A 121,896-nucleotide genomic window follows, 5' to 3' on the forward strand; every position below is an offset into this window, starting at 1 on the left:
CCCTGATCCCTAGGTCTGAGACATCTCCATGCTGGTTATTGCCTCCCACCACAAGCCAGTCCACACCCAGCTGAAACACCAAACTAAACTTCCTTGTGTTCCCAATTTCCTATCTCCAAAACCCATAGGGAGGGATTTAAGCCCATTATACACTGGTTGCTGGCCCAGGGACTCCCAATCCTTACTGACTCCCCGTGTAATACACCTATATTTCTGGTACGCAAACTCTCAGGAGCCTGTCACTTAGTCCAGGAACTCCGCCTAATTAATGAGGCAGTTATTCCCATCCACTCGGTTTCCAGCCCTCATGCTTTTCTTTCTCATATCCCCCTTTGACCATTCACTTTACTGTCCTGGATCTTAAAGCTGGCTTCTTTACAGTGCCTCTGCATCCTGACTCTTATTACCTCTTTGCCTTCACATGGGAAGACCTTACATTCTTTAGGTTTCAACAGCTGACATGGACAGGCCTACCCCAAGGCTTCAGGGACAGTCCCTACCACTTTGGTCAGGCCTTGACACAGGATTTAACTGTTTGTAATTTGGGGATAGCACTCTCTTACAGTTGGATAGAAGCCTTCCCTACCTCCAGGAAAACTGCTGACACCATCGGAAACTGCTGACACTGTCGCCTCCATCCTCATTGAGCAGATCATTCCTAGGTTCGAACTTCCTGCCTCCATCCAGTCAGACAACGGTCCAGCCTTCCCTTCTCGGATTGTTTAACTAGTTTCCAAAGGCCTTAACAGCACTTGGAGGCTCCACATCCCCCACTGACCCCAATCCTCGGGTAAGGTTGAGAGGCCTAATGGCATTCTCAAGGATCATCACACTAAACTTGCTATTGAACGCAGACTGTCCTGGCCCAATCTTTTGCCATTGGCCCTCACCCAAATTCGGGCAACCCCTAGAGCCCCCTCAGGCCTTAGCCCCTTTGAGCTGTTCTATGGATGCCTTTCTTAATCAACTAAAACTTTCCTGTCACTCCTCCTCTCCTTGTGTCCTACCTGCCCTATCTCATGCTTCTATACAAACTCCTAAGAGAACACGCAGACCGGTGTCTTCCTGCACTATCTGTTACTTCTGTTCCAGCACAATCAGGAATTAAATCGGACCCTCCTCAACCGGGTGATGCAGTTTTACTTCAAGAGCTACATTCTCAGTCGTTGAAACCTTGCCGGACAGGACCCCATACAGTCATATTTCCACCATGCTGGGGCCCACCAAACTCAAAGTTTCTCACCAACCCTCTCCTGTTACTAATCATTAATCTCTCTCAAGCTTCTATTCCAACCCACAGATGGCGCTTCTACATCCAAGCGACATGGCAACCGGATGGCACCATCCGCTCTCAGTCTATGGACCAAGGCAATTGGCCTTTCACTGACTGTAATCGGGCCCTTAATGTTACTGGATTCAACTGGGCCACCTCATCCCACTTATGTTCAGCAATGCTATGCTTCATAGCAGATCAAACTGAGGAATCCTGTTGAAGCATATCACCAGGAGGCCGCCCCACCTGCTGATGACAAGACTACCCCAGAGGAACTTCAAGAGTCACCTCCTAGACCTCCCCTTTACTCCTGCTCTCCACATCCTAACTATCCTCTAAAGCTTCGCCTGTCTCGTGTAACCGCCCATACTCCACCATGATACTTGGAGATTCAAAGTCAGAGAGACATATGTCCAAGGCATATGTTATGAGACATATGTCCTCATTACACTCGCCTGGTTTCTTCAGTCGATTGCTCCCCTATGGGATGTAATGCATCTATCTTCCTTGCCCTCTCTTCCCAGAATTCTGAACATTTAAAAATAGCCACTAGGCCTTACCTTTGCTTCTTATATGATCAGACAGAGGATTACTGCAAATGGTGGCCCGAAACCTATGGGGGATGCCCCTACTAACGTTCATAACCCACATGCATGCATCGGGGATTCCTGCATTGGAAATTTCAGATTGATCTTGGGGGGGGGCTATCAATTGGCTATCACTGACCCTAACCATCCACGCTGGACTTCTAGGGTAAATGCTTCCTTCTACTGTGACATATCCTCTCCCACCCCCTGTGGCTCCATCTCCATCTCCTGAGAGCTTCAGTCCTCCCAGCCCTCAGTAGCTATAATCTCTACTGACATAAAGCATTCCGAACAGCAGTTGTTACACTCCATACAGGATCCATATGAGCCTAATGTCAGGAGTCCACCACAGTATTCATGGCTACGACTACTTACTGAAACTGTAACCTTCTTAAATCTAACCCTCCCCGCCATCACACCAACTGATTGCTACTTATGCGCCTCTCTGACTCGACCTTTGCTTGCAGTGGTTCCCTTGAACTTCTAGGCTTCTGACCTCTCAAATTTCTCCACTCCATCTGCCCGCCGTTCTCTCCGAACCCTTTCACCCGACGCTCCATTATGGGAGCCTGAGGAGTCTAACCATACTGTGATTCCCCGGCGCTGCCTCCTGGGCTTGGGTGTCTCCCAGTCAAAGTTTTGCCACTCTAACATCACCTTTAACTTCACCCTCTATGCACCACCTGGCTCATTCTTCTGGTGTAATGGTTCTCTCATCACTATCTTATTCACCAACACCTCTACCCCATGTATACTGGCGACATTTGTCCCACTATTGACTCTCTATACCCCAGCTGAAGTGCAGGCCCTCTTGTCTCCCCCAGTGCAGAATAAGCTGGCTGCTTCCATTCCAATACTGGTGGGTCTCTCACTGGCTGTATCTACGGCAGGAGCAGGAATTTCTGGTGGAGCTCTAGGACACTCCTTATGGGCTGTACAGGACTTAAGTTCTAAACTTGAATAAGCGCTCACTTCTACGGCAGAATCTCTAGCATCTTTACAAAGGCAGGTCACATCCTTGGCTCAAGTTACTCTTCAAAATCGACGAGCTATAGACTTACTCACAGCTGAAAAAGGTGGAACCTGTCTTTTCTTGAGGGAAGAATGCTGTTACTACATCAACGAATCAGGCCTTGTGGAAACTAATGTAGTCAAGCTCACCGACTTGGCTACCTCTTTGAAAAAATCCACCAAACCAAAACCCATTTGCCACCTTCTTTTTAGCCCACTTCCAATTGTGGTTGTTGCCTCTTTTAGGGCCCATATGTCTTCTTTTCCTGATGTGTCTGTTCCTGCCCTGTCTGCTTCACTTCCTACAGGGCCAATTATGGAGGATCTCTAACCAAATTTTCAACCAGCCTCTGCTTAGGTACTACCAGCCTCTGATGACTGATGAGCCCCCAACATCTTCAAGAGAACAGCTCACTCATTGCTGAAGCTCACTACCAGGCACGATGGAATGCAACAGACATCGGACAGTGGGAGATAACGAGCCCGGAGAACCTCTTAATCTGCCATCCTGGATTCTTGAGCCTTTATTTCCTTTTAAGCCTCCTCATGGCCCTTGGCCTCTTCTCTGTCAGTCCCCCGGCATGGAACTTCTGCCAAAAACTGACATTTGCTTTAATCCTGTTTTTGTTTGCTCTGATCTTCTTCAGGTGCTGGTGATGCCATGTCAAGGCAACGCTTCCAATATTTCCTAGAGTCTCTGTTACAGGACCAGTGGCTGATACCAACTATTTCCTCCATCTAGGACTGGTTCGATGCCATCGATGACTTGTGGTTTCAGGGAACTTTCATAGACTTCACCCCTACGGAAGTAGCTGTCTATAGCCACTGGGTTTTATTTCTGGTTACCATGATATCCCCAGACCTGCCCCCCCCCCCAACATTCCTCCACTTTCCCTTCTAGGCCCTACGCTGTCCCTGCACAGCCGGAAGCAGCCAGATCTGACCAACGACGCCCCAATTCCTAAGAAAACAAAAAGGGAGGAATGTTGGGAAAACACATAACTGCAGCAGCACCCCAGAGAAAAACCCCAGCATGGCGTCTAACGACCCTCTTTCTCCTCTTTGTTTCTTTCACTGGCGTGAAACATTCCCGCCAGCGCCAGTGTTCAAACCCTGCTGGTGGGAAGCCTTAGCCCAGAATTAACTTCTTGGGCTCCGGAACTGACATATGGAAGAGCTTGCCAATAAACGGGTGACCTGTTATCTACCTCAGCCCTGCGACCTCTCCTTAGACCTATATAAACACACAGCCTTTTGTAATAAAGCGGAAACCTCTTTGGTGATCTGTGTCGTGTGGTGCGGCGTCTTCCAGTCTTACAGCAATCATATGTAGCAATGGAATGGAATGAACTTCACTTTACCTATCAACCCAGTTAACTCTGAAAAGTACAATGTTGAATTATAAAATATGAGTTGCAACATAGATATAGTATACTATGTAAAATATGTTGTGTATTCTAAACAGATACACATTTTAGCCATGTATTGTTTAAACATGCACAAGTATACAGTGAAAAATTAAAAGGGGATAATAAATACTAAAATAAAAAGGGGATAATAAATACAAAATTCAGAATAGCTATTACCTACTTGAAGGAAAGGGACATGGGTATGGTTGGAAGGCCCTGACAGAAAACTTTAAAGGTTCTATTCCAAGCTTGTAAAAATATATCAAAATGGTTTCGACCATCATGTATAACTAAAAAGAACAAATAAAGAGCTGGGGTTGTGGCTCAGCGGTAGAGCACTTGCCTAGCACATGCGAGGCCCTGGGTTTGATCCTCAGCACCACATGTAAATAAATAAAACAAAGGTATCGTGTCCAACTACAACTAAAAACTAAATATTAAAAAAAAGAACAAATAAAAAAAGACTTTAAAGGCATTGGTAGGTCTAGGCGGGGAATACAGAGGACTTTCAATTTCATTTTATGTAAAACTCATACATTGTTAAAGTTTTTAAAATCATGGGCACGTTTTAAAAGCAGCTTCTCTTTATGGTACTAAGAATTAAACCCAGGGGTAAGTCCCTACTGAGCTCCATCCCAGTTCTTTTTCATTTTGAGACAGGGTCTTGCTAAATTGCTCAAGTTGACCTTGAACTTGCATTTCTCCTGCTTCATCCTCCAGAATCCCTGGGATTACAGGTGTGTGCCACCATGTCTGGCTAATAAAAACAGCTTTATTGAGGTATAATTGGCATAAAATAAACTAAAAATTTCAATTTGATAAGTTTGGACATATGTGTATATCTATGAAACCATCACCATCGTCAACATGATGAACATATTATATCCATCATCCAAAATGTTCTCTTTGTCCCCTTGTAATTCCTCCCTCCTGTCTTTTCCCACCCACTCTGTCCCCCAGGAAAATATGAATCTGTTTTCTGTTGTACTTTTTTTTAGAGAATTTTAATATTTATTTTTTTTTAGTTTTCAGTGGACACAACATCTTTGTTTGTATGTGGTGCTGAGGATCGAACCTGGGCCGCAGGCATGGCAGGCGAGCACGCTACCGCTTGAGCCACATTCCCAGCCCTTCTGTTGTACATTGCTTTTGCAGTACGTATTATTTTATGCATGCTTTCTTCTTTCCTTATATATTTCAAGCTGTACAATTTCTTGATTCAGAGGGTCACTAAGCTTGTCAAATTCTTTTATTCTCTGACAAAAGACATTTTTTTTAAAGGTAAGCATGGTACTATGTGTTAAGGGTCATAAGTAATACATGACTAAATAATTTAGCAGAAGAGATTAAAAATTTTTTTTCCAGTATTTTCATTTTTCCTATGATCTTCAAAACACTTGCTGCCTTTGTATTTGGAGAGTGGTTGTGGTCTATAAATTTTCTAAATGTATGCTGTCTATTTGGAAGTCTGGTTATTGCTCCTCTACTGCAATTTAGTTATTTTCTTTTTTCCCAATACCAAAAATATTTACCATTTAAACTTTTATCTCTCACTGTGAAGTGTTTGTTTCACTTAACATGATACAACTATCCTGTGAACTGAAAACACATTAACTTCTTCTCCAGAATTTGGTTTTCTTTCTTTCTTTCTTTTTCTTTTTTTTGTTACCAGTGATTGAACCCAGGGCACTTAATTACTGAGCCACATCTCCAGCCCTTTGTTTTTTTTTTTTTTTTTTTTTTTGAGACAGGGATTTGCTATGTTGCTGAGGCTGGCCTTGAATTCACAGTCCTCCTGCCTCAGCCTCCCATGATGCTGGATAGATTCTAATGTACTTTTTTTGTGGATCAGGGAATGTAGTTTTGGGAATGTTGATTTTCAGAATTTCAGCATTTGGAATTTTAATCTTTGGGATTTTTATTTTCAGGATTTTAAACTTCAGGGATTTCAGCATTTAGGACTATGAAGTTTAGAATTGTGTGTTTCAGGATTATGATTGGCACTGTAGCTCCTTCAGTCTCAGGCCTTTGGACTTGGACTGAATTAAACCACTGGCTTTTTTAGGCTTTCCTGAATTACACCAAAGGATTTCTGTCCATCTTGCAGACAGTATATCACAGAACTTCTCTGCCTCCATAATCACATGAATTGCATCTACTCAAAATTCACATGTTGAAGCTCTGACCCTCAGTACCTTAAATTTTTGTATTTGGAAATTAGAGCCTTTAAAGGGGTAACTAAGTAAAATGAGGTTGTTAAGGTGAACCCTAAGCTAACACATCTGGGGTAATTATAAGAAAGGGAGATCAAAGACACTGGATGAGTAAGTAGGCAGACAGAAGGACAACCATATGAAGTCACAGTGAGAAGGCACCTGTCTGTAAACCAAAGAAAGAGGCCTCAGGAGAGATTAAACAACTTGATCTTGGTTTTATAGACTACAGGATTGTGAGAAAATAAATGTTCATTGTTTAAGCCACCAAGTATATAGTATTTTGTTATGGCAGCCCTAGCAGACTAATATAATATCCATTCAATATACTTGCAGTATTTGTGGATTCATGTCTTTCATCAGTTATAGACCTCCTCAGTCATTGCCTCTTTAATATTTGCTCTTCCTCATTCTCTTTCCTATAGGAAACTACCATTAGACTTACATTTAATCTTGTGATTCCTACATCTTTTCCTCTGCTTAATACATTTTCCATCTCCCTTTTTCTCTCTGTTGTTTTGTGTGTAACATCAGTTCTCTTTAATCTGTGTCTAATTTGCTTTAATCCTTCCACACATATTATAGCCATGTCTGGCACAAACCACCTTTATACAGGACCCTCAAGAAGCTGCTCCTCAAGAGAGTTCAAGAAAAACTGTGTGACTGATAAGAAAACATAAACTGAAAGACAGGTGGGCTGTCTTCTCTACTGCCAAATGCTGCTGGACCCATAGACCTGTTGAAAAGAATCTAAGAATTTTTTCCTCTCATATTCACGGTTGGTAGAGGGTAAAGTAAGGCTTTTCCACTAACGTTGTGTTTTTCACTAAAGCTCCATTTCAGGCCTGTTCTCAGCTGTAGAATGGCAAGCACTGAGGTCTGGGGTTCTTTCTCTCAGCATGTTTGGGCTTAGGTTCTGGGCTTAGGTTCTAGATTGTTCTGGTAAGATGCATGAGCTAATGACAGAACAAACTGGCACGTTTTAAATTCCCTCCTACCAGAGCTGGGAGTTAACTGACCCACAACAGGCATCAGATGACCTGGAAAAGGAAGACAAATACCTGTGCTTTCAATGCATATTCTAAAAGGAGTTACTGACTTATTTTCAAAAGGTCATGTGATGGGGAGGGCAGGAGGGAATGGTCACGAGGGAACTTGAAGTTCCTCAACCTCATGACTTTTGTTTTAGCAGGAGACTCTCTAGATGAAGTTGAATATCCACAATATTGAAAACAAATATTTAAATCCCTTCAAATAAATATGAATTTAAATGCTTGCAATATTCTAGCATACCTGAAAAGCCCTTCCCACAGTCGTTACTTTTTATATTTTAGTGTGTTCATTATATTTTAGTGTGTTCAACAGCAACATGCCTGTTAACATTTGTATGAAATCTACTCCAAAATCCACATACTTGACATACCAGGAAGTTCTTACATTTGTCAAAGGTAGTTTTACTTAAGAGGCTATATTGTCTGTGTTCTCCTTCGTTGTACTTATCACTCAATTCTATTAATTTACATGCATGATCATTTATCACATGGCTATACAAGTCTTCTGGATCATTCATTTCATGTTTACAGAACTGACACAAGTACTGTTCATCACAGCTGTGCTCCTGGAAATGCAGGTAGAGTTCACTGCTCGAGGAGAACTGCACGTCACACTGCTCACACCAATACAGATGATTGCTAAAGTGGGTGTCTGCAATGTGCTGCCTGAGGTTCTCAAAAATTACTGTCCTGTAAATCACAGTATTTATAAATGTAGGGATCCTCTTCATGTAGTTGGCATGTTTGAGCAGAAACATGTTGGTAGAGAAGCTTTTTTTGCATATTCAACACACATTTGAATCGGTACATTTATGCTTCAGAATCATCTGCTGTTTAAAATCAGAAAAATACTTACTATGAATTCAAAAAGTTCACATTTATAGGGGCCACTGCTATTAGCTTGCAGTAAAGGCCATTTCTGCTGGGCAGTCACATTCAAAGCTTGGCTCTTGTCAAGAATTTTACAAACTTATCTGGTGGTTCTTCATCAGTTTGGTTTTGGAGCTCTCAAAGGAACTGTTTTCTGTCTGTATGTCATAATCCTCAGAAATTGCATGCACTTCTACAGCAATGGGGACATCTTCAGCGGTGTGAACTTCTATAGGACTCTCCTCTTGATTTTTCTGGTTGATTGATTCATTTGAGTCACATTCTTCATCACAAATTTCTACATCAGCAGATTTTTCTGAAAAATGAAATAAGCCTATTATTATATTACTATTACTAAATAAGACCTATTAGATAGGTACAACTATACAAAAAGAAGTTTATGTTATGCACTGTTTTTCCACCAATCTATGCGCATAATATGCCAATGCAATTAATTTATTTCCCCAACCTGTAGAAAAATAAGTGTGGTCCAGAATTATATTGGGAACTAGTAGTTCTGATTTCTGTATCTGGCCTGATTCCATCTGCAAATTTTGGTAACTCATTTGATGTCTCAGTATCAGAATCATCATCTTTGTTGTTGAAATATTTTAAGTCTGGCTGTCTCATAGAATAGATACTATAGCAATGATCGGGGAAAATTCCATTGGCTGTATTTGTAAGTCTGCTTATTCCAGAGGAATATGAATAATGAGAAAGGTGTAAAGTCTTCTTTTTAGGATACCCACTCATATCTTTTCAATTTGTATAATTACTAATACCAAGTGGGGAAAAATAAATACTTGGAAGTTTTCATGATGATAAAAACTGCCAATCTCCTGGGGCCTCTCTGGCCCAACCAAGTGTAGCTTGAAAGTGGCAGTGGCTGAGGTGTTGGAACTTGAGCAGATGGAGACTCAGGTATATTTTAAGGGCTACTTTTTTTTGGTGGGGGACCAGGGATTGAACTCAAGAGAACTTGACCACTGAGCCACATCCCCAGCCCTATCTTGTATTTTATTTAGAAACAGGGTCTCACTAAGTTGCTTAGTGCCTCGCTTTTGCTGAAGCTGGCTTTGAACTCATGATCCTCCTGCCTCAGCCTCCCAAGTTGCTGGGATTACAGGCATCCACCACCATACCCAGCAAGGGCTACTTATTTTGTATAGATTTCTACATCTGTGCTACAAATGTGGAAAAATCAACATAAAGGTATCCATTCTGAATTCTTAAGAGTGATAATATAGACTCATTTTCTTAAATATCAGATGCAGATGGGAGGTTTTCACAAGAGTTAATCAAAATATTAAGGAGAAATAATAGTGAAAAGAGTTGGAATAAGAAGTACAGGAAGATTAATGGAGGCAGGAGAGAAAAAATAGTGGTGAAGAGCTGACAGATAAGCCTGGTTTTCAGAAAAAGAAGCAGAGGGATGAGAAAAGAGGGGGATAGTGTGAAGCATGTACTGTCTGCCTGCAGAGGTTTTATATTTCCAGAAGGTGGAAGGAATTTGGACAATGATGAAACAAAAACATAGAGTAAGAATGGATAGAAATATGGAATGCCAAAGAATAAGTAGGGAGAAAATTTTCATGGAGAAATTTTTCTCATACTAATTTAAATAATATGAAAAGAAACAATGAGATGTGAAAAGATTGTGAGGGCATCTCTGGACACTAGTGATGAAAGGAGGGAGTGGGAGTTAGTAGAAATGACAATCAAGAAGGTAGAAACATGCTTAAGCACGTGAGAAGGTTATGTCCAGGAGCAATTGTCTGGTTTTTACAGAGTTCATAAATCCTCAATGTATAGTCTTAACAGAGGTTAATAAGGGAGTAAAAGGAAATAAAGTTATCATCACAAGGGCTACCGTGTGTGTGTGTGTGTGTGTGTGTGTGTGTGTGTGTTTAAATAAGAGAGACATCAAAACCCAGAAGTCCCCCTCCCAAATTGTAAAACACTTCTAACATTCCTACTAACACATCTAGGCTAATGACAGCTTAAAATATTTTGCTTCATTGTCAGATCATGTTTTAGACCACAAGACTCACTTCAACCTAAGCTTACCCACAGAATGTTCTCTTGCAAAAGGCATTGTTGAAAGATAGTCTTGACACAGAAAACCGGAAGTCATATACATAACATGAAGAAAAATTGCAAGAGGAGCTGGATATGGTGGCATATTCCTGTAATCCCAGTGGCTCATGAGACTGAGGTAGGAGGATTGCAAATTCAAAGCCAGGCTTAGCAACTTAGTGAGGCTCTAAGCAGCTGAGTAAGACCCTATCTCAAAGGAAAAAATACAGACTGGGAATGTGGCTCAGTGGTTAAGTGTCTCTGTGCTTAAAGAAAAAGAAAAGAAAAGAAAGATGACACATAGAGATGTGGAGAGCCATTCTCACACTTGACTGGGCAACTCCCTGTTTGGGTCTGAGGCGCTCTGACTAATCTGTGTCGGAGCTTTCCCGGCCCTCTCCTGATGAGAGAACCCGTCTGGTGTGGGGGTGTGACTGACCACTGACCCTGGGGGCCAATCACTGACCCTGACCTTGGAGTGCGGCCCCCCTCAACCTTCATTGGATGGAATTCTCCCCTGAATTTCTTGTTCCCCAATAAAAGGCTACTCCCTGGCGTGCTCACTCTCTCTCTCTCCTGCTAGCCCTGAGTAATCCTTGCTGCCCTATGGGTGGTTCGAGGTTAGAGCCAGAGAGGGGAGCTGTCTCGGACCTGGTCATAGAAAAAGGTAACTGAGTCTGTGTGTTTTATTTCAATCTCGCTAGCTAACTTTTATGCCAAGAACCTCATTAATGAAACCAGTGCACTGGTCGCATGGTGGATAGAGATGTATAAACATGGAGATGGTAAGGAAAAGATATAAAGGTGACCTTGAGAAATTTAAAGCTGGGTTGTTGGCACATGCCTGTAGTCCTGGCTACTTGGGAGACTGAGGCAACAGGATCACTTGAGCATAGGAGTTAGAAGACTTGTTTCTTAAAAGTGGATCAAGGACCTAGAAATTAAACCAGATACCCTGTGTCTAATAGAAGAAAAATATCAGATTAGGCCCCTACTTCCTTAATAAGATTCCCATAGTGCAAGAATTAAAATCAATAACTAATACATGGGGTGGGTTCAAACTAAAAAGCTTCTTCTTAGCAAAAGAAACAATCAGTGAGGTGAATAGAGAGCCTACATCTTGGGAGCAAATTTTTACCACTTGCACATCAGATAGATCACTAGGGTATATAAAGAACTCATAAAGCTAAACACCAAAAAGCCAAATAGCCCAATCAATAAATGGGCCAAGGAACTGAACAGACACTTGTCAGAAGGTGATATACAATTAGTCAACAAATATATAAAAAAATATTCAACACCTCTATCAATTAGAGAAATGCAAATCAAAACTACTCTAAGATTTCATCTCACTACAGTCAGAATGGGAGCTATTAAGAATACAAACAACAATAAGTATTGGCAAGGATGTGGAGAAAAAGGCACACTTATACATTGCTGGTGAAACTGCAAAATGGTGCAGCCAATATGGAAAACAGTATGGAGATTCCTTGGAAAACTGGGAATGGAACCACCTTTTGACCCAGCTAACCCACTCTTTCTATACCCAAAGGACTTAAAAACAGCACACTATAGGGACACAGCCACATCAATGTTTGTAGCAGCACAATTCACAATAGCTAAATTGTGGAACCAACCTAGAAGCCATTCAGTAGATGAATGGATAAAGAAAATGTGGTGTATATACACAATGGAATATTACTCAGCAATAAAAGAGAATAAAATCATGGCATTTGCAGGTAAATTGATGGAGCTGGAGAATATAATGCTAAGTTAAGTTAGGCAATTCCAAAAAGCCAAATACTAAATGTTTTCTCTGATATTAGGAGGCTGACTCATAGTGGAGTTGGGAGGGGAAGCATGGGAAGATTAGATGAACTCCAGATAGAGCAAAGGGGAGGGAGGGGAAGGTAGTGGGTAAAAAAGATGGTGGAATGAGATGTATATCATTACCCTAAGTACATTTATATGAATGGTGTGAATACACTTTGTGTACAATCAGAGATATGAACTATTGTGCTCTATATGTGTAATATCAATTGTAATGCATTCTTCTGTCACATATAACAAATTAGAATAAAAACTTTAAAAACAAAGAAGAAGATTAAGAAGAAGGAGAAGAAGAAAAAATAAGAAATTCCTCAAAAACTTGGTAGCCACTCTTTATTTGAAGTTATTGGCAAAAACCAAAGATGAGTTTCTGAATTCTGAGTGAGAAATATGTTCCAAGGGGAAGGAAATATAAGGACTCTGATAATAGAAATGTCTTTGCCAAGATATAAGTAATATCTCTAAGAACTCAGTTAAGTAGACACACAAAGATGGGTTGCTAATTTTCTACATTAGGTATAAAAAATAGAGTAAAAACCAGGAAGGAATGAAGAGATCACAGCCAGAGATAGTAAAATGTGGATTTATAGTTAGCTGTCATTCATCACACATGCACTCATTCAACAGATCTGTATGATGCACCTGGGATGCGTCAGGCATGGTGCTATGTCCTAAACCATAAATATGGATGAGACATTGTTCCTGTCCTTCAGGAAAACACAGTCTCCAAGGGGAGGCAGAAATATAAATAAATCCTTGAACTGTTTTAACCTGCTTGAAATATAACTCAGAAATTTGTCTTTGGTATTCTGTCCCTTTCCCTTTCAATCTCTGTCTCTCCTCAGGGCTGGCTCGAAGTTGGCTGTTATAATCCTCCTTAGGATGTTATCTGCTGATAAAGGTAGGTGTAAAGTACCATTAATAGAAAGCACATCTTCAAAAATTGTCTTTTGGGGGACTGGAGTTGTAGCTCAGTGGTAGAGCACCTGCCTCACATGTGTGAAGCACTGGGTTTGATCCTCAGCACCACATAAATAAATAAAATAAAGGCATGTGTTCAACTACAACTAAAAATAATTTTAAAAATTGTCTTTTTAGTCTTCTGATAGTAAAAGTAAAACATGTTCATTGAAAACAATTCAGAGAACACAGACAAGGATATAAATGAAAATAGCAATTCCTGCTAACCCATTGTCCAGGACAAAGTTTGCTAATGTTTTGGTGTCTAATTATCTGTACATATTTATTTGCTTATATATCATCTATCTATGTATCTATGCATCTGTGTATCTATCTATAGATTTTTTGTTTTACAGAAATCATGTAAGCATATTATTGTGTTACTATGTTCTGGACCTGATTCCATGGCCTTGACATAAATCTACACTCTTACTTCCATCATGTGGCTGAATGGCTGAACCTGAACTCTTCGGTTGGGATCCTTCTTGGTTCTTTTTAAGCATACATATTCAGAAGGTCCACTGTGTTTTTTTATTTTTATTTTTTTGTAGTTCTAGATGGACAGCATGCCTTTATTTTATTTGTTTCATTTTTATGTGGTGCTAAGGATCCAACCCAGTGCCTCACACATGCTAGGCAAGTGCTCTGCCACTGCTCAGTCCTCAGCCCTGGTCCACTGTGTTTGATGTTGTAAAATCAGAGGAACTTGTCAGAATAAAAACATGACACTATATATTATTTATTTCAAAGAATGATTTCAGGAACGAGAGAGATAAAGTGAAAAACAAATGGTTGATGAAAGGACTATTTTTGCATTTGTAAATATTTTATTGCAAATTAAATAATATCTTGCAAATGATACTCGACATTTAAAAAAAATCCTGACAGTGCTTGAAACACTTAAAAACAAATCAGATCACACCTGTTTAGAGTGATGTATCAAAGGTTTTAAGGAGAACTCTCTCCATCCCAGTGTTCATGGAATTATAGCAACTATATTAAGGAGCCAGTGTTTCCTGGAAATTGCTTATTGGGGTGATCAATCAAGGAAAGACGCCGCTGATCTGGACTTTCATCAATGAAGAGTTAGAAGTTAGATGTAGCTCAGGAACACAAAAAGTGTGTGGAACAAAGTACCTTGCTTGTCATATGAGAAGACAGAAAATTGTCCAGGGCTGTTCTGAACTGGTTAGTAGTTCTGGATTGCAGTTTTTGGAATACAAAAAGGGACATTGAAGTCTCTGGGGATAAGTGGCTAGGGTTAGGACAGTAGCATATATCTGGCTGGTATTAAGACCAGGAGAAAGTTCAAACTGTGGATGTCTGCTCAGGTACTCTAGAGGACATTGACCATGATGATGGAGGAGGCCATGAAGGGCAGGTAGGGATAGAACAGCAGGATGTCCACCAGGTGGCTTAACTCTACCCACACTCCATCAGAACTGCTTCTGGGCCTTCAGTTCCTGCTGGGCTCTTGCTGATTCAGGGCACCCATTAGGCTCTGCCTTTCTGGTACCTGACACCTTCCCCACCAAGTCTACTGGTTTCTTCAGCCCTGTGGGGAGGGCAGAGACTCAGCCATGGAGTGAAAAGGTCACCTGGGTGGGAACAAAATCAGAGGAGGTGGCAGGAGCATAGAAGTGGAGGAATAAGAAGAGAAAGTGGGCAGTGCTGGCTTCCTCAGCAGGCAGGTGAATGGGCCTGAGATCTAGGCCCTTTTTCCCCTTCTGGGGCCCAGGGGGCAACACCTCCTTGGGCTGGTGCAGTGCCTCTGCAGGGAGTGGAGCTACCCAGTCATGGGTGGGGGCTGGGTGAAGGGCAGGTAAAGAAAGTAGGTGATGAAGATGGTCTCCAGCAGGCTGGCCACCAGACACAGGGCGAAGTAGACATCTGAGGGCAAAGAAAATCCTACTAAAACTGGGCAGATTCACTTCTAAACTTTCTTTAAGCCTCTTTCTCAAGTGCAGTGTTTCCTTAGAAGTCCCTCCCCAGCCTTAAGTGGAGCAGTGGCTGTCTGCTGGCCCCTCCCTGTCCCCTGTTGCCTTTGCTTCTCTGCAAAGTGGGAGGGGCCATACTGATTAGGGGCAAGCCACTGATGGGGGAGTAAGCCATTCGTCATCATGAGCAGGGAGACTATTGTGGCCCAGCAGAAGGATCATTTTGACTGGGGCATGATTCTGGTTTTCTCTTGGCAGGTAGAAACTGAGGGCATCAATGGCCACCAGAAAGCCGCTGGACACCAGGAGGTTTGTCACATAGAGCTTGGGTCTGCATCTGATGGCCACCTGGTGAGAGAATGGAGAATGTGGCATATAAATTAATGCCAAGGGGCTCAACTTGTATATTGGACTATCTATCTAATCTTTGCCAGTGTAGGCTGGGTATGTGACAATCTCTTTAGGTAATGCATGTGTGTTTAATTGTGCCCTTCCATATAAATACCTCCAATTTATTGTCTAATTTTCATTAGATAATACACAATGATTCTAGAATTTTAAGGGCAAATAGGGTCCCTGGGGCTATCACATAGTTGATTGCTTCTTGCTGAGTAGAAGTGTTTATAACAGGCCAGCTGTTCCTCCCCTCTGCTAGAGTGTATTGGAGTCCAGGAGACCCTGGGGATCCTGCTTCAGGACAGTTAGGTAGAGGGTAGGGTAGGGGACAGGTGCTTCACCCTCTGGAGCTTCTTTTTACATCTAAAAAGTGTATTCAGCCCTGTGGGGAGGACAGAGTAACTGGGATCAGAGGTCAAGCTGGGAACATGATCTTGTCATACAAGTTGCTGCCAACAGACATCTCTGAAGTGGCATTGCTGCTCAGGAGCTCCCATTCTCCCTGGGTCCAAACAGTGTTTGTCCATGCCCAGAAGTGTGCTATCCACTGTAAAGGAAGGTGGTCACCTCAGTCCAGAGGTGTTCCTAAGCTTCCTGCCAACAAAATTCAATTCTTCCCCCACCAGCTGTCTCAACAAATTTTCCATTTAGTCCTTTTAAAGCAGGGCACTCTGGTTTTCTCTAAAGTGGGCAATAAGAGTAGCAATTCACATATGTGCACTGAAGCATTGATTTTTTTTAATTGTTGTTGAAAATCAGAGTGAGTCAAGATCATTATGAGAATATTCCGTATGACTCAAACATGAGTCAAGAGTTTTTGGAGTCATTTCTATTTTCCTTCTCAATTCTCCAGGTGTATGATGTTGTTTTAGTGGAATCAAACTTGAATAGCTCAACATTTTTATAATTACATGCATAGCCCATTATGATGATTAGTTTATCTAAATCTGTCACATGACACCTGGTGGCATTCAGCTACAGTAACTTGCTGGTTTAAATCTGTTAGCTATTAAAGTTAAAAGATTTGATCTAAAAATTATAGATATTTAGCAGCTCAAGGGCAAAATGAGTCTCATTTGGCAAAAGGGCTAAGATGTAAAATAGACTTCTTAACCTTTCCACACATCAGCATCACCTGGGGAGACATAAAAACTAAGGAAGCCTAGACTCTATGTATTAGTCAGTTCTTGTTTTTGTTTTTGTTTTAGGAGAAAATTGCTTTTTATTCTATACTCTTCTTTTTAAAAATTTATTCTAATTAGTTATACATGACAGTAGAATGCATTTTGCCACATTGTACACAAATGGAGCATAAGTTCTCATTCCTCTGGCTGTACATTGTGCTGAGTCACACCAGTAGTGTGTTAGTCAGTTTTGCATTGCTGTGACAAAATGCCTGAGAAAATCACCTTAAAGGGGAAAGACTTATTTTGGCTCATTGTTTCAGAGTTTTCAGTCCATCTAGTTCAGAGGTTTCAATCCATAGACCTCATTGCTGTGGGCTTGTGATGAGGCAGAACATCATGGTGGGGAATACATGGTAGAGAAAAACTGCTTACCTCATCATGGCCAGTAAAGAGGGAGGGGGGGGGTTGTGGAGAGAGAGAGAGAGGGAGAGAGAGAGAGAGAGAGAGAGAGAGAATGTACAGGAGCCAAAGGCATGCCCCTAATGACTTACTTCCTCTAACTAGGCCCCACCTCCTAAATGTTGTACCATCTGCTACTATACATAGGCTGGCAACAAAGTCTTTAGCACCTGGCCTTTGGGATACATTTTAGATCCAAACCATAAGATTCCATCTGGAAGAGTTAAATTGGAATCTCTGAGGTGCAATTATGGATATTAAAGAGTTGCTGTAGGGCTGGGGTTGTGGCTCTGAGATAGAGCACTTGCCTAGTACATGTGAGGCACTGGGTTCAATTCTCAGCACCACTTAAATAAACAAACAAATAAATAAATAAATAAATAAATGTATTGTGTCCATCTACAACAATAAAAATATATTTTTTAAATACTGTAGTAGCCATAGTTCAGAAATACTGGTCTAAAACCTCCCCTAATAATACCTTCCTCAAATTATCTTCCCCTGAATCTCATATAGTTACAAAATGTACCACCCTTACCCATGTAGAAGAAAGAACTGAAGCGGAGGTAGAGTTCTGTTCTTCACAAGAACATGTCCAGGTTGCAGATGCTGGTTGTCCATTTTGGCTCACTATACTTTATTTGACTTTCATCATTGATATAGATGGTAAGACCTGAAGGTGTCTGATCCACATTCATGCTGTTTAGGAAAGAGAAGCAGAAGTGGTGGCTCCAAGTGCCTCACTTAGCTTTGGTATCCCTCCCTTTCCAGATCTTTTTTTTTCAGTACTCTTCTGGATATTTCTCTCATGTCACTCCTATCACCACTCCTCCTCATAGTGTTTTGTGAAGTCAATGGGTGAAGACAGTTCCCCTGCCTGAATATTTTTGTTGTACTCTGTCTTACACAAATCCTAGGCTCTGCTTTGTAGTTGGGGCTTCACACTGTTTTTTCCCAGCCCAGATATGCACAGTTCCTTGAGGAAATGTCTGGGAGCCACAGATTTTCAGTTGAGACAGTGAGTTTGTTGATACCAACAAAATTCTGATTGATGAAAGTCTGTCACATTGAGAAACTGATGTGACTCTATTTTTGAAAATAAATAAATAACAGCAGCTTCTACCTCAAGGCCTGTCCTAAGGAAGGGGGCATGACCCTTGTCCTTGGAAAAACCCACAGAGCACTCCTAGGCACATACCCACCCTGCTGAGTTGTTTGTCTGCAAATAACAGGAGAGATCTGTGGCGCCAGGTGTCCCTGACTCAGGCTAGGTGAAGACCCATAGCAAACCCCTAGCAACCACCAATCAGCATGAGACAGGGAAAATACTGGGGATGCCAGATGACCCCCCAGTAGTTTATGGTGGTTGATAACATGTTGGGAAACCATGTAGTTTAGCAAGTACACCTCCATGGCTTAAACCAATCAGTTCAAAGGAATCCCCCTCTTGTACTAACCAATCACCCTTACCCAACTTGTTCCCACCAGTGAATGTGCTAATCAATGTTAAAGAGTTGTTATTTGATTTTCCCGTGGTATGGAATGATTTGCTGTGCGATGTTGTGACGCATAGAGTATCCCCCCAAAACCTATAAAATCTAATTGAACAAAGGACCGGGACTCACTCCCTGGGACCGATGCGTCAGAAACGGTTGTGAGTCCAGGCTCAAGCTTGCAATAAAGACTTTTGTGTGATTGCATCAAATTCGGCCTCTGGAAGGTCCCACGAATCTGGCATTACACCATATCTGCAGCAGTGCAGCAAGCAATGGAGCTTGTCCAGGCAGCTTCCCCTGCCCTTTTTATTCTTCTTTAAATCTGAGCCCCACTCCCATTTATGCCCCACTTATGTCATAGCTTATCTCCTCTTTATTTGTCATCAGCAAAGAACCTCTGACATTTTTTACCAGGCAGGTCTTGCCACTTGGATCCAGCTATGCACCAATATGGACTGTAACTCCTTGGTCATTTTTTTGAGTTGTCATTTATACCTTCTGCTTTAACAAATCCACCCACAAGAATGATGTCAGCAGCTGGGGGTGTGCACCTTGATAAAGAAATTCCCATCCAGGATTGTCAGTGCAAAAAAGATTTGGCACGTGCCCAGCATTTACTAGTTTATTCGACAGCCATAGTTCTAGATACTGGACTGTCTTTCCTTACCCACTGTGTCTAGGGACAATTCAGATTTTAATTGACATACAGACCACTTTTCTGGAGCATTACAGAAAAAACAGGACTGGAGGACAATGTTTCCTGAAAAAAATATTTTCACATCATTGTTCTCCATGCCTTTTTTACCCCATAGGAAAACTGTCTAACTTGTACAAAATCCATTCTAGGCCAGTGTGGTGTTGGGTTTATAGGACAGAGGATATTTGTTCCCTGTTAGAAGCTATGGAAATGATGGCAGCACCAATTCCCATGACTTCCAGGATGGCAGACAGAGTGAAGAAATAATTTTTTTTAACCTTTATTTTATTTATTTTTATTTGGTGCAGAGGATTGAACCCAGGGTCTCGCACGTGCTAGGCGAGCGCTCTACCGCTGAGCCACAACCCCAGGCCCTGAAGAAATATTGACAGGAGTGGGGATGCTGTGGCTGATGGCTGGATGGACGGCCTTCTGATTAAATATAGCCTGGAAGGGAGACAAACCCACCCCATGCTGGGCCTGAGCAATTTATTGTGAGAGTCATCTCTTCCTGTAGTGATCAGAGACCCTGTTAGAGAGAGGGCTTTGGTTTCCAGGGCTGGAGCTTCTCTGCAGAGACAGAAATTAGTGGGGAGAAGTAGGGGAGTCCTCCTTTCAGTGTCAAGACTCTCCAAGGTCAAAGCCCTTCTTGGCAAGGTTGGTGAGGATGGCCTTCTCTGGTAGGCAAGTGGTGGAAGTTAATGTGGTGAGATGAGTTGGGAGTACTCAACTCTCATTTCCACTGTTTCCTTCTCATGCAAAGTCTGTCCAAATCTGTATGCAAACGTGGCCGTAGGGCAATGGCCACTTAGTGCACTTCAATGAATCCTTTAATGTAGGCATCACAAGCCTCTGGGTTCTGCCTAGCAGTAGCACCACTTAGCACTGCCATAAAACTTGTAGTCCAGCTCACTTAGAAATCTGCTTTAATGTATTCCTCTTCCTAACTCCCAGGGACTTTGTCTACTGAAGATAAGAACTGATTTGGATCCAGAGCATAAGAGCAATAAAAGACTGCACTTACTAGGTAGATATGGGAAACATGGTCAGTGTTTTGAATAGGTACTCACCTTATTTTAGTGTTAACCTTGGTGCTATGTGTTTACTTGCTCTTTTCAGATTTAGGGTCTCAGATATCTTGTGGGTTATTTCCAGCATCAGGAGCATTAAATGATAGCATTGAGCATATATCCTATGCCCTGTGGGGAGCCACGCATGAGCTGTATTAAGCATCCTCTCTCAGCCTTGAGCCAAGTGGGTGTTAGTCTGTCATTGCACACTGTCTGGGCTGTGTGAAACAGGTGGCCTCCACCTTCACTTGGCAAAGAAGACTGCTTTCTCAGAGCTCTGGACCTGGGCATTACCCACTGGGGCTAGGTCAGCCCACCTCTTGCCTTATTTGATAAAGAACATTCCATAGAAACTCCTTTGTTAATTTCCCTATAAATAAAGGGATTCCGAGTGCACACTCTTTCTTTCCAGTGTGGAAGCTGACCCTTAAAGTCTTAGAGCTGTCACGCTCTTGATTTGAAAAACTTCTGTCTATGTTGTGTGCTTTTTGGCCACCTTCTTAGCTTAATGTTGCAGCCAGCTCTTTTAAACCCAGTTCATCTTGTCTGCGCACGTCGTGGTCAAGAACACCTAATCACAAAGTCAGGCCTATGCAGATATTGGCTCTTGACCATGACCAAAGAGCCATCTGGACATTTCCTGAGCAGGATCTTTGCTCCATTACCATCTTTGTGTAGTCTTTTTCTCTGCCTTTTTCTTTAGATCTTCATCTCTTTCCATAATGTTTAAGGAACATGCCCAGATTTGGAACAAATATCCCCTCATGGAAGTAAAGTATATACTCCTTTTACCTTATCCCCACCCTCTCTCCATGTTTGTGTTTTAATTGATTCTTGAGGGCATGTTTAAAAATCAGTGGCAGCTCTTCTCATTGACACCACATCATGAGGAGAGGGGGAAGTGGTGGACAGAGCATCAGAAATCAATGAAAAGATAGAATTGGAGAGGTGGGGAAATGGGACAGTTTGGTAGATCCCTTTGGAGGAGGAATAGAGAAAGGTTGTGTTACCCATCAGTGACATGTCTTTCTATCTGTTGCCAAAAGGTAATCAGAAAACCAACATGATGGAAGGAATAGTTAACAGTTTTGAATGCCCTCCACGTACAGAGGAACAGTCTGGCTGTTCTTCTCTGCCCCTGCAAAAAGAAAGAGTGTCTTTCTCTGCCCCTGCCCAGGTATGCTTTCTGGGCTCCAGGTGGGCCGACAGCTGGGACAAGACTGGGGGGACAGTATTTGGCAGCTCTGCAATGGAATCCACAACAAAATAATTTGTCTTAATGAGAAGTGTGGGTGTGGGAAATAAAACTTATATTCTTCCAGGACCAGGGAATCTGTAGATTTGTAAAGGTGGCAATGTTCAGTGATCTGGTTATGAATAGCAAAGTTTCTTAGCGCCTTTGAAGGCATTAGGGATTATTCCAGTTGCCAAATTGTAAAGCGTGTTTCCTGCTCTCATCTTTGATTGTCTATATTTTTTCAACGTCCTCTAGTTAGAGTTCCTCTTTCCAGCCTTTCTTATTCATTCTTGCCAAACCAAGATTCTCCATGCAGTGTTCATGTTGTGCATTGATCACATGAGAACAGAAGTCATAAAAATAAGACAGCAAAGCTATTTTTAATATCTTTTTGTTGTCCATAATGTTATGTGTTATCATAACTACTAATATCATCTAATGTCAGTGTTATTGGCATGTGTCAATAGTATATCTTATGTCACATCTCTATTAAAAAATAATCAGACCAAATGACTGAATTGGAGCATTTTTATATTATATATCTTAGTTATACTTTCAGAAAGACTTGAAATTTTTTTTCCTGGCAAAAGGGAGAAGGGTCAGACCTAGAATACAAAAGAAACTTTGTTCAGAATGGAAGATCATGACAGCCCTAAATAGAAAGTGCTGAGAAAGGCAGGAATGACTTAGAGGCCCAAAGTAGGATAGTACAGGAGAGGACAGCAATGTGTTCCATTTGAGGTTTGCCATCTCTTCAGTCCCTCCACTGTACAGCCTCTGTAAGTAATTTCTCCCCTTCTTTGGGAACTTGGCCAGTCTCAGGCAGGGGTTGAAGGGAAAGGAAGAAGAGAAGGAAGAGAATAAACCTAGCTAGTGAGGTGAACAGAGCAAAAGGGAGGGAGAGAAGGACAAAGGGGAGTTGTTAGAAAACCTGTTCAAGTCATAGGGCTCCTTCGTGACTTGAAAGGGTTCACTCAGGAGGCAAGTTAGGATTTGGCAGCATAAGGAACTGGCAACAGGGGCAGCAGGGGCAGCCAGCCAGACTGTAGATGCTTTCCTAAGCTGGGAAGCCAGGCAGCCCTACACACAGTGTACCTTTAAGGCTACTCACACGTGGGCTTGGGACAGATCTGGAAGGCCAGGTATGTCAGTGGCCAACCCAGGAAGTAGGTGAAAGCAAATGAGTTCTTAAGACCAAGACAGCAGCAAACAAGACCCTAAGAACTTGGGTTTGGGGACTAGAATACAAGGCAGAGATTTGGAGGACCAAATCCCTTGGGAAAATTGGCTAGCATTCAGGGTGGTTCTTCACTTCAAGAGAAGGGGCTGATTATGACTGGACAATCAGGCAGAAATTGAGCACAGAGTTGAAGGACTTCCAAGGGAGAAATGCAGGAGGTGTCCACAGTTAGGCTGGGCTGCCAGACCTTGGGTGCATGAAAGGAGGGTAAACTTTAAGTCCTCTGAGAGGGGCCTGAAGATAGTTGATGTATATCTTGCTTTCTTTTTTTATACTGAGGATTTACCCAGAGACACTTTACCACTGAGCTACTTTCCCCAGTCCTTTTTATTTTATTTTTTATTTTGAGATAGGTTGCTGAGGGTCTTGCTAAATTGCTGAGGCTGGCCTCAAGCTTCCGATCCTTGTTGAGATTGGCTGGAAAGCTGGAGTGACCCAGATCTATACGTTGCACTCAACAATAGATTCAGCAGACAGGAAATGAAGATGATGGAGGCAGGAGAAATACAGCAGCAAGGCCAGGTCTTATACCCTACCTGATTTCAGCTCTGGAAACCTCAGGTGGTATCCCTGTTGCTGGTGACAGCTGACACACTGAACACTTATCTATATGCCAGGCATTGTGATAAGTGTCTTACCTACTTTATTGTATTTAATCTTCCAAATAATCATACACTACAAATATTGGGTAAGTGTGTGTAGAAAAAGGAAATAGAACCAATTAAATGGAGAAAATGCAATTTGGCTCTGTGTTTTCTGACCACATTTTAGAAGACAGTAAGCTTGAGGAAAATAAACATTTTGTCATTAACCAAAATAATTGGACACCTATAACTAACTATCATCATCAAAAAAAAAAAAAAAACCAAAACAAATGATGAATTAGAGATTACTTTCAAGTAAAACAAAAAATGACAGTACTTCAAATCACCTAAGTTGCAGATTTTACAATGCTATGGCTTATAACAAGCTATAAGAATCAAATAGTTTTTCAAAGGAAACCATTGACAGAAGGCAAGGCAACCTGCAGAATGGGAGAAAATATTTGCAAATTGTATATCTGATAAGGAATGAATATCCAGTATATATAAGGAACTTCTATAAATCAATAGCAAAAAGCCCTCAAATAGCCCAATTTTAGAATGGGCAAAGGAATTGAACAGGCTTTTCTCAGGGAAGTGCAAATTAATACTACAATGAGATATTACCTCACATCTGTTCAGGTGGCTATCATCAACACAAAACAAAGAAAGATCACAGAGAATGTGAAGAAATTAGAATTCTTGTACACTGTTAGTGGAAATATAAAATGGTGCAACCACTCAGCAAAATAGTATGGCAGTTGCTCAGAAAATTAAAAATCAAATTACTTGATCTAGCAATCACTTCATTCAAATTACTGTGATCTAGCAATCACAGTAATCACTTCATTTCTGGATATATATATATATATATATATATATATATATATAAATGAAATCAGGATCTCAAAGAGATATATGTACTCCCATGCTCATTGTAGTTCTAGAGTTCACTGTCCCTATTGTTGACAATACTGTATTGTCCAGAGGATAGATCTCATATTAAGTATTCTTATCACAATAAAATTTAAAAAATTAAAAATCACATAGGATTATTTTTTTGCATGAATATCAGGTAGCTTCTACTTTAGAATCCTTAGGGTGGGCAGGGTACCCACAGAACACGTTACTCTCCAACAAATAAGGAAGCACTTTGGAATGCTTGCTTAGGAGGCATGCTTGCTTAGACTAGCTCTTATTTGGAGTTCATCCCAGGACTTTGGAGTTCATCCCAGGACAGAGTTCTTTTATACCATGATCTGAACAGGCTCTACTGGGTGAATCTGCCTCCTCCTTCCTTTTACCAGTGGGTTCACAGAAGGGGGGGAAGTGGGTCAGCCCTATTTACACAGAGCTTTAGTAATTGGGGAATCATTTTCTAAGGCTATAAGGAGAAATTGACCCCTGCATTCTCTGGAATATCTTGGGGAGTTTCTAGGACTCCACATTTCACTCTTGGTCCATATCTCTCCTAAGGCAAACTATGGGTTTTTGTGGTAGCTCCAAAGCTCTTGGTGGGTTCAGAGTGTGGTTGCAGGGGGGGTCAGGGACTTCCTCCACATTCTCTTCTTTTTCTGGGCACCACGGGGGCTTCCACCTGGGGTTTATATATCTCTCAGATTCTTGGTTCCTCAGCTAGGACGTCTAGAAACAGAAGCTGTGAATCTGGGCTGTAACTGCCTCCCTGGGCAATTCTGGAACCAATTAGGATACCGTGAGCTTGGGGTTACCTAGAGTAGAGTTCTCAACACAGTACTGCTGACATGTTGAGCTGGACAATTCTTTATCCGAAGGGCTGTTCTATGCATTGTAAATGTTTAGCAGTGTCTCTGACCTACCAGATGCCAGTCACATCCCCCCACCCTAATCATATCCCTTAATAATATCTCTAGATATTGCCAAAGTTCCCCTAGGGGGTAAAATTGGCCACAGTTGAAAACAAATGATGAGTCCAGCAACTTGGGATCCTAGGAATTTAACACTTCTTAAAATCCCAAATGTTAATAGAGTGGTTACCACATCCTTTCTTCTCATTGCCTGTTCTGACTGGCAGGATAATTTCTGGCCTCTCTCCATGGAATGTTCAGTTTATACAGTGAGTAGCCACTTGAGACTCCTTTTCAGAATTCTTAGGATTGGCATCTGTGGTCCCGTTGGCTGGCTCTCTGGTGGATCATTAATGGGCAGGTTGAACAATAGAATTCTTAAGGCTTCAGGATACCAACATGAAGCATATTCGGCAGGGCCAAGAGCACAGACACTGGGTTTAGGAGCCCAGGTGAGGTATAGTGTTCAACTCAGAGGCAGGGCCCCAGCCTCCAGGTTTGACAGCAGGGTCTGTTTGAATAGGCTTCAGAACTTGCTATCCTCTGACATGAGGGCAAGTGTCATCTTCTATCAGTTTTGTAAAACCAGGCAGGGAGTGTGTTGGCCCAGCACACATAATTGGTTCTGGATGAGGGTTACCTTCAGTGTAAAGAGTCAGAATCGGGGTATTCCAGGAAAGGTAGAGTCTGGGCATGGGAGCACTTGGACCTGCAGGGAGGGGCTAAGGGAAGACAGAGATGGTTTGAGTCTATGTTAAGGGCATGACTGGACTGGGTTCCAAAACCTTAAGGAACAGGTCTGGATTTGTTGGAGGATACCATCAAGTGTGAGTTGTTTCTAGAAACCTTTGTTTTCCTTGGCAGTCCCTATACCTTGTAGCAGCTCTGCCATAGCTATCCCCAAGTCACCTCAAAAATATTTCTTTCAGTCTTAGGTTGCCCATCCTCTAGGTGCCCCTTATTTGGAGCATTGTTAATCCTCCTTGGAGGGTAGAAAACCAAGGTGAAAAATCTCACTGGCAACTATGGTGCACTGTCCAAATCTAGTCACCTCTTTTGTGGCCTCGCTTCTAGTTTGGCATTTTCTAGATTATCATTCACAGTGCATGCAGCCTGTGTGGTTTACTTGAAATACAAATCTGACAATATTTTTCTTATACTTGAAAATTTTCACTGGCTCCCATTGTCTATAGTAGATATATTATGATTACTGGACTCGAGAATTTGCATTTCCATCAAGCTTCCAGGTCATGCTCCTGCTGCCTGTCTTGGGACCACATTTGGAGAACCATAGACCTAATAGGATGAAATCTAGCTCCTTAGCCTGGTATAAAAGTCACTTTCTGATAATTCCCACCTATCTCTTATCATTTTTTTTTGCCTTGGATTGTACATTCTAATTAGAGTTGTCCTTATCTTTCATGTGTATCAGAATTCCCACAAGTGCCTTAGCCCCACTCTTCTGGCCCTAAATCAGAATCCTAGCCCCAAGTCAGAATTGCAGGCAGTAGTTCTTTGGAATTTACATTTTAAACTAGATCTGTAGATGATTCTAATATAGTTGGGCCTTGGACCACACATGAAGAAACATCACAAACTATTCAGCAACCCAATCATGTAGTATGTGATTTGGGCAGGGGAGGGGGGGTTACTGGCGTTGGAACCTACTACATACCCAGTCCTATCTTTTATTTTGAGACAGGGTCTCATTAAGTTGCCCAGGTTGATCTTGAACTTACAATTCTCCTGTCTCAACCTCCTGAGTTGCTGGCATGAGCCATAGGGCCAGTCATGATTTTACTTCTTTATATTTTCCTCAATCTTAAAATATACCACCATTGTTCTCCTGACTTATTAATAAATTTGTAAAGAAAGATTCAGCTTGACTTAAGCACCCATTCTATGAAGGCTTTCTTTCACAGTCACATGTGTGCACATGCTCACACAAAAACACACACAGATGCAAACATACTCCTGTACTCTATCATGACCCTTAAATTGAAAACATCTCTATATGTACATATCCCTCCAAAAGGTTCAGCTTTGTAACCTTTTGGAGGGCAGGAAACATCATCTTCAGACCTCTAACATATGGCATATAATAGTAGGCAGTAGAAATATTTTTTGAATACTTGTACCTTCAGTTCACATGGGGAGAGGGACACCAATGCTTTAGGCAGATACAAAAAAGTGATTGGGAAACTCATGGGAGTCCTGATACCATATCAGAGAATTTTTAAATTTAACTTTATTTTTTTGCAGTCCAACCCTGGGAATCCAGGGTCTCATACATGCTAGACAAGTGCTCTACCACTCAGCTGCATTCCCAGCCCCATAACAGAGAAATTAACTACTTGTCCCATGGTGTTTGTGTCATAGAGTTTGTGTCATCTGCCTATACTTGTTAGGCACTTAAAGTATTCATATCCTCATGACTGCTTTGAGAGATCATTTTATTGTTAAGAAAACAAAGGAGCAGAAAGGTTTAAAAACATTTTGTTCAGAATCCAGATTCAAAGCCAGATTAATCTGATTATGTTATTCTTTTCTCATTTTTTTCATTAATCCATAGCTAGAGGGTCTCATGGACTGGGAAATTAGGCCCCTAGGTTTCCATCAGAGAAATCCCTGGGCTTAGACAGTGCTTAGAGCCAAAGGTGAACAGTGGAGACAGTACTGTTTGCTGCAGTTGTGCAAGTCACATTCGCCAGCACCTGTCTCCTCAGTTTATTCCAAGATATCACACTGTGTGGTCCGCCTGCTGGCCCAATTCATCTGGGACTCTGGGAGATTAGGTTTGGGATAATGCTGTAATTTGGGAGTATAGAATTTGATGCAGAAGGAGTTGGTAAGTGAGGGTCTCCATTCTGCAGCCCAGATGGAGGGCAGTCATATACAGAGGCCACTGGCCAGGCAAGGGAACCAAGAGTACAGAGGGTAGCTGAAGAACCCCCAGTACAGGATGGGCCGCTTAGCTGGGAGCAGGCTTCTGTGCTGCTCAGGAACAGGAGAGCAATAATCCTGGGACTCCTGAGAAGCATCTGAGAAACAAGTTCCATGGACAAGTCTTCGCCCGTGGCTGACGCCTTCACAGACTAGACTCTGACCCCAGGCTCTGTTGAATTGTGACAACCTGTACTTGTCACTTCATTTCTCCCTACTTAATTTTTCTCATCTAAAAACTGAGGGGGCTGAGCTAGAAAATCTGCAGTTCTTTATGTCTCTTGCCTCCCACCTAAAAGTCTATTTTGTACTTTAGGTCTCAGCTTGCATGAAAAATGGGTGCTCTCTAGTATTGCATATTTAGCTTTTTGGTTTCTATAAACCCAAAAATGATTTTTTAGGGTCTATTTTTTCTCTCTCTCTCTCTCTCCCTCTCCCTCTTCTCTCTCTCTCTCTCTTTCTCTCCCCATACTAGGTATTGAACCAAGACCTTATACATGCTAGGCAAGTACTCTATCACTGAGCTATATCCTCCAGCCCATAAATAATTTTTCAAAAGCAATATTTTAAACCTAACTTAACCTGTGTTATTAGCTCTACTTTAGGCAGATACAAGTGGCTTAACCTTATAAGTTTAAATTTCTTCATTAGTTCCAAGGTTACCCTATCAAGTGATGGAGTCAGATTAAAACCCAGGGCTGCCAATTTCCAGTGTCTTTCTACTGTACCTTTTCCCCTTACTGTGGTAAGAGAATTCGTAGAGCCAACGAATGATCAAATAAGAGAGGATGTTCAAGGGAGAATCAGAAATTGGAGGTGAGAAAAAGAACATGCTTGAAACAGTCTGTGACTTCACATCCTATGGACCTGAAGGAAGGGAGAGTGGGAGGCAAAGGTGGTCATGAGGTAAAATATTCTAATGTCAGGCTAGTGTGGAACCAAAGAGAAATGTGGAAAACAGGAAGAAATGCTGCTTATAATGGTTTAGGGAACAAGAAAGTGAACAAAAATAAGTGCAAAACCCACAGGACAGCACTATGCATGGATGGCCAAGGTGTTGGGCAGCTACTCGGCAGACAGGTCATCACAGGCCATCACCTGCAAGATGGCAGAGGACACAAATTGCCACAAATTGTCATAAATTGCCTTGCAGAACCTTTCAGGGGTTTGCCTGATAACAAAAGGAGAGTTGTTAGCACAAAGTGTGCTGATCCTGATTCTCATAGGTGGAACAGAAAGGCAGCAACCATACCTATTAATTTTGTGGGAGAGCTCTAGTTTCAAAGGCTCTGTGAGATTTGGAGTTATGTGTTAAGAGCACATGTTCAGATTTTGCTTTCAGAAAAAAATCAAATCACTAAATTACATCATGTCTTCTCTTACCAAAAGGAAATATAGAATCTTAACCCATGTGTCAAAGAAGGTGAACTGAAGATTTTTATATTCAAATAAAACTTAAAGCAACATTTTGGAAGGAAGGGTAAGAAAAGAAGCAAAGAAATATGTAAATGAAAATAGATGCAAGGCAAATGGTGTAAACTGATCTTAAATAATTTCAGAACCCCTCAAAAGCTGGATAGATGAGCCACTCTGCAAAGAGCCAAGGCTTAGTTTCTAGGGGAGATGGCCATCTCAGGACAAGGCATAGGAGTAGAAGATTCAAACATGTCTGGCAGCAGAATATATGTCAACAGCAAAAAAAAAAAAGAGAAAACCTTGATAGAATACAGAGGAAAAATGCCCTGCCCAGATTAGATTCTGGAAAATACGCTCTCTAGAAAAGAATGGTGAAAGTGTATGTTAGTCCGTTTTCTGTTGCTATGACAGAACACATGAGACTGGATAATTTATAAAGAAAGAGGTTTATTAACTCCATTTCAGAAATCCAAGAACATGGGACCAGTATCCATTTGGCTTCTAATGAGGGTCTCATGCTACTTCAAAAGCAGGAGAAAAGCAAGTAAATGCAAAAGAAAGGAGGGAGTAAAGGAGGACCAATGCTTTATAACAATCTGTTCTCATGGGAACTACATTAATCATTCCATGAGAGCGATCCCTTGTGATCCATGCTGCATCTTACAGGCCCCATTATCTCTCAACATGGTTACACTGGGGGCCAAGCCTCAGTGTGAGTTTTGGTAGGGACAAACCACATCCAGATCACACAGTCCATGCACAATTATTACCTTTTTAAGATCTGAAACATTTCAAATTCCAGAACACATTTTTGACAATATGGGTATTTGAATCTATATTTCTTACTTCATAGTGTTACATAGGGATGAAATGTGCTAATTCACTGTGAGAGCAAGCTATGCCCTGCTCTGAGTTATTTTATGTTGTATGGAATAGCAGCTTTCAGGTAGTGCTCTGCGCTGAGTGACTCCATTTTATAAAGTGTCTGTTTGCCAAGAGCCACTCCAATCTGAGAACAAGTGCTATGGAAAAATGACCTGGTAACTCTACTGGGCAACTAGATAACCACCAGATGGGACATACAGAATTTATTGAAACTCCCAGTTGCTCAGCACCATCACAAGGTACAAACTGATAAATGAATCATGATAATAAAAAATGACTACAAACTTATCAAACTTATCAAATTCAATTAGCAGCCCATGGATTCATGGACATATCAAACCCGTATCAGAGGAACCAGTCCCTGAGCTTATGAGACACACCAGGCCATGGATGAGTTAACCCTCTCACCTGAAGCACATAAAAGGAGGGCCACCTGAGACCTGGCAGAGTATCACATACTGACCAGTCATCTTATCAGGCCACAAACCCTGACTCTGTCCTGGGCTTCAACTCAGCTCCTTATCCCTGCTCCTCCCAAATTCCTGCTGGCTGCATTTTTGCTTTGAATAACTTCTGTGACCTGAATAGCTCTGCACCCTGAGTAAGTTCTTAGGTTGATTCATAATCTTATCAGACCACCTGCAGTGACTCTTTTGCTTTTGCATTTGCATCTTCTCTCTGCCTTTGCTCTTAATAAGGTTTCTTGAAACCCTTTATAACTGTTAGCCCTTTCTTACCTTATTTAGTAAGATACATACATATATACATATACATATGTATGTATATATATATATGAAGTATAACATGCAACTTGAGTGTTATAGATATTAAGATTGAAATGAATAGAAGAAACTGTGATTTCCCTTCCTAAGGCTACCAAGTGAACCGTAAATATTTAATGAATTAATGCTGATGAAAGTGATGTAGCATGTGGAGTTATTGTTAATAAATCCTGACCCTGTGGAAATACACAAATGTGTCTGATCTGCATTGATGGCATAACGCTCACTCATGACTTGTGAAGTGCATTTAGAAGAGAACCTGTTACATATCAGAACTTAATAAACACTGGTTATTGTTATTACTGAGTCCTTTCTGACAACCCACCTTGTAGTATGTGGTAAGTTGAGGAACTGCTGGAGTAATAACAGATGCGGTCATTTATTTAGTTGCATCAGGGCTCTGAGCCTAGGTTGTATATGTAGCAGGTTTTGGATGTGTTTTGTTTGTGTTTGGAGGACTGGTGATGGGGAGTATTTGGAAGGATTCTGAAAACTGAGCAGCCAAAGTTTTTTGGGGGGGGGGGGCGGATCCTAAAAGGAAAATGAAGAACATTGATTTAGTTTGAAGGTCATGAGAAAGGAGCAATTCAGAGCATTATAGGGTATTTCTGACTCAATACTTCCAATTCCTGCAGACTTCTGAGTCCCAACAGAAGGAGACTTCAAGGAAAGAGCAAGTCACAGCTGGTCCTGTTGACTCAGCATCCAGCTGGGAGCATCTGCAACCACAGGATGCAGCTTCCAGTGGCTTTGGCTCTGAGAGCAGAGGTTTCGAAGGGAACATGTGGGTAGGACCTTTGATAGCCTCTGGCAGCCCCATCAGCAGCTCCTCAGGTAATCTTACTATTGCCACCTCCCTGGCAATCTTATTACTCTTCAAGCGTCTACAGTGACAGAAGGGGCAGAAGACTACAAGGAATAGCAGTGGAGAGGAGATATATATATTATATATATATATGTATATATATATATATATATATATATATATATATATATACATATATATATATATATAAAATATATATATAATCGTTTTTTTTCCCAGTGCTGGAGATTGAACTCAGGAGTGCTTTACCACTGAAATACATCCCCAGATTTTTAAATTTTTTTTATTTTTTATTTTTACTTTTTGGTACCAGGGATTGAACCCAGAGGTGCTTAACCACTGAGCCACATCCCCAGTTCTTTTTATTTTTTATATTGAGACAGGGTCTCACTAAGTTGCTTAGAGTCTCACTAGGTTACTGAGGCTGGCTTTGAACTTGTGATTCTCCTGCCTCAGTCCCCTGTGCTGCTGGGATTACAGGCATGTGTCACTATGCCTGGAGCTTTTTTTTTTTTTTTTTTTTTTTTTAATTTTTGAGATAGGGTCTTGCTACATTGCCCAGGATGGCCTGGAACTGCCTCAGCCTCCCGAGTCACTAGAATTACAGGCCTGTGGCACTGCACCTGCCTGAGAAATAATGTTTAATGAGTAATGTTGTGACTCTTTTTTACTCCTGGACTATTCTGACCTAGAAAATATAGACTTCAAAAAGAAAGTAGTAGAAGTTGTTGGGCATGGCAGCATACACCCATAGCCCCACCTACCCAGGAGACTGAAATGCAAGGATGGCTTGAGCCCACAGGTTCGAGACCAGACTGAGCAATGTAGTGAGGCCCTGTCTTGGGGGGGAAAAAGGCAGGGGGCTGGGATATAGCTCAGTGTCAAAGCACCCTTGGGTTCAACTCCAATACCAAAAAGCAAAACAAAACAAAGTAAAACAACAAATGAAAGAAAGGGAAAGAAATAATTGCTAAAAAGATTATATTTGAGTTATAATTAAGTCACTCTCAAATCTCTTTTTTTTTCTGAACTTTGGGAGTCCAACAAATCATAGCACAGCTCTCCTATAGAATGATACATTGAGCTTCTGTATACCTGAGGCAGCTGGTGGGAGAGATGGGCCAACAAAGATTTTCAAAATTGTAGGGTCAGTGCTAGGAAAGGGAATTTTCCAGTTATGTATGGGGGCATTTATGTTTCTCCCAAGTAAATGCCACTTTCAAATGTGCTTACCTAGGCTTAATGTTCTTTTCTTAGCATGAATAGAAAAGGTATATCAACTCAAATTGCAGCACAGACACTGAATGGTAATACAGGATTATGTTAACACTCAAAGTGCTTAATGATGAATGAGTCATATGCCAGGCTGTGACAAAAGGCCTCACTCTTTAAGCAAGAGAGGCCCTGTTCTGGCACATTATTAATTTCTGAAGCTGAAATCCAGAGTAAATGGATTTAAGAGGTTAATCTCTATTTTATTATAATTCCTTCTAATATATTTTAGCCCCTTCTTCTCCATGCCCCTACTTGGATACAATTTTTAAAAACACACAATAAAATTCTTGTTTTGATAATTGGAAGTTTATGCAAGAGGATTCTCAACTCTAAGTTTTTTGACTGTAATATAAAAAAAAGGAAGAACTGACACCTTCTGCAAGGGTTTTTTTGGGGGGGCTGGGGTGGGGGTGATTGCTTCAGGAAGTATTCTGGGAACCCGAATCCTGAGGATGTAAGATTGTAGGACTCATGGGAGGGCTGAGTGGAGCTGATAGCATGCAGGAGCTATTGAAGGGCATAGGAAAATATCCAGGTGGGTTCTTAAAATGCACAGAAGAATAGGGTTGAAAACCACATGGTTGCCAGGCCAGTGAGGCTGAAATTTGGATAGGCTTGAGAGCTTGGCTGGCTTTTGAAGACAAGAGAAGCTCCTGCCTGGGGTTCACGGTGGGCATCAGCCTAGGTGTTCCAGAGGACATTGACTGTAGTGATGAGGGAGGCCATGAAGAGCAGGTAGAAGTAGAAGATCAGAAAAAGGTGGAAGAGCAGGGTGTCCACCAGGTGGCTGAACTTCACCTACAGTTCCACCAGGTGCTGCTTCTGGCCTTTCAGTTCCCACTGGGCTCTTGCTGATTCAGGGCTCCCATTTGGCTCTGCCCCTCTGGTATTTGATACCTTCCCCACCAAGTCTCCTGGCTCCTTCAGCCCTGTGGGGAGGACAGAAAGTCAGCCATGGAGTGCAGGAAGGGAGTCAGAGGAGGAAAAAGGAGTAGAGAAGTGAAGGAATGGGAAGAGAAAGTGGGCAGTGCTGGCTTCCTCACCAGGCAGGTGTGGGCCTGAAGTCCTGACCCTTCTTCCCCTTCTGGGTCCCACAGGGACAGCACCTCCTTGGGCTGATGCAGGGCCTCAGCCGGGAGTGGAGCCACCCAGGCATGGGTAGGATCTGGTCAGGTACAGGTGATGAGGATGGGCTCCAGTAGGCTGGCCATCATCAGGGACAGACATGGTGTGAAGTAACATCTGAGGGCAATAAGTCATTCATCATGAAAAGAAATAAGCTGTAGCCCAAATCACACCCTTAGCCCCATTTTGTATTTTATTTAGAGACAGGGTCTCACTGAGTTGCTAAGTGCCTTGCTTTTGCTGAAGTTGGCTTTGAACTCGTGACCCTCCTGCCTCAGTCTCCTGAGCTGCAGAAAGGTCATCTTGAATGGGGCACAGTTCTGTTTTTCTGCCTTCAGGCAGAAGCTGAGGGCATCAGTAGCCACCAGAAAACCCCTGGGCATTATCACATAGAGCCTGGACTTGGCCATCTGATAGGGAGAAAAGGGAAGATCAAGTGAGGGGTGATTGGGAAGCTGCCAAGTCAGATAAGAACAACCGCTGGGATTTATCCCAGGCCCGACTATCTAGTGAGGAAACCTTACCTCATGTCTCTTTTGGTGTTCCCTCTCTCCATCCAAAGTCATCATAGGGTTTGATTTTGCCATGCTGCTTACCACCAAATGCATCTGTCTCCTTCTTGACCCAAGGTGTCAACTTTCTCCACTACCAATGTGTTCTCAGCAAGACTGTGGGAGCAGATGCTTTAGAATCACATGCATTTCGTCTTTTATTTCTGCTTGTTCCCACTGGTAGACTCTCAAGACCAGTGGGAGGAAAACTAGACAGTGGAGATACTGAGAGTTTTTCAGAATATAGAATCATAATATTCCTAAGACTGTGCTTATAACTCTTCCCACCATATTCTGTAAAACAATAAACATGAAGATTCCTGCCCTCCAAAACTGTTCTGATAGTCCTTAAGGGAAGGGAGGTTCACCCTACTTTAAATCACTGACACAGAGACTTTGTTTTTTCCTCAAGGGAAAAATTACTTAATGAATATTATCTGAAAATCAGGTATTATTCTAGCACTAGTGATATACCAGTAAAAAATGTGACAACCCCCACAGAGTTTACATTGTAATAGAGGACATAAGCTATAAATTATAGAAGACCACAACCAGGGCCCCTAAGCTCATGCAGAAAATGCATACTGGTTGGTGCCCACCGTTATCTGCATTGATCTTTGGTGGATCTCCAGAAGCATCCACTCCCCCTTATTCCAAATGAGATTCTGTGATGTGTTGGAAAGCACCCTGCACTTCTTCACCATGCCAGTTCTGTGTCCTCTATTGCAAAGGAGACCCAGACAACACAGCTCCACAAATGCTCCCAAGCTCCTTGCCTACATTGTTGGATTCCTCAACGCTCAGCTTCCAGACCCCTTTCAGAGATTCTTTCACTGTACCCTCTCCTCGCTCAAAGCCCCATTTCTGCCTCTCTACAGTCTACTTTAATGAGCCTCCCTTACTTGTGTAGATATCAGAGCCAAAGGTGAGTTGCAGTTCTGTTCATCAGAGGGGAAAGAGATGTCCAGGTGACAGATGCCAGCCTCCAGCATTGACCTTCTATATTTGATGCAATCTTCACTGTGAACATAAACCACAAGACCCGTAGATTTCTGATCCACGTCCAGGCTATATGTGAGACAGACAGGGAGGTGGATGTTGTGAAGTTCCCAGCAGACTTGACCTTTCTTTCTTAGGTCACCCCAATTCCTGGGCTCCATCCCCATTCATCTGACTTCTCCCTTCTATCACCAAAGTCTGAGGTTTATAAGCTGTTCGGTTCAGATTCTGCTCTTTTCTAAGATGAGGCTTCGAACAGCCACAACTGGTTACTGGTGCCCTTCTGTGGTTTCCTTCTTGTTTTTTTTTTTTTTTTTTTTCCAGATCTGACACTTACAGCTCCTCAATGAAGGTATCTGGAAGCCATGGTTTCTTAGAAGTTATGATGAGCTTCTTGATGATACCATATTCATCTGGGTTTCACCCACTGAATGGGTTGTACCAGATGTAGAGGAAACTCCAGCATGAGATAAACACGGGTACGACTGATTTTAGCCCGGCTCTTCCTCCTGCACTTACATTTCCTTTTACCATGATTTCTCACTCTCCCACTTCCTTCGCTGGTGACCACTTGCCATGATATCACTAGCAAGTCTTACTTGATTTCTTTGGCTCTGAATCCCCTGAGATGGATGCACTTAAGTATTGGCTCCCATGAGCTTGGTTTAATGTCACCTTCTTCCTGTGCTTCATCTCTTTTCTCTTAAACAAGCAAAATAATCAGCAACTTTCTGTGTTCATTATTGGTCTGTTCGAACTTATCTATGGTATTCTCAGTGCTATTGAATTAATCTGCAAAGCTGGACCTGGAATAGAAAAGGAGAGGTACCATAGTAAAATAAATAGGGAAGAAGTCCTATTTTAAAATTTAAAAATTGAAAAAACAGGGGCTGGGCCTGGGGCTCAGCATGCATGGGGCACTGGGTTCGATCCTCAGCACCACACAAATATAAAATAAAGATATTGTGTTCACCTATGACTAAAATATAAATATAAAAAAATTGAAAAAACAATTTTTATCCAGGATCATTAACTCCAAGAAGGCAGGTTTATTGCCACCATCTGCTCCTTATTCATTTTCAAGGCTGTATAATGCAGCAATTATGAGTTTTAATCAGAAACCACTGAAAACTGTACTTTAAACCAATCCAGGGTACATCCAGTGGAAAAAAAACCATTAGAAGGGTCCACTGGGAATATGTTTCTGGTGGAATATTCCAAAAGGGAACAGACTTTGCCTGCAGTGATATTAGGGCAACATTCCCTGTCATGTCTCCTTAACCATACAATGAACCTCAAATTAAAAAAAAAAACTTTTTAAAAATAATTTTTCCAAATTTGTATTGTAATAAAATACATATAACATAAAATTCACTGTTGTAACCATTTTTAAGTGCATGATCCAGTAGCATTAAGTACATTCTTATTGTACAACCATCACCACCATCCATTGCCAGAACTCTTTCTGTCTTGCTTAACAGAAACTCTATACCCATTAAATAAGAACTCCCTATTCCTCCTCCCCCAGTCCCTGGAGACCACTATTATGCTTTCTGTCTCCATAATTTTGACTATTCTAAGTACCTCATGTACATGGATTCATATAGTCTCTGTCTTTTTTGTAACTGTCTTATTTCACTCAGCTTAATGTCCTATTGAACATTAATATCCATGTTGCAGTGTGTCAGATTTCCTTCCTTTTTAGAGCTGAAAAATTTTCCATTATACGTATATGCCACCTGTACATATATGTCTATCCACTTATCTGTCAATGGACACTTGGGTTGCTTCCATGTTTTAACTCTTGTAAATAATTCTGCTTTGAACACAAGTATATAAATATCTGTTTGAAACCCTGTGTTCATTTCTTTTGACTATATACCCAGAAGTGGGATTATTGAGTTATATGGTAATTTTATTTTCAACTTTTTGAAGAACCACCAAGTTTTTTCCTACAGCAGCTGCATCATTTTACAAACTTACCAACAGTGCACAAGGGTTCCAATCGTCCACATCCCCATCAACATTTATTTTCAGTGTTTCTTTTCCTTTAAATAGTAGCCATCTCATCTTAATGGGTATGAGGTTCTATCTCATTGTAGTTTTGATCTGTATTTCTGTAATGATTAGTGAAACCCAGAATCTTTACATATGCTTATTGGCTATTCATATACATTTGGTGAAATGTCTGTTCAAATCCTTTGCCCATTTTTGATTTTTTTTTGTGAGTCTCTAATTTTACAAAATCCAGAGTACCCACTGCTCACTACTAGACCACTGCAATGTCGGATCAGGACTTATCTCTTCTAGTATGACATCCCTATCATGTGGATGCCAAATGAAAAGCCTTTTGGTCAAACAAACACTTCTTGGAAGCCAGAAGGGCCCACCCCATGCTAGCCAAAGCCTGAGAAATTGTTGGTAAAAGTTTCACCTCTCCCTCTACACAGCAGAGACCCTGGGAGAGGAATGCCAAGGCTGGGACCTGAGGAGTGTTACTGCAGAGAGAAAACAAGGGACACTGGGAGAAGTGTGAGCTCCACGTTCCTGGGCCAGGGAGAGTGAAAGGTGGTGAAAGTTGACAATGTGAGCTGAATCAGGGATTTGTCCCCAATTTTAATTTCTGTGTTCATGCAAAACTTGCTTAAATGTGTATGCAAACTCAGCCCTGTCCACAACTTTACAGTGTCTGCTATGTCTTTAATTTCACAACAGTTTTTTTCCACCTTCACGGAATGTCCTTCTATTGCTTCCCTCTGTCCTTGAGACATTTGGGTGATGTCCGTAACAAATTTTGCAATCACAGTTCTCCTCATTGAATTAATAAGGCATAGATGGTCATAAATTAATGATAAGGAAAGTAACCAGGTAGGTAGGTAGTAGGTATCTATAGGATCTTAAGGAACTCATTTTTTTTAAAATTTAGTGAGTATATACTGTGTCTCCATTATGTGCTGTGATTGTTTTCTTCTGAAACTCAGTAGTCTCCATCACTGAGATGATCATAAAGAGAGTTCATTGATATTCATCTCATATCCCCTTTCTAGTACTTTTGTGGTACATTATGTGCTAACATTTCAAGTCGAGTCCATTTTTATCTATCTCTGATGTTGTATTATTCCTCATTGCTCATTTTCTATAATATAAAAGAAAAATACCCAAGACTGGGAAAATTATACTGGAAAAAGTTTTTATTTTTCATGAAAGATTGTCTTATCCACCTCCATCTCCTTAGCATTTCCGCTGGCCCATTTCATTTGGCCTCAAGAGTGCTAAGAAAGATGATTTTTCCCCTTAACATCAATTGATACTCAGAAACCATGAGGACAGATTATATGCCTGGAAGAGGAAAGACATGCGGAGGGGAGAAGAGCACAGCAGGTGGAGTGAAGCAACCACAGAAGTGCCAACTCTTAGGATCCTAGGAAGATACAAAGCTGTTAGCGTCATGGTTTCCCATGTTTATCAAAATGAACATCCAGTTATTGAGTAGGAATAACAAAAAGTAGCCTAGCTATGTACTCTTTCCCAGTAGTTCTGTGTTTGCTTGGCTCTTGCTCTTATCCTATCTTATCTTGCAGTAGCAGCTGAAGGATGAGACAGAAGAGGAATCCTTCTCCCTGGATGGAGCCAGCCTCTTTCCCTCTCCCTCCCTTTGGCTCTTCACTGTGATCTTGGTGATGATGCTAACCTTATGGCCATAGGCCACACCTTCAACTCTAGTTTTTAATAATACACACATCAGGGGGCATTAGTTGCTTTCTTTAACAAGCATACCTGGTGACAAGAGAATGTCCTGTAGGATAACCCACCCTTTACTCAAACTAGGTTTAAATAGAGTCTCCAAAAGTCACTGGAAGATAAATTTGGAGAGAAGGAAACAAAAATATGAGGTCACTGGAGCTTTGCAAACCACCTCCCCATACTTTAAAATCACTCTGGCATATAATGCATCACTGAAAAGGCATGTACCATCTGCCACTGCTTTCAGGTGGCACAGGCAACTTTTTGACCCTGCTGCCATCTTTAAAAAAAAAAGAGGCTACCCTTTTTTATAATCAACTTCAGTCTCTGAGGTTTTACATATGGCTTCAGTAGTATCAAATCCTAACACTTTTTAATGTGTCAGAAGCAATTTGGACCTAGGTTTACTGAATGAAGGGAATGATTAGGGGTGTGGGGGAGATGCAGAGGTACGCCACTGCTACAAGAAATTAAATGCTGTTTCCAAAAAATTATTTTTATTTCATGTTCAAATAAGGCTAAGAAATGCTGAATAATATAAACTAAATAGGATTTTAGAAATTCTATTTTCTCAGAACATCAGGGATAGTATTCCATAGCTTGTTTTGAAGTAAACACTGTTTTAGGTAAACAATAAATTTAGAAGAAAAAAAAAACTTGACAAAATCATTTCAGGTAGAATAGAGAATATAGAATGCAAGTAGTATGGTGTGAATAAATCAAGAAATTAAAAACATAAACTAGATAAGTTCTTTAAACTTGAAGTTTGATTAGAACTTTAAGAAGCTACAAGCAAGTAGAACATAAAATAGATATACAATTCAAACTGTCTCTAAATCTCCAAACAATATAATCTCAGACTGTCTCAAGAAGGAATTTTTTTAAGTTTTTTTCTTTTCTTTTCCTTTATATTAACGACTTTCCAACTGCAGGCTACATGTATCCACCTAGTTCTAATTTGGGGGATGAGGGTCTAAAAGAATGCTTTGGTATTGGTATTTTTCAAATATGCCCACAGAGTAACATTAGTAGCTGAAAGGTAATGCTGATTTTATCTATTGGTGGTCTCTTCTAATCAATAAAGCATATAATTTATGATTTACACACATACACTTATCTTAAAACTATTTCAATCAAAAAAGTTCAATTATTGACACACATTTATCCTAATGGGTGTCAATAATTAAACTATTTTGGTTGAAAAGTAAATGCAGCCTTTAAATTTTCTCAAGCTGAGGGTAAACAATGGTTATTATTACTAATGTAGACCACAGTTGTTTATCTCTTCTGATCAAAAGCCCCTTTTTATAGAAAAACACTTAAGAAGTTTTGAGGGGCTGGGGATGTGGCTCAAGCGGTAGTGCGCTCACCTGGCATGCGTGCTGCCCAGGTTCGATCCTCAGCACCACATACAAAGAAAGATGTTGTGTCCGCCGAGAACTAAAAAATAAATATTAAAAAATTCTCTCTCTCTCTCTCTCTCTCTCTCTCTCTCTCTCTCTCCCACTCTCTCTTAAAAAAAAAAAAAAAAAGTTTTGAGGAATGACTGGGAAGTTTGCTCTATACTAAGTCTGCCTAAGAAGGCTTCTGGCCTAAGAAGGCTCTATCTAGGCTAGACTATTTGATTTGGCTGTGGTGTTTTGTGGGACCAGATCACAGAAGGACTTGTACCAAGCTAAAGTTTGGTTTGATCTATTGTCCGGTGTTTCCCCAAACTAGACTAAGGCTCAGACCTCTTTTAAGAGAAACAATTCTCTTAAATACCTGAGGCTGACTTAAGTCACTTTCATTATAATATTACTTAAATATGTACATTCATAAAACCGTGTACAAAGTGCTTATGCTTATACTCATATATCACTATAAAATTAAATTTGCAAATTGTACATCAAGACTACAAATAACATTAGTTTATTATAGTGGATAATGTTTTTTTTTTTTTGCTAAAACAAGATCATTGCTGCCATCCCCTCCCCCCTTTTTTAGCAAGCAACTAGTGTTTGAACACCAGTCATTTTTTTTTTTTTGAACACTAGTTATTTTGTGAGGGGGCAGTTTCCTCTTTTCTTGAAGTTTAGGGAATATTACCCCCCAAAATATGTCACAACCCAGACACATTTCAAGAAGGGTATATATTATTGTCAATATCATGTAAAGAAGTATAGTTTCTTAGACAGACCAAGACAGGGCTACAGTTTTTTGAAGCCAGGCACCAATGCTATATAGTACATATCCATTGTTTTTCAAAGAAACTATAATAAGTATATTTGAAGCATTTCAGGGACATCTTAGTAGTTTTAAAAAATTTTATACAAAGGTATCAGATTTGCAGCTGTTGGGTGCTACAGTATTTGAGGCATGGCTGGATTCTTTAGGAGGTGGGATCCCTTTGCTACCTTAATTTTCATTTTCCTGATGATTAGTGATATTGGGTGTCTTCATATTTGAGAAGTTGCTCAGGTTTCTTTTTCTGTGAGCTGTTTTTCATAGCACTTTCCTTTTCTTATTGAGTTGTAGAAATTACTTGAATATTTTGTATTTTAAGTATCAGTTTTAATTTTGTGGTTTATCTTTCATTTTATGGCATCTTATACATGTTTTAATTTTAATATAGTAAGAAATTATCAACCTTCCCTTTATTTTTTAATCTCAAGTTTTCCCTTACTCCTAAGTTCATAAAGATGTTTCCTACTTTTTTCTAAAAGTTTTGAAGTTTTCTCACACCTGAGTCTTTGATCTACCCCAGATTTCTCTGTGCAGTATGAAGTAGTAAATTTTTCTTTTATATGGACAATTAACTCTTCCAGTGTTATTTGTTTAATGTCTTTATTTCCCCACAGATGTTGAAGGTTGTCTCTGTCACTGATCAAATTTACACATACGTGTCTGTTTCTAGGTTCTCTATTCTACTGCATTGGTCTATTAATTTATCTGTGTTCAAGAATACAATGTAATCCCAGCAGCTGGAGAGGCTGAGGCAGGAGGATTGTGAGTTGAAAGCCAGTCTCAGCAATGGCAAGGTGCTAAGCAACATAGTGAGACCCTGTCTCTAAATAGAATACAAAATAGATCTGGGGATGTGACTCAGTGATTGAGTGCCCCTGAGTTCAATCCCGGGTATCCATCCCCATCAAAACCAAAACAAAACAAAACAAACAAACAAACAATAAACCTACACTGGTGTCAGTAACTTCAGCTTTATGTTAGTGTCTTCACACTAGCTAATTAGTTGTTTGAAAAGGGACAAGTCACTTTATCTACTTTTAAAATCTCTTAAGTGGAAAATCATAATACCTACAAATAGGTTTAAGGAAAGTAAAAGCAAGAAAGTTGTTATGTGAAGCCCCAGAAAGAGTAAGGAGACACTCAATAGAGCAGTCTTTATATTATGATGATGCTGAAGGAACAGATAAAATAAAAAGGAAATGATCGGTCCCCCTGAGAGTCCCATTTCTATTTATTTATTTTTAAAAGGTGAGTTTGCATACCACTTCTAAGGCTCTTGCCACTTTTAAAGCTGTGATCTAGGCAGCACATTATGTGATGGACAGTTGGGACAAAAGTGAGAAAGGTGGACTATGCAGAATGTAATAGGGTCGAATCAGGAGCCAGCAAATGTAAACCGGTAAGTGCCACAAGAGATAATAAGGTCTGTGGCTGGGGGACCCGGGAAGGCTCTTCTTCAAGCAGAAGCAAGCTACGATGACCTTCACAGTATTTTCTGGCACATGAAGGGCCACGCATGGTTTGACAGCTCTGCCTATGAACATCAGGCTGCCTGCGAATGAAGCGCCACCGGCTACCCTACAGGATACCCGTGGGGACACACGACCTCAAAGAAGATTCCAGGCAGGCTCCCAAAGATAAGGGAAGGATGGGGCAGTACCGGGAGCGCGGTGGAAAGAGGAGTAGCTCCCACCCCATCCCCGGTGTGTGCGGTGCTTCTGGGAAATGCAGTCCTTTGCTGCATGAGGAGCCAGGGGCTCCTGGAAGGGGGACTACAATTCCCTTCAGTCTTCCGAACGGTTTGTGCAGCGCGCTTGCGCGATGTGGCAGCCGATGCCGCTATAAAGGCTTGTTTTGCTCCGGTGCAGATGCTCCGGAGCGTGGTTGAGTGGCCAGCGCTCCTGTCTGGGAGCTGGGGTGCAGGTAGGTGACGGCTTCAGCCTTACCCCTACCGTGTCCTTTGATTGTCAGGAGGATCACCCTCTTGCCTTTCCTTGTGGTGCTGTGGGCTGTGATCGGGGTTCCAGCAGTTCGCGGGAAGCTGGAGACTTGAGATGCGGGGCCTGGCCTCCTTCTGTTCTCCCGCTGTCCTCTTCTTGTGTTGCGCCCTCAGGGGGCTTTCGATGGGGTCTTTGCGTCTGAAAGCAGGCAGGTAGGGTTGGAGTGAGTGGTCGGGTGCCGGCTCCATCCCCAGATGCGGCCACCAGGGGGTGCTGCGTTCCCGGGCGGTGGGTGTGGGTAGCAATCGCATTGCCTCGCCTAGCCTCGCCAGGCCCTTGCTGGCGGTGGGAACGCCCTAAGGCAGGGGCTCCTCCAGCGAAGCTGGCCTGAGAAAAGACTCTACCTCAAAGGTTGTGGGCGGGAGGCCTGGGCACCGGTCTCAAGCTGCGGACTGGAGATAGCGCTATCAGCCACCTCCGAAGTCGGTGATTCCCTTCGTTTTTGCAAACCGGTAAATGGAGGTACGTGACATAAGCACTAACAGCAAGCCCGTGGCAGAGCCGGGAATGGAGCCCATATCTCTTGACTGTCATCGGGTGCCCTTTTCACCTCTACCACACCGAGCTGTGCGTTGCTTTGTATTTACCACACAGGGTCATTTGGTTCGGCACAAACGTGGGAAGCTGGAGACAGGTAGGCGCAGGAACGATTGGGAAAGTTTCTGAAGGTTTTGAAGGAGGAGATGGATAGCTTATACAGTGGTCTTTAGCGTAAATGAAAGGCTGGAAGCTTGGAGGCACAAGTGGATTGCAGGGGGCGTGGTAAATATGTATCCTTTTAGCTTCAGGGTTTCCTTGTGCCAGCTTCAGGGCCTGGCGCACGGTCTCTGTGGTACTGGAAACTACTCAGGAATGTTGTGATAAGGCACTTGGAAACACCAGTCTGCCTGGTTACTGTTCTTGTAAACCTGCGCAGCTCCCCTCCCTGGTGCAGTTGTGTCTGTGTCGCTGTGCAGGGAGAGTGTCTACCCTTTTATCACTGGCGGGGAGACTTCTTGATATAAAAGGCAGCTAGCTGACCAACTGGCCACAACCCAGTTGGTCTAAGCACTTCCTTGAGTCTAAGCACTTCATTGGGGTTCCCCCACATTCATTATTATTGTTCTGCCCCTACCCAGCTCTGCCGCTACCTTAAAAATCCCCTTCTTTTCTTCTACCCTTTATAGCTGACAAGTTAGCTTTTGAAAGACTTTCCAACAACTTCAAGGGGGAACAGGAGGAAAAAAATATGTAAATAGTATATATTAAAAAAAAGTCTGATCTATCCTTAGCTGCTTCAGAGTAGGGTCTTGTTTCCCTCCTAAATCTATTTGGCTTCCTTTTGCTTAGCTGGCCTCCACGTGGAGTGCCCTGTCATATCCCCGAAATACAGAAGATGGTGTCCTCCCTATGTTCAAGGCCAAGAGGCAGTAACTTTGTGCCTACTCAGAGCCTATCTACTGTCATGACTAGCCCTTTTTCCAGGAAATTTGAGAGATGGAGGTGTTAAAGATAATGGAAACAGTTCCTCATACCTTTCATATTTAGAATAACTTGGTTCCTTAGAACAGGATAGGATAGGTCCCTCAGGGTAGTTCACTAAGGTCCTTATCTTACACCAGTCCCAATAGATACAACAAAACAATGATTATTTCTATCATAACAGAAATCATTTCATCCCTGCCACTATCTACTCAAGAGTTCTGCCGATTCTGCTCTTCCTTTGAAATAAAGTAGTTGAAAGCATTTAGCTATCCTGGATTCTTAGGTTATTGAGCTGCTCTTAATATGGGATTTGGTATTGTGAATGAGTTGGTTATCTTGGCCAGCCCTTTTCAAGCTTCCTACCCTATCTCCCTTTCTGACTATTTAAAAAGTAGCACTAATCCTCTTCAGATAATCTGCTAGGGTAGGGAACCTTTGGAGGGGAAGGTTGGACTTCTGTGATCACGGTAACAAGAAGGGTTCCTCTGATCTGCAGCTATAGCTGGACAGTGGGGACACTGGCAGATGCCAGGTCTGTTTATAGTTTAGCCTTAATGAGGTCTCAATGACGTGATTGCTGTGCTCTTGCTTAGTAAGCTGGTGTTCTTTATGGTGCACTTTGTCATTGGACAAGGTGATTTTTTTTTAAGATAAATAACTTAGCAATATCAATTTAAGGTACTTGAATCCAGATTTTGAAAAGCAAGAAATCAAGTTTTCTTTGTGCTGGTAACCTGTCTCTGCTGAGTAGATTTAGTCCTCTTTAGGTAGAGGATTAGTAAGCGTTTTTCTCTTTTTTTCTGATACACTTAAAATGAGTTATAATTGTCAGAATTTTGTGCTGCTTGGAGGAGTTGTACTTCTAAGTCACAGGGAGAGCCCTGGATTTGTGCTACATTGTAATTTCTAGTGAGACTGCTGTGCAAGGTGTTTTCTCAGCTTCTATCTGGGAAGTTGCAAACCTTCAGAGTTGGGAGAATGTTTTAGAGAGGCTCTTTTGTGTTTATTTTTTAAAAAGTGACCAGAGTTGATAGAGGAGTATTGATTAGAGTTAACCAAGCAAGCAGTGGTTTAGAACGGAGATTCAGGTGGAAATTAGGTAAGAATGGGGAATTTATTGTTTTTAAATAACAACTTTACTGAGATTTAACTTATTATAAAATTCATCCTTTTAACGTATACAATTTAATGTTGTTGGAGATATATATGACATTTTTAGTACCCCAAGGGGAAATTTTATGTTTAAAATTTTATCCTATTATTTTGTGTTTTAGCTGTGTAATTGCATGGAGCTTAAAAACAATATGAGCTAATCTATTAGCTAATTATAAAACTAAGGAGATAGGATTTATCATTGTAGGATAAGTGTTTATAAGTTTTTGTTTAATAAAGTTTGGTAGAAGAAATGATATCTTTTAAAATTGTTGAGTTTATAATGTTTAGAACAAATAGATTTTTCCTAGAAAGTCTGAAAAAGAAAAAAAATTATCTAAATGTTCCATCTATTGCATTTGAATGTAGTTGAAATGGGTGGATATTTCTTTTTTTTTTTTTCTTTTTTTTTTTTTTTTAAATATTTTTTTAAAGAGAGAGTGAGAGAGGAGAGAGAGAGAATTTTAATATTTATTTTTTAGTTATCGGCGGATACAACATCTTTGTTTTGTATGTGGTGCTGAGGATCGAACCCGGGCCGCACGCATGCCAGGCGAGCGTGCTACCACTTGAGCCACATCCCCAGCCCATGGATATTTCTTTAGTAGTGTGTTTATTATGTTTTTAAAAATTTTTCCCTTGGGGGTGGGAGAAGTTAATTTTCCTTGATTCTGTTATGCTGATTTTTTTTTTGTTTAAAAAATGAAATGATAGTTCTGAAATTTTGAAAAATCACTTTTATAGCTTAATACTTTTTATGGCTTTTTTTTTTGGTACTGGGGATTGAACTCAGGGGCACTCTCCCACTGAGCCACATCCCAACATCCCCAGCCCTATTTTTGTATTTTATTTAGAGACAGGGTCTCACTGAGTTGCAATCCTCTGCCTCAGCCTCCGAGCAGTTGGGATTACAGGTGTGTGCCACCGTGCCCGGCTTTTTATAGGTTTAATACTTTTGCCCTTTTTTCCAAAGGTATTTTAAAACATGTTTAAACACAATGTAGGAAATATCTGTTCTTGTTGAATTTTTAATTTCAGAAATTCTGAGTGAAACCAAGAGTCTGTGAACCCTGGCACCTCCACTCAGCAAAGATGAAGGATATTGACATAGGAAAAGAGTACATCATCCCCAGTCCCGGCTATAGAAATGTCAGGGAGAGAAGCAGCACTTCTGGGCCGCACAGAGACCGTGAGGACTCCAAGTTCAAGAGAACTCGACCGGTTAGTGTTTCTTTTCCTAGGTGTCCCTTTTCCTTCTGCTTGTTGTATAATATTAGACCACACCTAATTTTTCTTTCTTTTTTTTTTTTGTATGGTGCATAATTTAAACATCTATTTTTCTTTATTGGCTTTAGGTCATTGTTAAGAATTTATGTTTATGGTTACTTGGGGCAGGGAGTGTAGCTTGGTGTAGAGCAAGCACTTAGCCTGTAGGATGTCCTGGGCTCAATCTCTAAACTAACAACAAAAACAACACCCAAAAGCAAAAGCCAAAAAAACAAGAACTTATAATTACTTGTGAAGGAGTCGCTGGTTCGTAGTAAACAATAAGTGGAAGGAGAGTGTCCTGCAGGCTCTTATCTATTTCTTCCTTAGTGTTCTCTTTCATTTATTCCATTTTTGATGTCTTCTGAAGAACTTTAGCTTAAGAGAAGCTAACTTATAAGGGGGCAGGGGACAGAATGAATTTGAACCATTAATCTTTATTCATTGTAATTTGGGGATTTTTTTCTTTTACCTGTGTTTTGTGTTTAAAATATGAATCATTTGGAGAGATTTGCTGAGGGTGATTGGAATAATTCTAGATATTTGAAGGATAATCTGTAAGTCTTTCAGGTGAATTCACGAATGTAAAGAAGTCTTTAATAATTATCTCTTTCCTCCAATAGAAATAATGAAAATATATTTTAAACTGGAGGATATATGTATGTGTGTGTTTGTGTGTGTGTGAGTGTGTATATATATATATATATATATATATATATATATATATTGTCTGAGAAAAAGCATTATACCTTTTCTTGAATTGCTAAAGAAACTAATAGGTCAGAGTAGGGGTGACTAGGTTTAGGCAGTTGATGTTTATGTTCATGTATTTGTTATGTGAAAACCTAAGAAAGATTTGGACTTTGCAGTTGATGGTGGGTGTTACATTAGCCTGACATTACTGTTCCTCTTTGGTGCATGAAAGCCTTTGCTTTCTTAATCAACATTGTCTCACTCATAGGTCTCTATCTCAGATACTTAATTATTATAGAATACGTTCCCATTAGGCTTATCTTTGGAAAAACAATTGCAATGTAATCAGTGTCAAATACTTCTTTGGTGCCTATTTTGTAACTTCTCTGGGTCCTTTGTCTAGACCTTATGTTAATTAAACATTTATTGAATATATTCTGACAACATCAGTGTGGCACATGAAATCACAAAGAAAACCTTGGAGTAGGGCTTTGGAGGGTGATTAGGTGGGAAGGCTTTTTAGGTAATAGAGTAAAGACCCAGAGGCACAGAAAAAGTACATGGCATGTTGAAACCTTGGATAAACTGCATCATTGTGCCTTAGTCGTTTATATATAAACTGGTGTCAACAGTGATATTTAGGGCAGGGGTTGTGGCTCAGTGAAGGAGCACTTGCCTAGCACATGTGAGGCACTGGGTTTGATCCTCAGCACCACATATAAATAAAATAAAGGTATTGTGTTCACCTAAAACTAAAAAAAAAAAAAAGTAAAAGAAAACAGTAATATTTAACTAATGGGATCATTGAGAATTAAGTGAAATAATATACACAAAATACTCAGGATTATGCCTGGCATGTCCAGTGATCAATAAATGTGAGCTCTTAGATCTAGTTGTCTAGAATGTAGGATGTGTAAAGGGGGTATAGGTCAAGAAAAACTGAGCATGCTGTGCTAAGGAATCTTTTACTGTGGACATTGCAGAACTATTGGAAATTAATGAGTTTTTTTTTAACTCTTATTTTGAGATAAGTGTAAATTCACATGCAGTTATAAAAAAAAATACAGAGTGATCTTTTATATTCTTTATCCTGTTTCCCCCCACCAAAGTAACATCTTGCATAATTTTAATATAGTATCTCAACAGGATAGTGATTGGCCTTGATCCAATCATTTGACTCCATTAAGTATAGTTTTACATGTAGTAGTTGGTTATGTATGCACATGCATTCTATGCAGTTTTTACCACAGTCAAAATACCAAAGTTCCATCACAAGCATCTCTCATGCTGCCTTTTATAACTACCTCACCCTACCCACTGGAAACCACTACTCTTTTTTTTTTTTTTCTAAAAGCTTTAAAAAGTTAGTTTTAACCAAACTATTTAATGTTTGAGAGAATTTCTAAAGATGCAAATAAAATTGTAATACGGTAAAAACTAACACTTATAGATCAGTAAGCTAAAAATATTCTCTGGCTCTAAAAAGTCTCCTAAAGTAGTTTAAAGATTTTTTTTCTCATTGAAATGGACATGATCAAATATTTATTTGAAATAAATATAAATTGTTTTAAATAAAATATAGAAACATAATAAAAGTTATTTCACTGAAAGAGGGTTTAGTGCCACTTGAACCATTGTAAATATGCATCACTAACTAACATTAGGATCAACCAGACTGAAATTAGAATTTAGCAATACTCTCACATTTTATCCAATTAGAATTTAGCAATACTCTCACATTTCCCTAATAACACAAACCCCAATATTTTAAAAACCCTATTAATATTAGTAGTATGAATGCTAGTAAAATGATCACCAACTTACAATGGTTTGACTTAATAATTTTCAGCTTACAACAGTATGAAAGCAGTACACATTCAGTAGAAACTGTACTGCAGATTTTGAATTTTGGTCTTTCTCAGACTAACAGTATATGGTCTGATAATCTCTTATGCTGGGCAGTGGCAGCAAGGTATAGTTTACTACCAGTCTCATAGTAACAAGGGAAAAACTAAGACTATAAATACTGTGTTGCTAAGCTAGGATGTGCATGCAGTAGGTTAGGTGTATTCAATGCATTCCTTATTTAAAATATTTTCAACTCACAGTGTGTTTATCAGGATATTTATCAGCAAGTCAAAGAGCATCTATTCAGGAAGTATTAGTTTTAATAGGTGTTTCACAGTGTGATTTAGATTAATTAAAAAAGGGAATTATAAATTATTATAGACTTCATTTTAAAATAATGTTATAATTATTGCAATATTGTCTATGCACACAATAAATATGATCAGGAGAATACAAAAAGCATAGGGGCTGGGCCCTTATTAAAGTCATACTCCTCTCTGGACCCTGGCAAATATCATGTGGGAAACCATGATATTTGTTGAGCAACAGCCAGGCTAGTGCATCTCTAAGGTTTCAGGAGTCCATATGAATTTTATTTTCATTACTCTTGCCCATTTTCTAAACTTTGAAATTTGAGTACTGTTTTCTTGAAATCACTACTTTTTTCTTTGGGAAACCACTACTCTTTTCTTCATTTCCATGATTTTGTCATTTTAAGAATGCTATATATTGGGGCTGGGATTGTGGCTCAGTGGTAGAGCGCTTGTCTAGCATGTGCAAGGTCCTGGGTTTGATCCTCAGCACCACATTAAAAAAATAAATAAATAAAATAAAGTTATTATTATGTCCAACTACTTCTAAAAAATAAATGTTTAAAAAAAAAGAATGCTATATAAATGGAATCATATAGTGTAACTTTTGTTTTGATGGGTACTGAGGATTGAACTCAGGTGCACTCAACCACTGAGCCACATCACATCCCCAGCCCTTTTTTGTATTCTATTTAGAGACAGGGTCTCACTGAGTTGCTTGGTGCCTCGCTTGGAACTCTAGATCCTCCTGCCTCAGCCTCCTGAGCCGCTGGGGTCACAGGCAAGCACCACTGCGGCCGGCTTAGTGTAACCTTTTGAGATTGCTTTTTTCACTCAGCCTAATTCCGGTGATGACTATCTCTTGTAGTGGGCCTTAGTAGTTCTTTTGTTTTTAATGCTGGATAGTATTCTGTGTTATAGAAAAACCAATTTGTTTAACCAGTTATCACTGAAGGACATTTGAGTTATTTCTGGTTTGTAACAATTATAAACAAAGGTACTTTAAACATTTGTGAGCTAGATTTTGTGTGAACATAAGCTTACATTTCTTAGATGACTGTCTAGGACTCTAAATTACTGGGTCATACAGGTAAGTGCATATTTATTTTTATAACAAACTGCAATATTCTTTCCCAGAGTGGCTGTATCATTTCACATTCACACCAGCAGTGATCCAGTTTTTCCGTATTCTTGCCAGTATTTGGAGTTATCATTATTTTGTTGTAGACATTCTGATTGGTATTTCTGATATCTCATTGTGGTTTTAATTTGCATTTCTCTAATGACTTCAGATTCTGAAATGAGAACAGATTTTTAAGACTAGATTTTATCTTACATTAGTCTTGAAACAGTGCAGAAAAACCTTATATTGGAGAGAGAGAGACAAAATACAGGAGCCATCAGGAGGCTGCTGTGTCAGTTCCTGTGAGAACGTCCAGGGAGCTGTTTCAAAGTGTAAAAGTGAGGCTGGAGGAGGTGGAAGAGGTGAGGGGTATTTCTGGAAGGGGAAGGAGGCTTGGAGTGTCTGGGATTGGTGGTAAGGATTTAAAACTGTTAGTAAACATAGGGCAAGAGAAGGAGAAGATTTGGTAGAAAAGAATGAGTGGTTTTGTTTGCTTCTTGGTCTAAGATCCAAGTGAGTAATTTTGAACATGTTGAATTTGAAGTGCATCCTGGTAAAATTATCAGTAGGTAGAGCATGGACCAGAAGTAAAGTAAAGAAGAATTTTGGACTCATTAGTGTGCCCATGTGGATGAAGCCATGGATGTGGGCAAGCTTGCCCAGGGTGGCTTGTAGAGCAAGGAAAGGTGGAACACTGTGTAGCTAGGGTGTGGACCTGTGAAATTCCTGGGGACAGGAGCCTGTCCAGTTTGTTGAGGTTGAATTAACATTAGGATATGCAAGGGCAGCAGCAGATTCCCTCCACAGGTGGAAGAAGTGCAAACAGAGTCAACCATTGTGATAGCTGGCTTCCCCCTGTGACGAAACCTGATGTTGAGCAATAGCAAGGCTTGTGCATCTATAAGGTTTCAGGAGTCCATATGAATTTTATTTTCATTACTCTTGCCTATTTTCTAAACTTTTAAATTTTCTTGATTTTTATCATATCATTTACCCTCTGAACAGTTTTTACTTAAAATATTTCTTTTAGTCTACTTTCTCTTTTTATCTTAGCCTTGACCTAAGCAATAAAATCAAACAAAAAAATAGGTTTATTCATCCTATTTTTGTATATACATTAAATGAGCTACTAAGTGTTTTTAGAAGTTCACATATCATCTAGAATCCTCTCAAATACCACCATCAAAAAACACAATTTCTCAGATACATTTATCTTGAGCTTGGCTCATATGTTAATAAATTTACTCACAGAAGGAACCAGCAAGATGATAAAAACTTTCTAGCTTGAAATTGTATAAAAGTAGATCATTCAAGTTGTTAGGAAGCAGGACACCTGCATAAGAATGTTGAGTTTTTTAAAAAAGTAAACAGCTAATTGGGCAGAGGTTGCAATTTCATGTCACATCATCATAACAATCATTTCTATAATAGTTGTTAGAGAGGTGATCTGGGACAGGACCTCCCAGATGCTAGGTATGCCTGCTGTCAATCAGAAATTTAAAAAAAAACAATACCTTTCAGTAACAAAAGATAAGGACACATCTCATTTTCTGAATTGGAAAACAAGGTTTCTTTCACCATTTCGCCTTTGATAGGTCCAGTTAATTGGAAGCACGAAACTGTATCAAACAGATGTCAGAAGCAAAGGACCAAAGAAAAAGTTCTGATTTTAAATAGGTCAGTGCTGTAAACAAATATTCTGTGTACATAGTATGGTCATTTCTTAAGTATTGTGACCAAATCTTTCTTTTGGAATATTCTGGGAAAATTTTCTGATCAGTCATGTCTTTAAATATTTGTAGTTTCCTACATCTGCTTAGAGATAATTAGGACAAATTTGGATGCATTTGAACACCTACCCTTTCTTTAGGACTATAAAGTTAATTCTGTGGCACAACCAATCTTTTGCTTGGCTGATACCCTTTAACCCTGATTGTTAATAGTGGGGCCTTCTGTTGTTGTTAGTTCTTTGAACTAAGAACTAGCTTTGACCAGTATTCTTTCAACTTACTTAAAGATTTTTATCTAGACCACTACTGAACACTGTTATGGTACCTGAGGTCTCATTTTTCAGGTATTAGCTCCCTTCCTTATAATTACATTCATATCTGCACATGTAGATCATATGACTCCATAAACCTATATACATATATAATTTTTTTTTGCGGGGGCGGGGGGCTCTTCCTAGTGGTACCAGGGATTGGACTCGGGGCCTTGCACATGCTAGGCAAATTTTGTACCCACTGACCTACATCTCCAGCCCTTTAAAAAAAATATTATTTTTCTTTGAGACAGGGTCTTGCTAAGTTGTCCAGGCTGTCCTGGAACTTGTGATCCTTCTGCTCCGGCTTCCTGAGTAGCTGGGATTATTGGCATATGTCATGGCCCTGATTTTTTCCCCCCTTTTTAAGGTGCAGTGTTGATCATTTTATATTTCAGCAAACATTTTTGCACTCTTCAGGATGTAGGCACTGTGCTTGTCCTTTAGTAGATGCTTAAACTCATAAACATGTACTTGGATTACTATAATTTGGGTGCTATGGAAATTGACAAAAAAGAGAAATGCTTCTCTCTTAGGGAAGACTAAGAGAGGAGCATTTGACTGGAGGCTTGATGAATAGGTAGCATTTGGAGATACCAAGAAAAAGCCAGGCAGAAGAAAGTGTTATGGGTAGGGACCAAGGCCCCTTTGGCATTAAGCATGAAGTATGTGGATCATAAATAGGGATAAGTCAGTGGGCTTCAGATTGTGATGTTCTTGAATAATAAATAAAGGAATTTGGGATTTTGTTGCTTTAATATTTAGAAAAAAATAATATTTAAGCCAAAGCAAGACAAAGCTAGAGACATTTTGATAATCTTTGATTGTGGTGGTCCTTTTTCCTAGTGCTCTCAGGCCAAAGCTAAAGATGACGTGTTTTTTACTGGCATGTCTAATCTAAAGATGGAGGAAGGATGAAGAATGAGTAGGAGTCAACGAAAGTTCATGTGCCATTATTACCGCATTATTTTTTCTCTTTACCCAGAAGTACTGTTGGTGGAATTTTCCTCCAAGTTAGAATATTCTGCATCTAGGAAAAGTAACAAAGCACAGGTGTTCAGAAAGTCCAGGGATCTTCACTGAGCAATTTTAAAATTCTGTGTGGGGCTGATTCTTTAACCTTGCTTGGAGTTTTTATGATTAGTTATTTGAAATATTTTGGTGAACTGAAATTTTGTCTTAGGATAAAGGATTAAGGATGTGGGTCTAATCTTACCAAAAATAATTCTGTATTAGGAAAGAAATGGGGGCTCACAATGGAAAATGTGCAATGTGTGTAAGATTAGAACAGAAAAAATATATCACCCTAACTCTTCTACTCACAGACACTGTTGTTTTCATAGAATAGTTTTGCCCAGTAACATTATACTTTTAGAGAATTTGACCCTGAAAGCTTTTCTTTTTTTTTTAATATTTATTGTTTAGTTATTGGCAGACACAACATCTTCGTTTGTATGTGGTGCTGAGGATCGAACCCGGGCCGCACGCATGCCAGTCGAGCGCGTTACCGCTTGAGCCACATCCCCAGCCCGTGAAAGCTTTTCTTTACAGATTAAGGGTATATGAGGTTTTTTTTAAATGCCTTCGTATTGTCAGAGTCAAGAATATTACCTGTGTTTGTACTTGCTCTTAGGAAGGAGAGCAAGAAGAAGGAGACAGGTTTTTTTTTTTTTCCCCCGTCTGGACTGGTGCTTAGTGACTTAGCAGATTTTCTGGATAGTGTTAAGATGAGTAAGAACACTTCCCCCCCCCCCCCCCTTTGCTTTTCCTCCCTATAGGCATCCATAGAGCTTTGTAAGGCTCAGTAGTCTATGGGTGCTGCTGGGTACGATATGGTATCTGGCCTATGGCCAGCTGTTGGTCTCCAGTAGCAGCCCAGAGCTCTCTGGAGGAGATGACAACAGCGCTGCTATTGGTGCAGAGCCCAGGTGACTGTGCCGCTGGGGACAACAGCTCCCCCTCGAAGGGGACCTGAGGCTGGCCTGCTGCCTCGATCCTGAGCTCACACTGCCAACTGCAGCAAGATTGCTGCTGCCTTCCTAGGGAACACTGCCACAGGGAAATAAATACAGCCTACTGGCCAGAGTTGAAAGAGCTTTCTGTCAAAAGGGAAGAAAAGTGTTGAAACTGGCTTCCTGTTTTCAAAGCAGTTTTAAGTGCCCAAGTCTTTATTTTGTTAACTTGGAAGTTATAAATGGCCAATGAAAACTTTCAAGGAAACCTTGTTTCTATTTTTAGGTAACCTCTGCTAATGCTTTCTTTAGTGTCTTGGCATTTTCTGCACTCTCTTAATCAAAAATAAAAATATCAATGTCAAGAACAAGAAACAGGGTCTCCAAAAGTTTTTGCAATGGTTGAACCAGTCAACTTTCAAACTTACTAACATGAAGTTTATTTGATACGTTGACACTCACTAATGAGCAGAATTACCGTCCTTTTAGGGAGTTAACTATCTGTTAAATGTGTTTTAATTATTTAAGATTATTTTCTGAATTAGCTGTTCAAAGAATCAACTTAATTTTGTTAATCGATATCAGATGAAAACTTACATTTAACAAAGCCTGTTCATAGAGACAGAAAGGAAGATTGATTTATAAATGTGTGTACTTTAAGAGAGATGGGATTATAAAGGCTATCCTGATCAGCTCCCATTTTATCTCACTGGTTTGTGAGTAAGGCCCAGGAGAGGTTTGCTGGGCAGATTGGGTTACACTGTGTGCTCCTCTCAGTGGTATTATTTCTGCAAAAAACAGAGCTCTCCGTTTCTCTTCATCATTAATTTCTGCGGCCTGCTCTCCTGGCCCAGTGTGTTGGAATGCTGAAAGGTGCATGGAACAGCCAGCCAATGCCGAAGTACTGACAACTGTACCTAACTTTGGACTTCAGGACATGTTTGTTTTTGAAAGCAAATATTGACAAAAAGGATTCATTTGTTGATCTATGTCATAGAAATAGACATATTCAGGTTTTTAGAGACAAACTTCACAGAATGGATTTCAATGAATGACTATAGTTGGTTGCCTTTTTAAGAATCTCATGAACTTTATAAACTTCTTTTTATTTTTAGTTGGCATTGAATGTTTACGCAGTTTTCTTGAATGTGGTATCTCATGGTAGAAAAAACAACTCAATTGTCCATGAGAGTCAGGAACTTTTGTGTTTCTTCCCATCGTGCTCTATAGTTCTAGCCTGCTCTACAGTATCATGGTCACATATGGAACCACTGGTGCCTATATTAAGCTTTGACATTTAACACGCTGTATTAAGCATTGAAAGAAGTTTTATTTGCAAATTCTATTCAAGTTTTTTTTTTTTCCTTTAAGCTAAACCCTGAAAATCTGGTTGAAGGGATTTTGTCAAGTGCAACAGACCAGCATTCTCAAGTTCTGCTATCTAAAGCAATGGTTTTTAGGTCAGGCTGCATATTAAAATCCTTTAAAGAATTTTTTTTAAATACTGATACACCCTATCCCGGACTTGTTAAATGAGTCTCTGGGGTAGAACATAGGTACTGGTATGATTTTAAAGTTCTTCAGTGATCCTAATGTGTAGCCAGTGCTGGGAACCTCCAGTCTAGATCTCCTGGAATAAAGGCTGTTTGTTTTATCCCCTCAACCAATGGTCTTCAAGTGTTTCCCCACCCCATGATTCATTTTCATTTTAATCCTTTGAAACGTTATCATGGTATTAACAAGGTTAATCTCCAACCCCAATATAATAGGAACTTTGAATAAAGTTGCTTAGAATTAAGCTTATGAAACAACAGAAAGCCCTCAAATTCCTACTGATTATGGGGTAATGCAAGATTATGATCTGCAGAAAAATACCTGTTTACCATGGTGGTGGTTTTAAGTTATATCCATTGGCTTTGTATATTTGCCCTGTGAATTGTGTTACTATCTGGTCTTTGGAATGAGAGTTAACACAGCATAGCTATAAATGACTGAGATGATGCCTAAGTTAATTCATTTTTCCCAGCATGGCTCAGCTGCCAAGTGGTAGTGCTGAGATTAGCAGGTCCCCTGACTTTGAATAGTATGTTCTTCTTACTATATTCTGCATCTTCCTACCATGAAGGCTAGTTCTAGAATTTTGCTGACCCTCTTGTCTGAAGTGGCTGCTCTTTGGAAGTTTTCTTTTTTAAAAAACATTATTTTTTAGTTATAGTTGGACACAATATCTTTATTTTAATTATTTATTTTTATTGGTGCTGAGGATCTAACCCAGGGCCTCTCATGTGCTAGGCGAGTGCTCTACTGCTGAGCCACAACCCCAGTCCCTCTTTGGAAGTTCTTAAGGGAAAAGCTTGAGATGATCAGGATCATGTTAACAACCCACTGGGAAGGAAGGGTGTGAGATTTAGGAGAAGTATCCTAGGGTGGGAAAGCCTGAAGTTAGCTAGCCTTGGGAGGATATCAACTTTTTAATTTCTTTTTAAATTTAAAAGAAAATTTTAAGTTCTCATTTTTTAAAAAAGAGTTTTATTACCTTTCATTTTTTAGGCCCTCAGAGGCCATCATTTTTTAATATATATCTTTATTTCTTTATTTTTATATGGTGCTGAGAATCGAACCCAGTGCCTCACTCATGCTAGGTGAGCGCGCTACCACTTGAGCCACATCCCCAGCCCTAAGTTCTCATTTTTAATTTAATTTTTAATATTCTGAATCTCTTGAGCACTGTATTTGGTGGTACGACAGTTCCTCTTAACCAAGTTTGTGTTTCTGAATGCTATAAAGGCAACCATGGGCTGGGACATCTACAGAAAGGCTTTTCTGGGGCTGGCAGGCTGTGTAAAAGGAAGTCGCTCATTGTGTTTTTAAGATCTTGTGAATTATTACGGAGAGGAGAGGAGGACTGTGCTACAGGAGCTGAGGCCTGTGGATTCTGATCATACCCTAGGAAAACTTTTATTTGAGGTGTGTGGAGATAGAAGTGCCGGCCCCTAATCCCCTCAGGAGCTGAAAATCGCCTCCTTGTAGCCCCTGGAAGCTGTCGTGTCTGCATTCAGGAACAACTTGGATGAGTCTTCAGCCTTAGGGCATAGGAAGGTTACCCGGCTGTTGTGCTGCTGTCAGGAAGGGACTGGATTGTCCAGTCTGGGGAATGATTGCTGGCCCCTGGTGTCATGTCCCAGGGGCCTAAGTGCAGGGAAAACCACATAGTTGCCCTGTCAGCAAACATTCTGCTCTGGCATCCTAAAATAAGATGGACATAAACGGTGGCCATGTGGCATTACAGATACAAAGATGACATTAGTGTCCTCAGAGGAGAGGAAGTCTCTTGTGTAAGCAACTCTATTTGCTTGTGGATTGAATATTCCTTGTTCCCTCTCAGATGGGCATATATGTGCACATGTGATTCCCTGATCTTTGAGTCTTGGCACAGTCTGAACTTCATTGTCTCTTTTTAGCTCTGCAGTGTTTCCACTGCTTCCCTATCATCATCACCTTGGCAGGGAAAAAATGCTCAGTGTCTCATAGCCACATAGTGACAGGGAAGATACAGATGGCACTAGTATTTCATTCTGTGTTCTCAACTCCTGGATCAAGCAGCATTTCCCCCCAGGAATGAATCACCTGCTGTGAAGCCTCTCTATGTGGTTGGGCCATCTGGTCACCAAGAGCCCCACTGTTGTGCTCCTTTTAAGCTGTAAAGAAAACAGGTGCCCTCATCCAAGGAGAAGTTTTAGAAAGTCACTTCAGAAAAGGATTTAAAGCATCATAAAATTAAAAAAAAACAAAACATAAAGTATTTTTCCCTAGATCAGCATATATCAAGAATATATTTAGCTGCCTAGAGCCACCTCACTACTCCTAACACTTTGGGGCCAGATAATTCTTTAGTGTAGGATTGTCCTGTGCATTATAGGATGTTCAGCACCAGCCCTGGTCCCTGTCTACTAGAGATGTTAGCACTCTTCCAGTAGTGACAACCACAAGTGTCTCCATATGCCTCCTGGCAAGCAAAAACATCCTCATTTGAGAACTACTGACTACACTGCCCAATACAGTCAATATAGTAGGAACTAGCCACACATAGTTATTTAGCATTTGAAATGTGGCCAGTCTGAGTTGAGTTGTGCTTTAAGTATAGAATACATACCATATTTCAAAAACAAATATAAAATTTATAAAATACCTCATTAATAATTGTATATTGAGTATGTTAAAAAGTAATGCCTGGGCTGGTGATGTGGCTCAAGCGGTAGCGCGCTCGCCTGGCATGCATGCGGCCCGGGTTCGATCCTCAGCACCACATACCAACAAAGATGTTGTGTCTGCCGAAAACTAAAAAAAAAATAAATAAATATTTTTAAAAAAAAAAAAGTAATGCCTTTTATATAGTGTTAAATATTATTAAATATATATTTTATTGCATTAAAATGTATTAGTAAAATTAATTATATCTTTTACTTTTAAATATGGCTACTAAAAATATTAAATTGCATTTTGTGGCTTATATTTGTGGCTTGCATTTATTTCTGTTGGACAGCACTTGAGCTAGTGTTCATGTACTATAGTTGAGCTATTATTCTTGTATTAGGCATTTAGATCCCTAAAAACAGTAAAGTTTAAATGATTTTTTTCCCTTTGGAAATTTTTCATTCATACAGTAAAATTATGCAGACACAGCATATGTAAAGTGTTACATGTTGCCAGTTTTTTCTCTTGAATATCTGCGATGCCATATTAAAAATTGATTTGGTGTTCAGATAGTTTATGTTTCTCTGTTTTTCCTCTTTCCCATGTTGGATTTTATCTCCTTTTTAAAGATATATAGTTGTAAATTAAAATTCAGTTTCTGTTTCTTTCTTTTTTTATTGGTGACATTGGTCTATTTGTTCTCTCCTGTATTCCTAGCATCTAGAACAGTACCTGAACATAGTCAGCTCTCAGTAAGTACATGCTGAATGAATGGACCAAGAAATATTATTCAGAGACTGGGGTTGTATCTCAGTGGTAGAACACTTGCTTAGCACATTCAAGGCCCTGAGTTCAATCCCTAGTGCTAAGGAGGGGAGAAAAGAGAATTATTATTCAGTAAAAGCTCACCATTTTACATATATTATTGTATCAGTTACCTGGTCATTTTGTTTGTTTGTTTTGTTCCCTTCCTTCAGTAGTAATTTATGCAGAAAGTTTTCCTTTTTACATTTAAACCCATCCATTCTACCTTTGATAGGATTTTGACATTGGCGGGGGAATGGAGGCTTTTGCCCTCCCTTTCATAGCTAGTATACTGTTTAATTTTCTTTTCTCTCTCTCTCTCTCTCTCTTTTTTTTTTTTTTTTTTTTTTTTTTTTGAGACAGGGTTGCTGAGTTGCCCAGCAGGCTGGCCTTCCTCTGCCACCATGCTCAACTTTATTTTGTCATTTTTATGTACCTTTTTAGGTTTAATCCCAGATGGATTAATGTACTGTGTGAAACCTGGATCTCTTAATTCATCTGCAATCTGGTATTTATTTGTCCCAGCAGTACTCACTGACTCATGATTCTCAATCCTGCTGTATTATTTATGCTTTCACATAGGAAGCTCTTATAGCTTGAATATATTAAGTTTTTTCTCTTGGTTCATTTCCATTTCAGTCCATTCAACCTTAGAATGTTGATAACTTACTTTATAGAATTTTGACTCTGGTAGGATATATTTATTTTTGTCTTGAAACAGATACTTTTTTCTCTTGGCATGCTTGGCTACGTAAGCCTTTTTAGGGAGCCTAGAGAGGAGGAGAAGTTAGACATCCAGGCTTATAGATGTAAGTATTGAGACATCTGTGCAGTTTCTGGCAGGTTGGTATAAAGTTGCTTTTTAAAAATTTTTAAAAATATTTTTGAGTTGTTGATGGACCTTTATTTTATTTATTTGTATGTGGTGCTGAGAATCGAACCGAGTGCCTCATGCATGCTAGGCAAGTGCGCTACCACTGAGCCACAACCCCAGCCCCATAAAATTGCTTTTATTTTATGTTTAAATATAAGTCTGTAATGTGTCTGTCTTCTAGCATCTGCTCATCTTTGGTTTGAAAACAATTAGGAATGTGCCTTTTTGCAATAAAGTAAAATAGTTTTACATTCTAGTATTCTGACTGTGTAATTGAACTGACTTGGGAAACTACCATTTGCTTATAACGAGGATAGAGTCATAGTTTATTTATCTAGTACTTACCATGGAGAAGAGAGAGGAACTGTTTGTGAAGGTATATTGAGATCATCTTGTACAGTTAATGATTTATTTGCTTGCTTTTTCTTTGAAAGAAAACATGCAGAGTGATTCAAGGCAACTTGAGCCCGGGTTCAAACCCCTGCTCCTATATGTGCCTCTGTTTTCTCGGCTGTAAAGTAGGGATGATAGTTCCTACACTATAGGGTTGTTGTGAGGATTAGTGAGTTAATATTAGTAAATCATTTACAACAGTGTCTGCTATGTTGGTTCATTTTAAATTAATTTGTACACATTTTCTTGTCACTTTCAAGTAAACAGTTTGCCTTTATAGTAGACACATGCTAGTCATGAGATTTGGCTATAAAATTGACCTAGCTTCCTATTTCTGGCCAGTATCCCAGGGTAGATGGAATAGAAGTAGCCTCAGGAGAGCAAAATAGAACTGAAAGTTCTGAAGGTAGTAGCACTTCTCTTTTGCAATAATACTAGACTACATATTCTAATATTCTATAATAAAATAAGTTGGGTCACATTGGTTAAGAATCTACTAGGAGCTATACTCTTTAATCTTATAATTCCACTGATGGAATATATACTATATAATCCAGAAAGAGAAAAATAAACTATAATTGTCTATTATACTATTAATAATAAGCAAAACAGAGACTCTAAATCAATGTGGAATGGGTAAGATCCTCAGTGGCATGTCATACAGCATTAAATGATAATTATGTTGCTTGTGAGGCAACCTAAAGGTATTTTAGTTGACATGTGACTAACAGGTGATAAACTCTACTGTGCCAGGGACCAGGGATGCAGACAAGAGCAAGACAGCTTGCCTTCCAGGCACTCTCTTTGGACTCCCATCCTCTTGTGGTGCTGTAGGTTCCAGAAAAACTCAAGGAATTGCTGGTCCTGGTGGTACACACCTGTGATCCCAGTGGCTTGGGAGGCTGAGGCAGGAGGATTGCAAGTTCAAAGCCAGCCTCAGCAATTTAGGAGGCTGCCTCAAGAAAGGGCTGGGATGTGGCTTAGTGATAAAGTGTCCTTGGGTTCAATCCCTAATATCAAAACAAACACCCAAACTAGACTCAAAAGGGTGGGAGAAGTAAATTCCCTGACCTTGAGGGAGGGTGGTCAGGGAAGCTAAAGGAAAGAGGAAATAGCTGAGATAGGACCCAAGATTTATCAATGGATAAATTGTGGTAATATAGTTAATATGTATTAAATATTTATTAAATGCTCTTCCTTATCCTGTTAATTCCTCTCAATTTTGTGTGATAGGTGTATACACTGTGGTAAAACTGAGTAAACTGACGTTTAAAGCGGCCCCATAACACTGGTGGAAGAATTAGAATTCATGGGGCTGGGGATGTGGCTCAAGCGGTAGCACGCTCGTCTGGCATGCGTGTGGCCTGGGTTCGATCCTCAGCACCACATACCAACAAAGATGTTGTGTCTGCCAATAACTAACTAAATAAATAAATATGTTTAAAAAAAAAAAAAAAAAAGAATTAGAATTCAAATCCATATCTGTCTTCTAAAATTTGTGTCTAAAATCTGTGCACTTTATTATGGCCTCCAACTATGGGAAAATTCTTCCTATGAAGATGTTAATACTTTAAAGCCATTAGAGAAAATGGTTTTGTTGGAGTAAGAATTCTATTTACTTGAGTTTTTGTTTTGTTTTGTTTTAATGTTAGCATTTGAGGTTTTTGTCACTAGCTACATGGACATCTGTTGTTTTGAGAGAGACCTGTCTCTGAAGGAGCTGGGTGCAGCTTTCCAAAGAGAAGATCCTGCATCAGCTCCTCATAGCATCAGAGATTTCATTTCCCTGACATAGGCAGTGAGAAAGGTCATGACAAGGTTGACAATTGGAAAGCTGTTTAGGAAGGAATAGCAGAAATGGGGTATGACTTGGAAAGTGTGTTGTATAGAGGGGCACATTTTTATTTTCTTAACTCAACAGTGTAGACTTCTCCACAACCTTACTGTGGGAATTCCTACTCCATATTTTGTTATTACATGAGATTTTTGAGGATTAGTGCCATTTTGATCACTTTTATGGGGACTAAACTTTATCAGGATAGGACAAGATTCACTGAGTAAAATCAACATATATAAGAGCCCTCAGTCTCTGTCACATTACAGGCATTTACTAATGTTGCCACAGTACCTACAATAAACCTGGGGAAATGAAGCCTCGATTGTCATTGAGTTCTTTCAAGAAGCCTTTGATTTTGGCTTCCTCCAGTATAGGACATAACTTAACACTCTGGAGGTTATTGTTATATATGGTCAAAGGAAGAAACCCCTTGCAATCAGAGGATTGTTTAATTAAGTCCATTCACTTTCAGTTAATAGATTTTGATGAAAACTGTTACTAGGCATTTTAGATAAAGAAAATGAGATTAGCGTGCTATACAAAGAAGCATTTTTGGGCTGGGAATGTGGCTCAAGTGGTAGCGCGCTCGCCTGGCATGTGTGCGGCCCGGGTTCGATCCTCAGCACCACATACGAACAAAGATGTTGTGTCCGCCGAAAACTAAAAAAAAATAAATATTGAAATTCTCTCCCTCTCTTTAAAAAAAAAGGGGGGGGGCATTTTCACATTCTTTTTCCCACCATCCAGAACAGTCTTGTACATAGGAGATGCTCAGTAACTTATTTGTTGGAAGAATGAGTGAAAGAAGATTCTAGTTTCTTCTTCAACTAACATGCCATTCTCACGAAAGCATACTAATGGAGGGCATACCATGTTTTCCTTTTCTGATGTTTTTCGATGTGAAAAGATATTTATTAAACTCTCTTAATTCTTGACCTTGGTTCAACTGGAAAAGCAGAAGAACTAGAATAGCTAAAACAATTTTGAAAAGGAAGAATAAAGTTAGAGTTGTCACACTTCACTATTTTAAGACTTACTTTATAGCTCCAGTAATTTAGTTGTATCAGTGGAGGGATAAACAAATAGTCCAGAATGGAAGAGAATCCAGAAGTAGACTCACACATGTATGGCCAAACTTTTTGACATAGGTACAGAAGCAATTTAATGGAGAAATGAAGTGTTGGAACAATTGGACATCCATAAAAAATGAAGAAATAAACTTTAACCTGAGCCTTACACTTTATATAGAAATTAACTCAAAATGAATCATAGTTCTAAATGTACAATGTGAAACTATCAAACTTTTAGAAGAAAACATAGAAGATCTTAATGATCTGGGGTTGGATGAGGAGTTCGCAGACATGACACAAAATGCACAATGTATAAAAGAAAAGAAAATCAATAAATTAGACTTCATCAAAATTATAAACTTTTGCTGTGAATGGCATTATTAAGAGGATAAAAACTTGCCATAAAATGGGGGAGGGATTGCAAATCTCATATTTGACAAAGAATTTAAATCCAGAATATATAAAGAACTTTATAAATTCAATACAAACAATCTATTTAAAAATGGTTAAAAGGGAGCTGGGATTGTGGCTCAGCGGTAGAGCACTAGCCTAGCATTCGTGGGGCCCTGGGTTTGATCCCCAGCACCACATAAAAATAAATGAATGAAATAAAGGTATTTTTTTAAAAATAAATAAATAAATAAAGGTATTTTGTCCAACTACAATTAAAAAAATAAATATTTTTTAAAAAATGGTTAAAAGACTTGAACAGATATTTCACCAAAAAAGATGTGTTGGTGGAAAGTAAGTATAACACCATTCACCATTAGAGTGAATAATAAGTTAACATTCTTCACCATTAGAGAAATGCAAATTAAAATTATGGGGAGATCCATCACATGCCTGCTAGAATGCCTAAAATAAAAAAAAATTATGCTAATACCAAGTGCTGGTGAGGATGTGGTGAAACTGGATCTGTCATACATTGCTAATAGGAATGTAAAATGATATGAAGTAATTATGATAACAACTAATGTTTGAATCACAAATAATGCAAACCTACCTCATATACTTCTCACGCTGTTCAAAGTTAAAACTCCATTCCGTTACACATTTCAAGTGAGTGTATTTTCTGAGCTCAAATTATGGTTCCAAAGGTGCTTTTGGGACCTATCAAAGTACAAAGAAAATTACCATGTATCCTATCTATTGGGCTTGGTGTGTAGTTCAGTGGTAGAGTATGTGTTTACCATACACAGGCCCTGGATTTGATCCCCAGCACCATAGATGATAAGAAAGATCTGTGTATTTTGGAAATAGACAGTGGCAGTGGTTGTACAACACGGTGAATGTGATTAATGGCCCTGAGCTGTACAATTAAAAATGTCTAAAATGGCAAATTTTATGTTATATATATTTTGCCACAGTAAAAATTATCTATTTAACTCTGCCATTTAGTAGTTTCTACTCAGCTTTCAAATGGAAGTGCTTAATCTTCAATACAATGATACAATGAAGGCAAATGTCAAGAGAAACACCTAATAGAATTCTGTAATGCCTTCCAAGAGACAAATATGATCAATTAGAATCACATTTAGATTGATTTCAGTATTTGGCAGAACCCATCTTTGTGAAGACATTTTAAAAATAAAATTGTACAACTTCATGACCAATAACCATTAAGAGATGAAGATTTGCAATTGATTTTGATGAAAGGGAGAACTATTTTAAGCTCCAGTTAAGTCAAATGCTACTTCCACCTAAAATAATTCCATTCTTCTGTATTACAAAAATTGTACTCTTATTTGAATTTTTGTCAATAAACATTTTGTGGGAATTTTTCTTCTCATAATATAAATACCTATATAATATCCTTGATTTATTTTTTTCTCTCGGTCCACAAGACCTAAAATATTCATTTTATGGCCTTTTACAGAAAATGTTTGTTGACCTCTAGCTTTATCTTTTTTAAATTTTGTTGTTGTTCTCAGATTTTTTTTCCACATTTTTTAGTGCATCATAGTTGTCTATAATGGTGGGGTTTGTTGTTACATATTTATCCATTTATGCAATATACCAATATAATTTGGCCAATTTCACTCCCCAGCACTTCTCCCCTTCTTTCTCTCCTCCCTGCCCGTCCCTTTCCTCTATTCTATTAGTCTCCTCTTGATTTTCATAAGATCCCTACCACTTTCTTTACCTTTTTCCTACTTCCACATATGAAAGAAAACATATGACTCTTGACCTTCTGAGTTTGTCTTATTTTGCTTAACATAAGGGTCTTTAGTTCCATTCATTTTCCTGTAAATGGAAAATTTCATTTTTCTTTATGGCTGAATAAAACTCCATTGTGCATATATACCACAGTTTCTTTATCCATTCATCTGTTGTCGGACACTGAGGCTGGTTCCATAGTTTGATTTGCAATTTGACTTTTGTAAATTGTGCTGCTATAAACATCGGTATGCATGTATCACTAAAGATGATGACTTTAATTCTTTAGGATGAATATGAAGGACTGGCATAGTTTTGACCCCTACCTTTTAAAGCATTATTTTTAAAGCAATCAGAATTCCACTGTGTGCTCTGTTTTAGTTGCATCCCATAAATGTTGATGTATTGCAGTTTCTTACCATTTAGCTCAAAATATTTTCTAGTTTGCATTTGATATTTTCCTTAACTCATATGATTTAAAAGTGTATTGCATAATTTCTGAACATATGGAGAATTTCTTGTAATCTGCTTTGAGTTCTAACCGAATTCCAAAGTAGTCAGAGTACATACATTGTATGTTGTCAGTCTTTTGAAATTTGTTGAGGTTTGCTATATGGCAGTATATAGTCCATTTTGGCAGATACCCTGTGTGTACTTGAAGTAGTGGGATTCTTTCAACTGTCTCCTGAAGCTGTGGATATCCAAATCAGCCTGGTCCCTGTAACTTTTTGTACAGAGTCCTGGTTTCTACTCACTTATAGTAGGTGTGCTTGTATTTTTAGTGTATCTTTCTTGTTTCTTGGTCCAATTTTTCCCCCTTCCCTTGTGTTATATGCAGCTTAAAGGTAAGAAAAACCTTTGTTGTTATGTTTGAATCTTAGCAGGCTTCAATTAATTTTCCATATCATAGTCCCTAACCACTAAATTAAGTGTTCACTTATACATAAGAACTTTTTATATGCTTTTTTTTTGGGGGGGGGGGAGTTGACTCATTTGCCATGTTGTACAATTATTCTCTAGAAACCTAGTCTACCTTGCCTTTGACAAAAGGAAATGATTGTGCTTCCCTGGGCTATGTACTTTCCTGCTACCAAACGGTTATCTTATCTAAAGATACTTAACTATGCTGTGAACTAAAGCTAAAACTATTCTATTTGATTAGCCCAGGCATACAGGTTACCCCTATGCACAAATTCTACCCTTCAGTTCTGTTAATATTTGCCTGTGTGTGTGTGTGTGTGTGTGTGTGTAAAAATAGAGATCCCAGGAGCCAGGCATATGATCCCAGTGTCTCAGGAACCTGAAGCAGGAGGACCACAATTTTGATGCCAGCCGAGGCAACTTAGTGAGACCTTGGACAACTTAGCAAGATTTTGTCTCAAAATTTAAAAAATAAATATGGGATTGGGGATGTAACTCAGTGGTAGTGTCCCTAGGTTCAAAACCCAGTACTAAAAACAAATAAAGAAGAGAGACTCATTCATCTTTGTGTGAGGCCTGTTGTATTAGGTGCTATACCACTTAACTTTTTCTTGATTAGGGATCTGTTGTTTGTTGTTATGTCACAATAATTGCTGGAAATAATTGTGACAATGCTTCACTGCTCAGAGAGAAGAAAAAGAAAAAAGGAAATTAAGGAAAGGGAGGCTTGTGCCACAGTAAAGCATAAGTTTTCACCTGTAAATCTTGGTCCACCCTCTTCTGCCCCAAATGGACCTTTTATTAAGTTTAGTTTTTCAACATTTATAAGCTGTATAGTAAACTTTGTATTTCAATCCATGAGCTCTCCTGCGCTTGCTGCGGGAATGTGGGTATTGAGACTCCTTAGCTGGGCAGCCAGCTGAGAACCCATCATCTGCTCTCCCTGTTGCTGATAAGAGGGAAACAGGAGGCATGAGTATATTCTTGCTCTTTCTGTATGTTTAATTGGGGATGATTGTGGAGTTTTTTTTTTTTTTTTTTTTTTTTTTAATATTTATTTATTTAGTTTTCGGCAGACACAACATCTTTGTTTGTATGTGGTGCTGAGGATCGAACCCGGGCCGCACACATACCAGGCGAGCTTGCTACCGCTTGAGCCACATCCCCAGCCCAATTGTGGAGTTTTTGTCATAGAAAATGAACACTAGAATTGGAAGTTAGTAGTGAAGTGACTGACTTTCAATACCCATTGCAAAACAGAAGATGAAAGATTTTGGTGAACAAAATATATAAATTTTTAGTGTGTACAACACAGAGAGGGAACCTATAGACATTGGTTTATAATAATGTGTCAGGCTTGGCTTATCAGTTCTAACAAGCATACAGCCTAATGGAAAGGTGTTCATAATAGGATGAAGAGATGGAGAGGGGATAAGAGGTATATATAGGAACGCTGGACTCTTTGCTCAGTTCTGTAAACCTAAAAGTGCTTCCTACCATCACCATCAACACAAGGGTCTGTTCACTTAACAATTTTAATAGCTGGTTTAATGTCCTTCATGGGTTCATATCACACAGTTAGTGTTTAACTGCCTCACCCTTGAAATTTCTCTTGGGACAAGTGATGTGCAGTTTGAGCTGATGTCAGGTGGATTTGCTGCTCTTGACTTTATCTCATGTTCATTAACTGCTCTTGTGTCTCTCCCTGTTGGGTGGAACAGCTGGAATGCCAAGATGCCTTGGAAACAGCAGCCCGAGCGGAGGGCCTTTCCCTGGATGTCTCTATGCATTCTCAGCTCAGAATTCTGGATGAGGAACATCCCAAGGGAAAGTACCATCATGGCTTGAATACTCTGAAGCCCATCCGGACCACTTCCAAGTAAGAGGCTCTGCTGGTTCATGACTTATCCGCAAGGCACCAAAATTATTTTTGAAAAAATAGGTTAGGATTAGGGCAGTTGGGGAGACCCTGTTTTTAGTTAAGGGTTCTATTTACTGAATAGTGTATTTTAGGTAGTGACTGACTTCTCAGTGCATGTTGACAGTTTTGTGATTTGGGTTTCTTGCCATAGACACCAGCACCCAGTGGATAATGCTGGGCTCTTCTCCTGCATGACTTTTTCATGGCTTTCTCCTCTGGCCCGTGTGGCCCACAAGAAGGGGGAGCTCTTAATGGAGGATGTGTGGTCTTTGTCCAAGTTCGAGTCTTCAGATGTGAACTGCAGAAGGTAGGCATCTCTGGTGCACCCTCTTCTCCTACATACTGGGTGCTAGGGCCTGAGCTAGGAGGGTGGCTGCAGAATTGTGAAATCTACAGCTCTGTGTCCTTTAAGGAGCTGAGCTGTCCTGGGGAGGGTGGGTAACCCGGGGATGGCTCTCCCTTTGCTCTTCTGCTTTGTCTCCTATTTTAATCGAATCCTGTTTTAACCTCGGGCTTTCTTTCTCTCTCTCAGCCCCGCTTCTCTTCCTGAGTCTGCAGGGAGATTATGTCGCTGCCTTGTGACAGAATACATTTTTGTGGTAGCTGAATGTACCATTAAAATCTAGTTTGCAGCTTTGCATTTTACCACAGGATCCTTCAGAAAGGGTTGGGACCCTCAAGAAAGGAAATTCTTATGCACAAACAAATTTTATTCAGGGGTAGACCTTTTTGCGGGGGGTGGAAGGAAAGGGGTTTGCTCTCATCATTTTCTACGTTTATCCAGAAAGAGTATTTTTTTCCAGAGGTGAAGACTATGTGCATAGTTTTAAAGAAGAGGCTTGTGTGTGCAGTGACAGGCTGGAGACCAAAGCATTGGCAGGAGGGAAGCTAGGGTATGTCTCTTCCCCTGGGGAGGTTTGTAACAGAGGACATGTGCCCTTGTTAAGACTAGAGAGACTGTGGCAAGAAGAGCTGAATGAAGTTGGGCCAGACGCTGCCTCCCTGCGAAGGGTTGTGTGGATCTTCTGCCGCACCAGGCTCATCCTGTCCATCGTGTGCCTGATGATCACACAGCTGGCCGGCTTCAGTGGACCAGTAAGTTCTAACCATCTTTTTTGACCATCTCCAGGGGCCGGGCCACGGCCAGCTCTAACTCTCTCGTTCTGTTGCAGGGGTTGTGCTCACCTTTGGGCTAGTTAGCAGCTTTAGAGATGCCTCCAGACCTGTTGAAAGGGATTTGGGAGGAATGGAGGTGTGTCATCAGCTAGGAGGATGGAGGGGCATGATTGTGAAGAGCTGGCTTGCTTTCCTGGGGTGGGGTAACACTGAACTGATCCTGGTTCTGCACAGGACAAGACTTCTTGGTTGTATGTTGATATGAAGTGACAGTCTCGGTCTGGGCAGATGTGTCTTGGCAGTGCTGTGAGTGGGTGAGCGCAGTGTTGTGTGGCATAGGCTGGTGAGCCAGTGCTGGTGACATTCTGAGTGCTTGGAGGTGGAGTTATCATGTCTGACAGTCCTTTGACAAATGAACCCTGAGAAGTTGCAGGACTGTCGAGGTTTTTACAGTTTAACCTGGAGTCTGTTTCAAGTGTTGGTATATAGTGGAAACCGTGGCAAGTATTGGGGTAGCAGCCATGTTTTTTTCCTAGTCTGTTTGAACACAGAATAGGTAAGGGAGCCTTTGACAATCACAGTTTCCTGGGCGCCTGTTTCTTACACCTGCTGTGCTGCCTTACACTTGAGATTTTGATTAAATCTATTCTCTACATATTTGCCTTGAGGCATCGGAGCAGTAATACTGCTTATACTGTGCATTTTCCGTGTGTGGGTAAGCTGGAGGTTCATGGTTTTGGTAAGTATGTGCCTAAAATGCATGGTGATTAGGTAACACTAATTTACAGTTTTATTTTCATTTTGTTTTTTAAAATGTTTGATGTCTTTTTTTTAAAGTTTTGATCTCTTTTTCTGAAGCAGAGGACACTACTTTTCTGGTATTATGTTTCTATATTAATTGACCAACTAACACACTTTTATGTAAGTTTTAAATAAAAGGGACCATGTAATGAAAATGTTATGTTGTTACATTATTGACCAAAATGGCAAACATTTCCATAGAGCCAGCTTCCCCCAAGAAGAGCTTCTGTCATTGTTTCACTACAGGGCTGGTGGCTACTCTGATCCTTCATAGAATCCTTTCATCTGAGCAGCATAATACCTAGGCTTCCTTGATAAAGCTACAGTGGGTTTTCTTGATTCCACTCTCTTCTAAAAATGAACAAACAAAAAATTCCATGGATTGCTGGGATTTTAATTTTTTTCTTGGGGAAAAAAGTTACCTGTGCATGTTCAGCTTGGTGTCTTTAAGGTCACTCCCTCAAGCAATCTGTATATTCCTTAATCTCTTATTTATAATGTAGCACACTGGGATGCTAATCTCTAGAAAATTCTTTTAGATGCCAGGGAAAGCAGAGCACCTTCCTTTAACAGGAAAACTCAGCACGCTTCTCCTCTTGCCCTCTCAGAAAGAGCAGCTCAAGGCCAGTGTTCTCTCATGGGCTTCCGTCCTGGAACACCTGAGAAAGCAATGGACCCATCCATCATCTCATTGAGAAAAAGATTTAAAAGTCTAAACAATCTAGACTTTGTTTTTGGAGCTCCAGTTCTGATCCATTTCTTTCTAAATGGAAATTGAAGAACCAGGCTGGTTTTGAGATCAGTACTAGCAGTGAGCAGACCTCTGCTTGTGGGCTTCAGTCCTTTTGAGGAAGATGCATTTTAAATTTTTGCACATTTTCTAATCTGGCATGATTTTCTAACTGGCTTCATCTGTTCTTACAGAAATCTACACAAGAACAGACTCCCCAAATTCTCTAGCCCCTCACCCCCAAAAACAACATCATTATTTCTTGTTCTCCCTTAGGTCTCACTGAATTTTGGTAGCCATACACAGAACAAATGAAACACAATCAAGTTGTGTTTTTTTATGTGTGTGTGTTTTAAATTGCTGGCCAGCTCATACTAGATATGCGTGCATCAAGATGATCCAAGGTTCCTGATACCAGGGGACCAGCACTCTGTGCAGGGTGCTTAAGGATCACAGTAATGTTAACTGAGTGCCAGAATCCCTAGGGTATGAGGAACCATATCACTAAAGTTACAGAGATGCTTTCGGGCCTTCTTAAACCAAGGTAATTTTAAAAGACTTGGCCTGACCTAGGATCTGTGTGTAAAGAGTTAGCATCTGCCCATAGACCTGCAAGAGAAGGCTGCCTCCACAGCGCCCTCTCTTGGTGTTGCTAGCTCTGCCCCAGGGCCTGGGGGAAAGGACAGTGAAAAGCCTTTAGAGAGGTAAGTTCCCACCCCTCCAACCTCTCTCCAGCTGCAGCTCGCTTGGTGCTGTCAGGATCTGGACTTGGGGGGAGTCTCTCTGTAGTGGAACCAGTGACAGAAGCTGTTCTTTAGAATTTTCAGGATGGCTGTATTCTGCGGTCAGAATGAGAGAGTCAAGCTGGGCAGAGTCTCTCGCCAAGAGTTCAGGTAAGGTAATGTTTATTCACTGGGAATGCTTTCCACAGCCAGACAGCTATGCTGACAATCTCGAGTTTTCTCCCAGTTTGTTTAGATTTAAATGACAAATGTGTAACTTTTTAAAAACTGAATTTTGTTTGGATTTTTCATGAAAACCTTCTTTTCGTCCATATGAAATAGTTTGAAATGTCGTTGCTTTTTAAAAACCCTGTGTGTTGGAACCTCTTTAATCTGCTTGTTTCCTCTTTTCCCCCCCTCTGCAAGTTTTACATAGTGTAAACATTTGTTGTCTTTTACCTTCCCTGTTCCTCCCCTCTGGGAGGTGCTGATGCTCTTACCCCGTGCTGAAAAATGGCACTCTAAAGGTATGGGAAGGAAAGAACCCCAAACAACAATCTGCTGTCCTTTCACGCCTTCCTTTGGAGACTGTTCCTTCAGTGCTGCAGAGTGTGAGAAAGTGCATCACTGCACGCCATCGTACTGAGTTGCTTCACGGAAGGAGAAGGGGCTTTGGCCCTGTGACTCAGTTCTGCATTTTGGATGCATACTGGAAAAGAAGCCAATCTTCTTGCTAGTAAATCAACAGCCCAGCTGTATGCAATGGGGACCCAAACACTGGATATAAACCTAAAAAAATCTGAGGGAGGGAGAGGAGGAATTCAATAGTTCTTAGAATCTGAAATCTTCTATTTGATCAGGTTATTTACTGGGACTTGATATAAATCTGATTGGTGGGGATCTCCTACAGCCTAGTGAATATCTGGTATTGAGTTACTTTCAGGAAAAATGAGAGACACACATTCACCCAGGGAGAGTCTGGGTTCTGAAATTCAGCGTTAGCTACCTCAGGACTATCATGTCTGGTCTCCATTTTTTCTGTCGCTCAGTGCTGGCTCATAGGTGTGCTGACCTTTACTAAAGGAACCAGGGTAGATGGGTGGATGGGTTTTAAGTTAATTCTTTTTCTTCCTTTAGGGTGGGGGATTGGTTTGGCCTTCTTTTGTTGTAGTTTGTTTGGTTTTATTTTTTTGCCATGATCAATTTTAGCTACAAGGATTTGAAAAGACTCCGAAGGATGCCAGCAGTTTTTCCTCGAGGCTTAGAATTTTGTGTTCTATCCTGAGCAGAGGTAATTCCTCACGGCCTAGTGCACCAATTGCATTAGCCATTTCAAGCAGAGTACCTCTTTAGGGAATTTTTTGTTTTGTTTTGTTTTGTTTTTAAATTCTCTTTCCTTAGCAGCAAGGTCTTTATTTCTAGAGAATCTCCTCCATTGCAGAATCATTGCAACTTCAGGAGCCCTAACCAATTAAATGCTGTCAGCCTGATGTACTACTTCGGACTCTGGAAGCAGATATTGGTTCTGTTCTGTATTTCTACTGTGTGTAGTTGAAACAACAGTCGGAGGCCAGATGACCTGTTAGATGGCCAGCCCTGTGTAACTCAACTCTGTATGTTCTCACTGTATGTTACTGCAATGCTCCTGCTCTTGTACAGTGTTTGTGAGATGCTCTTTGAAGATGGTACCTTTATATTTTTTCATTTTCAATAAAAGCACATTACTTCCCATTTCCTGGTATTTAATACTGTCGCTGAATGTGCCTGTGTGAGTGTGTGCCCCGGCGTTGCAGGACCTCAGAGCTGGAGGTGGCACTCGGTGGTTCTTGGGGGCTGGCCGCCTTCCCTCCCTGCAGGTGGTGTTAGACATATGCTACCTGAGGTAACATATTTTTGTTTTTGGGAGGGAGTGGGGTGTGGGGGGGAGGGCCCATGGGAGGGTCTCTGGATTTTTGATAGTCTGCTTTGTTTGCTTTCTTCTGTACTATTAAACTGCTGATGTTTATTTTCAGGAATGTTTTGCAAATGCACTTCTCACTCTTCCCCAGTACAACTGTAGGTACACTGTTCCTTTTTATCAAATAAGCACGTTTGAAACAATACAAAGAAAGGTCTTAATTTCATTTAAAGAAATGTATCCATGTGTGGAGATACTGGCATAAGGTCAATATATACTTTTGAAGGACCATGTGTTTAGAATTAATTTCAGCTCATGGACAGGGTTTATGTTACATTAGAAAGAGTAATGGTTTTGACGGAGTCCTTAAGGAAAAAAGTCTCAAATTAGACCTGACTCCCGCAAAATGCCATGAGTAAATGACCGTAGGCAGGTTTCGGTAATATTCAGTCCTCCGAGATGGTTTTGCTTTGCACACGGATCACTGTGCCATGGATCAGCCTACTCTTTCTAACTTAACATAACCCTGTGGCATTGTGTGTGGGTGCCGTGGGGATGCTGACAGTGGTGTATGTTTCTCCCTGTAGGCCTTTATGGTGAAACACCTCTTGGAGTACACCCAGGCAACAGAGTCTAATCTTCAGTACAGCTTGCTGTTGGTCCTGGGCCTCCTTCTGACAGAAGTTGTGCGGTCCTGGTCGCTTGCACTGACTTGGGCATTGAATTACCGAACTGGTGTCCGCTTGCGGGGGGCCATCCTAACCATGGCATTTAAGAAGATCCTTAAGTTAAAGAACATTAAAGAGAAGTCCCTGGGCGAGGTGAGTGCACTTTCCCAGCTTGAGCTCCTTCTTTTCCCTGGGGCCCTGCTTTGTCCTTCATCTTCCTCCTGAAGTGAGTGACCCATGTCCTTGCAGGCTCCCCTCACTGCTCTTTGCATCTTGCAGCTCATCAATATTTGCTCCAACGACGGGCAGAGGATGTTCGAGGCAGCTGCTGTTGGCAGCTTGTTGGCTGGAGGACCCGTTGTTGCCATCTTGGGCATGATTTATAATGTCATCATTCTGGGACCAACAGGCTTCCTGGGATCAGCTGTTTTTATCCTCTTTTATCCAACAATGGTGAGTAAGCCTCCTCGCTGTATCTTGGCAGCTACTCCTTAGGAGACAAATTATTTCCATTGGATTATAGTAGGCATCACCCTGCATTTGGAATTTTCCTCAAAGCAGGTATCTGGTTTGGAAAAGTCTGGAGCTGTATAGTGCTCAGTCCATATAGACAGGATTTTGACTTGACAGGAAGCAAGGTGTCACTTGTATAAAGGCTCCCAGTGACATTGAAAAAGAGTCTGAATGAAAGTCAGCAGGTAGACCCTACCCCAGGTAACACAGGGTTGAATTACCCCATCTTCAGTTGATGCTCATTGATAGGGCGCTCCTGCTTCTGCTTGGGTAGTACTCGGTACCTATGAGCACTATGAGAATAAATAGTTATTTGTCCTCACTGCCATACAAAGAGATATGAATTGAATAATATTTGATTATAATTCAATAAATCACTTCTATTTATAAAAAAAGCATAACTAACTACATGAAATCCAGTCTGTCCCAGAAAACAGGATTACTTGCTTCATTTAAAATGACCTTAAGCAGATCATGCAGTTCTTCAGTTTGAATGAGCTCTAACTTGGCATGGCATTGCTTGTCCTCTCAGATGTTCGTGTCACGGCTCACTGCATACTTCAGGAGAAAGTGTGTGGCCGCCACTGATGACCGTGTCCAGAAGATGAATGAAGTTCTCACCTACATTAAATTTATTAAAATGTATGCCTGGGTCAAAGCATTTTCTCAGAGCGTTCAAAGTGAGTTTAAAGATTTTCTTTGTGCATGGGGTAGAAGGATTTTGTATTCTTTAGGTCTGATCATTCACACTTTGCTTCCTGAGCACATTAGATGCTAGGACTTCTAATGTCTATGATCATAATGTCGTAGGACTTCTAATATCTATGATCATAATATCCTAGAACCTTGATGTTTAAAAGGGGTTTTAGAGATTTGAACCCATAACCTCATCCCACAGACAGGAAATTGAGACCTGGAGAAATTGTGATTTTTCTTAAGATAGCACAACTAGTTAGAATAATTTTGGTTCCAAAGCTCCTATATTCTCTCATCCTGCCCATGTTTTTCCAACTTGGCTGTGAGAATATCACAGAAGATAATACTGAATGATGGCTAAGAGTTCCACTTTTGTCCCCTCTACACTGGTTGTGAATGTACCAAAGCTAGTTGTGGAACCCTGCGGTTTGGCTGGGTATCAGGGTGCCTGGCTCTGCCACTTACCAGGGGCTTGTTTTATTTTTTTAAATAATTGTTTATATTGAATCTCAAGGTCCTCAGGGCCTGGCCCCATCCTGATCTGTAAATTCAGTGCAGGCATAAACATGTCAAATATGTAAGTGCCACAAAGCTGGGAGGGATCATGATCATTAATACAGATTGGGCATTTAGAACCATCTTAACAAAAGTTGGAATGATGGTTCTTAAAACTGGTGAAATTTAAGAAGAATATTTAAAGGCACTTTCAAGTTTAAAAAAAAAATACTTAGGTACATTTAACCTTAATATAAATAAAAACTGCATGAGCCTTTAATGGACATAATCTCATGTTGAGCTGACTGAATACAGTGATGTTTAACAGCTACTATAATTTTAGGTGGAATAGACATGCCCTGTTCAGATCAAGGTAGCTGGTGTAGTTCCATTAATTAAATCTTCAGAAACTTGTTTTCCAGCTCTGGACTCTACACTTTTTTCATGAGGGCTGTTAAGCTAAGCAACATCTAGAGGTGACTCTCTGAAGTACCCAGCAATGGATTAGGCTGCTTTGTAAAGTAGCAGTTTTGTTTCCACCAGAGTGGAACAAATGGCTTCTAAGTGGACGTGCCAGGCATGTCGATGGCAGGATGACCACTGATGGTCCCTGCAGGCTCTCGTTCTGTCATTTTATGATCTTTCTGAGATGCCACTTATCCTTCAGTCCTCTATTTTGTATCATAATCTGTTTTTGTCAGTTTGAAGAGGATTCTCGCTTATTATGTTCGTGGTTAAGATGTATGATCAATGTTAAAGCAATGAGTTGAGTGGATTTTTTTGTTTGTTTGTTTTGGTGTTGTTTTGTGGGAATCAAGTTTTATGACTTACAAAGTAGGTGTGAAGATACTGTGGGCAGTGGTAATACCTTTAGGGTCAGTGCATAGCTACAAAGAATCACTTTTGTGTTTAAAATAAATAACTTGCCATTGTGGGAGCCCTGGCGTGTGTGTGTGTGTGTGTGTGTGTGTGTGTGTGTGTTTTCTTGATGTTTTGGTATTGTGGATTGAACCCATGGGTGCTTTACCACTGAGCCACATCCCCAACTTGCTAAGTTGCTGAGGCTGGCCTCAAACTTGCAATTTTCTTGCTTCAGTCTCCGAGTTGCTGGGATTATAGGTGTGTCCACTGCACTGGGTTGATACCTTGCCATTTATTGCCCTACTTTCCACTCCATAGTTCTAGTGTTTCGTGATTGCTTTGTTAATAAGGTATCTGTTTTGTAAATACTTAAGAAAATTACATTCTGCCTATAGAAATTGTATTTCACCCATCTTCCATTTTCTGACTGCTTTTTTTTATGTGAAATTTATCTCATTGCCAACATACACCAGACATTTTAAGAAATCTAGTTCTTTTTAATTCTCCAGTGCTGTTGAACAGTCTTTCTATGATTCCTGAGGCAAAAAATAAGCAACAGCCAGGTAAGCAAACAAAACTGCCAGCTGTAGATACAATTAATATATTCATTTCTTATAAACCCAAGGACTCACAAGAAAAAGATAGAAGATGATCCCTGTACTCATTTGTAGCAACTGCTTTCCATTAGATTCTTTTCAGTGACCTGATCCATTTCAAACTTCAGCTCAAACAGTAGAGTCAATAAGTCATTAGACTAATGTTTGCACCGTAGGTATTAAAGAATCATTTATAAACCTGTTTGTGGGGCTGGGATTGTGGCTCAGTGGTAGAGTGCTTGCCTAGCATGGCGGGACCTGGGTTCGATCCTCAGCACCACATAAAAATAAAGGCGTTGTGTTGTGTCCATCTACACCTAAAAAAAAATAATAATAAATATTAAAAAAAAAATAAAATCCTATTTGTGGGTGAGGACTGAGTCTTGTTTGGTTTTGGAGGAAAAAAATCCCAATGTTTCTTTTGACTTGGTTTAAAGGTGTCTTCTTTTTTATTCATAGAAATCCGAGAGGAGGAGCGTCGGATATTGGAAAAAGCTGGGTACTTTCAGAGCATCACTGTTGGTGTGGCTCCCATCGTGGTGGTGATTGCCAGTGTGGTGACGTTCTCTGTTCACATGACCCTGGGCTTCGATCTGACAGCAGCACAGGTCAGGGACCCCCCAGGGATGGGGAGCGTTATCGAGTGGGGAGCCAGCCCTTGCAGATAGTGTACAGGTTATTTTTAGTCAACCTAGGCTTGGGTTTCATTCTGAAGATACCAATCAACCTATGGTTCAGATTTACTGAGATTTTAACTGAAGGTCTCATGAAAACCTTATCTTTTAAAAAAATGTGACTCGTAGTAACATTTGACAGCCAAGCTGCAGCCTTCCTACCACCTGAAAGGAAGTCGGTGATGTCTTGTCATTGTAGTTGCCTCGCGTGATCATGCTCAGTTTCTCCTCCTTTCCCATTTTAAGGCTTTCACAGTGGTGACTGTCTTCAATTCCATGACTTTTGCTTTGAAAGTAACACCATTCTCAGTAAAGTCCCTCTCGGAAGCATCGGTTGCTGTTGACAGGTTTAAGGTAAGTGACTCCTTGCCCCTCCTCTGTGTCAGGAGCTGTCCCTGGCACAACTCCCTGCTGCCTGTGCTCTAGGGGGCCACACAGATTAACCACACTTGGTTTTGATTTTCTTTGAGCATTTTGGCAAGTTGTTAAGAAGGAGGCATGGAAGACACTGAATTAAGGGATAGACTTTTACCCTTCCTGGATGGCTTGGTCCTAGGCTCAGCATTCCCTCCAAAGCAAGACCCTTCCTCCTAGGCCTGACCTGGATTTATGTCATAAATCACTGGGCTTTTAAGTGATTTAAACCTAGAAGACCAGAATTGCCGTGACTGTCAGGTTTTCCTCCCCTTTATTGTTGCTACTGTCAGTTTGATTGGTTGATATACTAAGTCCTTTTTTGGTACTTTCTTTCTCCTGCCCTGTGATTGCCATTCATGATGCAGTGACATGGAACTAGTCATAAATCTAGATCATGTTGGGAAGTGCAGTTAAGTAAGTACCAGTTTTTTTCCTTGCAGGTGGTTAGTTGATCATACTTTGGCCGTGTTATTCTTTGTGCCATCAGAATAATAGAAATACATGATATAAGAGGAAGATATATTTGGGAGGGTAGAGGGAGATAGATATTTGAAAGTGGTTAACACTCATTTAAAAAAGTTAAAAAAAAAAAAAAAAAGCATCATCATGTGGACTGGAATTCCTTGACGGTGACACTCTTGTGCTCCTGCTCATCTTTCTTGGCCAGTGAGAACACTATAAAAGTGATTTTGGTTCATGAACACTTGAAGCTGAGGTGTTTTAGGGATGAATATCACCCACCCACTTAGAGCTCAGTAGAAACAAATTTGGTTTTCCTGTTAAGACTAAAACATACCTTCCCAGGATGTATTTATTTATATTATCTACTTATTCATAGTTAATCAGGTGAATTTTGTTGGATCAAGAAAGCTAGCCCTTGGGGCTGGGGATGTGGCTCAAGTGGTAGCACGCTCGCCTGGCATGCGTGCGGCCCGGGTTCGATCCTCAGCACCACATACAAACAAAGATGTTGTGTCTGCCAATACTTGAAAAATAAATATCAAAAAATTAAAAAAAAAAAAAGAAAAAAAAAAGAAAGCTAGTCCTCCAGAATGCACCCCCATCCCCATTTCCTTCCCCTTCCCCAGCCTGGCTGCTAGAAGGACAAGAGCCAGAGTCACATGAGAAGCAGAGTCACATGAGAAGCAGTGGTCTGCAGCCGTCAGATGCTTCCTGCTTTGTGAACCCACAGTAGCCAGTCATGGAAGAAAGCAGATGTTTTGACCAGAAGTCTTCCCTCCCGTTTGTTTCTATATCTTTGTTAGTGGATGGATTTGGTTGGATTTTGGATGAAGAAACAGAGTGTATAATATAGTCTTGTTCTCCCCTTGTTTTGGGGGGGTTCACTTCTCTTCACTTATTAGTGAGGACTTGGATTAGCAGGTGGCATTTCATCTCATAGTTCCTTCCTCTGTCCAGGAAGCATCAGAGTTAATAATAGCAAAATCACCCACAGCTCTCTTTTATGTCCTGTGAGACTTCAGTCCAATTCTATCCTCTGCCTCTTGGCAGGGTTTTTCCTTTCTTAAGGTAGATGCGTGGCCCAAGATAATGAGTATTTATTGCTTAATCCTTCCCCAACTCTAAGCTGTTTCTTTCTTATTATCTTCATGTGCTTATTAATTAGAATTATGTTCACTTCATTAGGGATTGGGGGGGGAGGAGCTGTTTTTTAGGTGTAATTCACTAGAGGAAATCTGCTTCAATCCTGGGAGACCACCTAAGGCAGTCTTTTTTTTTTTTAATTTTTAAAAAATTTTTTAGTTGTAGATGGACACAGTGCCTGTATTTTGTTTATTTTTATTTATATGTGGTGCTGAGGATCGAATCCAGTACCTCACACATGCTAGGCAAGCGCTCTATCACTGAGCCACCATCCCAGTCCTGAGGCAGTCTTTTGAAATGAGACTGTTCCTGGGATTATATCTCTCCCGTCATCTTCTAGGAAATGGATATGAGAATAACCAGGATGGGACTTGCCTGTTTGGTTTATTTTCTGCATATTGAAATTCAGTGATGGTGCTGCAGAAGTGCTTTCACCCTCTGCCTTCTTTTTTTTTTTTTTTAATAATTTTTTTAGTTGTAGATGGTCACAATTTATTTGTTCATATTTATGTGATGCTGAGGATCAAACCCAGTGCCTCACACATGCGAGGCAAGCGCTCTACCACTGAGCCACAACCCCAGCCTTCACCCTCTGCCTTCTTATTTTGCATTGTCACCTTTCTCTTTTTAAACGGACTTAGGGATCTGATGGGTAAGCAAGTGTGGTATTTGCTCTATTTGATCTGCCTTGGAAGTGCATCCTGCACAAGAGCTCATTGCTTCCTGTTGAGTAGTGTGGATAAAGGATAGACAAAGGGATAAAATTTCTAGGAGAAATAACTTGTCGAAGGGCAGTTATTTGCTTGTCACTACTGTAGCGTGGTTACGTTTTATAAATAAAAATACAGGATGCCCAATTAAATACTGCATGGGATATACTTATACTGAAAATTCTTTATTATTTATCTGGAATCCAAATTTAACCGGGTGTCTTGTATTTTATCTGGTGTCTTGCATTTTATTTGTAACCCCTCTTCTGCTCAACTGATACATTCTGGTTTTTGTCTTTTGGGGAATGAAAGTAGTGTTTTGATGATCAGTGTTTCATGGAAAAGTTGAGGTTTACAGATTGTGCACCTCTAAGATTCTGTTGTCATCCTGGCAAGTGCAAATCCAAGTAGATATAAATTCCAGAGTTGTAAGACCCCCATCTGCCTCACCCTGTCAGGGTAGGGCGACCTGAACTGAAATCCTCCTGGGGCAGGGCAGGGCTAATAATAAGGAAAAGTAGACGAAGAACTGTGCACATGATTAGGCACCAACATATTTCTTAGTAGTTCATTAAGGCCTAAACTCTCTTCATCCTCTTAATAACTCCAGGGGAGAGAATGATGGAAATTCTGTCAGCCTGTGGTTTTACTCAATGACGGTGATCAAAATATTTGTTATTTTTAGCTCAATTTCTCAGGAAGGCTCTGAACAAATGAAACCAAACAGCTGTTTTCAGAAAGCAGGGACTAAACCCAAGATTGATCAAGAGTGAATATTATCTAGGAAATTTAGAATTGTGATACTTCTAGGAAGACTGGGGATTAAAAATGAGTAAGAGGTGGTGATGTAAGGGGGGAGGAGAGCAAGCTTAGAAGTTTAGGACCCAAGAGAATGAGAAAGGGAATATGTATTACATGTAATAGCACAAATTCTTAATTATTGGATTCCAAGTGCGGTGGCATTCTATAGAAATGACAGATTTAAGAAGATGGTCAGAAGAGGACTCAAGTCTTATGGGAAGGTCCCAGGCTGTGGTTTACTGTGGTGGTGTTTCTGGTTAATTTCAGAGACTCTTCCTACTTCAAGCATCCCATTTTCCTTCCCTTTAATTTAACTGAGGGTGTCTCTGGAAGCGGACTGGAGGAAAGGGGTCTTGTTCTCCTTCCAAGGGGTCTTTCTAGGGGAGATACCCTTTGCTCACATGTAGGCCTGTCTTTTGTTTTGTTGAATTCTCCCAAGTTCTAAGGCAGGGCTTAGAAGACATGAGGATTTCTTGACCAGAAGGAATACTCTGCGGGAGACAGAACCTTAGACCCTCTATTCAGTTCATCCTCTCCCAACAGGTGTCAGGATGCAGGTGAGGGAGGTAGGCAGGCTTTGTGATCTGCAGGAGTGTTCTGGAGGGAAAACAAGATGGTGAGGGTCTATATAGGGGATCAGAGTGCCTTTAGGGTGTCCTACCTGCTCCTGAGTTAGAACAAGGGGCTGCATAGCAGTTCATTGTCCTTTGGCCCATATTAGGCCGGCAGAAAAGAATGAGTAGCTTAGCTTAGTGTAGAGGGTTGGGTCAATGGACAAGGTCCCTGTACCTTCTGTGGTTGTCCCCATGCTCTTGAGACCCCCTTGGCGGGCCTGAGGCGAGGCTACACTAATGAGCTGCCTTTTGCCCTTCAGCTTCCTTCTACTGTATAGCCTGATGTGTTTTGCTACGTGAGTGTGCGCCCTAGGCTTGTCTCCCTGGTCTTGATCCAGTGTCTCATCTTTGCACCTCTCTCACAACTCCTATCAGAGTTTGTTTCTAATGGAAGAGGTTCACATGATAAAGAACAAACCAGCCAGTCCTCACATCAAGATAGAGATGAAAAATGCCACCTTGGCATGGGACTCCTCCCACTCCAGTATCCAGAACTCGCCCAAGCTGACCCCCAAAATGAAAAAAGACAAGAGGGCTGCCAAGGGCAAGAAAGAGAAGGTGAGGCAGCTGCAGCGCACTGAGCATCAGGCGGTGCTGGCAGAGCAGAAAGGCCACCTCCTCCTGGACAGTGAAGAGCGACCCAGTCCTGAAGAGGAAGAAGGCAAGCACATCCACCTGGGGAACCTCCGCCTGCAGAGGACGCTGTACAGCATCGACCTGGAAATTGAAGAGGTGAGCTGTCCGCCTGTACTCCCACCCACTTCGCCCCCACACCCTGTCTGGCATGCCACCTCTTCTGATCTGGGAAGAAAAGGCAGGTGCAGTTCCTTTTAGCAAGGTACTCTGTGGCTATAGATTTTGAACCAAAAAGCAGATTGGACCAGCTGTAATTTCAAAGGGAATATTTAAGCATTTAACAACAGAGTTAATAACAACTGATCTCATGAGATGCTCATTTTATAAACAAGGAAATGAAGCATTCAAGTGGATTTTCCAAGATTTTGCCCTGAATCAGTTTCTGGCTATCGTTGCTGTATGTGAGCTGCAGTAATTATTTCTGGTGTTATAACTTCGTATGGGCTCCCTGTTCCCAGTAGGCTGTGCATTGCACAAGATCTGGCACAGGGTAGGTATTCTTGGTGCTTTTACCAATGGTTATATTGTAATCATTTATTTTAAAGGAAGTGAAGCATCATTTTGGTATATGATGTCACAGTGCAGGTGGTACAGATCAGGCAGAAGTCTCAGAGAGGGGCTAGTGTAGGTTCAAAGCTTTTAAGATACAGACTGATTAGGAACCAGCACCATGTTTAAAGGGCCATAACATTCTGAGGACACAGTCATATGGATATTCATTTCTTCAACAGCCATTTTTTGAGTGCCACCTATATGCCAGGCAATGTTATAGGGCTGGGAATATAGCAGCAAAAACCCAGACAAAAATCCCTGCTCTCCTAGAGCATACATTCCAGTGGCACAGACAAACAATAAACAAGTCTAATATATCCTGTGTCAGATTGTGATAAGGGCTGTGAAAAATGAGGTGGAGAGTGCTGGGGCAGGGACAGTTGGGATTGCAGTTTTAGTGGGTTGCCGGAGAGAAGGTTTCTTTTATTTTTTTATTTTTAAAATTAATTTAATTGATGTATTATAATTACATGTAATAGTGGGATTCATTGTGACATATTTATACATGCACATATCATAATTTGATCAATTTCGTCCCCCATTTTTACCCCCTTTCTTTCCCTCTTCCCTTCCCTCAAGTCCCCTTCCTCTGCTCTACTGGTGGGAAAGCCTCATTTAAGAAGTAGACTTTTTTTGAGGGGTGGGGGTACTGGGGATTGAACCCCACTGAACTACATCCCAACCTTTTTTATATTTATTTTAAGACACAATCTTGGTAAGTTGCTGAGGGTCTTACTAAGTTGCTTAAGTTGGCCTCAAACTTGTGATCCTCCTCCCTCAGCCTCCTGAGTCTGTGGGATTACAAAACAGGGAGGGGAAGGGACAGTGCCACTTGCCAGATGTCTTCTCTGCACCAGGCACTTGCTTCTTTGTTGCTGTCATACTTAGTCACCAGAAAATTTGCGTTTTTCTCTGTGTAAACCTACCTCGCCTGAGCAGAGCTTGAACTGTGACTTGATCTCTCATTACCACCAGGCAGTGATCTTTCAGACTTACAGACCATGTCAAACTGTTGTTTGCTCAACATGCTTTTATTACGTCCCAGACACTTGGTTTTATAGAGTAACTCCTTTCCTCGGGTGCTCAGAGTCCAGTGAGGGAGGCAGACACAGTGTTGGTTTAGGTAACAAGGGTCACATGATGAGCAGGTGCTGGTGGTTTTGGGATTCTAGTCCACCCTGCCCCTCCAGAGTCTGTGCTCCTTCCATACCACCCAATCTTCCTTCCTTCCTTGGGCCGTCTATCCTTGAAAACTTGTAAAGTCATCTGTCTGTCCTTGACAACTTTCAGCACTACCTATTGGGAATTCATTAGCTTATCTGAGGATATAGTCAGCCCTCTGTATTCATGCATTCCAACAGGCTGCAGATAAAAAGTATTTATTTGGTGGAAAAAAATCCATCTATATTGAACACGTGGACTTTTTTCCTTGTCCATTATTCCCTAAACAAAACAGTATTACAACTATTTGCCTATATTAGGTATTCTGTGTTATCTAGAGATGGTATAAAGCATACTAGAGGATGTGTGGAGGTTATATGCAAATACTGTGCTTTTTCAAACATCCATAGATTTTGGTATCCTCAGGAGTCCTTGAACCAGTCCTCATGGATCCTGAGTTAATCGCAGGCTTGGGTTTCCACTTTTATTTGAAATTGATGATGTAAATATTCCTCAGATTTTTGGAAATATCTTTCAGAAAAACATATGCAACAATGCACCTACTTTCCATTGACAATGTAAACCCTAGAGAAAAATCATAATTTACAAGAGCCCTACCTTCTCTTCTAAAAAATAAGAAAAACAAACAAAAAACATAGGTTACCAATAAAGTTGGAAAGAAGCTAGGATTTTCTAAAAATGGAATACCATGATATATGTGGAATGTTTAGTCTTTTCAAAGGGCTTTTATCTCTGTTACCTCAGTGTATCCCCACACAATCCCTGTGAAGTAGGCTGCTAATGAGTGAGAAAACAGGTACACAATGTGTTAACTCATAAGGATGACAGCTACTGTGTTGATGAATTAAAGTTAATGCATTTTTCCTTAAAGAAGTTGCATGCCTTAGGATGAGTGGTTGGTGGTTTCTTAATGATCTTCCTCTTTCTGTGTGCTTTGTCCAGGGTAAATTGGTTGGAATCTGTGGCAGTGTGGGAAGTGGAAAAACGTCTCTCATTTCGGCCATTTTAGGACAGGTAAGATTTCTGTTATTGCCCTTGACATGTTCTGTTTCTTTCTTAGGACTCTACTTAGCAAACATCTCAGGAAAAATGAGTTCATTTGCTGAAGAGTCAGGAGAGGTGGAAACAAAGGAACCTTGGTCTGTGTCCTACCCTTCTCTTCCTCCCAACAGCCTATGTCTGGAAGGGCACAGTTGACACCTGATGAGTGACTAATCTGTGCCCTAGCTGGCATCATTTTTTCTCCGTGCCTTCTTTTATTCAGCATGTATTTATTGAATGCCGTAGGTACGTCAGATAGCATGTTGCGAAGCGGGAAGGAGAGGAGCAAATGCCCACTGTAGCAAAGAGTCAACCTGGGCTCCAGAGCCGGGGTGGCACATGCCTGAACTCCCAACTATTCAGGGGCTGAGGCAGGAGGATCAAAGTTCGAGACCTGATTGGGCAACTTAAGTGAGACCATGTGTCAAAATAGAAGAAAAAGAGCTGGGGGTGTAGCTCAATGGTAGAGCACCCCTGGGTTCTGTCCTTGATACTATAAAAAACAAAGCAATACAAAAAAACTGGGCTGCCAGGATTTGATTGAGAATCATGGCAGCACTCAGTGTTCAACCTAACCACCAAAGGAGTTGTTCCCTCAAGGAGTTCATGTCCAGTGGGAGGATAGGCCAGCCAGCTAGATACACAAGCACATCACAAGGCCATGAGTGAAGAGTACACAAGATGCCCAATGGACAGCTGTCAGCACTGAGAGAGGGGAACAAAAGGACAAGGACCCTCTGCTGAGACAAATTGTCTTTAGTGTTTTTAAACCTAATAATGAAAAGAATCCAAGGTGCCTGTGTGCTTTTAAACTTGAATTCATCTACAGGTTGAGGTGGGAATGAACACAGGACCATTCCTAGCTTTTGATAACGAGGTCTTCTGAATCGCACATTCTTATTGAGGACATGAGACAAATGGGAGTGGGGGAGGGTGTTTCTGTGGCCTCCAGGTTAGAAACTATTTCCTTGTCTGTTTGGTATCAGCTGTCACAGTTGGTGACCTGTGGCTCTTCTGGAGGGCAGTGTTGCCCAAGGCAGTCCAAGGAGGCTATATTCTGCTTTAGGACACTCTCCAGTCCTTGGGCCCAGCTGGAGGTCTTTGTAAAAAGCTTCCCAGATGATTTCTGAAAATCAGCCAGATTTGAGTGCCAATGGTAAGGGACAGAGATGGGGGCACTGAAGCGAGTAGGAAAAGCTCCATTTCTAAGTTCTGCTCAACAGTCTAACAGTGCAGTGTTTGATGCACTTTTGGGGTGGACTGGACAGTGTTAGGTCGAAACTCAGGTGGGCTTGGCTCCTGGATCAAGTCCTGGAGGCCCTCTCCCTGCAGGGAGGCTGACGATGTTGGTCGGCCCTACTTCTTTCAGGTTTAACTCTTCATTGACATTACTGCTGTGTGGGTGTCTGTGTAGCTGCAGCCAGGAGAAGTGGGTTCCTAAACACTTTGTCATGCACATCCCGAGTGTTTGCCTGTCTCTGGGTGGTTAGGTGTTATGGTCTGTGGCATACACCTGTGTATGTACACTGCGAGTGTGTGTTTGAGGTGTTTGAGAGGACAAGCTTAATGTGCAAGTACTACCTGTCTGGTTAATGAAACTTTACTTCAAAGCTATAGCATCTCTAACCCAAGACAGATGTCTACTGTAGGTCTCAAAAGGAGCCATGATAAAATTGGTAAATCAATTCATACCAGGCATCGTGACTGAAAACATTTCAGAGCATATGGCTCATTGTGCAGTCCCTTCACATTGGAGGGGAAGGTCCGTCGTCCTTACGTGGGTGCTGTAAAATACGAGCTGATGTCTAACCTGGAATTTTTCCCCCTTTGGTCCTCATTTTACAGAAGCAGCAGATCTAGCCAATGTTCTGGATGAATTCTGTAGATGAGTTGGTTTGCCCTCCCCTTGAGGCAGACACTGGCTATAAATCCTTATAGCATCCCCTCCAGGGGATGTCAAGTGCAGTCCAAGGAGTTCCTGGAGTCCCTCCTGGCTTATTAAAACATAGTTAAAACAGTTTACAGATAGGAAGAGTACAAACTAGGCCCATGGCAATAGGCTGAGTGAAGTGTTTGCTCAGTCAAATTGTGGTTATACTGGGTTCCCATCTCACGTAAGCAAGGAGAACTTCAATTTTCTTTGCTGCTGGAACTCTTTAGAACAAATGTAAGGTCTAGACTTGGGTCCAGAAAGCATCCAAGAAAGTTGCCAAAACTTTAGATTCCATTGAGGAATGTATGGGGGTCTGTTGGCTTAGGGTGATGGTTTCGAGTTATGATGCCTTTGGATGGTGTCTGTCTCCCTAGATGACACTTCTAGAGGGCAGCATTGCCATCAGTGGAACCTTCGCTTATGTGGCCCAGCAGGCCTGGATCCTCAATGCCACTCTGAGAGACAACATCCTCTTTGGGAAGGAATTTGATGAAGAAAGGCAAGGAGTGTTTGGTTTCTGTCATGCTTTCCATCTTGGCCACGTGAGATGCAAGGCAGCCCTTCAGCAGGCTCTGCTCCAACCGTGTCCCTGACACTATGTCACTTTGTGTCCTTCAGATACAACTCAGTGCTGAACAGCTGCTGCCTGAGGCCTGACCTGGCCATTCTTCCCAACAGTGACCTGACTGAGGTACAGGCTTTCTGTATGGGATGTACACATTTAGCACATTTAGTATGGGGGGCTCTCTCTTGGAGAGGTGGAGGGTCGGGCCAGAGCCCCCTCCTAGGATGCATCTTAAATGCTTGGGAGAAGAACCACAAGGGGAGTCTTGTTTTCATTGAGCCTTTCTGTTAAGAAAGCATTTATTCATTAGCAGAGGGATATTAACCCTGTTTTAAGTATCTAAGTTTTCCGTATGTCAATTTTAAACAAAGTCCTATTGTTGACTTAATGTTTTTTACTCTATTCAGATGTTTTTAAAGCCACAAGTCAAGCATGTTTATATCAAACTTCTTCCCTGGAATTATTTTGCCAACCGCCTTATTTAGTCTATAGAGTCCTCTTCCATTAGAAAGAGACCTTAGAACAAATCCATTTTTCTTTGGTTCTCTGCACTGGAGCAGTTTCCAGGCATATCTCTGGAACTAGTTTTTGCTCTTCAGTGTTAAAACTTATATCCCTGAGCTGCCCTGGAGGCCTCGGGAACTGGCATTTTTATTCAGCTTTCTTCATTTAAATCACTCAAGCCAGATGTGGCAAATGGTTTAGTTAGTTTAGAGTTCTCAACTCATGGTCTCCAGATCAGCAGCATCAGAATCACCTGGGAATTTGATAGAAATGTAAATTGTCAGCCCATACTCCAGACCTACTGAATCAGACATTGGCCATGGGGCCCAGCAGTCTGTTCTAACAAGCCCTCCAAGTAATTCTGATGCAAGTCAGGTTTGAAAACCTTTAAATTAATTGAATGTTTTTTTAAGGACAAGATTCCAAACAAGCTAATTACCGTATGACAATCGATTTCCTTGTTTGTTCATATGGTAACATTTAGAAGATACATTGTATGCCAGTGACAGGTGCAGCACCTGCTTGACACTGGGGATATAAAGGATTAAGACAACCATCTGCATCCTCACAAAGCTTATAGTTAAGGACATGACATACCCAAAGATTTAGGCACAAAATAATCTGATGAAAGAGAGTAAAGAGGTTAAATGGCTCTGATCCCAGAGTGTGGGAGGGGGTTGTTCAGTGTCAGTGGCTCTGAGAGCTGCTAGGCAGCCAAGGGCAAAGGTTCTGCTTCATATGTCCTATTTGGGTGTTAAGATTCTATTAGGGCTGTTCATTTTTAAGCAGTGGTGAAGCATGATCAACTTCGTGTTTTGGAAAGATCTTTCTGCCGTGTGGAGAACGGATTGGAGGGGTGCCCAGGGGCAGTAGCAAGGCCAAGTATAGGACTAATTGGTACCAGATGATTCTGAGCCAACTGCCCCAGTTCCTGGAAGGATCATAGTGGCAGTTTATTCAGGCAGAGAATTCAAGAGAAGGTGCCAGCTTGAGAGGACAGGTGACTGTTGTGGCCACAAAGTACTGTTTCAGACTTGACCTGAGGGCTTTGCTGTGCTTCCGGGCCCTGTAGATCGGTGAACGAGGAGCCAACCTAAGTGGTGGACAGCGCCAGAGGATCAGCCTTGCCCGGGCATTGTACAGCGACAGGAGCATCTATATCCTAGATGACCCCCTCAGTGCCTTAGATGCCCATGTGGGCAACCACATCTTCAACAGTGCTATCCGGAAGCACCTCAAGTCCAAGACGGTTCTGTTTGTTACCCACCAGTTACAGGTATGGTGTGCTTTTCTCTAGGCTGCTCGCCTTGGCTTGGGAAATTAGACATGGGATGGTGGGAGGAACCTTTTGGGGGAACCTGGAGATTCCTGGAATTAAGAATTTTCATTTCCTTAGCAAATTACCTCCAGTGCCATCATACCATTGAAGCCCATTATACCAGCATCTCAGTTGGCCATGTGAGTCAGAGATCCTTGGAGCATATTAACTTTTGCATATGGGTCAGCAAGTGAAAGGGCTGAGAGATGTGACTGAAAATAGAGTTTGGGTATAAGTGAATGGGGAAAGCAGTGTGTCCAAAACTGTCTCCAGATATCACCAGATGTCCCGTGGTTGACCTAGGTCACTTCCAGTTGAGACCTGCTGAGCTGAGGTCTGGTTATTGATCTGTATTTGCACAAACACGAGCAATCCTCCCTGCTTTTGTCTGCAGTACCTTGTTGATTGTGATGAAGTGATTTTCATGAAAGAGGGCTGCATCACGGAAAGAGGCACACATGAGGAGCTGATGAATTTAAGTGGGGATTACGCTACCATTTTTAATAACCTGTTGCTTGGAGAGACACCCCCAGTTGAGGTAAGGTTTGCGTGTGTCTCCTTTTTGTGCAGGGGAGTCATGGCTGCAGTGGGTACTTGGGAGAGCTTAGCTGAGAATCCATATCTATCTGATCCGCTGTGTGTTCCTGAGACCAGACTGCTGTGAGTTCCTTTACATACTGGATCTACTCTAGGAGAGCAGGGTGAGGAGTGGTGAGCTAGGCTTTCTGCTGCTGAGAACTTAAGAAGATGTGTGCTGTTGTGTGGTCATAGCTTAGCTTCCTAAACTCCATCAACCCTGATTGAAGCAGTGGGAAGTCCACCCCCCCCCCTTTTTTTTAACAAGGTGAATAAGTTGCCAGGGAAAGGAAATTAAATGTGTACACTGGGAAACAGTCCAATGGTGTCTTGGTTGCTGACTTCGCACCTATCACTAATACCTACTGTTTGCCAGTTATTGGATTAGGCACTTTATAAATACCATTTTCTATTTAGTCATTTTATTGGCACTATGTGGTCAGATATTATTATCTCCCACTTGAGGAGGGAATTAAAGCTCAGAAAAGTGAAGCAGCCTGCTGATCAAGGGGGTTTTGACTCAGAAGTGCTGTTTGTACCCCTCCTCCTGTGCAACCCTCAGAGGTGGTGGCTTTGCACACCCTCCCTCTGGCTCCAAATTGGATGCAATCAAGGGCATGCTCAGAAGTGGCGAAGGAGACAATGTTTTCTTCTTGCCATGTGTTGTCTGGCCTGGTGACCTCAGGTGACTTAGGCTGGACTAAAAACTGCTTTCTTGGCTACCAGGATATTCTGATGTCAGAGTGGGACAAAAGCAGAAAGTTATTGGGACCTTTTCTGGGAGTCTTAGCTCGGTGTTTGGGTTTCACCTCTTTTGACTTCAGGTACAGCACAGCTGACTCTTTCTGATTGGTTTTTTAGGCTTCTGACGTAACTCACACCTCCGGGGTTCATCAGTAACTTCCATAGAGGCCCCTGATCCAGATTTACATATCTGATCTCTGTGATTCTTAGAGTTCTCTGGACTTCTCAGGTCATTTCCTCATCACTATAGATATGGGGGGGCAAAATATGAGGGAAAGAAGCAAACATGAAAATGTCCAATGAGTAAAAGAATACTGAGTCAGTGTGTGGTGGTGGAGGGAACATCCTTTCAGCATGTCTTAACTTTTTTGAGCTTTGGTTTCTTCATCTTAAAAATCTTCCTCCTAGCCAGAAGCATATGCCTATAATCCCCAAAGCTTGGGAGGCCAAGGCAGGAGGATTGCAAATTCAAAGCCAGCCTCAGCAACTTAGTGAGACCTGTCACCAAAAGAGCTGGGGATGTAGCTCAGTAGTTCCTCCTAGAATTATTGCATTGATTAAATAATATGTAATGTTCTTCTTCTGGTAAGTGTTCAACAAATGTCAGTATCTTTTTAGACAAAGCATATATTCAGGCACTGCAGTAAATATAAAATTGGGGGCCCTAACTTGTATTTCAGATAGAGCTCTAAATTTTATATTTTTTAAGTTTTTTCACTGTCAACTTGAAGTTTAGTTTAAAAGCCTGCTGGGGACATGAGGCTGGCAATATGACATAGAGTAGAATGCAGGGAACTAACTATATTAAGGGAATTTCCTAGATAATAATATGGTAGGAACTTGGCAAAGAAGGCATTAACCCATGAAGTCCCGAGTTTTAATTCTGCAAACATAGTAATTATTTCAGAATTACCGTAAATGATATTTATTACATGATCTAAGTTTTTCAAGATGTTTCACATGTAGGACAAGGGGACAAAATGGGTTAAGTAGCTTCTGTTGTCTCAGGTTCAGTTTGATGAGTGTTTATTGAGTCCCGCCATGTCTTATTATGGGCACTTCTCAGTAGTAGGCCCTGTGAGGTATGAGCCTGTAAGAGATGGCCTCTGTCTCCGAGGGACTCATAGCATTCTGTGGAAGACCAGTGCTTGTGTGCTTTTACAGGCAGCTATGACACCAGGTCACATATATAGTAACAATGTTGATAACATGCTGAGGGAGAGAAGGGCAAGGATGAACTTTAGAGGAGTCAAAGTCACCTCACATTTTAATCCTTCTGAAATGGGACAACTGTGATGGAGATTGGGATGAGAGGAGGGGCATTCCAAGTGAGGGAACCAGCCTGGACAGGGGACAGAAATGGGAAATTATGATTTGGTTTCCTTAAAATCCAGTGTAGCTAGAGAGTAGGAGCATGGGAAGCAGTGAGATAGGAGAGGAACGGGGAGAACTGCCTCAGACCAGAACATGGAGGTCCTGCAAAGCAAGGCTGAGAGATTTGGGTTTCCCCTGCGGTAGCAGTAGGAAATGATCTGATCTGGGGATCTGATTCAGTGATGTGGTAACTCAGACTGAAGGAATAGAAATGAGCCCAGCTGTAATACTCTGGACACGTTAGAGAGGATAAGCATAGGATTAAAAAGTCTTCTTTTTGGAGTTCAGGTCTTGGATGACTTTGGAGAGAGAAAATGTCAGTAGGAACCCCAATCTCAAAGATTTAAGGAGTTGAGGAAGTATGAGATGAGTACAGGTGCCCTTGTAACAAGTCATGTATCTCTCTTCTTCTTAGTAGCTTGAGAAATGATTTGCTAATATGTATCTGGTGGACATTGATCTGGATGGCCATAACATGACTGGAGAATTTTTTTTTTAACCTATTAGATTAATTCAAAAAAGGAAACCAGTGGTTCACAGAAGAAATCACAAGACAAGGGTCCTAAAACAGGATCAGTAAAGAAGGAGAAAGCGGTGAAGCCAGAAGAAGGTAATGACCTTTTTGAGATTTTTTTTTTTTTATATTTGTCATGAAAGTTTATCAAGAGGGCTGAGGATATAGCTCAGTTGGTAGAGTGCTTTCCTCGCATGCACAAAGCTCTTGGTTCAATCCCCAGCACCACAAAAAAAAAAAAAAAAAAAAAAAGGAGAGAGAGAGAAGAAAGTTTATCAGGAATAACTTCACATGGTAGTTCATGATGTTTGATAGCGTTGTGTGTTACATGGTCTTATATTTCTTGAATAACAAAATTTGTAGATAAGTTGGGAGACTGTGAGGCAACTTCTGTTTACCTAAACAGAAAAGGTGATTAGAAGGACCTTTGGTCCCATACCATCCCCTTATGCAGGGTAAGGTCAGGTATAGCAGTTACAGCTGAGTCATCCAGAGTGAGGACTACTTGAGTGCTGGGTGGAGGTATGCCTTTCCTTCCTGCCATTCACCTCTGCACTTTTAAAAGTCAGTCCTAACTGAAATAGAGGGGTCCCAGCTCTAAGAAGATTTATAGTTAGCAGTTTTTCCTACTTAACTTTCCCTATTCTTGGTCCTGGTTTTTAAACTTTTCTCTTAACAGCAGGTACGGTGGCACATGCCTGTAATCCTAGCAGCTTAGGAGGCTGAGGCAAGAGGATCACAAGTTCAAAGCCAGCCTCAGCAACTTAGCAAGGCTCTAAGCAACTCAGTGAGACCCTGTCTCTAAATAAAATACAAAAAAGGGCTGGGTATGTGGCTCAGTGGTTAAGTGCCCCTGAGTTCAATCCCCAGTACCAAATAAATAAATTAATTAATAAGCTTTTCTCTTAGCAACTGAGGTAAATCTTGAGAATTAGAAAAGTTATTTGAAATCACATGACTATTTTCATTTTGTGAATTTTAAACTGCATATCAACTTCCAAATTTAAAAAGCAGTTGTATTTTAAAACTCTTTTCTTATAGAGTCACCTCCTAACCTGACCCTTTTGAATCCAGGGACCTCCCTGCTTGGGGCAATGGCAAACCCGCTGTCCTTGTCCTTAAAACTGCAGCAGACATTTGATGTTCGGAGTTGACATGCTGATTGATCACTCTCTGACTCTTTCTTTGAAAGGAACAAGCCTAAATTCTTCAATTCAGGCATGATTTAAAATCCTTTATTGACACACCCATAAAGCAAACAGCACAGAAAGCTGAGACATCTGTTAGTTCCTGCCATAAACCAGAATATCACTAGGGAGCATTTGTTCTCATCTACCCAGCCACCAGCCTGGCTACTCACAACTCTCTAAGTCCCAAGCCGTGGGTGGCCTATTTGAGATGACTAAACATATGGCCTTTCTCTGTATTCTCATATCAGCAGCAATCATCTAGCCACACCTGGGAGATGTCCGTGAACCTTTTCTCTCCAAGTCCGTCAGTCACCACATTCTACTGATTTACCTCCTGACACTCTATCCTCTTGGCCTCCACCATGATTTGGACCCTTACTATTTCCTTCCTAGAGTGTTACCGCTGCCTCCTTTTAAATCTGTGTTCCACATAGACAGCTGAGTCACCCAGTTGAAAGCAAGAGACCAAAGTTGGGTATGGTAGCACGCACCTATAGTCTCAGCACTCAGGAGGCTAAGCTGGAGGATCACTTGAGCCCAGGAATTCAACATCTGGGCAACATGGCAAGACTCCATCTCCAAGTAAATAAAATAAAATAAAAACAGACCAGTCAGCTTACTTGCCTACATGAAGCCTTAGAGTAACTTCTCATTTTCAAAACAGTGTTTTTTTTTTTTTTTTTCTTGGCACAGGACACAGAAAATGCTTGTTAAAAAAAAAAAAAAGAAAGAAAAGAGAATAAAGAAAGAAAAAGAAAATGCTTTCCTCTCTAGGGGACACTGGGAGGCATAGAAGAGGAGGCTCACCACTGAGGCAGCTGGTCTCATAGTGTGGCCATCCCGGGTCCACCTAGCCCAGGAGGAATTAGGAGTCAAATCTCCACATACCTACAACCCATTCTCTCAAGATGGCCTGTCCACAGGAAAAGGCTCAGATGCCTTTATTCCCTGGCCAGAGCCTACTTAACCAGCCTCATCTTCTCTCACACTCTTAGGTGACCTTTGTTCCAGCTGTGCTGACTTGCCCTCTCTGTGCCTATGCTCATGTTATTTTCTTTGCTGAATCTCTCCCCACCTGGTTGATTCTGCTTTACTTTTCAAGAAGCAATACAGATGACACAGAAAGTCTTCCTTGTGCTTGCCTGCTAACCACCCACACCCCTCCCGGGATTAGGTACCCTCCCTGGATGTGCCCAAGCTGCCCTGCATACAGCCCAGTGGTCGCATTGTACACATTTTTATCATGTGCTTATTTATCTGCCTGTTCTCCAGACTGTGATAAGATCCTCAGGCAGACCCTCAGTGATGGGGGCCTTGCTTCAAGCCTCTTCATTGGCCTGCTTTATAGTAGGTGATTAGTAAGTGTTAAATAGATGAATGAATCCTTCTGGTAAAGAGGAGATGATTCTAATGCAGAGTCCTGTGAAACTGGGCTGTGTTTGATCCTACTGCCCTCTAGGTGACTTAGTTATGGGGGAATAGCTCGTGTTAAAAGGAAATACCTTGGACAACTGAATTGAGTAGAGTTTATTTGTGCAAAACAAAAATGATTCACCAGTCAGGTGGGTCCCAGAACCAGAGCAGGTTCTGAAAATTCCCGCCAACAATGTGGTCTGACAGTAAGAAGTTCAGCATAGTAAACAACTGTATTGGCTACAGCTCAACCAGTCAGTTGGTTACAGGTTAACTAATTATTTACAGCAAAAAGTTAATTGGCCACAGGTCCTCCTACAGCCCACCAAAGCTTAGTTATTGTTATTACTCTATGTTGGTTTGGTCTATTTGATCCAGTGCAGGTGTTTACTCCAAATCTGAGGCCTCTGAGAAAATGTAATTCACTCTCTTCCCAAGTTCATGTTTCTTTCTCACTTACCTAGGGCAGCTTGTGCAGCTGGAAGAGAAGGGGCAGGGTTCAGTGCCCTGGTCAGTGTATGGTGTCTACATCCAGGCTGCAGGAGGACCCTTGGCATTCCTGGTCATCATGGCCCTTTTCATGCTGAACGTGGGCAGCACTGCCTTCAGCACCTGGTGGCTGAGTTACTGGATCAAACAAGGAAGTGGGGTAAGATTACTCGTCAGCAGGAGATCCTGTGTCTAAGAATGTGACTATCTTTCCATAGCCCCTGGCTATTCTCAGGGAAACTTCTAGTTGTCATTTAAAAGAAGCAACAGAAACACAACATGGTACAGCATTAATATGTACAATTTTAGCCTGGCATGGTGGCACAGTCTATAATCCTAGCTACTCTGAAGCTGAGGCAAGAGATGCTAAGTTCCAGGTTAGCCTGGGAAACTTAGCAAAACTTTCTCACAAAACTCTCTAAAAGGTTAGGGAGGGCTGGGGTTGTGTCTCAGTGGCAGAGTGCTTGCCTAGCCTGTGAGGCACTGGGTTTGATTCTCAGCAACATTATCAATAAAGAAAGGTCCATCAATAACAAATAAAAATATTTTTTAAAAAAGGTTAGGGATATGGCTCAGTAGTAGAGCACTTGCCTCATGTGCAGGGCCCTGGGTTCAGTCCCCCACTATTATAAAAAAAAAAAAAAGGGGTGTGTGTGTGTGTATATATACACACAATCTTTTTATTTTATATATCAATTTAAAATTTTTTAAAAAGCAGCAATTTTGATTTTCTAGGATGAAAAAGATGGGTTCCTAATGTAATCTCACAAGACATGAAAAAAACTGTTGACCAACCCGCAGAACACTGCCAGGCTGTCAGCTCTATCTTTAGAAAACAGAGGGAGTAGCAAAGCCTGCCTTGTGTTTGTGTGACCAAGTCCCAGGGTCATGCCCTCTACCCTCCCCTGAGCTGAGCATGACCTAAAGGGAGACACCTGGTAGGCTTTAGAGCCTTGCCTCATAGAGCCTTGCCTCCAAACAGAATACCACAGTAACTCGAGGGAACAGGAGCTCTGTGAGCGACAGCATGAAGGACAATCCCCACATGCAGTACTATGCCAGCATCTACGCCCTCTCCATGGCAGTCATGCTGATCCTGAAAGCCATTCGCGGAGTTGTCTTTGTCAAGGTATACCATGGTGGGCAGCCTCTGCACCTCCTCTCCCTGGTGACTGTGTGGCCATGCTCCGGCGTGGCATCTCTTGGGTTTGTTCTGAGTACAGCAGGATGACCCTAGCTGAAATGACCTGCATCCCAATGTCCTCAGCCTTTGCTCATTCATCACCTGTGCCACCTGACCATTTGCACTTCCATGCCTTTAGGAATGGATATCCTGCAAAATAGCACCCTGAGTCCCTAGGTCCTGATCATCCTGTGTCTACTCTTCAGGGCACACTGCGAGCTTCCTCCCGGCTCCATGACGAGCTTTTCCGAAGAATTCTTCGGAGCCCTATGAAGTTTTTTGACACTACCCCCACGGGGAGGATTCTCAATCGGTTTTCCAAAGACATGGATGAAGGTATGTTCTCACTGCTTCTTTCTTTTATGCTCTAGAGTACAAACCAGAGCTCACTGTGCCTGTAGCCTTCCCAGATGATCCCCCAGATGTGCATCTCTATCCTGAGATGCTGGTATTTTCACCAGGAACCCTTCATCTAAGTTCTCATTCTGCTTTATCTGACCTGAGAGCAGGTTCAGAGGATTGAGTTAGCAGACAGACTTTGGACAGTGACATCTGAGATTCCAGGGTTCATGTTTACTTTGGGGTAATCCATTGATTCCTAGACACCTCTATTTTCTGTAAGGTTTTCTAGGTGCTGCATGGTCTGTACCTGCAGTAGAACTTCATGCTACCCATAGAAGAGTAGTGGTGCCTTCTGACCTTCACTAAGAGCTTGCTGTGCGAGAAGCAGAGTGCTGAAGTGTTATGTACCTTATCCTAATCTGCATAGTAGCCAGTGAGGTGGGCATTGTTCCTGCCATTGAATACATGAGAAGGCTGATCTCCAGAGAAGTTAAAGTAGCTTGCCTAGGGTCATAGAGCTGCCAGGTGACCAAGCTGGGAAATAAGCCCAGATCGTTTTTTACCCCAAACCTAGTGTTTTTAACTGCTGCATCATGACGGTCTCCACAACAGAAGTTTGTCTCAGGTGTCTATAGGCCAGTATAAAACCATGGCCAGAGGTAATGAATCAGAACCATCCCTGATAACTGAACTGGTGCATAACATGTTTCCACTTGTGTTACACACAGACACATACGTATGTGCACACATGCACAATTGAAAAGCAGGGGAAACAAATCAGTGCTATCAATATGTCTAGGATTTCCATGAAAATACTTCAACTAAAAAGAAAAAAAAAAAGGAGGGGTACGAATAGGGTGGGGAAACTGCCAAGAAGAATTGAAAAAAAATATTGATACCTATTAAAGGTTCTGTACAAATACTTCAACTTTTGTATATGTTTAAAAATTCCCATGATGAAAAATTTCTTAAATGTTAGCAGCAGTCCATTGATATTGGTAAGAATATAGATTATCTTTTTTTTTTTTTTCCAAAAAGCATATAGTACTTTGTAAAGGCAGGAAATGTTTCAAAGGACTAGGCAGGCCAGTGGAAAAAAAGCAGGGGTAGAAGATCACACCTAATTTTTCTAGTCTCAAGATAATTTAAAGCAACCAGGTTTCTAGCTTTTTCTTTGAAAGAGTTTTGAAAAGCAGCATCACAAACTTCAGATTTGGTCGAGCCTCATTTTTTCTTTTTTAAACGTTTAGCTCCATTTCTCTTATTTATGGGTCCCAAGAGTCTGACACTTGTTCCCTTGTGGTTTTCCCAGTCGACGTGCGTCTGCCATTCCAGGCTGAGATGTTCATCCAGAACGTTATCCTGGTGTTCTTCTGTGTCGGAATGATTGCAGGAGTTTTCCCGTGGTTTCTTGTGGCCGTGGGGCCCCTGGTTATCCTCTTTTCAGTTCTGCACATCGTCTCCAGGTAAATAGGAGGTGTTCGTGTCTGCCAGAGCAGGGAGGAGGCCAGAGTTGCTGGTCCACCCCTGTGACACCGAATCCATTCTCTTTTCAGGGTCCTGATCCGGGAGCTGAAGCGTCTGGACAATATCACGCAGTCACCTTTCCTCTCCCACATCACATCCAGCATACAGGGCCTTGCCACCATCCATGCCTACAATAAAGGACAAGAGTTTCTACACAGGTTAGTGCTGATGGGGGCTTTGAAGGGGGAGCCAGGATCCAAGCATTTAACAAGAGTCTAAGGGACCCTTCAAGGCCACAGCTGGGGATTGTAAAATTTTTTACTAAAGGTATTAGTGATTTTAATGGAACAATCTCTGATTAAAATTGAATTACTTGGGTGAGACTCCTTTGAGCAAATGAGAAGACAAAAGCAGATTTGGAGTCTCTAGGCTTTTGTTCCTAAAAAGCTGTATTTGGTAGTTTTGCTTTTTTTCTTTTTGAAATAGTAAAAGGGAGTCATTGATGTTACATTTGCATTTTATTTAGCCATCAGATATTGTTTATGAAATTTATGTGCATAAGTAGTCATTCTGGAGATCTATATTAAGAGATTGGAGCAAATTTAATTGCCCTTCAATAGAAGGCTGGTGAACTAAGCTATAGTGTGCCCATACAGTGGATTATTCCGTGGTCCTTGGAAAGAATGAGGCAGCTCTGTGGGTACTGAGATAATATTGAAAGAGAAGGATCCAGGTGTATGTATGGTGTGCTGCCTTTTGAGAATGTATTTGCAACTTTTGTGCAACATTTAGAATATCTCTGAAAGGATACACAAGAAACTATTGTTGCGTGCACTTAGGAAGTGGGTAGCTGGAGGATGGGTAGGAGAAAAATTGACTTATGGTAAACATTTTGTAAGCTTTAAACTCTCTATCTTGTATATATATCGCCTATTTGAAAAATCAAGTTTTTTAAAATTATAGTAGCAAGGTTAAAAATTTAATTTCAAAACATTAAATGCCTCAGAAAAATACTTCCTAACTTTTAAAAAAGTGGAATATACTGAATTTATATGTGTGTGTAGACATACACACAGTAAATTTAATTGAAAAAGTTCTGAGAGGAGGAAATGCAGCAAAATGTTAACTCTGTTTTTTAACTGGGTGATAACTGGAATTTACGTTTTTCTCTTTTTTGTTGCATTTTCTAAATTTTATCTGGAGAATATGTGTTTTATTGTAAGGGAGAAAAGCGATTTTTTTAAGACAAAGTACACGTGCCCAGCCAAACCCCCTGCTTGGGAGTTGCAGTAGTCCATGGTACCCTGAGCTCTCAGATGGGTCTGGTCTTTCCAGCCCTGCTGACTGGCGCAGCACTCCTCTGCGGGCAAAGTTATCTAAGTTCCTCTTGCTGTGGTTCGGCTCACTTCTACTTCTTAGCTTTGTGGCCTTGGAAAGCATGTGCCTTCTGCCCACTGGTAGTGTGTCAGCACACTCATGCAGCTTTCCCACGTTCACTCGGAGAGTCCCTGGCCTTAGACTGTTTCTCCTACTTACCTTTATAACCTCTCTTTGAGAAAATAACCTTAACCTAAGATGTCTTTCTAAAGCTTAGCACAACCCTCTTTATGCTCTCCTCTCCTATGCTTTTCCTGGGCCATTCAGGTAGATATTTCTCCCTAATATATTTAATGTGGCACTTTTATTTTTTTATTTTTTTGGTGGTACTGGGGAGAACCCAGGGTCTTGTACATGCTAGGCAAGCACTCTACCGACTGAGCTACATGTCCAGCCCCACTTTGTGTTGTTGTTGTTGTTGTTTTGGAGGAAACTAACATTAGAAAATTCCATGTCCTCCTATGCAGAAGGCCTAGAATAACCTGGCCCCCTGAAGTTTCCATGTCATTCTCTCAGAAACAGGAAGTATGTAATTATTTACCCTGCATTCTGTGATTCACTCAAGCTTTGATTCCATCCATGATCAGGCTTGTATGGTACTTTTTTTAAAAATATTTTTTTAGTTGTATATGGATACAATATCTTCATTTATTTATTTTTATATGGTGCTGAGGATCGAACCCAGTGCCTCACGCATGCAAGGCAAGTGACTACCACTGAGCTCTAACCCCAGCCCTTGCATGGTACTTTATCTGCTCACAGGTATCAAGAGCTACTGGATGACAACCAGGCTCCTTTCTTCTTGTTCACATGTGCAATGAGGTGGCTGGCTGTGCGACTAGACCTCATCAGCATTGCCCTGATCACCACCACTGGGTTGATGATAGTTCTCATGCACGGGCAGATTCCCCCAGCCTATGCGGGTCTTGCCATCTCTTATGCTGTCCAGGTCAGTATCTGGGTTGGGGGCATCAGCTTTGCAACTTCCTATGTTGGCACTGAAGAGACATGATTGGGATGGGGATGGGGCCACACCCTAAGCCATTGTTTTACCACTAGATCCTCAGAGCATCTCCTGGTCTGGCCTGACAATAATAATCTGGACTTGGCTGGGACGTGTCAGAATGGGAGAGAGGGATAGAATTTATGAATAAAAGGATTTAACTACTTGCGCCCAGGTGTTCATTTTATTACTCCTTGTACTCTTGTGTACATTTGACATTTTTCCATACTGTAAAGAAAAAGTAAATAAGTAGCCAAAGGAACTCCAGAAAAATGTGTCTTCATAGATACCCAAAGATGTCCGTCCAGACTCACTAGATGATTGGTTGGGGAAGAGAGCGTGCTATATCCACTGTGCTCAGAATCCCCAGTCTGTGATGCACAAGAGCTCTGTGTTCACTTTTTTCTCAGCCTTTTATCTTTTATCTTACTTCCCTGGGAGCTTTCTTACTAATGGCTCACAGGTTACAATTTCTGTTTGTTGTGACTACCACAAACAGTCTTAGATACAAGTCAGATACAGAAATCTTGTAGCTGCATGTGTGTTATCAGAAACATAAAGTTGACTAGAAGGCCTCATGGTACAAGAACATAGTGCCAGCAGGACCCCAGTGCCACCTGCATTCACTGAGCAGCACAGTTGATGAGGGATGGTAGGCATGCTCTTAAATGTGAGAGAATAACAGGTCCCTGAACCAGCTGCTACCTGTGCTCAGGTAGTTCTTACAACTGAGTCACGGTCCTCTGGATAAAAGAAGTTCTCTCACATTACCAGGCACATATCTATAACAAATTCTCTGTTGGATTTTTGTTTTCCATTATCAGTTAACGGGACTGTTCCAGTTTACGGTCAGACTGGCATCCGAGACAGAAGCACGATTCACCTCAGTGGAAAGGATCAATCACTACATTAAGGTCAGACTGCTGCAGGCCTTTTGCTGTAGTCTGACCCCTCCCTTATTTCCACAGATGGTGTGCAAGCAGGAGATTTGTTTTCTCTGCTTCACCAGCATGCTTGGAATAGAGAATAAACTACCTTAAGAGCTTCTAAATGTATTGATAAATCATGTCCAGCAGAGAGCTTAGGTTCATTGGCTAATTCCCAAAATGTTCAGAATCTTCTTATTTCAGTTTAACCGACTGATGTAACATTTTCTTTGTACTGTTTGAAACCATGTATCATTGACATTTCTGGTCTAGTCCAGTCATTCTTGGTCAGGGATGGCCATCAGTATCCTCTGTTGAACTTTTGGCAAAGACTAACATGGGCCTTATCTGGAGATTCTGATGTCATGAGTCTGGAGTGGAACACAGGTTTCTGTGGTTTTAAAAGCTCTATAGATCATTCTAAACCACATTCACAGTTTAAGAAACAAGTAAATTTAGGCAACACTGAGAGTATCTAGTCTTTCCACCTTCCCCTAAGACACCCTTCAATCTTGCCCTGAGGTGACATCTTGCTGATGCCCCAGTTGGAACTCTAAAAAGCAATTTTCTGTGGAAGGAAGCAGAGTCATGAGTAGTTAGGATTCTCAAATTTAACTCATTTCTCAAGAGTCACCTGTTTTATGAATTTCCCTGAGACTATACCAGTATTTGTGTTATTGTTGACAGGAAAGAATACACTCTGAATTCCAAATAATTAAACTTAAAAACATAGTTTCAAAAAACCACCCTTGCAGTTGAGATCTGAGGGTTTGTAAACTGCACTTCCTATGGGAGATGATGTGCCTCCTCACTGATTTGTTTTGACAGTGAATTTCACTTGTTATCAGGTATTTCTTAAATTTCCAAATGAATATTCTCATAAAGAGAGCCAGACAACTCTCTAATGTATCTGGCGACAGCTGTTCTTTATGTTTTGAGCTTGCTGCTTTGCCCTGTGTTGTGGTCCATAGAGGACACATGTAGGCACATGTGGATATGGAGGGCTGAGTTAATATTGCTGGTAGGGACAGTCTCATGCTGGAGAGGACAGGATGATGGTCAGTAGTGGTGCACACTGGACCCATTTCTGATGACTGCTTTCCCACTGCCAGTCCCTAACCTGAATACCTCTCCCAACAGTCTTTCCAACTTGGAGTTTTAGGCTTCCATTTCCACTGCCCCTGACCACTAGTCTTTGGCCCTGATTTCCTTATAAGGCTATGAGCCCCATATGAAATTGCCTGAAGAGTTTTGCCAGGTCATTGTGAAGTGTAGCTGTTGGTGACCAAATTACCCAGCTACACTTAAAGCTGGCATGGATTCCCAAGGTCATCTAACGTAGTCCCCACAATTTGCAGATGAGAACTCAAGACCTGGAAAGGAAAAGTAGCATGTCTAAGTCACACAGCTGTTAGTGGCAAAATTAGATTTGGAATCTGTCTCCTGGATTCACCAAGAGGTGTCAAAATATCAGAATCTGATCAGATATTCATAAAATGTTGGTTTCCTTACTTTGGGATTAACTTAGGCTAGTGGTGTTCAAATGGTAGGATTCTATTTCAAGTGGGATCGTTTCAAAGAATTCTGATAAAACTGTTGTTGAAGAGGGGTGAAAGACTTTGTGATCCCCCCAGTTAGGTTCTCCCTTAGCCCCCAAAGGCAGTATTGTGGAGAATTCCTTAAGAGAGAACGCAGTTTGAAAACCAAGGCCATCTCCCGGCTGCTGCATGGTGGCCATTAGCACAGTAGCCAGGTCCTCTCTGCCTAGTTTAGTGTTGGTGAGCATTTACTGTCAAGGCGTTCTTTTGTAGCAGGGGGTCAGGGTGGTGGCTGCCTGTGTATGGCTGCTGTTGTTGTTCTGTTTTTATGTCTCTGTGACAAAGCTGCTCTCCAAATATCTGCAATCAGTCTGAACTGGCTACTTCTGTCTCCCTAGACTCTCTCCTTGGAAGCCCCTGCCAGAATAAAAAACAAAGCTCCTCCCCCTGACTGGCCCCAGGAGGGAGAAGTGACCTTTGAAAATGCAGAGATGAGGTACCGAGAAAATCTCCCCCTAGTCCTAAAGAAAGTGTCCTTTACCATCAAACCCAAGGAGAAGATTGGCATCGTGGGGCGGACAGGATCAGGTAAGGATCAAAAAGTCCTCTCCAGAGAAACATTTAAACATTTAAAGAAATATTTAATCATTTAAAGAACCTAGTTTTCAGTCATCATTTAATAACTTATTGAATATCGCTTTGATCACTGAAAACCGGATCCCTGTTGGATAAGCGATTAATTTCTCAGGCCTCCAAATCCAGCTTTCTAGGTTGGTTCTTTCTTTTTTCTTCATTTTATTGTTTTATGACATTTTGGGCTTTCTCCGATTGTCAAAGTCTACCTTCTCAGAACAGAACGCTGTGAACATGTAGCAAAGTACAAAAGCACCTGAGACTCACATACCCAGAGATAATACTGGTGACATCCTGGTGAATATCTTGGTTTTTTCCCCGACTAACACATATGTTTATAAGAAAATGAGGTCATTTTATACCATTTTATGAACTTCTTTTAAAACTATCACTATTTTCCCATGCTCCTTAATGATCACTCTGTAACGTAATGCACAGTTCTTTTTTATGGTGTACTATAATGTATATTTAACTAATCCCCAATCAATAGGTAATTGAGCCTATTGTCAATTTTTCAGCTGTGAATAGCACTGCAGTGCACAACCCTATTTTTATGAAGTCAGAGCATGTGAAGAATTTTAAGGACTGTGTGATATATTACTTGTATAGCCTCATATTTGTTGGAAGCTTGAACAACTCTAAATAAAGAATCTGTGTTCCTTGAAGACAGAAATTATTTTCTTGATCTGACGTCAATTGTGAAGAAATAGAGAAGCGGGCTTCATTTTAAATGTTTGACTTCACTCTATTCTTAGAAACGTGTTAGTACCTACCCTGTAGATTTCTAGGGTCATTTCCTTCCTTAGTGACATTTTCAAGAATGAGTCTTATCTTCTTTTACTAATGTGTCTGTCCTTGTATAAGAGGTTTCTTTGGTTCAATTATCATTAGTTTCTGGGTTCCATGCTTTCTTGGCATCAAAATCATTTGAGCACTTTTTCTTGCCATGAGAAAATAAAAAAATAAAAAGAGACCTTTTGTCTTTTCTGGCCAATTTACTTTAAAGAGCCTTCTTAGGAAAGAAAAAGGCATTACCTACTTTCTGTTGGAGGGAATTATTTCATGTCAAAACAAGACACTGCCTCCAGGTGTTTCAGACTAAAAAGAGAATCCTCAGCCAAGGACATGTCTGTCCCAAAGCTCTTGTTTGTCCTCCCATAATGTCTCCTCTGCTGTATTGACCCCAGGGGTACATGGCTCTCCTCAAAACTGACTCATGTCCTTCCCTGTGATTTCCCTTTAATACAGTAAGATAAACAAAAAATACTCAATAGGATGTCACTGAAAAGTAGGCAATGACAAAGAATAAACAAGAAAAATAGTAGTAAATAGTCTTGAGTTACTGTTTCAACTCCAATCCTAACATGTCTTCTTCCAAGGCCCAGAGGTGTGGCTCTGCCATGGTCACAGTCAGGGACACCACTGTAGGGGTTTGTTTCCCCTCCAGTCCAGATAGTCCAAATCCAGCACCTTTTGTTTAAGGAGGACAACTTGGCCATTTGTATGAGCCCTGTTCCCTCCTTCTTACATCTTAAAGCACTACCTCAGCCTGAGTGAGGTCTCCCTCCCCTTCTCATATCCGGGAAAGGGGCCAATAACCAAGTCCCCTGGTTCTGAATAGAGTCATTCATTTCTAGGAAGGGAACTGTCATGCTGTGTGTACCAGGTTTCCCAGCTGGTTTCTGGTAGTGCCTGTGAGGATTGTTGCTTTAGGAAGCATTAGGATGCTTGTTGTTCCTATTAGGTCATTGACAGGATTCTGCTCAGGAGACAAATCCCAACTGTAGGGATGTGGCTGCAGACATGGGGGTAAGGTAGGTGCTTTGTACCCTTGGTGACCACTGCAGAAACAGAGTCCTAGTGAGTCATTGAGGTTCTCATGAGGGGTCTTAGGAGGCAGGAGAAGGTTGTGAGGGTCAGGAAATGGGCCAAGGAAAAGTAGAGCCTGGGTTGAAACACCCTAGCTCTAGATCTAAACTACAGTTGAATTACAGAAAGCTTTGTGGGATTTTTTGGGGTGGTTGTTTTTTTGTTTTGTTTTGTTTTCATTTTTGGCATCATTTGGAGAGACTTTTCCATGGTTATTTGACTTAGTAATTTCAGTTCTAAGAATGTAACCCAAGGAAATTGACACATGGGAAAGTTTGAGCACTGAGATCTGTGCCACAACATTATTATAAAAAGTTTACATAAACTAACTGTCCAGCCTCAGAGAATACTAGATTAATTCATCATTGTGAATATGTTGGAACCACTCAAATTTTATCTGGTAAAGGTTGGGTGAGGGCTTGTTACACAAGAGTCAGTGAATGAAACAGGGATAATATTGTATCTCTGGGATGATCTCAACTCCAAGGAAGAAACTTAAAGGAACTGTGTCAGTTGCGAGTTTATGGGAGGTGGACATTGTCTTCCTATATTGCATAGCTTTTCAAATGCAGATCAATTAAAAATTTCTGCCAGTCTTTAGAATACTGACCTCATTATTTCATCCACAGACCTGCTTCTCTGCCACAGTTCCCTGTTTCAGGAGAGTCATCCACAGCCACACCTTTGCTCAAGCCAAAGCCTCCTTGCCTGGTGCATTTACCCCAGAACTTCTTCCTCTCCCCACTGCTCTGGCAGTGAGAAGCCTTGTCTTAGTTTCTTTCTCAGCCACAGTAAGGGGATGGAGAGAAGCAGGACCTCTTGTCCTCTGGTTTGCCCCCAGCCACTTGCTGTAGGACTGTGTTCCCCTCACTCTGCAGTCCACCCTTTGTGCCTGTTCCTGAGGGAGAACAGGCCTGTTTCCACTTGACTCTCATGAACCGGAACCCATCTTTCTCGTGCCTCAGGCTGCAGCTGTGGATCTAAATGACTGCTTTGTAGCTCGGGAGCATTAAATGCTTTCTTCTGTTCCCACTGTTATTTATTCATTATCTCAGTCAATCAGTCGAAAGAATGATTGACTAGGAAGAGAAAAAGATGATTTTGCCCTGGGGATAAACCAGTTTTGTCTTCCCAGAAGTTGCTAATAGAGCTACTTTTCTGCGTCTCTTTGATCACCAGGGAAGTCCTCTCTAGGGATGGCCCTTTTCCGTCTGGTGGAGTTATCTGGAGGCTGCATCAAGATTGATGGAGTGAGAATCAGTGATATTGGCCTTGCTGACCTCCGAAGCAAACTCTCCATCATTCCTCAAGAACCAGTGCTGTTCAGTGGCACTGTCAGGTGAGGACCTGGGCACCTGCATGCTTCCTGCCTCACTTAGAGGCTGGGTGGATATGTACACTGTGCCAGAGCTGGCACCTGGGACAAGATCCTGTGACCTCAGTCTAGTGCTTTCCCCTCCATGCTGTCCTTCCTTCCTTCCTTCCTTCCTTCCTTCCTTTCTTTCTTTCTTCATTTTCCTGTTACTAGAGATTGAACCCAGGAGCACTTAACCACTGAGCCATATCCCCAGCCCTTTTTATGTTTTGTTTTTGAGACAGGGTCTCACTACGTTGCTTCAGGCTTAAGTTGCTAAGGCTGGCTTTGAACTTACTATGCTCCTGCCTCAGACTCTTATGCTACCTGGATTACAGGCATGCACCACCATGCTCAGCATATACTGTATACTTTCTGTTGCAGAGACAAGAGGCAACTCTGCTGCATGAACCACTTTAACTAAGTAGGGCAGAGAGGCCTTGCAATGGATGAGAGAGATTTGGGCCAGAGTTCTTCCCCATGAATAGATAAATTACCAATCCTAAACCTGTTTCCTCACTCCTAAAATAGGGATACTTTTGTTGTTGTAAATTGAATAAATTCATACAAACAATACAAGCCCAGAGCCTGGTCAATGACAGACAAGTCAATAAATGGTGGCTGCTACCATCAGTCTCAATACCATTGCCCTGCATCTGCCTCTCAGTCCAAAGTTACAACCCTAAGGATAGCTTTCAGGCATTATTACCCCTCAGATTTTTTTTCATTTTCTAGTGTCTCCTTGCTCTGGACCCTTTCCTTCCCTTTTATTTATTTATTTATTTTTTTATGCCAAAAATGGAACTCAGGGCCTCACACAGGCTAAACAGGCACTCCACAACTGAGCTGCACCTTCAACCCACTTCCCCCATCTTTGGTACTTACTCTGGAATGATGTTTCTTTCTGAAATCTACCAGAATGCCAAAGATAAAGTTCCTCTTCTTAAAATAGCAATTTTATTAAGTTTATTAAAATAGTAATCAAGAAGAAAGTCATCTTTCCTTTTTGTTATCCTAACCTTTATCCTTCAGTTTCTGTCTCCTATGTGTGTGTCTATAATTTGTGTCCATTTCAATTCAAACTGTCTCTTTTTGGAAATAAAAACAGTTTTGACGATATAGTTGCCCTAGATTGGACTTCTTTAAAATCATTCTGAAAGTAATTTTGCCATTCCTCTTTAATTTTTAGCAGCTTAAAAAAATTAGATACCAACTTAATTTTCAATAACAATAGTCAGTGTTCAGACTTGTCTTTAAAGCTAAGTGATTCTCTTCTTTAGAAATGGCATTTGAACTAATTTTTTTTTTTAAGAAGGCTTGGTAGATACTTTGATTTGCTTAGACCACTGTACTAAAATACTGTAGGCTAGTACAATTTATTGTTCATAGTTCTAAGAACTCCAAGACTGCATCTGGTAAGGGCCCTCTTCCTGTCTTATTATATCCTCATGTGGCCTTTGCTTGGTGTATACATGCAGACAGAGCAGAGCAAGAAAGTTTTTGTGTTCCTTCCTCTTCTTAGAAGGGCACTAATCCTATCACAAGGACCCCATCTTCATGACCTCATCTAAACCTACTTACCTCCAGAAGACCCCATCTCCAAATACTGTCACATTGTTAGATAAGTTGGGGGGTATACAAACATCCAGTTTATACCAGTCAATAAACTGAACTTATGCCCATTTTCATGTAGAGTCAACACTCTGGGAGTGTTTATTTTGGCATTTCTCTCATTGAACTTGGACAGTGTGTTCTGGATCCTTTGATGATAATGAGTCATTCCCTTTGGATATTGAGGTAACAAGGTCATTTAAGCAATGTCAGAAGAGAATTAGAAATCATTGAAAGGTCAGGTTTAAACTTAAGACATTAGAACGTGTTGCCGAGTCTTCTGTTCCCATAAATCTTTCTATTTTTGGATACCATAGGAACACTTTGGAGGGAAAAATGGCCTTTTATTATTTGGCCCTAGACAAAAGCACTGTATTTTTTTTTATTGTTGTTTTTTCATCATCATTTGCAAGAGAATTAAGAAAGCATGCAAAACTTCAGACTGAACTTGAAAATGTTGCTACCAAAAAGCCTTAATTTTCTTTTTTCTTTTCTTTCTTCCTTTTTTTTTTTTTTTTTTTTGGTGCTAGAGATTGAACCCAAGGGTGCTTAAACATACTTAGCCCTTTTTAAATTTTTTTTTATTTTGAGATAGGTTCTTGCTTAGTTGCTTAGGGCCTCCCTAAGTTGTTGAGGCTGGCCTTGAACTTGAGATCCTCCTGCTTTAGCTTCCCAAGTCGCTGGCACAAACCTGTGCCACCACATCCACCTAAAAAACCTTAACTTTAATAGCACTTTGTTTGGATTTGTGAATTGGGGGCTTCGAGAGTTTATGATTTAAAATTGACCATGGTGTGTACAACTCTGTTCGTGGAATGTGTGGGGGCGTTGTGTGCAACTTTAGGGGAATTGGGACCATTTGGTATCATATCCAGAGAGATGTTTGCAGCCTTGTAGACAAACTGGAGAGGTGGTGTTATTGCACTCACAGTGCTATTTGGGCAGGCAGCTCTGCAAACTCAGAAAATTTTGTAAACTTAATTTCTGCTGCTCTAGTTTTGGCTGGTTCAGTCAGTAGATAACTAAAAAGGTCGAATTTGAGAGTATCTATTCTCCTCCTTTTATCTACCCCTCATGCCCCCCTGGTTTCTTATAGATTCCCAAAGAATTTTCAGTTTGTCACATTCGTTTGCTTTTCTTAGTAGGAAGCCTGAAATGAGCTTCCCAAACAAGGGCAGACTAGATCAGCTATTTCCTCATCTGCCTCCTAGAGGCTTTGAATCTGGAAATCTCATTTCCACCACCATTAACCAATATTGAGGGCAGGTGCATCTTGAGATACCAGCAAGCAATTAAAGCTTGAAAGGAGCTCTTAGAGGGAAAGCAAAATGAAAAACAAGATCAAGCAAACTCAGAAAGTCCTGAGGTCTAAATTCCTGAATTGGTCTGCATATGTATATAATCAAAATCATAGACCAGATGATTTGCAGCCACACCCCTCCTTAGATTTAACCAGAATCTCAGTCCATCCCCCATATCTGCATCCCAGTCCTCCCTCATGCTGGGCTTGGGTTCTCAGGCCTACGTTTCTGCTGCTGTTCCCTTCCTTGCCTTTTGCCCTGATATTTGTCTCCACGAGAAGAGGCCCCAAGTCGGGGCCTTAAGTGCTTTTCTAGCCTCACCCTCCCATGGCCTGGGCAGTGCTCTGCTTTCCTCCCCCTTTCCCAGAGGTCCCTGTGCCCAGCTCTGGCCTCTGCACTTTCACCCCAGCTAGTGTGCTTTCTGTCCTTTGGGCTGTTTGCTGCCTGGCTGGGCTGGTGGTTATTGCTCTGAAGTGAGACTGATTGTCCCCAGCTGTCACTCTAGTCTGTCCTGAGTCTTGTTCCCTTATAGTGATGGTGGCCTCCTCCTCTGGACAGTTCTACTCAGCATCCATCCATTCATTAGCAAGGTAGCTATGTTCTCATTTTTCCTATCCATGTGCCCTCTGACCCATTTGATCTGTTCATTAAATTTTCTTAATCTAAGAAATATCTGTAGGTTTCAGCTCACAATCACAGCAAAAACAACTGGAACCATAACTGGCTCATTCCATTTTGGCTCATCCTGGGCGAGCATCTGGTACAGGAGCATCTGGGGCTTGAAATGGCTTAGAAGTTGCTCCAGATTGGCTAAAGCACAGTCTTACAATCTCAGGGCTTTTAGTTGTCTCTGAATTCTTCTCTGGCTTTAAGGAAGTTCCTTTTCCTGTTTTTGATAGTCTTGTTGAATTTGGGAACCCCTCTCCCCACTCCAAACAAACAAAAAACAAAAAAAAAAAAAAAAAAAACTTGTAGTCTCTATATCAGAAAGTAACAGTCCACTAGATAGTATCTAACATTTGTTGAAAAGTCATTCTATACTGGGCACTGCTGCTGTAACAGTAACACAGCAAGAGTGATAGTGGCAGCTAAGCTTAGTGAGGACTCGGGATGAATTAGTTGTGCTAATTCATCAAATACTCAAAACTCCATGAGATAGGTACTATTATTATTCCTGTTTTATAGAGAGAAGAAATGAAACCCAGAGAAGTTAAGTAATTTACCTAAAGACAGCTGAAAGTGGCAGAGCTAGAGTTTGAACCTAGGCCAGCTGGCTGCCGTGTCTCACTGATGCCTCCTGAAGGATGTTTTGTGACACTGCTCATAATTACAACTTTGAGGGAGAGTCCATCCCGCTAAAAAGCAGAGGCAAGCTTACCTCCCCAGGGGTCTTGACCTTCAGTGACCTTTTACCAGCATCTTCAAAGTCTCCTGGTCTACCTCCCCCACCTTGAGAAAAATTTCCACACAGCCTGCTGCTTTCTTTAGTCTTTGTCATTTACTCTGCGTTCACTTCTTTCATCACCTAATTTTACCCTTAACAACCAACAGCCAGGATCAGCCCATGTTTCTGAATAACTGTTTTGAGCTTTCCTGAAGAGGTATGTGAGTTCCGGCACCTCCTGCTGAGGACCAAGTCTTCTCAGGAGCCCCCACCCCAGATGGTAGGACAGGGTGTTTAGTACCAGGTCTTCCACTGGATCTTTTACGTGGTCTCACACCCTGGGAGGTGTTCTTGTTCTTCATTTAACAGTGGCCAGTAGGCAGCTTAGAAGATGCTTAAAATGTAGAAAGCCGGGGTTGGGGATGTGGCTCAAGCGGTAGCGCGCTCGCCTGGCATGCGTGCGGCCCGGGTTCGATCCTCAGCACCACATACAAACAAAGATGTTGTGTCCGCCGAAAAAACTAAAAAAAAAATAAATATTAAAATTCTCTCTCTCTCTCTCTTTAAAAAAAAAAATAATAATAAAATGTAGAAAACCAAAGATGGAAATGCACTTTTGGCAACATCAGGACCCCAGGAGTTCAGATTATTAAAAATAAGCACCCTCGTGTTTAGGGTTCTTTTTTTTTTCTCCTGTCCATCTGCCCATCTGAATACTTCTGATGCACTGTATGCATAACTTTGCTTTCCTTGCTGTCTGTGGGTCAGACCAGGACCATCTGGCTTCTCTAAATGAGGGGGTGTTTTTTCTATTCCTGATTAGCTCCCTGATGAGAATGGTCTGGTCTGCCTTAATGTGCATATAGACCACCCACTGGTGCACGTAAGTATTCCTGGTGTGGAACCTATGGATTAGTCCCCCGAGGTTCCTTCAGCTGCTGCGATGGGCCCAGGGCTTGGGGGTCAAGCCTGTCAATGTGTCTGCCAAGCTTTCACCCATTGAAAATCTGGTAGGCAGGCTGCTTAGTGAGCAGGCAGCTGTCCTCCTGTGTGCTATTTGTCTGATAAGAAGTATTTGATGAATTTAGTAGGTATGCTTCCTTCCTAGAATTTTATAACAAAGTTCAGTCAGCCGTTTGTATCCACAGGTTCCCCATCCATGAATTCAACCAACCTCAGATTGAAAATGCCCCCCCACCATTGTATCTATACTGAATTGTATACTTTTTTCTTGTCATTATTCCTTGAACAATATAATATGAAACTATTTATATGACATTTACATTGCATTAGGTATTATAAGTAGTCTAGAGATGATTTAAAGTATACGGGAGGATGTGTGCAGGTTATATGGAAATTCTGTGCCATTTTACATAAGGTGCTTGAGCATCCATGGATTCTGGTGTCATTGAGCGTCCTGAAGCTGATCCCCTATGGATACCAAAGAACAACTGTACCACAAACTAGGTGGATTAAAACAACAGAAATGTATGGTCTCAGAGTTCTGGAGGCCAGAAATCTGAAATCAAGGTATTTCAGGCCTCCCTCTGACACTCATAGGGGAGTCTCCTTCTTTGCCTCTTCTGGCTTCTGGCAGTTGGCTTATAGATGCGTCCCTTTGGTCTCTGCCTCCACTGTCAACATGATGTTCAGAAATGTCCAGTCTTGTTCCTATGGTATCATTTTGATTTCTTTGAGGTAGAAACAATCAGTACATTAAACATCAGTAATCCCCAAACTAGTAGTCTGTACCAAAAAAATCCCTTCCTTCTGAGTCACCCTTCTCCCTCTCTCCTTTCCACTCTGCCCTCCATTTTCTTTTCCTGATTAGGCCGGCTGTCATTGGGCTGCCTGCTCAGTGATAGGGCTCTCAGCTGGGTGCATTGAGAAAGACAGCAGGGGTTGAGGTGTGGATGAGTGGCAGAGTGCTTGCCTAGCATGCATTAGGCCCTGGGTTAGATCCCCAGTGCTGCAAAAAGAAAAGGCATTTTTCTATATCCTTCTAAGCTTATATATATCAAGAGATGTATTTTTTAACCCACTGACACAGGAAAAAATCTGAAAGGATATCTGCCACAATACTAACAGTGTTTGTTTCGAGGGGTATCATTAGAGGTGTTTAAAACATGCTCATTTTTGTTCTGTGTTTTGCATATCTGTATTTTTTAAAAATTTTCTCGGCTCGGGAAGCTGAAGCAGGAGGATGGTAAATTCAAAGCCAGCCTCAGCAATTTAGCAAGGCCCTAAGCAACTCATCGAGACCCTATTTCTAAATAAAATATTTAAAAGGGCTGGGGATGTGGCTCAGTGGTTCAGTACCCCTGGATTTAATCCCTAGTACCAAAAAAAGAAAAAAGAAAGAAAAAAAACTTTCTATGACTAGTATTATTATTTTAATATTTTATTTTTTAGTTGGACACAATATCTTTATTTATTTATTTTTATGTGGTGCTGAGGATCGAACCCCGGGACTCGCATGTGCTAGGCGAGCGCTCTACCACTGAGCCACAACCCCAGCCCCTGACTAGTATTATTTACTAGTAAAAAGTTAAAGTTGAATCAAGTTTTATAGAGAAGAAAGGGAGGCCCAGTCTGTTCTCAAGACTTCTTTGTGGCTGCTTGTGGAATGAGCCATTGTGACTTTCAGGGCTGGAATCCTCTGTTCTGTGTGTGCATGTTAAACTTTCACTACTGTCAATACTTGGAGTTTGATTGCTTAAACTCTGGCCTCTGAAAATTTCTTACTTCATTTCTCTCTAGATCAAATTTGGACCCCTTCAACCAGTACACTGAAGACCAGATCTGGGATGCCCTAGAAAGGACACACATGAAAGAATGTGTAAGTGAAGAGCCCAACATGAGCTGTGCTGGAATTGTAAGGGGAGAAACCCAGGGGTGCTGCCCTCACTCCCCAGCCTGCTCTGGCTCCCCCTGCCAGCAGCCACCTTTCCCCCCAAAGCCAGGATGTTGTGAAAGAGTGCTTTGGAGCAGAGCTTCCCAGGCATTTCAGATATATCCTAAGGGTTGGTTCCTCCTAGCCTTATTTCCCACACCACCTATGGTCATATTGCCTCATACTATCCATTGACTGTAAAGATATTAATGACAACTCAGAATTTATTAATGCTTTTAAATTAATTTTCATTAATCATAACAGTGTAATACTTTTACAGCAACTATGTATGTGTAAAAGTCATATAATTTACTGAGTCTGCAGAAAACATGTAGTATGCATGTGAATCACAGATCTCTTAGGGGAACTCAGCAGGCCCCTGCCAGGAGCCACATCCTGAAGATGGGTACCACTGGCCTGGAGCTGGGCTGTAGTTTGCCCAAGTTGAGTCAGGCTCAGTATCCCCTACCTTGATTCAAATAGATAAGCCCTGCTTTCGTCTTTCTCACTGGGCTTTCTCCAGCAGTTTCATTTGAAGAATATGTTCCACGGCTTATAAAAAGAAAAGTTTGGCAGCCACAGGCCTGCAGCCTTGGCCTTCAGGAGTGGACTTTTGTTTACTCCATTTCCTTTTATATGATCATAATTTCAGAACCAAAAATGAGGGCCCACAATCTGACAAGATTTGTGGGACATATAAATATTGGAATTTCTGAGATATTTTGATGGTGTGGAACTAACAGAATCCTGTATTCAAAACGTAGGCTGTCACAGAAAACGTAGACTCTAGTACACGTGATCATATGTCCCTTCTTTCAGATGAGCCAAGTTGTGCCTGGTGATTCTTTGAGAAGTTTCAGAATAATTTCTTTTTGCCTCTGGAAGTTGAAAAGGTTGAATTTGGATTTTTACTCTTCCGATCTTTGCTTCCCCACCCCTAGATTGCTCAGCTACCTCTGAAACTTGAATCTGAAGTGATGGAGAACGGGGACAACTTCTCTGTGGGGGAGCGGCAGCTCTTGTGCATAGCACGGGCCCTGCTTCGTCACTGTAAGGTGAGAGCATAGTGAGGTGAGGCACTGGGCAGGTGGTGGGAACAAAGAGCAGCAAAGAAGAGCTGGAGTGGGGAGTGCAGCCTTGCTTACGGCCATGGGGTCCCAGGCTCCTATCTCCAAGCCCAGGAGCACTGTCCAAGAGCATGACTAGCGTTGCTTCTAAATTAGCCTTGACACAATTTAGTATATGGGTTTGGGGGGGTGTCTTTTATTGTGTTTTTGAACCTCCCTAAGCCTTCAAAATCCAAGGGCAGCTGTTATTTCTGGCCAGGGAATAGTTATAGCCCTGTAGACTATAGACAGAAGATTGAACGGCTTCAGGAGACTTTCAGATCATCAAATGGAAACCCTCTTCATTTTACAAATAGGAAAAAGGAGGTTCAGAAAAGTTAAGGTGTACATCAAAAGCCACACAGCAAGTAGGATCAAATATTTAATTAACAGCATTATGTGTGTGTCCTGTTTGTGGAAATCAAGGCAAATATGGGTTATTTCAGTTCTAAGCCAAAACATATTTTTATACATGTGTATCTACTTAGAAAAAAACAATGTATAGCATAGAATTTAAATAATGAAATACATTTTAGTGAAACTGAGATTAACCAGAATGGAATTAAGGAATTAAGCATTCTGGACCCCTCTTTCTTCTCTGCTTTGCTGGCAGATTCTGATTTTAGATGAAGCCACAGCTGCCATGGACACGGAGACAGACTTACTGATTCAAGAGACCATCCGAGAAGCATTCGCAGACTGCACCATGCTGACGATTGCCCATCGCCTGCATACAGTTCTAGGCTCCGATAGGATTATGGTGCTGGCCCAGGGACAGGTACTAAGCCCTTCAGGGACTTCAGCTTGGCATGTAGCTTTTTCTGGGAGGAAAGCTGCCCTCTGCTAGTGATGGGCTGATTGCCATCTTCATGTGGTCCTAGGCATTTAGTTAAGCAGCCATAGCAACACTATTCTGGTTGCCCTTGGGAAGGAAATAATCAAGAGATGGAATCAGGTGACTCCTACTGCACTTTCATTTTGTTTTAATAGTTCTTTTGTTGCTTGTAAGCAATGTCACTTTGAGGTAGGGCAGAGAGCACATGTTGATTGATTGTATGTCCTCCTCTGAGAAGTGTCTGTTCAGGTCCTTGGCCCATTTGTTGATTGGGTTGTTTGTTCTCTTATTGTCTAATTTTTTGAGTTCTTTGTATACTCTGGATATTAGGGCTCTATCTGAAGTGTGAGGAGTAAAAATTTGTTCCCAGGATGTAGGCTCCCTATTTACCTCTCTTATTGTTTCTCTTGCTGAGAAAAAACTTTTTAGTTTGAGTAAGTCCCATTTGTTGATTCTTGTTATTAACTTTTGTGCTATGGGTGTCCTATTGAGGAATTTGGAGCCCGACCCCACAATATGTAGATCGGAGCCAACTTTTTCTTCTATCAGACGCAGAGTCTCTAATTTGATATCAAGCTCCTTGATCCATTTTGAGTTAACTTTTGTACATGGCGAGAGGAGGGGATTCAGTTTCATTTTGTTGCATATGGATTTCCAGTTTTCCCAGCACCATTTGTTGAAGATGCTTTCCTTCCTCCATTGCATGCTTTTAGCCCCTTTATCAAATATAAGATAGTTGTAACTTTGTGGATTAGTCTCTGTGTCCTCTATTCTGTACCATTGGTCCACCCGCCTGTTTTGGTACCAGTACCATGCTGTTTTTGTTACTATTGCTCTGTAATATAGTTTGAAATCTGGTATCGCTATACTGCCTGATTCACACTTCCTGCTTAGAGTTGCTTTTGCTATTCTGGGTCTTTTATTTTTCCATATGAATTTCATGATTGCTTTATCTATTTCTACAAGAAATGCTGTTGGGATTTTGATTGGCATTGCATTAAACCTATAGAGAACTTTTGGTAATATCGCCATTTTGATGATGTTAGTTCTGCCTATCCATGAACAGGGTATATTTTTCCATCTTCTAAGATCTTCTTCTATTTCTCTCTTTAGGGTTCTGTAGTTTTCATTGTATAAATCTTTCACCTCTTTAGTTAGGTTGATTCCCAAGTTTTTTTTTTGTTGTTTTTTGGTTTTTTTTTGAGGATATTGTGAATGGGGTGTTTTCCCTCATTTCCGTTTCATAAGTTTTGTCAATAAACTTTAAATAAAAGAAGTTATTGTGGGCTGGGAGCAGAGGCACACACCCATAATCCCAGTGACTCTGGAGGCTGAGTCAAGAGGTTTTAGGTCAGTCTTGGCAATTCAGCAAAGCTTGAAGCAACTTGGTGAGGCCCTGTCTCAAAAAGCAGGTGGGGGTTGGGGAGTCTGGGGATGTAGCTCAGTGGTAAAGCACCCCTGGGTTCAATCCATAATACTCCCCACCAAAAAAAGTAGTCACTGTGGTACTATTATTATCAGTAATAGATTATAAGTTTCCCATGATATATGAGTTGTTCTTTCTGCAAGACATTAATTTTAGTAAAACCTAAAACACACAAAAAGGCAAAAACAAGATCACAAGTTATTTATCCCCACACCCCCAAGATAAGCACTGTGATACATCGAGTCTCCCCTGACAGCACTTTTCAAACATCACAAACTCCTACATGTGGGATGCTCTCTGCCTTACACACATGGTGGCTTCTGCCTTGAAGTCCATCTCCAGGATGGATGGTTGACTAAGTCAATCCCTTCCTTTTTTTCTGCCAGTTAGGCATCCTGGGCTCTTCCTTTACCGTCTGTAGGGTTAGATTAGTTTACACAGCAAAATGGCATATGTTTGTGTGTCCTTGACTTGAGCCATGGTCATTCTCCTGAAGTGTTAGAACCTGTTGATCAATTCCTTCATTTCCAGGGCTGGAATAGGAATTTATACACAGAGAATCTAGAGGTCTCTCTCCCTGAACTTTTCTTTACTCCCTGGGTATTTGGGAAAATGGGTGCAGCAGGACTAGTTGAGTTGTTTCCCCTGGCTTCATCCTATGGGGGGTTCTGGGGTGTGCCTCCCTTCCTTAGCAGTAGGTCCTGTGAATCACCCCGACTGTCCCACAGTCACATTCTGACACCATCTCCTCTTCTTGCAGGTGGTGGAGTTTGACACCCCATCAGTCCTTCTGTCCAATGACAGCTCCCGGTTCTACGCCATGTTTGCTGCTGCAGAGAACAAGGTGGCTGTCAAGGGCTAACTCCTCCCACTGACGAAGTCCTTTCTTCAGAGCATCGCCATTCCCTGCCTGGGGCGGGCCCCTCGTGTCCTCCTGCCGAAACCTTGCCTTTCCCGATTTTATCTTTCGCACAGCAGTTCAGGATCGGCTTGTGTGTTTCACTTTTAGGGAGAATCATATTTTGATTATTGTATTTATTCCATATTCATATAAACAAAATTTAGTTTTTGTTCTTAATTGCACTCTAAAAGGTTCAGGGAACCGTTACTATAAATGTATCAGAGGCCTATAATGAAGCTTTATACGTGTAGCTATATCTATATATAATTCTGTATATAGCCTATATTTACAGTGAAAATGTAAGCTGTTTATTTTATATTAAAATAAGCACTGTGCTAATAACAGTGCATATTCCTTTCTATCATTTTTGTACAGTTTGCTGCACTAGAGATCTGGTTTTGCTATTAGACTGTAGGAAGGGTGGCATTTTGTTGTTCTCTAGCTGGATGTCTCACGGTGCTGGGCTCTCTGGGTGTCCCAAGGAAGACATGTGGCAACAGCAGGCCCTCCGCGGCCCCCTCTGCCGACTTCCCGCAGCTACTCCAGGGACAGGACGGGGCTGCTGGAAGCCTGGCAGAGCGCCGTGAATTCTCAGGGCTCCTGCTTTCTGTCCTGGTGTCACTTACTGTTTCTGTCAGGAGAGCAGTGGGGCACAGCCCC

At 41.2% G+C, this 121,896-nt stretch overlaps 1 protein-coding gene and 2 pseudogenes across 5 annotated transcripts; 1 reads left to right on the forward strand and 2 right to left on the reverse strand.

The window, feature by feature from the left end:
- Positions 1-7,733: 7,733 nt before the first annotated feature.
- Positions 7,734-9,168, reverse strand: LOC124105447 (zinc finger protein 639-like; annotated as a pseudogene).
- Positions 9,169-14,617: 5,449 nt separating this feature from the next.
- Positions 14,618-31,061, reverse strand: LOC124105424 (5-hydroxytryptamine receptor 3C-like; annotated as a pseudogene).
- Positions 31,062-43,894: 12,833 nt separating this feature from the next.
- On the forward strand, positions 43,895-121,597 carry Abcc5 (ATP binding cassette subfamily C member 5). Of its 5 annotated transcripts, none has more exons than XM_046462536.2 (30): positions 43,895-44,042; positions 47,774-47,956; positions 69,941-70,098; positions 70,292-70,447; positions 71,088-71,235; positions 75,994-76,227; positions 76,354-76,527; positions 77,120-77,267; positions 79,695-79,843; positions 80,156-80,263; positions 84,432-84,788; positions 87,369-87,440; positions 89,775-89,899; positions 90,019-90,091; positions 91,542-91,745; positions 92,182-92,325; positions 94,989-95,091; positions 98,063-98,247; positions 99,070-99,216; positions 99,477-99,606; positions 100,925-101,078; positions 101,169-101,297; positions 103,219-103,405; positions 104,284-104,373; positions 106,322-106,511; positions 109,605-109,764; positions 116,836-116,914; positions 117,910-118,023; positions 118,688-118,852; positions 121,096-121,597. In XM_046462536.2, the coding sequence occupies exons 2-30, from the start codon at positions 47,828-47,830 to the stop codon at positions 121,195-121,197; spliced, it is 4,314 nt and encodes a 1,437-aa protein (XP_046318492.1). In that variant the 5' UTR covers positions 43,895-44,042; positions 47,774-47,827; the 3' UTR covers positions 121,198-121,597. The 5 variants fall into 5 exon arrangements, with proteins under 5 accessions (XP_046318492.1, XP_046318497.1, XP_046318493.1 ...); XM_046462537.2 differs by lacking the exon at positions 43,895-44,042 and adding an exon at positions 44,370-44,581; XM_046462538.2 differs by lacking the exon at positions 43,895-44,042 and adding an exon at positions 46,339-46,361.
- Positions 121,598-121,896: the final 299 nt, after the last annotated feature.

Source organism: Marmota monax, unplaced genomic scaffold (genome assembly GCF_021218885.2).
Source record: "Marmota monax isolate L192 unplaced genomic scaffold, Marmota_monax_Labrador192_F-V1.1 WCK01_AAM20220418_F8-fsc00100, whole genome shotgun sequence".
Classification (NCBI taxonomy): Eukaryota; Metazoa; Chordata; class Mammalia; order Rodentia; family Sciuridae; genus Marmota; species Marmota monax.

What these genes read in the sequence shown, in the direction of transcription:
- Abcc5 (XM_046462536.2), top strand. Translation starts at nt 47,828, where the DNA reads ATGAAGGATATTGACATAGGAAAAGAGTACATCATCCCCAGTCCCGGC. An exon ending in TGGCCGGCTTCAGTGGACCA is followed by an intron (nt 71,236 to 75,993) that starts GTAAGTTCTAAC and finishes TTCTCCCTGTAG; the next exon opens with GCCTTTATGGTGAAACACCT. An exon ending in AGCGGTGAAGCCAGAAGAAG is followed by an intron (nt 95,092 to 98,062) that starts GTAATGACCTTT and finishes TCACTTACCTAG; the next exon opens with GGCAGCTTGTGCAGCTGGAA.